This window comes from Opisthocomus hoazin, chromosome 21 (genome assembly GCF_030867145.1).
Source record: "Opisthocomus hoazin isolate bOpiHoa1 chromosome 21, bOpiHoa1.hap1, whole genome shotgun sequence".
Lineage (NCBI taxonomy): Eukaryota > Metazoa > Chordata > Aves > Opisthocomiformes > Opisthocomidae > Opisthocomus > Opisthocomus hoazin.
In genome coordinates, this window is record NC_134434.1 from 11,224,315 (window position 1) to 11,354,851 (window position 130,537).

General features: G+C 51.6%; 2 protein-coding genes across 2 annotated transcripts; both read left to right on the forward strand.

Moving 5' to 3' along the window:
- The first annotated feature begins 62,766 nt into the window (after positions 1 to 62,766).
- TEKT3 (tektin 3) lies at positions 62,767 to 73,034 on the forward strand. Its single transcript, XM_075440721.1, is given in 12 exon segments — positions 62,767 to 62,883; positions 62,885 to 63,140; positions 63,143 to 63,345; positions 64,464 to 64,547; positions 67,124 to 67,203; positions 67,433 to 67,576; positions 68,844 to 68,929; positions 68,932 to 69,065; positions 69,900 to 70,054; positions 71,059 to 71,313; positions 72,362 to 72,598; positions 72,941 to 73,034. Coding segments are annotated over 12 exon segments (1,845 nt in total).
- Positions 73,035 to 78,838: 5,804 nt separating this feature from the next.
- On the forward strand, positions 78,839 to 97,855 carry PMP22 (peripheral myelin protein 22). Its single transcript, XM_075441188.1, has 5 exons — positions 78,839 to 78,927; positions 79,671 to 79,771; positions 80,936 to 81,026; positions 92,092 to 92,232; positions 96,236 to 97,855. The coding sequence occupies exons 2-5, from the start codon at positions 79,694 to 79,696 to the stop codon at positions 96,400 to 96,402; spliced, it is 477 nt and encodes a 158-aa protein (XP_075297303.1). The 5' UTR covers positions 78,839 to 78,927; positions 79,671 to 79,693; the 3' UTR covers positions 96,403 to 97,855.
- Positions 97,856 to 130,537: the final 32,682 nt, after the last annotated feature.

Genomic DNA, 130,537 nt, shown 5'->3' on the forward strand with positions numbered 1-130,537 from the left:
CAGGAGTTGCACCCTGCCCTGGTGCTAACAGGACTTTCATCTATGAACAGTGGCTGCTCGGTCAGGGTTGGGCTTATCTGGTGCTTCACTTGCGTGGAGGCGTTGTGCTCTTGCTGATGATGGATGTCAGCTTTCCAGCAGCACCTAGGGCAGTTCGGCTGCCTGTGGAGGACAAAGCTCTTCCTACCATCCGTGGGCAGAAAGTGACTTGGGGCTGTGAGGAGCTTCAGGGTGAGCAGGGCGGTGGGGGCTGTGCCAGACTCTTAGTCTGGGGGCTGGTGGGGGTTCATGGAGGGTCAGGTAGCAGGTTTATCCATGTACCTTTATGAACTTGGAGAAATCTCTGTGCTTTTGGCAAGGGGAGATGGCGAAGAGCTCTGCTATGTTTGCGTAGGTGCCCTCTCCTCAGTTGCTTGTGTGTTTGACTGGTGGTTTCTGGGCTGGTCCAAGGCCTGTGGACACTGGTGCAGGAAACATTTTTAGGGAAAACTGTGGTATAACATGTCCACAAAGAAAGAGCTGAAATATGTCCTCAGCCCTGTTGGGAACAGCACCCATGAAGCAGCAGCACGTGTATCCTGGCCCTCTCTGGGACAGAGGCATGTGTATGGAGGGGGAGCTGGGCTGGCCTGGGGACTGTCTAGTGCTCAATGTCTCTCTTGGGGATGGCTGCAAGCTGGAGACTCCTGTGGGATAAGGAGTCTGAGGCAGCCTGTCCTGGATCCCAGGCTGTGGCCTGAAAGATGGTAACCCAACTGGGTGCAAGATCACAGACGGGAGATCCTCAGCAGAGTGGGTGTGGGAGCTGCAGTCCCCTTTGCAGAGGGGATGCATTTGGCAGATGGCTTCCTGCAGTGGCTCCGGGCATGGAGGAACCCTGGTCCCTGGTGGGGCACCTCCGGACTCTGCTGCAAGCAGTGAGGACTCCTTGGGGGCAAAGGGTCTGGGGGGAGGTGGCAGTGCAGAGGGGCAGAGGCAGATGCAGAGCCATATATGAACATCTTGTCCTTTGCATCCTACTTCATCTGTTGCTTTGGAGTGCAGGCCATTGCGTCTCCAAGGGGGAAAAAATGCCCAGAAATTCCACAGACCACTCAATATCGTTTCTGTTTTACAGTGAGACAAAAAAGGTCCTTTTGTGCGAGGGCTGAAAGAAATAGCCCAGTCCCACAGCCTCCCCAAAATCTTAATGTCAACTATTTGCTTCCTTGTGTTTTCACATAAACAAGCACTTTCTCCTGAATCTCTGTGCTCTGGCTGCTCCCTCAGCTTGGTGTTCCCCCTGCTCAGCGGTGCCTGCGGGACGCACAGTCCGGCCCCCTCGTCCACCTCCTGGCCAGGCTTGCGAGGGTGGAGAGATGCAGGACTAGCACGGCAGGATGTGGGCCAGAGGGTAGCAAGAAAGGTGAATAAAGCTGGGTTTGGAAAGAAATAGATGGTTTGAGGTGCTTTTAACTCAAGGGATTGCTGCTTGTCTGATAGCAGCGGGTGAGCTCTTGCTTACAGACCTGAGCTCAATGGCAGCAGGGAGGCTGGTGAAGTTGCTGCTCTTCACACCAGCCTGGCCCAGTACCTGTTCTGCTCTTGCCAGGGCATCACTCACCCTGCTTTGGGGTCAGATGTTCCCCTGGTTTAAGTGACAGGCAAATTAATAGCACCAGGCAGATCGCAGCAGCTGAGAAACCGCCCCTTCTATTTTAGTTGCTGTTTGCGTGTACACACTGGAGTGTCTCGGGTGTAATGCTGAAGACTTCTATCCCGGAGTCCACCTTCTGTTTTTCTATCATATGCCCTCCCCCTTTACAAGAAGAAAAATTAGAAGTGAAAAAAAACTAATGTTGTGTCTGCAAACTGAAAATGAATTGCGCTCTACAACATGAGTGCCAGCAGCGTTCCTGTGGTTATTGTTCCTTCGGCTGCGCTGCACGCGTGTGCTGCTCCATGTTCCTCTTCTCATCCGTGTAACCCGATATATCACTGGGCGTGTTGTAAAACATGTACCGTGAAACTCGGGGGGTGCAGTGCCTGCGAACTGCTGCTGTGGAAACCTCAGTTTTTTTTCTCTCATGTTCCACTGTCAGTTTTCAAAACTCAGGGCTGTTGGGGGTGGAACCTGGTAACTGAGCGTGGATCCTGGGGTTAGGGCAGTGCTTGAGAAGGCAGCTCTGGGGAGGGGTGAGGTGTTGGAGGCAGTGTGGTCCATGTGAGTTCACACCTTGGCTCTTCATCTCAACACTTTTGGAAGTATTTGGGGTGAGGTGGTGATATGGTACCTGCTGGCCTGGGGCAAGATCTTGGCTAACTGCTCTTGGGTCATCGTAGCTTGCCCTGTGGCTCAACTTCCAGGGGATCCAAAGCCCCTTGGAGGCAATGGATGGACACCCATCAACTCCACCTGATGTCAAATCAAGCCCATCCTGGAATAAACAGGAAAAAACCTCCTGTGTGTCAAGCTATTTTTTTCTTCCATTGTTTTTTTTGCTGTGGTCCTAGGACTCAGGCAGGATTTCTCCCCTTCCTTGGGATATGCCTTACTGCCTCTTCTGCTGATCTCTTCTTCCTCCAGCCTTCTTGGAGCCTGTGATCATCTCTTTCCATCTTTATCACACAGCTTCCCAATTCACATGTACAAGGAGGGGCATGGGTTGAAAGCAGCTTGTGGAGAATTTCAAACAGTAAAATCAGATGAATGAATGAATAAAGGGTAGTTTTGTTGCTCTTATCCTTTCATCAGCTTTATTTGGTTCCCAGCAGTTTGTTTTGCAATTGCTGTTCCATCTGTCTTCTTGCTGAGGGTCAAATTGAAATCCTGCTGAAGATGAGACCAAGCTGCTGTTGAGTTGTATAAAAACGGTAAGGTCTGAAGTTGACTTCTGGCAGAGTAGCGCTCATTTCTCTTCATATTGCTTAAGCTGAAAGGTTGAAAAACCTTTGGTCAGGAACCTTAGAGGCAAGAAATTCTTGTCTTGAGGATCCCCCAGCAATGCAGACTAAGCTAAGACTGTAAAATACGACATGAAGATATACCCTATGGTGTCTGTCAGCTTTCCTGGGGGGATGGATGTGGTCCCCCCAGGACATGGGGAAGAGGAAGGGACATCAGCTGCTGATGTCTTTCAAACATAGATCATCATTTTTCACTACTATTCTTCTATCTGACTGTAGAAAAATGAATGTTCCAGTTCAACTGAAAAACCCCATGTCAGTGGAAGATGGTATAATCTCCATCCCAAACCCACTGCAGGCAAGACCCTTTCCACCAACTTGGGTGTCCTGTGGACTGGCCTTATACTGAAGGCAGGCACATGCCTGCAAGCTGCTTGGAAGGGCTGTGCTGCATGGGTTCCCATGAACAGAGTGAACCAAGTGCTGCATCTTCTCCCTTCTCCACCCCAGCCTTTGGAGATGTTGGTTCCTGCAGGCCAGCGTACCCCAGCTAAGAATATGGGAAACACATGGCCAAAACCAAATGAATGGGAGCCAGAGGCTGGGGACGCAGAGCCTGTCAGCAGGGGCTGACTTAAAACAAATGGAAGAACAGCACAAAAAATAGTTCTAATTATTGTGAACATTTAAAAACATAAAATAAAAGCCTATTTTTTCACAGAGTTCCCTTTGCAGCATGTAATTTTATTTCCCCCCATTTGCTTTTACTACTTGCTCTGGGCTCTGTCAGAACAACCTGATTTATAAGCGACTGCCTTGGCTGTTTTTCAGGCGAGTCTCTCTAAATATAAGAGTGTGAAAACTGTCCTGCTGCCAGCAACTCTTAGAATTAACACTCACATGAGTTGTAGCATGAAGCAAAGTGCTGCCTGCTTTATGACTTCAATGTCTTTCATAAGAAGCAACCCTCCCTTCTTTCTCTTGGGTACTCTTTCCTTTCGTTACACTGAATATCTCAGTCTGTAGTTGGAGAAAATAAAATATAACAAGCAGTGGCTGTTACCTTACTGTTTCCCTGCTACTGGCTCCCTTGTGTACTATCAGTAGAGGGTTGTAGATCACAAGGGAGAAGTTTACTGACCAAGGGTTTTAGACAAAGCTCTGTTGCTAAGGTTCTTTTCCCACCCTGAAGAAGTAAAGAAAATAAGCAAAATGAAGCCTGATGTGGAAGGTATGCAGTGTAGCCTGATAACTTTAAGTGAATTGACAGTAATGTCTGAAAACTGGGGAAAGCCTTACTTGACAGCCTGAAAAAATGTAGTGTGAAAAAATGTTCTGGTTAACAAAGAAAAGCTGTCTGTGTATCTGTGAACACAAGCTCTCTTTTTGCCTGTGGAAGCGCCTGGCTTTGGTAGTGCTGCTTTTTTGGGTGCAGTTAGAGAAATTTGGACCTTTGACTGTCAATGTCTTGAAGCTCAGAAGCCTTTGACTTGGATTTAAAGTTGGCTGGATGTGTCCCTGTTCTCACAGGAATTGTAGTTCTTGTTAGTGACTTCTGTATTTATGTTCTGGCATTGTCCATTTTCATTCAGCAGCTCAAAAGGGATCTTTTAAACTCAGTGCTCTGAAGTGTGCTGCCCTAGTATCTAAATAACCTGAATCTGATTTAATAGCCTGGTTAGACTGAGCTGGCTGGAGGCTTGTGCTGCCAAACCGGTGGGAAGTGACTGGAGTGGGTCCACAGTCCTGGCCTGGCTACTGCTGAGCCAGCAAAGCTGGACTGGAGTGACAACTTCGTGTGTATGAAGGAGTCCTTTAGATTTGATTTTTGGACTTGTATGTGTTTGCAAATGCTAGGATGCATCTCAGAAATGCTGCTTCTCTGTGGTGCTTGCAGCTGAAGGTGGTGAGCCCTTGTGTGGCTGTGGGAAAGGCATGAGGAACCATCCTCCTCTGCTGTCCTGTGTTCTGGTGTTGGGAGCTATGACAGCAGAGGTTTCATGCCTCTTGGCTTTTGTACTTGGTCACAAGCTGACCCAGAAGGGTCCAAAGGACGCTGTGCAGTGGATTCCCTCTGCAGTAACTCAAAGGATATAAAAAAAAATAGCTCTAGGCGTGGCCCTATGTATGTGGCATATGGAAACCCAGGGGCTCAGTCTTTGCATTGGGGAGAAGAATGGAAACATCTCTGGATCTTAAACTCCCAGATGCTGATAAAGCTTAAGAGGATTTTCAAACATTAGGACTGGAGTGCCCCTGTGAGGTGGCCTGGCTGGCTCCCCCAGGCAGGCTGGGGAGGTTTTAATGATGAGGGGTCGGCAAAGGTCTGCCAGGCAATAAATGTCCAGGAAGAATGGTCACAGGTGTAAAATACAGTGGGTGTTTCACAAGGATGCTGATATATGCCTGTCCTAACCTAAGGCTGTCCTCAAACAAACTCCACTTGATGTTAAGGTGGAAGTCTGGTCAGGTATGAAGTTGGGAAGTGGCAGTCTGATCTGAAACTGCATTTGCTTTCCAAGACTCAACAGGTTAACCTCACCTGTTAGAGGATGGCATGTCTTCGCTTGCCTCGAACAGCAGACGTGGTGCTTGGCCCCCACCCTAAAGGCAGATGCTTGGCGTGGTCTGCCCCATGAGCAGGACGGAGAGCCCAGCACCGCAGAGCTGGGCCCAGGCTGCTGCCGCCTGCCAGGCTGGGTGGGCGATGCTGGAGGGTTGCCTGTTGCTCAGGAGGGTTTGGTCAGTCTCTTGAACTGTTCTTTTTAGATACCACTCAATTGATGAGGGCAAAAAAAACCCCAAACACAACCAGATTTGATCAATGCTGCTTTTGTGGATGAGGTTTCCAGAAACATTCACTCTCACTGACATCGATGGGGAATTTTTGGGTTGGTTGAGTTTTATTTCAGGAGGAAAAAGTTAAGCTAACACAGGGTGTTTTTACAGTCTTGTTCTAGATATTACATCCTTCGAGGCCCTCTTTGGAAAGCTTCCAGGTGGGAGAGTTTTTTTGGTCTTATATTCTATGGCTGGCACAGTCAGCAAAGGCACACGAAGTTCAACACGGCACAACTGAATTTTTCAGAAACGTCTGTGTGGTGGGGGCCTGGCCCTTACCTCAGGTGCTCTCAGCTGTCCCAAATGCAAGGCACTATTGAGCTGGCTTTCTAGTTGCACCTAAGCAGGTGAGGTGTACTGATGTCCTTGGTCTTGTAATTGTTGTTTTTGGACATTCTCTGACCTTGCTACTTCAGGCAGGTTCTGTCTTTGTATTTGGTGTTGGCTACTTATCCCAGGGAAGGGAATAAGTGAATTTGGGTGTGTTGTGAGTTTGAGACCCAACAAAAGCACAGGAAGGGATGTGGATGGAGAGCCTCGCACAACCTGATCACTTCTTGCTGTGCACCTACTGCCAAGATGGGCAGCAGGAGCAGATGGTAAAGAACGTGAGGTGGAAGCAGAGATGGGAGGGGGATGTGTGGCTTTGGTGGAGGGAAGTCCTCACACTCATGGCTGCAGGGAGCAGCCAGGCTGGTGGCTGTATTGTCCATGAGGAGCTGTGTTTCCCAGTGGTAGGTCTGCAGGTGGCCATGCAGCTGAACTGATGGCTTGGGACAACGGACTGGGAAGACGTGTGCCTTGTCTCAGCCATGTTGGGTGGCGCGTGGCAGGCCAGACCTGATGCTGAGCTGGTCTGTTATCAGGGTACGCTGTGTTAGTCAAGTTTGTCACTGGAAGCAACGGTCTAGAGGGAACGTGAAAATCCTGCTGTGATGCTCCCCAGTGCATGCCGGTGAGATCCTGAGCTGGTGTCAGGACGGGAGAGGAGTGTGTTGGAGCTCTTCCCACTGGAGCGGTTCATGAGCCAGTATCTCGGTGTGGAGAGCTTCATATAAACCCCAGACAGGGTCTGCAGAGGCAATGGCAAGCGATAATCCTGTCACTGCAGTGGGATGCAAGTACACACAACTTTGCTCTGAAAAGCCTTTATCGGAACAATCCTGGAGACAGGTCTCACTGGAAGGACAGGAAAGGAGCTGGTATGCTTAGAGGATTCCCTGGGATGCTGTGGAGCCTTTTCTCCCTGGGCTCTGAAATCACTTCCAGGCTAGTAGCCAAGCACAAGCTGTAAATAACAAATGATGGCTGATGATCCCATCTCATTTTGCTCGGAGATGTTGTCAGCTCTAGGCTTTCCCTTGGCATCTTCTCTCCAGTGCTTTTGCATTCCCATCCTCGGCTCCCAGTGCTGTCGTGGCATCTGGCTGTCCTCTGTCTCTTCTGTGGTGTGAAGGATTCACTTCTGTGGTGGCTTCCATAGGGACATAATGCAGGAAAAACTGATGGATCCAGGCTCTGTGGTCAGGGTGGTGTTTGTGTCTCCTCTCCCTGGGGCTTCTCTAGTCATTCCTGGTTTGGGAAGGGCTAGAGATAAGGTCAGGGGAGAAATGTCTGGGACTTACATCAGCCTTGTGGCCTCATCTGAGGTTCTCTGCACCCGAGTACCCAGAACTACACAGGAAAATTCACCTGGTGGGTATCCAAACTTTATCCTGTCACCAAACATTCCCACATCATCAAATACCCAAACTGGAGTAGCTGTCCATCATAGTGCTTTTTTCCTCATCACTTAGGAAGTTCTAAAACCCTTTTATTTTATTGCCCTGTGAGAAGATGCTGTAGCAATTAGGCAACACATCTGAGCCCAAGGCCCTTTTGAAACGCCAGCCTACACAAATACCACATAAGTAGCAGTATTTATCCAGGATCAAAGTAATACTGTGCAAACACTGAAACATTAGGAGACACACCTAGCACATGCAGATGTTCTCCTGGCCTGAACTCCTGAGCTTAGCTAGCCCCTTCACGTCACAAACTCTTTGAGCTTGGAACATCTGGCTTGGTACAGCAAAGGTAAATGTTCCAACAAAAACACCAGACGTGCAAGTGAGAGATGCAGGCTGGAGCTGCATCTCAGCACCGTAACCCTTGTCCTTCCCTGTTCCGCCACCTCGTTGTGCTCATTCCTTGCCTCTTCATTGCACAATTGATTGTTTGGGTGAGGAACTAAGCTGGATCTTTGTTTGCTCTGCAGAACATGCAGCACACTGTTTCGGGGACGTATGCAGAAACACCTTGCCATCTCCTTACGACGTGGTCCTCACCCATGTTAAGTTTGTCTGCTTTGTTAGGAGCTGGTGCTGCCCGCTTGGCTGTGGCCCTTGCTGTCACCCCCCCGCCCCGACCCCCTGGCACCCATCTCGCAGCTGTCTGGATCCAGCCTGGGAGCCTCTGGGGCGCCCGGCGTTCTTTCCATGGGCTTTGTTACTGCTGAATTAAATTTACAGCTCAGCCCCATGCGGTGGCTGCGTGCCCGGGTTTCACTTGGTGTGTTTATTCATCTTACAAAGACCTGAGCCACAGCCTATAAAAGTGGGGAAAAGGTCTCCAGATCAGCTCTTTTTGTGCCTCGTTAGTGGTGTTTGATGCCTGATCATGCTGTTCTATCCACCGGGCTGCAGTGCTTTCTCGTGTGTGTGCGTGCTCGCTGTCCTGCCGAGGTGTCCTCTGCGGTGGCTGCTGGGAGCAGCTCCCGGCGTGCTGCTTCCCGCTGCCGAGGCTGGGCTGTCCCGCTGGCCACCCTGCCTTGCTGGAGGACGGGCTGAGCCAGAGCTCCCTGCTCACCAGAAACACTTGGAAGAGAGTGGAGTTGTCCTTCTTATAGTGGTTTTTGCTGTGCGTTAGCCTGACGAGCTAAACTGTAAACCAGTTCTGTAACAAGGGTTAAAAACTCCAAGTAGTGAGTCGGAGCAGGCATTTGAAGACACATGGACTATCTCAGCATGTCAAAATAAACATTTTGCTCGAGTACGGAGTGTGCCACTGTCTGAAAGCTCATGATTTAAAACAAGGCGCTTTTTTTGTTTGACTTTTTTCATTTGTAAAGCTGCGGGTGTATGTGTGCAGCATAGGTGCAGAACGGCACAACTTCACAGCAAAATGATTGCACTGAAACTTTTTTGGTATGGAAACTTTCTTTTCTGAAAACCCGTCAGGCTGTTTCTATTTATAAACTTCAGGAAGAGCCTGGGCTGCCCGTTGGCTGATGGTCCCTGTACGCTGCTACCCAGCTGTCGGCTGGTGCTTCACGGGGTTGCCCTGGCCGGATCTGCTGATGTTTCCCTCACGCGGAGGACAGCTGGCTGTTTCTAGAGAGCCTGGTCCACCCAGGGGAAGCGAGCGAAGCCCCAGCACCCGCCCTTGGGATGCAACGAAAACCAGTTGCTGTCAGCAGGCGCTGGCACGAGTGCTGGGCTGTAGCCCGGAGCGTGGAGGGGCCGGGCAGGGGGAGCGTGGGGAAGGCAGAGCTCAGCGCCGGCCGCCTTCCCGCAGCGCGAGCGGGAGCACGGCTCACGTAAACCCAAATTCCTGATGCTTCGCACACCCGGAGCCTGCCTGACACCAGCCACGGCACGGTCAGCGGCTGCAGGAGGGGCAGCTGTGGTGCAGGTTCCCAGGCTTGGTGGGGTGCGGGATGCATCTTGCTGCAAAATCCACTGAAAATACACTTTTTCTTCCTCTCTTTGTGTCTATAATTTTAGCAGAAGATAATCTGAAGCAGCATGTTTCTTCAAATGCTTATTTCTCTAAAACTCTAACTTGGAGCTCCAAGCTTTTTGTTTCTAACTTCCACGAGGAGGTTGTGGTGGGACCTTGGGAGAAATGCACATGGCTCTGTCCCTGCATGTCCCCATCTCTGAACACTCATAGCTGGCACGCTTTCCTGGTGAGGACCCTGGGTATCGCAGCTGAGTATCAGAGCCCTAACAAACCCCAGTGTGGTGGTGTTCTGGGCATTTCCCCACTGTGTAGGTTGTTCACAGAGAACTGACCATCTGCAGAGTAGAGGGGGAGAAAGGAGGCAGAATTATTCCCAGTTTTAGAAAGAAAAGAAAATATTGCACAGTGGGAGGTGAGGACCGGGCTTTCCACCCACACCTGGCTGATCTGGGAACAGGGAGGTGTGTGTGGTGTGGGCAGGTTTGTACATCCCACCTGAAGCAGTTTCCCCTCCTTCCTCCTCTGTGCTCCTGGCTCGGCTGAGGTTGTGGTGAGGTGACCAAGGGCTGCTGTGCCCTCCAGGGACGTCTGGTGAACAGGGCTACAGAGGGGCCAAGTATTTATTGGTCTCTACTTCTTCATGTCTGAAATGGTTCATGAAGCATCTAAGGAATAAGATTTAGCATCAGTTTGTGGACTGGGCTTTCCATATCTGTAAACCAAATAGCCTCGCTCTTTAACAGGACCTTGTTCTGCTTCTGCTGCCCTCCACAGCAGCCACATCTTGTCCTTGCCTGTTCCGAGGGCAGCTGTGTCACCTTGCCTCCTCTCCTTAGGACTGCTGTATCCACCATGCACGGAGGACTCTCAAACTCTAAGTATGAATATCTTTAGCAAAAGCCTGGCTGCAGGATGGTTGCTCCATCTCTCTGTTCTTCCGTCCCCTCTTGCCTGCAGGCTGCTCTTCAGAGCTTGCTGCAGACCAGATTTGAATATGTTGTATCAGGGAAGCTTGTCCCTTTGAGAGCAACGGATCTTCAGGGGAGCCTTTATTAGCTGGACTTTCCTACCATCTTATCCTAGCTGTTTGGGCTAAGCAAGATTGCATTTTACTACTTTGACTATCTAGTCATAGTTATGTTCATTGTACTAGGCAAAGGTAGTGAAAAGTAAAATGTCTGAGAAGGGGAACTCTGCTTTTCTGCTATGTAATGCTTAAAGGACTAATCACATCTAAGTGAAAACAAGCTGGTTTTATGAAAAACTTTTTCTAAAAATACTAATGCTGATGATCTGATTTTTCCAAGATTTTCCCTGATCTATTTGAAAGCCTCCTCCTTTTCTGCATTTTTTTTTTTCTGGGATTTTCTGCTTTGAAGTTTCCCTTGGACAGACATCTTCCCCACCTAGGCTGAGTCTAATCCCTCCAGCCACTGCTACCAACCTTGTGGCTTTGTGTTTGAGGTGCAAGACTGGAGTGACAAAGGGGTTTAGGGCAGAAAACTGAGACTGGAAAGATCTTCAGTGCTGTCTTGTCCTGCTGTGTGCCATCTTGGCCATTGACTGCAGAAATGACAACTGCTGCTTTCTCCCCCCCAAACCCTTTTTTTTTTTTTCCTTCCCACTTACCCACTATGCTTCTCTGTGTAATACTGACCTTCTGCAGCTCCTGCTTGGTCAGTGCAATTACACCCTGTGCTCAAGTATAGTAATATATAATAATAATAGTAATGAGATTGACAGCCCAGCTCAAGTGTGTCTATACCAACGCACGTAGCATGGGCAATAAACAGGAGGAGCTGGAACCTGTTATACAGCAGGACGGCTACAACTTGGTCGCCATCACAGAAACGTGGTGGGACAACTCGCATGACTGGCATGCTGTCATGGATGGCTACAGGCTCTTTAGGAAAGACAGGCCAACAAGGAGAGGTGGGGGAGTTGCTCTATATGTGAAGGAGCAACTGGAATGCATTGAGCTTGGCCTGGGGGCAGATGAGGAACAAGTTGAGAACTTATGGGTTAGAATTAAGGGACAGGCTCACACGGGTGACATTACGGTGGGTGTGTACTACAGGCCACCTGACCAGGAGGAGGAGGTTGATGAGGCTGCCTACAGGCAGCTGCAACCAGCCTCACAGTCACAGGCCCTAGTTCTCATGGGGGACTTCAACCACCCTGACATCAGCTGGGAAGACCATACAGCTAGGCAGGCGCAATCCAGGAGGTTCCTACAGAGCATCGATGATAACTTTCTGATGCAAGTGGTGGAGGAACCAACAAGGAAAGGTGCTCTGATGGACCTTGTATTAACAAACAAGGAGGGACTGGTTGAGGATGTGAAGGTTGGAGGTAGACTCGGCTGCAGTGACCATGAAATGGTCGAGTTCAGGATCCTGCGTGGAGGAAGCAGGGCGATAAGCAGGATCAAAACCCTGGACCTCAGGAGGGCTGACTTTGGCCTCTTCAAGGAGCTACTGGGAGGAATCCCATGGGCCAGGGCTCTCAAAGGCAGGGGGGTCCAAGAGAGCTGGTCGCTGTTTAAACATCACTTCCTCCATGCTCAGAAGCAGTGCATCCCCCTGAGAAAGAAATTGAGCAAAGGAGGCAGGAGACCTGCATGGTTGAACAAGGAGCTTCTAGCGGAGCTCAGGTGGAAGAGAAGAGTCCATGGAATGTGGAAAGAGGGATGGGCCACTTGGGAAGAGTACAGGAACGTGGTCAGAGCATGCAGGGATGCGACGAGGAAGGCCAAAGCCCACCTGGAATTGAAGCTGGCAAGGGATGTCAAAAACAACAAGAAAGGCTTCTTCAACTACATCAGTAGTAAAAGGAAGGCTAAGGACAATGTGGGGCCGCTGCTGAATGAGGCGGGTGTCCTGGTGATGGAGGATGCGGAGAAGGCAGAGCTACTGAATGCTTTCTTTGCTTCAGTCTTCAGTGCTAAGACTGGCCCTCAGGAATCCCAGGCCCCGGAGGTAAGAGAGGAAGCCTACAAAGAGGACGACTTTCCCTTGGTCGAGGAGGACTCTGTGAGGGATCGTTTAAGCAATCTAAACGTCCACAAATCCATGGACCCCGATGGAATGCACCCATGAGTGCTGAGGGAGCTGGAGGATGTCATTGCTGAGCCACTCTCCATCTTTGAGAGGTCCTGGAGGACAGGAGAGGTGCCCGAGGACTGGAGAAAGGCCAATGTCACCCCAATCTTCAAAAAGGGGCAAGAAGGAGGACCCAGGGAACTATAGGCCAGTCAGCCTCACCTCCATCCCGGGAAAGGTGATGGAGCAGCTTATCCTGGAGGTCATCAACAAGCAGGTGGAGGAAAAGAAGGTTATCAGGAGTAGTCAGCATGGATTCAACCAAGGGGAAATCATGCCTGACCAATCTGATGGCTTTCTACGATGGCATGACTGGCTGGGTAGATGAGGGGAGAGCCGTGGATGTTGTCTACCTAGACTTCAGCAACACTTTTGACACTGTCTCCCATAACATCCTCCTAGGGAAGCTCAGGAAGTATGGGCTGGATGAGTGGTCAATGAGGTGGATTGGGAACTGGCTGAATGGCAGAACTCAGAGGGTTGTCATCAGCGGTGCTGAGTCTAGTTGAAGGCTGGTAACTAGTGGTGTCCCCCAAGGGTCAGTACTGGGCCCAGTCTTGTTTAACTTCTCCATCAACGACCTAGATGAAGAGTTAGAATGTACCCTCAGCAAGTTTGCTGATGACACCAAACTGGGAGGAGTGGTAGACACACCAGAAGGCTGTGCTGCCATTCAGCGTGACCTGGACAGGCTGGAAAGCTGGGCAGAGAGGAACCTGATGAGGTTCAACAAGGGCAAATGCAGGGTCCTGCACCTGAGGAGGAACAACCCCAGGCACCAGTACAGGCTTGGGACAGATCTGCTGGAGAACAGCTCTGTGGAGAGGGACCTGGGTGTCCTGGTGGATGACAGGTTGACCATGAGCCAGCAGTGTGCCCTGGCTGCCAAGAAAGCTAACGAGATCCTGGGATGCATTAGGAGGAGTGTGGCCAGCAGGTCGAGGGAGGTTCTCCTTCCCCTCTACACTGCCCTGGTGAGGCCCCATCTGGAGTACTGTGTCCAGTTCTGGGCTCCCCAGTTCAAGAAAGATGAGGAGCTGCTGGAGGGTGTCCAGCGGAGCGCTTTTATTACAGAATCACAGAATGAATCACAGAATGGCAGGGGTTGGAAGGGACCTCTGTGGGTCATCCAGTCCAACCCTCCTGCCAAAGCAGGGTCACCCACAGCAGGCTGCACAGGACCTTGTCCAGGTGGGTCTTGAATATTTCCAGAGAAGGAGACTCCACAACCTCCCTGGGCAGCCTGGGCCAGGGCTCCGTCACCCTCAGAGGGAAGAAGTTCTTCCTCATGTTCAGCTGGAACTTCCTGTGCTTCAGTTTGTGCCCATTGCCCCTTGTCCTGTCACTGGGCACCACTGACAAGAGTTTGGCCCCATCCTCCTGACACCCACCCTTCAGATGCTGGGTGATGGGAGGAAAAGTGCGCTGAGAATGGGTGTCCCCTCTCCTTGAAGCTGTGTGTTGCTGAGGCAGCATGGACTGGAAGGGAGTGTTTATGATGAGCATTCACTTGTACTTTTACCCCTTTCCCCCTGGCCTGTCTGGCCCTAGGGTGTGAGGTCTGTTCCAGTTGTGTTTACTGGACTCTGCGTATGTGTCTGTATCTGTGCACATGGCACTTTCATGAACGCAGTCAATTGAAAGAACAGCAGTGCAGCAGCAAAGCTCATCAGTCAGCTGCTAGATGAGCTGCTACTCCTTTCCCACTTTACAGACAGCAGAGATGCTAAGGTCAAAACCGCTGGGCAGCTGGGATTTTTCTTTTTGCAAGTCCTTATGTGATACTGGCGTGCACACAGTGAGGGTGCCCTGCTGCTGGTGCGTGCCAGCTCAGACCCTGGGTGCTGAGGAGTATTGCCAGGTGTTTTAAACCATTTGTAAAGGCAGTGCCTTATTATTCTTTGGCTATGGAGGTAGAATCCAGTCTTCTAGAATTGTCTGTAGCCATCTTCCTTCATGCAGACCTTCCAGCTTGTGTGATGGAGCCTGCAGACACCTCTGATGGCGTGTCTGTCTCGGTTACAAAAGGTCTGTCCCGTGCATTGAACCAGGCAGGGTTCGAGTTGGGCAAAATGCTGACTGACTACTCAATTAAAGGCTATATCGGCCTGTATACCCGAGAGGTGGCTTCTCTGTCATGAGCACTGGCATGGAGAACACCTAAAAGGGAACAGGAGGCTCCGGAGAGGTGGGATGGAGGGTGCCAAGTTTAGCTGTGTGTGTGTGTGCTAGCTTGCTGGTAGGACTCGGCTGGAAATGTGTGCCCTCACGCTTCTCTGGAGTTTCAAACTCTGGCAAATATGGTTGGGAATTTTTGTCATGAAGACAGCAAAAGATACCCTTTCATGCAGGGGTGATCTTTTCTAATTTCACATTCCCCTTCTGCGGGGACTGGTGTCAGATTATGTAAAATTTAGTGCGTTTGAAACAGTATTTTCCTTGTGAAGGTGAAAAATATTTTTTTTTTCCATGAAAATTACATTTGACTGAAGAAGCTATTTGCTCTGGAAAACTTTGCTAAAGTTATAAACAACTGAACTAATAATCAGGAGTATTTGCTGCTGTGTCTGATGTGCTGCTCCCAACTGCTGCTGTCAGCTGATGTGATTTTGGCTGGGATGGGGCCAGTGCCCTTCGTCAGCTGAATGCTTTGGGAAACAGGGCTGGGCCTCTGCAGGAAAAAAATGTAGAGAATTAGAAAATGCAACAAAAAAGAGAAAATACCGCTTTCTATGGGTGTATAAATAAATTTCTTCCCTGCCCTATTTTGAGCCCTGGGTTACTCGCAGCCCTCGTGCCTGCGCACGCACAGGCGCAGCACGTCACGAGCCCTGTGTCGGCAGCGTGTCTCGCCTGCCAGCCCACGGCTTTGGTCGCAAGCCATGGAACTGGGAAGAAGTAAATAAACCTTCGCTTCCAGCTCTTCCCTCTCCCTTTTCTGTTGGTTGCGAGGCATCCTGGAAAAGGGACGCGGTGATGTCATGTGCTTACCTCCTTGCGATGACTACAGCAATAGTTGGGAGCCCCAGCTGGGGCTGTGTCTTTCCTGATTGTGGCTGGGGGGGCGGTGGGCACCGTCCCCCTGCACCCCCTTGGCACCCAGCCTCTGGTCTGGGGGGCTGCATGGGGCACCTTCTGTAAGGGGAGTTGATGGCTTCTAGTTAATAGTGTCCATGTATGTCGTTGCCACTGGGATGGTGTCTCGTGGGAGTACTGCAGCAAGCGGCAGAGGTGGAAGATGTGCTGTGAACCGCTGTCCTAGCTTCTCAGGGTTACTGGTTTGCTCTGCAATCGCATACTCCCAGCGAAGGGGCGTAGGGCACTGACTTCTCTCTAGATTCGCTGTAGCCTGGTTCTGAAGCAGGTATGAATGCTGTGTGCTTGCACAGCTTGGGGATGATGAGAAGGAAAATGCCCACCTTCCTTCTCCTGGCCACACAGGGGGCTTTACCAGGGCTGGGATCTTGTTTGTACCTCTGTGTTAAGCCATTTTCACTATTATAACCCCTCCCTTGGGGAATGGCCTTCTCGTTCTGCAGGTGAAAGACCAGAGTTATTTATAGGTAGTTCTGTGGTGAGAAACGGTGTAGAAAAAGGTTGAAATCATCCCTAGAGAGCCAGAAATGTTAGCTGAGGTGACTGAGAAAACATTTTTATTTCTCGTTTTGCATGTGCAAATGTTTGCGCGTGTGCTCAAACGTGTTGGAGTTCACTGTGGGAAGGTGTCCCAGGGCATCCCTGCAAACAGCGTCCTTCCAGGTAGGGAACCCTGTCCCATGGTCAGGCTGAGCACTGGTGGAGGAGTTATGGGCTGCTCTTTGCTCTCCTGTGGATGCTCTTTGCTCTCACTGGATACGATAGCCACTTTTTTGTTTCCCTACCTGTGCTGCAGGGACAGTGACATGGAGCTGGATTGGATTTGCCTGTGCGTTGGACTTCGGGCATGTTAAAGGTGCCTTGAAAATGTTCTGGCAGTGCACCTTTCTGCAGCAAAATGGCCAGAGGGGTAAAAGTTTCACGGAATTAATTGATTTTGTCATTAAAAGTAGTTGAAAACACATCATGTCTTTAGAGAAGGTTGTAGTCTTTTTTTCTCCATAATGAATTAGAGTAAAACGGAAACAGGCAAACCCAAGGGCTGTAAAAAGCACTAGTCGGGGGGGGGGGAGAGGAAAAAAAAAAACCAAACCCCAAACCCAAGCCTGCTGGCTTTGGTAATTCTTAAAACAAGTTTTTCAGTAACTTCATTTTATGGGAAATTTTGACTTTTCTGTTGCTGTCACTGAGGATAAAAGGGACTTTTCCAGAACTGCAAATTCACAGAAAGGTAGTTCTATATTTCAGCTTGTACTGTCCGTGAACTTTGGGGCGTACTTCGGGGGGGTCTGTTCAGCTCCAGTTGAAACCGATCACTATTACTCTGGAGCCCCAAGGCACGGCAATGCATGGCACTGGTGAGCCCAGGGCTGTGATGGAGGTGGTGTAGGTGGTGTGGAGGGTACCGAGAGGGCTCATCGTGTTGGTGAGCTCTGTACTCCAGACACGCACCTGATGAGGATGAAATCCCTACAGTAATGGTGTCCTGGGCCCTGCCCTTGCTTCACAGCCTGGTGCCGGAGAGCTGGGTAGGAAAAAGTTTGCTGCATGGTACAGGCGCAGGGGTCCCTGCCTGCGTGCAAGGTGCTAAAGCAGGGCAGCAGCATCATCAGATTGCATGTGGCACAGGGGAACATCGGGGATCTAAGGACGGAAGGAGAGGTAGGGTGTCTCATGGGGGTGGGGTGGAATTGACCCCCCTGCATCTGTCAACAGATGTAGCAGCACCTACTTCATTATTGTAATATATAACTGGGGGCCTACAGAGCTAATTGCAGCTCTAGATGACTTTTATTATAGTGTGGTTGCTCCTTGCCTGCTATATTGAAACCAGATGCTCAGGTCATTAAACAGATATAAGCCATGTGCTGACTGCTTGATTTAAGCAAAACAGGAATTGATTTCCTGCAGGAGTGAGTGTGGTCATATATATGCCAGCACCCAAGGTCGGGATGAGAAGACTGTGGAGAATGGTGGCTATTGTGGCTTGGGGACACCTGGTGAGGCTTTTAGTGTTGCTTTGGGACTTGGCCGATGGATTGACTGGCTGCAAAGCTGCTGAAGGTTTTGGGGTAGTTACTATGCTCCGGAGCTGTTCCCTGGAGCATGTCACCAAGGCCTTGCTGTACATTTAGAAAAGCGTCTCTGGATGAGGCGCTTGCCCTGCTGAAAGGTGCATGGGTCTGACAGTGTGGCACAAAGGTGACAAACCCTCCGCAGCACGTGGTGCGGATTCTGGGAGGAAGCTGCAGTTTACTCCCTAGATCAGGTCTCTGGGGTGTCTCTGTGCCTCTAGCCCAGTATTTTGACCTCACAAGCAGAACTTTTTGTCGGAGGATTTGGTACTGAGAACCTTTCATCTCAGAGTGCTTTTCTACAATCACGAGCACAGCAGGTAGAAATCAGCGTTGGTCGTGCTCAGACCTAAGAGTTGCCCAGCTAACGCCAAGGTGTTTCTGGAACAGCGTTTCTCAACTCTTTTGTGCCTGCATTCACTGCTTGACTCGTCTGTCACCACGCAGCCGCCTGTGCCAGCGGCAGCTCCAGGCGGGAAAGCGTCCGCTGCCGAGGAAGGGAATGCTGCAACCTCTGCGAGTGCTCGTGTTTGAACCCGGGAGGAACTGAGCTGCTGCCAGCAGTTACAGGCAGTAGCTCCTGGCTCGTGCCAAACACCGCCGGCAGCGCTCAACCCGTCCTCGCCGTCCCGCCGCGGACACCGAGGTGATGGAGCTGCCGGCGCCTGCTGCTCTCAGGTCTGCAGCTCTGCCTGAAGCCTGTGGCGAGTGCCACGGGGTCACAGTCTGCTGCAAACTGCCTTGTTCTCACTGAGATGTGGATCTCTTTCTTTAGAGGCAGCTTGGGGGGTGTTCTGTGGGGTTATAGGAAATCGAGGGGGAGATTGGAGAGAACTGGCTGTTGTTTGGCTGATGAGGCTGACCCTGGGGAGCTGGAAGCCTCTTGGAGTAGTATCAGACCTCAGGTGAGCCTAGGGCAAAGCTGTGACAGCCTGGACTCGGGCTTTGCTCAGTAATTTTTACTGGAATTAAAGAGTAGTGGAAACTCTGCCATTTTCATGCAAGAATTTCCCCTCCCCAGGCGCTGCTCTGTCTGTCCTCCCTGGCTACAAAGATGCTTTTTTTTTCTTTTCTCCTTTCCCCAGCGTTTACGCCGCGTGCAGTGGTGCCGCTCCGGGTCTCGGGAATGACTCTGTCTCAGTAGGAGCTTGGTATGATGTCAATGCTTCGAGTGGGTGAAGCAGAGGAGGCAAAAATAGACATTTAGACATTTTTCCAGTTATGCCTTTTCAAAAAGGAATATTTATAGCTCGGTGCATAAACACAAGCTCTCTTTGTGAATCCCCCACCAATTGCAATGCAGCACATTACCCCCTCAGCCCATCACGCTCTCAGCCTCCGGACTGGCCTAGGCAGCTTTCACCTTCTCGCAGTGGGAGCCTCTGTCTCCCCACACCACACCGCAGTGCTGGAAGTGTTTTCCAGTCCAGGCGTGAAGCACCCGCCAAGATCTCAGGGTGCTTGGGCTGGACCCCTTGCAGCAAGCTGTCCTGACTGATCTCCAGGGCGGGGATGCGGCACATTGCAGTCTGAGACTCAATTTTGTGATTAACTCTGAAGCATAATGAGGACTGTGATCAGGGTGGTTTTATCAGGTCAGTGCTCTTAGGGGTGCTGAGGGTCCAAATCACTACATTTCACTGTACCTACTTTTCCCCATCTATGGAATTTGAATAATGGCCTTTAGCACAGAGTTTGAAGTGTTCTGAGACTTTTTCAGGGTGTTGTTTCACAGCAGTGCTACTTGAACCACCTTGCAAGGTGTTTTGGGTCTGTTAACATCACGTCTTGTTAAAGCTTTCTAGCTACCATTTTCTCCACTGTTGCAGCAGGAATGGGAGACCAGATGTGGGTGGCAGGTGAAGAGGTGAACTGTTTTTCAAGATTGTCGTGCTTCCACTCATCAAGGAGCACTGGTTATTTTTCGCAGCGCTATTCTTTGCACTCTGCAGCCTGAACTGCAGAGAGATGGTTTCCTGAAGGGCTTCATCGTGTGATGCTTGCCAGAGTGGCTGGGGTTTGTATGTTTGTGTTTATGGACCTTTTGTGATACTTGGAATAGCAGCTTGGTGGAGAGTTAATGCTGACTTCTGTGGGAGTAAAACTCTCAGGTCTTTGTGATATGAAAAAGATGTGTGGGCAGAAAGGTGGGCTAATAACGTCTGGATGTTGTGAGAGTCTCTGCAGGTGGACAGCATTCAATGCCTCGCAGCATCAGTCTCCTAGGAACCAGGGGGATTTAACTTCTGCACCTTTGAGCCTTAAAGGCAGGAAAAATAGTCCTGATAAGCAACGGGCTCAAAGCCTGGCACGGTCTGTTGTGCTCGCCGTGGCACGCGGCTCCGAGGGTGTGCCTCCAAACCGCTGCCAGAGGTCTCAATCTCGCCTCAAACTATTTGTTATTAAACCTCGGTCTAATCTCTGGCCTGCTCTCCAAGCTGCTTGAGTGGAACGATAAACTCCATTCCTATGGCTCGTCTCACGCTGCCTCGTGATGTGCCAGCTCGTCAGGTTCCCTCCGAGGCCGGCGCTGCCTTCCTCGCTCGCGCGTCCCTGCCCCGCTCCAGCAGCGAGTGCCTCCGCTGCATCCGCAGCGGCATCTCGATCCCTCCCCTGCAGATGCAAAGGCAAGGTCCAGAAGGTTTAGCACCCCAGCCCTGTTTGGATTTCCTGAACTGCTCAGGCCTGAGCTCTGCACCAAGCTGTAAGTGCAGGAAAACCGTCTGGGTGGGTCGCAGACATTGTTTGCAGTCTGTGGGTACCGAGGGGTAGCTTGGAAATGTGGTTCCACCTCCCAAACCCATCTGCTCCAGTGAAACCAACACTTCTACAGGAATTTTGCCGTGTTTCTGTTTTTATTTGGTTTCAAGGCTCAGCTGGATATCGTAGCACGGATGGGGATCATGAGAAGGAGAGTGCAAATGCTGTAATTTGTCTTTCCAGGCTGATCATTCTTCAGTTTCTTCTCTCTCCTTGCCCTCCACATCTGCATCTTCCAGCTGAGCTGCCTGAAGGACAGGAAGCTGAAGGGCTGGGTGAGATTTCCCAGGCTCAAATTAAGGGTGAACGTCTACACCTCATTCTCACAAAACTCCAAGGATGGTCACCTTTAGTCCCTGTCTTTAGTGGGTGGCATCTGCTTCTTTGAGTCCAGCCTTAGTCCTGCAGTGGGAATTCTGAGTGTGCAGTTTGGGTTGAACATGGGATTTTTCCACTTTTCTTGTAATGGAAATTTCTTACTAGTTAAAGTGTTAGATGCTTTTTGAAAGTTTTCTTAATGCACAGTGGATGCTTTTTTTAAGGTGTTACAGTTTCTTGTTAGAAATCTGGAAACCATAAACTGATTTTGGTTTGGTTTTGACCACAGATTTTCAGATCTTAAATAGATAAATAACAGATCTCTTCCCAATGAGCCTGTGGAAGGAGAGCTAGAATTTCTCCTAGGTCTTTAGCTCTGCTGGTATGAGACTCTGCATTATCTGTTTAGGAAGCACAGCATTGAAAATAAGTGACGTCTCCTCTAGAAAAGGTGGATCATCTGTTGAGCTGAAGGAGCACAGGCTGTGAACCTGTCCCATGACCGCAGTCCTTGCTTGGGGAAAAGCTCCCACTCCAACACTTGCTTTTTTGCAGATTGTGCCGATCAGGGTAATGTGTGAGCGGGTTCAGCTGAAGATTCGTGGCAAGCCTTGTTTGGAGGAGTGCACGTGTGGCTGTCCAGGCCAGGGCTGCAGAAGGGTCTGCCTGCTGCGTAGTCCTTTCCTTTCACAGCAGCTGTACCATTTGCTCTGCTGGAAGCGGGGAAGATGGGTTCTGCTGTAGTGGCAAAGCTAAGGAGGAACAGACTGTTTTGATACGGTGCAGTAGCATCCTCTGAGATATGGGGTGTGCTGGTGGGGCTACCATGGGCTGAGGAGGTACCAGTTGCTTGCTCCCTGTACAGAAGGGGGGAGCTGCTGCAGGGGGGCTGGAGCTCAAATCTTCTGATGGTGTTTGGAGTTTAAAACACCAGCACTGAGAGGGAAGAGACCAGCAGATCACTCAGTCCTTGTCCACAGAGGTGGGACCAGCTCCCCATCCACCTCGATGCTTTCTGCTTGACCGCACTGATTGTATGCCAGGGACTAGACAAGGGCTGCACATGCAGGAAGAAGAGTGGTGGCAGTTACATTTTAGCCCGTGGTTCTCTCCATATATGACTGATTGGTCATTACAGTCATTAGGAGCCCAGATCAGACCTGTTGCTTTCCAGAGCAACAGGTCTCCCTAAATGCCAGAGAGATGCCAAAACTGTGATGGAGCATGGCACAAAAGTCAGCAACTGGGAAAAGTCTTTTGATTTGCAATCGGGGTTGACAATTCTTGAAGGACTTCTACGTTGGGGAGAGGTAGTTGTGCCCAGACCTCACCCAAGGACCTGTCAGCCTCTTGACAGGCTGTGTGGAAAGCCACTCTGCTGCAGCTCCTCTATGGTCAAAATATTTTCCCCCTTGGTGCTGGCATCCTGGGCTCCGTTCTAGCAGCCTCAGGAGATAGATGGCATTCCAGCCACCCACAGAAATCATGTCAGCTAAAGGCAGCCAGAAGACTGGGGAGTTCAGAAGTAAGTCATGTGCCTGGCCGTTGCATCCTACACTTGGTGCTGCAGAACAGAAAAGAGCTCGTCATGTGTTATGTCTGTGCAAGATGCTTTGTCCCTTCATGGTCTTCCCCTAAGAATGTTCCTTCTTGCTTATTTAACTATGTTAGACCTCCAAGAGTTTATGAAATGCTGTAAAAAGAGAAAATGTTGCTGATCTTGCTTGCAAAATTCAGCAGAGGTAGCAAGAAGTTGCTGTCTGAAAGCATGGTGGAGGGGTTAAAGGGAACGGATCCTGCTGCTCTCAGTCTACAGCCCTGCCCTACAAGCTCAGTAAATGCATCAAAACGTGAAATAAACTCTGCTGAGGAGCTGCCAACCCTGTTTATTTAGCACACCCTGTGTGCCCCAGGTTCTCTTTGCATCTCCGCAGCAAGGCAGTGAGCTGTGTGGGTCTGCGCTGCTGCTGGCAGCCATGGGCAGCAGCAACCACAGCTAGCAATCACCCAGATTGAGGATTTCTTCTCTCAGAGTGGCTCTATGTGAATTCAGGGTGCTTTATAGCAGGGTGACAGCCAAGGCAAGCTCTGCTCTGATGCTCACCGTGTCACTCCTCTGTTTTCCTTCCAAACGTGTGTGGATCCATCAGCACATTTCCTGGAAGACGCCCTAGCAATTAAATTACCATTGATCTCTCCGAGCTGGAAGCGGGCTCTGCTATTACCCGAGGCTGTTAGCAGGGCCGTGGGGAGCTCAGCGTGCTGGAGATGAAATATGCTCGGGAACAAAAACTCTCTGTGGCCGCCCCAGCCGTTCTGGGCTGCTGGCCAGACTCCTCCGGACAGATTGATGGCAAAGTACAATGATGATAACGAGAGCTGTTCTTTCCAATGGAGAGCTAATCTGCAGTGAGCAGGGCTCTAGACTTGCTGATTCACTCCCTAATGGATCAAGAGGGATGCTCTGCACACACTCCAGTGTCTAGACGAAGCGGGGTGTGCAGGGAAAGGAGCTGCTGCAGAAAGCTGGGCAGTTTGTGGTGGGGCTTCATGGGCGTGAGTCAGCACTTCCACCAGACACTCTCCTCCCTGGAGGATCTCATAGCGTCATGGTGTGGGAATGAGAGGGTGAGCCTCTATAAAACCTGGGTGATGCAGGAGTTAGATGGTGATCTTGAAAGCAGGTAACAGCAGTTGTGGTGTTTTGCCTGTCTGCACAACAGTGTGATTGGAAAGTGCTGTTTGCTTGGCAAATGGGAGTGAGCAGAGGTTGCTTCGCTCACCAGGCAGTGGAGGTTGTTGCTTGCTCTGGTTTCTATGGGAAAGGCTTGCGGAATCTGGTGTATGATGCTCCCTTTGTATTGGACTTTGGCTGTAGCTTAGCATGGAAAAATGCATTCTGCGTGGGCAGGCGGGTCCAAGTGGATCCCTGAAAGGCCTCTGCTCATCAGGACAGGGAGGTTTTGTAGTCAGTTTGGTGCTTGCAGCCAAGTAAGCTCTGCTTTCCCCATCGTGATGCAATAGGGCAGGTGAAGAGACATGCTTTCCCTTGTCTTTTAAAACTGATTTCCACCCTTGAAAGGCGTTTTGTGGTGAACGCAGTCAGTTGAGGAACCCGAGTCTGTTCCTGCCCCTGCAAGAGAGTCAGTTGCTTTATCTGGGGTGAGCTCAGCCAGGCTAAGATGGACCTGGGATTCATGCAAGTTGGTGGCATTTGGCCTGTCCCTGGAGCAAGAGTCTTTTCTGGGGATGTGAGCAGACGCAGCGGTTTGGTGCCTCCTGGGAAAGCGATCAGGCCCAAACTGAGGGAAGGGCCATCAATCTGGGGCTCATTGTGAAACCATGAGGTACCCCGAAACCTGAGACCCATCCTGTGAGTCCTTTCCAACTCCGCATTTCTAGGGCGTTCGGGATGGTATTGGTACAGGAACATAACATCCAATGAAATGCAATTTTTTTGACCTGAATATCTGTTTATGGGGGAAAAAACAAAGCAGTTTAAAGCCGAAGCTCAGGGGGATACTCTTCACTGCAGATGTCTATTACTTCTCTAGTGACATTCCTGGTGCAGTCAGGCTCATCTTGACTGTGCAGAACAGCTCTCGGTCTTACTTGCTTTTGTGCTGACTTTAACCTTAAACAGCAACGTTTACCAAGCTGCTGAGGACCCACCAGCTTCCCATGCAGCCTCTCACTTTGCTGTCTGCAGCTGGGCTGGCCCAGGGCTGAGCGGGCAGAGCTGGCAGGCAGACGTGGCGGCAGTTTCTCCAGCCATGGATTGAAAGGGGTGGGATTTGAAGTAGATGGAGAGTGAGTCTTCACGCAGAAGTGAACTTCGCTCCAAAATTTGGCCAGACCCTTTGCTTCCAGCACTGTGAGTGAGGCAGATCAATTATTCTGAAATAGAAGGTCAAAATTATGACTCCCCTGGCTTTGTTCCGGCCTCTCAGTTTGCACTGCAGCTGATGTGCTCCATGCCATGGACTCCCTCTGAGATAAAAGGCATCCTGCTGTAGAGCCTGGAGCCCAGGGGGTTGTGGCTGACGTGTTTGCTTTGGTGTCAGACCCCTTGTGCCTGGTCCACGTTAAGGCTGAGCTCCCCCAGCCCCGTGGGTTGGGCTGGGGTCTGCTTAGTTGGTTCACGTGGAGAACTAGGTATGTCCCAGGGACATCAAGGTTGCTACACTTTAATGCTGTTGAGATGGTGGCTATATAGGCAGTAAACCCTAGCTGTAGCCTTGTGAAACTGAGAAAAGACCAGAGGTGGGTTGAGGAAGAACCAGAGCCTGTGGTTAAGGACAGGACAGAATAGGAAAAACTGTGTTTAACTCTTTCTTGGCTGCATTTGGTTCATGAAAGCAGATCCATTGCTCCCCTGGTCTTAGGCTGGTGTACATTAATCTTGTTAGAGAAGGAAATGAGATAATGAGGGCTGAGGAGTGTCTAATAAAAGATGAAAGAGCGGAGACAACCCATGTCTCTGCAAGGGAAATCCCTCAATTTCTCGAGGCTGCCAGCATCTCTTGGAGCTCAGAGCAGCAGCAGGTGAGGCCTGGGCAGGAGGGTGAGATCCTGCTCTTGGAGCTTGGCTTTTCAGAGCCTGAGACTTGCAACCAGGGGGACTGGAGAAGGCACTCAGCACTGGGCTTTCATGGCCTCGTGTGCTGGAGGGATCTGGGTAGTGACCCATGTGATGGAGGTTGGTGTGGGGCTAAGCCCCAGGCCAGCTTGGTGGTCAGCCTCTGTACCTGGGATCAACAGGGGGCCAGGCAATAGGTGGAAATTAAGATGTCTATATTTAAATTTTAGTTACCTTTTAATACTCCTACCTCCCCTGAGAAAATAATTTTATTTGGTCTGTATTAAAGGTCAATATGTGCAGGCTATGCTATCGAACAGACACCTGGCAGGAGCCATGCAAAGTTTCCTTTCGGTGCCCCAAGATGCACCAAGTTAACACAGATGGGAAATGCTCATTTGTGACAGCCACAGCAGCTCTTGATGCCTCTCCTACCTGTTTATCTGCCACCATTTACACTGTGATTATAGCTGTGGGTTTTTTTTTCCAAGGCGTGGAAAGAAGGCCTCTGCCTGCTCTTTTCGTTGGCCAACACTGCTCAGCAGTGCAATGCCAGTGTGAGGGCTGGGATGTGAGGAGCATCCAAGGATGAGACCTTGTATCACTTCAGAGCAATACCTGTAAAGATTTGCGATGCATAAAGCTGGTATTAAATTAATTGCAACAGCTCAGGTACTCTATAAGCCTTGGTGTCTCCCACGTGTGCCCCATGCAGGACTACAGCAACGGGCTCTCCAGGGCAGCCCCTAGCACTGTGCTACGGTCCGTCTCCTGCCTGGACGCATCCCTGTGCTCTTTTCTCTCTACAGTTTCCTCCTGCTCTCCCAGTTGGTCTTTCACTCTTTCTTTTGTTTCCATACAGACCCCTCCATCCCACCACCCTGAGGCTTGCACAAGCCCGTGCTCATGTTCCCACATTTGCCGGTGGCACTACTGGGAGAAACTCAGTGACAGTTTTGAGTGCTCAAATGCCCTGTGTGCTGTGCTTCCTGGGCATGCAGGGCTACATTGGAAGAGACTTTTCCCAACTACTGTATTTCCTGACAACTCAGGTTCTTTTCCTGCAGCGGGTCAGGCTGAGACCAGTACAAGTTTTCTGACAAAGAAGCGAAGCCAAGAAGTAATGAGGGAACCCTGCCTGGGAGGGACAGTCCCACAGCGAACTCCTGCCCCCAATCCCACTTCCTGCAGGGAGGAGCTATCTTTTTTCAAAGTTATGTCAGAAGAGGGATGGGCTGAGGAGGAGTTTCATTTCTTCAAACAGCTGGGTTTTGGACTATTTCCAAATGAGTTCTGGTGATGAATAAGCACTTTTTCTCTGGAAAACTCTTCCTCCCCCTCCCTGTAGCATTGCAGTCCTCCCAGGCTAATGGCCACATTGCCGAAATTCCAGGCGAGCCACCTCGCCTTCTCTCCTCATCCTTTTGGTGCACTGTTGCCTGGGGCTGATGCAGCTTTTTTGGGGGAAAGAGATCTCTCAGGCCCTATGCTGATCACCAGTGTAACACCCATCTACAGAACGGGCCAGAAGGAGGATCCCAGGAACTACAGGCCTGTCCGCCTGACCTCGGTGCTGGGCAAGATTATGGAGCCATTCATCCCGAGTGTGCTCACCGGGCATGTGAAGGACAACCAGGGGATCAGGCCCAGCCACCATGGGTTCATGAAAGGCAGGTCCAGCTTGACCAACCTGATCTCCTTCTATGACCAGGTGACCCTCCTAGTGGATGAAGGAAAGGCCGTAGATGTTGTCTACCTGGACTTTAGTAAGTCCTTTGACACTGTTTCCCACAGTATTCTCCTGGAGAAACTGGCTGCCCATGGTTTGGATGGGTGTACTATTCACTGGATAAAGAACTGGGTGGATGGCCGAGCGCAGAGAGTGGTGGTGAATGGAGTTAAATCCAGCTGGCGGCCGGTCACAAGTGGTGTTCCCCAGGGCTCAGTTTTGGGTCCAGTCTCGTTTAGCATCTTTATCAATGATCTGGATGAGGGGATTGAGTGGTCCCTCAGTAAGATTGCAGATGACACCAAGCTGGGTGGGAGTGTCGATCTGCTTGAGGGTAGGAAGGTTCTGCAGGGGGATCTGGACAGACTGGATCGATGGGCTGAGGACAACTGTATGAGGTTCAACAAGGCCACTTGCCAGGTCCTGCACTTGGATCACAACCCTATGCAACACTGCAGGCTTGGGGAGGAGTGGCTGGAGAGCTGCCTGGCGGAAAAGGACCTGGGGGTGCTGGTCGACAGCAGGCTGAACATAAGCAGCAGTGTGCCCAGGTGGCCAAGAAGGCCAATGGCATCCTGGTTTGTATCGGGAATGGTGTGGCCAGCAGGAGCAGGGAGGGGATTGTACCCCTGTACTCGGCACTGGTGAGACCGCACCTCGAGTACTGTGCTCAGTTTTGGGCCCCTCACTACAAGAAGGACATTGAGGGGCTGGAGCGTGTCCAGAGAAGGGCAACGAGCCTGGTGAGGGGTCTGGAGAACAAGTCGTACAAGGAGTGGCTGAGGGAGCTGGGTCTGTTCAGTCTGGAACAGAGGAGGCTGAGGGGGGACCTTATCGCTCTCTACAACTGCCTGAAAGGAGGTTGTAGTGAGGCAGGTGTTGGTCTCTTCTGCCCAGTAACCAGCGATAGGACAAGAGGCAATGGCCTCAAGTTACATCCAGGGGAGGTTTAGGTTGCATATTAGGAAAAATTTCTTTCCTGAAAGAGTGGTCAGTCATTGGACCAGGCTGCCCAGGGCAGTGGTGGAGTCTGCATCCCTGGAGGTATTCAAAAACTGTGTAGATGTGGCACTTTGGGATATGGTTTTGTAGGCATGGGGGTGTTGGGTGGATGGTTGGACTTGATGATGTTGGAGGTCTTTTCCAACCTTTATGATTCTATGGGTGCTTCACCCCAGGCAGAAGGACCGTCCACATGGTGGGGCTGCACCTCTGGACTTGTGGCTGGTGATAAGCTGGGGTCATGCTGCATGCAGCTTCTTTTGTAATTTGGCTGAGGTCATCTTCGATGGGGTTATGTCATCTGCTCCTCTCCTTTGTGGTAAAGCAGGGGTTTCCCGGTGACATCTGCAAGGGTCTGGGTATCCCAACAGCATCCAGACTAGTATCTCCTGCCCAGGGCTTTTCCCTGACCCTCCAGGAGGACTGAATATCTCCCCCATGTGCAACCTCTGGCCATCAAGGAGACATTTCAAAGGAGGCTCTCTGCCGGCCGTTTGCAGCATCCTGCTCTGCTGCTGTCCAGGCGTGACACCAATGTGGTTGCAGAAACTTTGCTAGGGCAGGCTGGTTTGTCAGGTTGTTGGTGTTTCATGGGCCTTTTGCGCTTCAGCTCTCTGACTTTCTTCCCTTCTCTTTCACTTTTGCCTCGGTGTTTTTATTTTTTTTTTTTTTTGCATTTGATGTCTAAAAGGGTGACTCCCAGCTGAGGAAATCTTGCAAGAACCTAATCCAGACCTTTAGAAAAAGCAATCATTAAACATCTACATGCGGCTTCCCTTAAAAATTGTCACGGGCATAGCATTAAGAGGTGGGGTAAAGCAGAATATCCATAGAGCAATATAGCTCTAATCATATAGAGCCTAAAAATGGGCAGGAAAACGCTCCCAAGGAGTCAGTCCCTGCCGCAACTCTCAGCAGATAATTGTTTTTTTTGCAGCATGCCTTGAGCATTAACGTTAAGGGATATTTTGAACCGAGAACTGGGAACCAATCCCAGCGTGCCGTAGCCTTTATGAGAACTCCTGGCAAGCGCTCGCTCTCCTTGAACACAAAATATTTGCAAGTCCCGCTGAGCTGCCTTCTCGTGGGGAGCGGTGGCGAGGACACTGGGCTGCGTGCATGGACATGTCCCTCTCTGCCGGGCTGGACGGGGCTCTGCGAGCATCCAGCCCACACCGTTCGTTCACCGCAGGGTCACGGAGCCAAATGCTGCAGGTTTTCTCTCTGAAATGCAATCTCCTTATAAAACATGGTTTGTGCAATGGGGGATTGGTTTTCCTGCTGTGACCTGCTAAATGGCAGGGTTTGATATATGCAGTGAGCTGGGGAGCAGGCTATGAGCAGAGGAGGAAAAGCAGCAGCTGGCACGGACTTACCAGGTGTCTCCTGTGTCCTTGCCCTGGCTGAGGTGTGCTTGGGTGGAGAGATTTCTGCACCAAACACTCTGGACTCTTACTTTGTACTAATCTGAAAGAAAAATGTCTGTCTGAATCTCAAAAACAGACTCCTTAGTGCCTCAATGCCTTCTGAAAGTGGCTCTGGGGTGGTTCTGCCACTTGTGGGGTGACTTCTCTTCCTTTCCTTTGGCTGCCTGCAAGATTTAGGTGGCTCTGCAGAGAGGGAGGGCAGGTGCCTCTGCTCCAAGACAGGTAAAAATGACTCGTCTTTGGGAGGGGTTGAAGCTGGGGATGAATGCCTCACTTGGACGCTGTTTTTTTTAACCTAATGTGAAACAAGGAACCCACTTTTGGTCAGCGGTCGGACCCAAACAGAGGCTCTGTTTCAGGGGCTGTCCCCAAGAGCATCCCCGGTTTTGCTCAGTGGAAAATTCATCAGCGACGTGTTTGATGAATGGGGCTCTGTTACAACACGAGCGTTTTGGAAACCAGCAAAGCCCCATTGGGTTATACAGGATTTCGTGATGCTGCGCAAACATCCAAGAGGGCGAGCGAGCAAGCTGGTGGGTGGTGCTGCCGAGCGCGGCTCCGCGCGGCCTTTGCTGCTTTTCCTGTTACCCTTTGAGGCTTCCCGAACTGCTCGCTGCTGTGGCAGCAAGGGCGGTTTGGGCTGCGGAGTCTCTGAATGAGCACTTTGGTACGGAGCGGGAGGGCGCGGTGGGCTGCGCACACGTAGTGCGGGCAGGCGTCGTGCTGCCGGCCCCCGGCCGAGCCTCCCTGCTGCTCCCACCCCAGCCTGGCCCGAGCGGCTCTTCCCGTGCTCGGCCACATCCATCCAGTTTGTTTCTAACTTTGGGCTTTGACCTTGTGCCTCCATAGTTTCACTTTCAGACTCCAACCAACTTGGATAAATTTTTTGGGGGGGCTTTTTTCCCCAAAGTTTCCTCATGCTAAGCGGAATGGAAGCTGGGATCTGAATTCTTTACTTTCCCAAGCAATTAGTTTCATATTGACTTAAGCGCAAATATGCTCTCTGCAATCCAATGTAAAGGCACACGGAGCCAACAGCTCCTTCAGAGTGCTTCGCAGTCTTAAAAGCAAGGACTAGACCCTGCGTCCTGCCCCGATACTTGTGAGCAGCTACTCAAGTGTGCGTGATCCCAAAGCTGCTGAACACCAGCCGAGTGTCAGAGTGGGTCATCAGGGCTCATCAGCTGAGCGAGGCTGACACGTCAGCTGGAGCAGAGCACGAGAAGCGAAGCTCCTTTCCCTCGAGGTGGTGGACTCTGCATCGCGCCGTGTCGGTCCGGTTTGCTGACGGCAGGTTTGCGTTTCGGTGCTTGGCTGCTCGCAGCAGTGTTGGCCTCTGGCCCCAGCAGCGCTGAGCACGCTGGTCTCATTACCCCGACCTTCTCACGTTACAGGGTTTTTTTTCATGGGAAGCTATAAAAAGCCTGTAGTGAAATTAAAACCACAGCGCAGCTCCTGACTTTGCTGGAGGGATGTTTCTTTTGCTTTGTAAATGGAGCGGAGGAGGAGAAGGGATGTGTGTGGCAGTGCAAGGAGTCTGTGTGTGTGCACCAGAGGGAACGATGGCTGTCGGGGCTGTGTCCTTCCATCCATGTTTGACTCCTACTCCCTCACCACCAACTTCCCAGGGAACCATGTCTCCTTATTTAGCAAAGTGCCTAAAGTTAGGTGACACAAATCTGGACCACTGAGTCATTTAAGACCAAACTTCAAGTGACACACAAGCAGAGAACCCTCAGAGGTACTCCTGGATGGATGTTCTCCAGCCATGCTTCCCTGGGCATGAGGCATTGCTGGTCTAGATTTGACTACATCTGCAGGATAGCTATGGGCAGAAGGGGCTCCTGCCTGTGTGGGATGATTTGTCACAACTTCTATGTATCTTCTGATGCCTCACTCTTTCCCTTCCCCTCTGCTGATGTCTGTCTATCGCAGAGGTATGTGCAGATGCATGTGTTCACGTGTTGTGGACCAGCTCCAGGAAGGTGATGCAGAGACCTCGGGGCTCCCCAGCCCCCTGGCTTTGAGAGCCCTCTGCTATCTCGAGGTGGCCTTGTTGAGCTGGGGTGGGGACAGCAGGCATGCTATTAATAAGGCAGAGCGTGTAAGGAAGAGGGAGGATGCAGAGTGAGGTCCACTGGTGGAAATAGCAATGGAGAATATAGGAATACACATCACGTCTTCTAAAGAGTGGTGGGCTGCCTCGCTGAGTCCCATGAATTGCCATGTATTTAAATTAGTAGTGTCTCTTGGAAATAAGCCAAAAAAAGCCTGAAGTTGAATTGTTGAAAAAGTTTACTAGGATTTTTTTTAACCCCTTTGGAAAATGTCAATCTCTTAAAATCCCTCTGACCTGGAAACATTTTTGTCCAGAAGGTTTATGAGTTTGAGTAGACTGTCAGAGAGGGAGAGATAGACACCCGCCGGTCAGACTGGCCTTGGGATGGGAGCTATGACCAGGCGTACCCAGCTCTATGTCCTTTGAGCTGAGGTCTGCCATGCCCACCTCCGTGAGGTGTCCACATTGCACTTAGCTGTTCCTGGGAGGATGGTGAGGAGGCCTGAAAAGGGTGGAAGATGTCCCAGATTTCACCAAAAAAAGCCCTGGAACAAAATCAAGCCTGGGAACCTCATTTTGTTCCCAGAAATGACTGTTCTCAAGTTGTCAGAGCTGCAACACCATGAAATGACCAGGCTTAGGAGGGAAGGACTGTAGATCCCCCTGGTCCACAGTGCTGGGGAAAGACAGGGATTGCCCAAGTAGGAGAGTCTCCTGGAGCAGCCTAGCTGCTTCATGGGTAATGCCCTGTCCCAAGGGATGCTGCAGCATCCTCCCTTTGGCTCAGCTCTTGTTTCTCCCTGGGCTGGCAGAACATGGAGGTGCTATAGTGGCAGATTTTTCTCACTTCTCCTTTGCAGGCCCTCTTAGCTATCTCCTTTGCCCAGCTGTGACTTCTCAGTGGTGGCGTGCATCCCTCTGCTCACCCACTCCCTGGAGCACGCTGTACTTTGCTTGCAGCTGTTGTTCCAGCTGTGTCCTGCCAGCACAACCCAAGGCACAGCTTCATGAATCACCACCCAGCCCATTGCGTGGAATGAACTTCACTGTCACTGTTGGTCTCAGGGAGACGTGACCTTTGCGGAGGCTGCGTGGGTGGGCAGCGATGCCCTCTGGGGAATGGCATGCCCTGCTGATGCTCCGGCGCATGCCGTGCTTTTGGCTTCAAAGCCCCAGACATCTCTGGGAGCTCTTTCTGCTCCTGGCGTCTCTGTTCCCACTGCTGCAAGCGCGGCAGAGGGAAACCTCGTGTCTGACAGTGTAGGATTTATGTGCACATCCTGCACGGGGCCAGGGCCAGCTGGGGTGAGAGATTATGGTGCAAGTTGCCTGCTGGGAATGCAGAACACTGTGCATCTTGTGCATTTCTGCACAGGCTTTTCACTCAAAAATAATTCCCACCCTTGCTAAGCCATGTGTCTCCTTCCTACAGAAATCTAGAAGTCCTCAGCAGAGATCTTGTGACAGTAATTTGCCTTCAGCTGTGGCCTGGGTTACATCCTCCAAGCACCACCAGCGGTAGCCAAGCCATGTAGTGGGGTTGCTCGCTCCCCTGTGAACCTACCTTCATGCCTGTCTCCTCTGTTAGTGAATACCACTATAGGCTGGAGGCCGTTGGTCTAAAATCGGTCCCTAAACCAGAGGCATGTGGAAAACTTGGGTGACAGTCCAATGGAAAAGAAAGAAACTAGAATTTCAAGAAGTATGGGTGTCAGCTGGCGTAGCTGGATCACACAGTAATGTGCCGCATAGGGCTGACTGGGCTTTCCAGCTGGAAGACCTGGCTAATATGTGCAATACAATAATTTATTTAGACAATAAATACTGGTTCTTCAGGAGGTACGCAGGGAGCAAGGCGGATGCTCTCCACCCTTCTACTCTTCTCTTTGAGAGCCTGAATCTGTACAGGCTGTGCCCTCATCAGCTTGCAGGTAGTTCTTTGCTGCTGCATCTGCTCTTGAAGCCAAAGGCTTCCCAGGCTGGTTCCACACAAGCTGGGCTCCTGGCTTGCAATAATAGCAGTGTTACAGCTGCTACACAATACCATATACCGCCACTCGTGTTGACATATGTGATTTTTCTGCTTCGAAAGAGGGGGAGGAGAAGCTAATAACGAGCACTATGAAAGCTCTTGTCGCTTGGTGAGACTGGAAGATGTAATGTGAATGCAAATATGCGGTTCTTGATCGTAAGGGCAAATCTGTGTGGATGCAGCCCTTGGTAAAGTCTGGGGTGGAAATGAGCGGTTCTTTTTTTTAATTAAATATAAATGCTTTTCAATTGCAATTTAAATTTTGGAAAGGGGTCTCTCTTTTCAGTAGTCTGATGGTAAGGACATCATCTCCAGCGTTGTGGGATTTCCAGTGAGCAAGTTGTGCTTCTGGGGCCATTCTTGGTGCTGGAGAAACCCAACTTTCTCTGAACAGTGCTTTTGCTTTCCATCCCATCACTTTCAGTCTCTGTTTTTGCTTAGGACCCAGGTGATTTGGGGTAGGTAGATGTAGATGAGCAATGAGAAGCTGAAGGAGAGGCACAGAGCCTCAGTAGTTGAGATCCACCACCTTATTTGTGTCTTTTCACTTGTGCTGCCCAAGGGCTTGTTGTCCCCCTGTGCTCTGCTAAACCTTTTCATCTGGTTTCTCTTTCTTTTTTGCTATAAAAAGTTTTGAGGAGGTTGGCTGAAAATATCCCAGCATGTTATGGGGGGGTGTCCAGAGATGTCCCCAGATGCTTCAGGGGAGCGCCAAGTGACAGAGGTGTTGAGAGCCATTACTGAACCAGTTCCTCGGCACGGAGCTAGGGGGAGGTACCGTCTTTCAGATGAGATAAAATCAAAGTCCTTGTGACCCTTAAAATTTTAAGATGATTTTTGCAAGAATATGGATGTTAAGACCATTTTTATGGCCAAATGCCTGTACACCTTCCTGGTTATTTTGGTCCCAGCTATCGGTGTCCTGTAGCATTATAACATCTGCTACTTCTTCCCCAGAGATGTCTGTGCTTTCTTTAGCATTGTGTAATCGTTACAGGAGAGATACTATATTCAGCATCTTTCAAGCAATTCGGGAACCTTTGGGATGAAAGGCATTAATTAAGTTAATGACAGTGGTGGGGGATTTTCATGGAGAGGAGCAAGTGATTCACTGAGGAGTTCCCTTCTGTATCGCCCACACGTGCTGCTCTAGTTCCTGCTCTGTTCTCATGTCAGGTGAAAGTGTTGGTCTGAGCGCAAAGAGGTTTGAAAAAATCCATCTTGGGGGTAATTCCCACAGTGGTGCAGGTCGGAGATGCCATCCCTGGCACTGTGCTCCGTGCCAGGCCTGGCTGGCAGGCAGGGAAGACACGTTGTGGTGCTTATAGGCAACTCCTCCCAGTCCTGTTGTGTCCTTCCAAGCAGATAAGGACAAGCAGATGCAGAAGTGAAATGACTTTTTTGGCCCAAAATATGCTGCGAGTCCGGATTCTATCTAGAGATGCAAAATCTTTTGCTTTTGCCTCGGTGCAGTTTTGTTTTCACCTCTACAAGGGAACAAGAGATTGAAACCATTAACACAAACCATTGAGAAGATGTTGCCATGAACTCTTAAAGAACCAACACTTAATATATCAGTCACATCATCCCTCTGAAATGAAAGCATCTCCCAGCTGGTGTTGCACTGGTGTTGTAACATCTGAACCCTGGCCAGTCTCACCACCTTGCTCTTGCAGACCGCGAATTTTGATGTTGGGGGATTTCTTCGCAAGCACTGAGGTGTGAGGGGAGGTCAGCGGAGCGGTGGGAGATGGACCACATGCTCCCATGGGGGCTGCGTGTGTGTGGGATGCAGCGGGCCGGAGCATTGGGGATTGGACCAGGTGATCCACAGACGTCCCTTCCAACCCCTACCATTCTGTGATTCTGTGATCGCTGCTGAGGGGGCGGCTGTGATGGGTGCGGTGGCAGAGGTGGCCAGAGCACGCTTGGCTGAGTGGGAGGGCAGCCCTGAAGACCAGGACTCCGTCTGCCATCACCCTGGGACTCCCCCACCCTGGTATATTTTTGTTGTTGTTTCCTCTTTCCCCTGGTAAAACTCATTTTCCTCCTGAAACCTGCATTTCACCCTGCATGTGTGTTTAATCACGTGCACGTGATGAAGAAAACAGCCAGAGGTGTTACATGCTACAGCCCAATTCATGGGCCCCTTTTCTTTTTTTGTGGGGCTGGTGCTCCACACCTAAGGCTTCTTGGCTTTCATTTTTCTCTTTCATGAATCATGTCTCAGGGGAGGAAACTGTTGGGCAATACAACCATTTGTTTTGGCAGTTGCCTGCGGGTGCCGGCCCTCCAGCCTTCCTGAATACGTACTCAGATGTGAGCTGCTCAGCCCAATGGGTCGGCAGGGCCTTGATCTTTAACCTTCATCAAAAGCTGGTTGAAATAACAATAAGCAAAGGAACCAGCTTGCTGGTGTTCGCTGTGCTCTGCCAGCTCTGAAATGGAGACAGAGGCCAGCACCAAGCCACCTCCTCCAAGGGAGACCTTGTCTCCAAAGTTGGGGTTCCTCATACCTGGGGGTCTACCCCTGCCTAACCCCACAGCCAGGACGTGGTGGCTGGCCTCTGCTCAGGAGGGTCCCTTTGCTCACGGGCTGCCTGCATCACTTTGCAAGAGCTTCACAGCCATGCTGAGCATTTCTTGGTAGCAAAGACAGAAAATGCCGTGATTACTCACAGCCCCCAGTTCATTACAAAGCTGGATCCTGTCTGTGTGGACAGGACCAAATCCTTTTGTAAACAGTTGTTGTCCTTATTACTCGAAGCCCTGTTATCACAGTATCAGGCAGCAGAAGCCTACAACAGGGTCCTTTCCCCAACCCTTGTCGTTGTGCGAGGCTGCCCTGTGACTTTGGGATGCCTGAGCACAACAAGCCACCAGAAGAAAGTATTTCATCTTTCCCACCCTGCGAAAACAGAAGTCTCCAGGAAAATCCCACCTGTCCCAACTTCCTCTGCCCTGCATGCTGCAGAAATAAGACACCTGAACTTTGATATGGATGTTCAGAGTTCCCATCCCTAATCTTCTTGCAGCCCTTTGTGGGGTGGATGCAGCATCTCCCGTGCTCCTACCCTGCTCCCCCCATCCCTGGTGCTGCAGCGTAGCACTTGCACTTGCTGCGAGAGCAGAGGTCTCTCAGTACGAGCTGGGAGTCTCCCTGAGATGTTGCATGACTAAGAATTTTATAACGGTGCCCACACCTGAAGACTGTTTTAGGGCTAATGAATCAAAGGTAAAATATTTAGACGCTTCCCTCCCGGGCAGGGTGCCTGGAGGGACCAGCCAAGGCCACGCATGGGTTGATCCTCGCTGGGTGGCAGGGTTCTTGTCACCGGTCATAATGCAGGAGACCTCCCCGGGGAGTGTCATCGCCTTCAGTGCAACCCACGCCCTGCGCTGGGAGTGTCACCGCGCCGTCCTGGGGACACGCGGGGAGGGGCTGGGATTTACGCTCGGGCTCCGTCTCTGATTATCCCAATAAATCACTTGGCAAGGCTGATACCAACAGACAAGATTGCAGTTATTCCCCCCCACAAGCCATTCTACCTGCGAGGTTTCTGTTGGTTGTGGGGTGCTGATCCCGGTGGTGGCATGCGTGCTGTTGTGCTGCCTTTGTACGGAGATGAAAATAATTTGATTCAGCCATTCGAAATAACTTCATTAGCTACAGAAAAATCAGAGCTAGTTAAATGTGAATATTACTCCATTAGAAAATGGTTTCTTCAAAAACTGTTTGGGAGAGGGTTGAAGAGATATAAGGTTTAGACCAGAAGAAAGCTCATGATTTCCTTCTTTCCCTGTGTTTTTTCCCTGCTTGTTTATCTGTGGAGGTTTTTAAAATGTGTTTTCACAGTGTTGCATAAAGACCGCTTCAGAAAGCCCCGGTGCAGTTAGCTGAAAAACCCTAGTGTTGTCTCTGAAGGTACAAGGCTGGGCTCAAGGCAACTCTGCCGGTTCTGATTAGAGCCTTATCCCCTCCGTGAGACCCAGGCTGATGCTCACTGACAACCCTGGAACTAAACACAATTTTGACAAACTGTTGGTGCAAAATACGCAGAGTTCAGCAAGCTGCTTCCGAATCTGCAGCAGCTTTCGGGACTGGGTTCCTCTTACTTCTGGACTTGTCTCTGCCCCTGTCTGCATTTCAGTCAGCTGGAAAGGGCTTGCACAAAAATCTGCTTGCTGGCAGTACAACGCCCACAGGCAGCTTCGAATAGCATCGATTCAGATACGAATTGCAGGCAGCCTGCTGCAATTGCAGCCTTGTGATGGATGGCAAAGTGGAGTGCAAGTAAATTAGGGAAAGCAAGAGCATAATTAAATAAAATCGATGGCACAATTAGATTCTATCTGCATGAATGCAGTTCTGGACATCAGCCTACGTCCTAAGGCTGTGCTTTGGGTGCTGAGCCTCTTATTGTGAGCACACAAGAACCTACCTGAAAAATGAGGGTGCAAAAAGGGATGTGCACGTGCTTGCTATGACCATCACAGACCACTTTACAGGAAAGGTAGTTTAATTTTTTTAGCTAAACAGGGAAATCCTGTGTTTACGTGGCTGAATAGCTCCACGCATGGATCCCCAACCTTACCTTTCGACGTCACCCACTGTGCCTACACCTCAGATGTGCCTACGGGGACAGCATCGGTTTTCTGCTTCCCATACATCAACATTAGACAAACTTCCCTCCTTGACAACTATTTTAAGGTTAATGTGTTTCTCATGCCACATGCGGGATTCAGTCATGAGGGATGTCCATGACCCCGGGACAGCAGTGGCTCTGCACAGGACCCGTGGAAGTCCCAAAGCTTGGGGTGGTTCAGACCCCTTTGAAATGACCTTCAGCGTGGTGGTGGTTGTTAAGCTTTAGTGTAGCAAGGCTTTCAAGGCAGGTTAGAGACAACAGCGTTGAAGTGATGCTCCTGTGTAGCCAGCTGAAATGCGGGTGAGGTTTCAGGGCTGCAGCTGTGCCTGCAGGAGAAGGTTTTCCTCTTGCAGGGCTGGCAGACGTGAGGTGGGCGGCACATGGGGGCAGGTTTCTCTCTTCCTATGAAAGATCAGTGCTGGGGACCACTTGGTACAGCCCAGGTGATGCCCTCATGTCTCCAGGTTGACCTCAGTGCCACCTTGGGTTGGCAGAGAAGTTTCAGCCCATCTCTGTGTCACGAAGGGACAGTGAATTACATAGGGACAGCCAGGCTGTATTTCTGTGGGCATTGCTGAGGGCCCTGCCCTTGCTGACGCCCTCCGGCTATCTCTTATTTTGCCTGTCACACACCACAGTCATCCCTAGAGGAGGTCACAGCTGGAAGCCAAGGTGATGCTGGGTGCCATGTGGGACTGCTGGGCTGGAGCTGGGAGCCCCACTCCCTGTGCCCTGGCCCTGCTGGCATCCTACACCTGAGCACCTCGAAGAAGGTGTTTCAGTGCTAAACGTGTCTGCTTTTGCTCTGGAGACAGAGCTCTCGCCCTGTATAAAGTGGGAATTCTGCTGCTGATCTGCTGCAGGCCTCCTGCAGAGAAGCACGGGCAAAGAGCGACGCTGAGCTCACCAGTGCCTGCGTCTTCAGGAGGGTCGAGGGTGTGGGTGCGTGCTTGGTTCTCAGCTGTGTGTGCATTGGAGGGGAGAGCGGCACAGGGTTTGTACCTCATGATGGAAGAAAAAACCCTTTTTTCATTAATAGTCCAGATAAGTAGAAGCTGAATATGTGTCTTTTTTAACTAGAGCCTTTTCAGTTATGTTAGGAGTTCGGGCTTTATAATATTTTCCACTCTGAAGTGCATTTCTACGTGCTTTCCACTGGGGATTCCTAAATGCTCTGCAAATGATCACTCTCCAGCCTCCTGAGGCAGGACACTGTGTTGGCATCTCAGAAACCCCCTGGCCCTTCGCCTGATCTCATCTCTTCAAGCAGCTCCACTGACACCAGAGACTGGTTCTGCTGGGCACAGTGGGAGTCCCGCTGTGTTTGTTGTCAAATAGAGGTGCTGAGTGCCTGGCAGGATTGGGATCTTCTACACCTATCAGATAAAGCCACACCGTGCTTGTGGGAAGATGCTGCCTTACACGATGATGTTAAATGTCCAGAGGGAAGAAAGGTTTCTGATTTAGCCACCTCAGAGCTGGGCGTCTCGTCCACACTACACTTCCACCCTCACTTTATCATCACTGGAAGGAGAATGGTACCTCCATCCATTTCTTGGACGCCTACCAGGTGTCTCCTGGTGGATGCTATCAGGATGGGAGAGGCTGGGGGCTGGGCCACTGGCTGACACATGAGGGTTCACTGCAGGTGGCTGAAGGCAGGAGACAGGAGCCCCACTCTCCCACTAAGGGCTGGTTAGGTGGGCCCCATCCCTGCGGAGCCCCGTGCCACCCCCCCCTCCCCAGCACGGCTGCGGCTGCTTCCTCACTCTTTGCTGCCGTGTCCTCCTCGCGCTCCCAGAGCCGTTTCTCTGGCAGAGGCAGCATCCCGAGCCTGCTTTCGGGACACCGTCCATCAGCCCTCCCCACGGGCCCGGGTGTCTTGGCGGGAGCGTGGCGATGGCGGCTGGGACAAGGGGTGCCTCTTCTCCCGGGCCCTGGGGCTCGGCAGGAATGCGCTGCTGGAACAAAAGCCGCTTCTGTGCGGCGGGATGCGCGGCTGCGCTGATCCTTCCCAGGCCCTGCGCGAACGCTCCCGGCGGTTTCTGCCGTGTGCTCTGCTCACACTCCTCGCATATTTGCAAAGGACTTAGATTTATCTTTTCTCATGCTGTTCTACTTAAAAGGCATATTTGGGGCGTGCCGAGAGCTCTCCCGGAAAAAGCACTTTGTCCTCCTCCTCTTTCGAGATACCGAGAGCTGTTCGCTCAAATCTACCTTGACTCATGTTAATAAGGAGGTTTTCTTAAGAAGAAATACCCCACGCTCCCCAGCTATTTACTGCTGTCATGTTTACCAGGCTCTCCGCTGTCTGGTGATTCATCAACACTCCTTGCTCTTTGATATCTTTCTTTTTTACCCGCGGTTTTTGCTGAGGCAGTGTTATTTATTTCCCTTATCTCCGTGCCAGCGTGTCTGGGTGGGCCGCTGTGCCTCTGCCCCCTGCTCTGTGGCCCGGTGGGGGTCAGAGGTGCTGGGTACAGCGGCAGGTGCTGTGCATGGTGGCACATCCATCCCTCGGCCACGTGCTGTGATTTCTTCTGCGGGACCGTGGAGCGCTTCAGCAGCCCGAGTTTTAATCCCCCAACACCACTGCTCAGGGCAGCAGGGAGCAACTTTCTGGAAATTAAAGGATGCAAAGAGAAGTGAGGGTCATGCTGTGGCTTTTCCCAGGGAAAAGGAGAAAAACTGCGTGCGGGTTGTGGCAAGAGGGGCAGTTTAAGTCACCCTGGGAAAATTGTACCAAGCGCGTTGGATGGGGCTCCCTTCCCAAACACTCAGATTTTTGCATTGTGGTCCAAAAAGTAGCAGGCATTTGTTGTATGAAGCCACATAAATGGAAATAAAGTGAGTGTGTGCAGGAACCAGGGAGAGCTGGCCCGGGGGTACGCGGGCTGGCAGCTCGGCCGGGTGCAGCCGTGCCTGCAGGGCTGCTGCGAGGGGATGGCAGAGGGGACTCGGGGCAGGCGGCTGGGCTTAGAGAACAGGAGAAAACTTCTTCTCAGTGTGGACGAGCCCTCTGTGTGCCAGTCCCACCGTCCTGGGGCTCCCAGGGTCCCCAGGTGCTGCTTCAGTTATGAAGAGAAGGGCTCCTGTGGTTCGGATGCGAGAGTCCTGCGTAAATCTCCCACGGTGGTCCCCTTCACCAGGGCACGTGTCCTCGCGGCAGGGAGGAGGGAGGGACGGGGTGATGCACTCTATTGTTTCTATATTTAAAAATCCATCAAGCTAAAGCAGGGGCCAGGCAGCCGCGACGTGGGGAATGCTCTGCTGGAAACGTTTGTGTGCCGTTCCTGAAGAGCAGGCAGAGAGGAACGGGACGCTCAGCCGGGGCGAAACTCCTCTGCCCAAGGGGCAGAAGTGGCATTGGCTCTGGCATTGCTCCCAAGCCCTTACGGTGTGTTTCGTACCTACCCTGGCACTTTACGAGCCCTCGAAATAAGCTGTCTCCAGTCCCGAGATTAGCCTTTATTGCAGGTGGGGCTGACAGCAATGTCTCTGGCTGTGTTTGCCTACCAATGTCCATCACGTTTTCATTTGATTATAATCTTGCTGAAAGGGGGCCATTAGCTTTTGCATTCTGCAGGCTGTGTGTCAGCTCCCTTTTCTCTTTCTGGAAGCTTTCCAGGGAAGGGTTTAGCCGTTGCGGAGAGCAGGGCTCGGGGCGCTGCCCCTCGTACATCCGACCACGCCGCCTTCCAGCAAGATCCCCAGCACCACAGCGTACGGCCCTGACTGTTCTGTTTTCAAAGACTGCATATAAAAACCCTCGGGCGTTGTGCTGCTCACCTGGTTAAGAGCCGTGCCCGGGTCTGCAGTGCATGCTCACCTTGGCGTTGCCGACCCCCTGGCTCCTTGCTGTTGGTTGCTTTGGGGGCTGCTGGCATCTTTCTGAGTGCAGAAAGGTGGAGGATGCTTTTATCCTGCCTTTACTGCAAAATGTCATTTTTGCAGCTCTGCGGAGAGGGACCTGGGTGTCCTGGTGGACGACAGGTTGACCATGAGCCAGCAGTGTGCCCTGGCTGCCAAGAAGGCCAGTGGGATCCTGGGGTGCACGGAGAGGAGAGTGGCCAGCAGGTCGAGGGAGGTTCTCCTTCCCCTCTACTCTGCCCTAGTGAGGCCCCATCTGGAGTACTGTGTCCAGTTCTGGGCTCCCTAGTTCAAGAAAAATGAGGAGCTACTGGAGAGAGTCCAGCGGAGGGCTACGAGGATGAGGAGGGCACTGGAGCATCTCTCCTACAAGGAAAGGCTGAGGGAGCTGGGCTTGTTCAGCCTGAAGGCTGAGAGGGGACCTTAGAAATGCTTGCAAATGTCTGAAGGGTGGGTGTCAGGAGGATGGAGCCAGACTCTTTCCAGTGGTGCCCAGCGACACAGCAAGGGGCAACGGGCACAAACTGAAGCATAGGAAGTTCCATCTGAACATGAGGAAGAACTTCTTCCCTCTGAGGGTGACGGAGCCCTGGCCCAGGCTGCCCAGGGAGGCTGTGGAGTCTCCTTCTCTGGAGATATTCCAGACCCGGCTGGACAAGGTCCTGTGCAGCCTGCTCTGGGTGACCCTGCTTCAGCAGGGGGGTTGGACTGGGTGACCCACAGATGACCCCTACCATTCTGCGATTCTGTGATTCTAGAGGCAGTGCAGGACTGGGCCCTGCCTTGTACTCGGTCCTTGTCTCCGTTTTCAGGCTGGCTGGTCTCCAAGCTGACCTATGTGGGCAATGTGTCCCTTTAAGCTGGTGTAGTGCTGCCGTGCTTGGGCTGCATCCACATCAGCCCAGCCTTGGAGAGTGGCTCCCGGTTCTCCTTTCCCTAGGATTAACACAGGAATTTCTGTCAGGAGCTGGAATAAGCAGTCGAAAACGAAACCCATGCTGAGTTCCTGAAAAAGATAAAGATTTAGCTGCAGGCAGAGAAGAAAGATCTCCCGTGGCCTGGGAAGGGACAGAGCGGACACGGTGGTGGGATGGATGGATGGATGGATGGGCTGTAGGCAGGGCACCCGCCTGGCCTGGCTTCACTCAACCTGACCCTGACAAATGCAGCCTGATGTAATTTTTTTTTTTTTTAGTGCAATGTCTGGATCTCATTGTTCGGGAGCTTTACACATGGCTGAGCCTGACAGACAGGCACACAGGTCCCTGTTGAGCCGTCCAGCCCGGGGGAGAGCACGTAGCACGCTAGCTGATGAGAGGCCCCCAGTGCAGTGTCTCTGCCAAGCTCTGCACCGTTGGTGTCTGGGCGGTTCGGTGATGCTCGGTGCAAGGCTCCAGGATCTGGCATCCTCCGGTAAAATCTCATCTGCCCCGCTGTAGCCCAGGGGAGGGTGCAGAGCTGCCTTGCAGCTTTCCCCATCCTGCACACCAGCTGTTGTAGGGGTGCTTTTGGAAACTTCATCACTGCTTTTTCTGGGAAGCTGGCGTTCTCGTTGTAGGTGAGACCCATGTTGTGGTCGTGGGCAATAGGCTGCCAGGGGTGAAGCTCCTTGAAAGGTAGCTTGTTTTGGAGGTGGTGAAAAAAAGATAGATTTCCTGGAGTGTCAACATTGATAGCTGATGAAAAAGAGCATTTTAGTTGTTGCAAAATGCTCTGTAATACATGGCTCCGTGCAGGATGCTCACAGAGGAGGACAGGGACAGGAAGACCCATGCTGCCCTGCAGAAATGAGCCCTGAGGGCATCCCGTGCTTTTGGGCCCACCTGAGTCATGAAGGAGACCCCGAGATGCCCCCATGAGCCCTCACAGGATTTTCCCTTCTCTCTCATTTGTGGGGTGTTTCCAGCAAAGCGGCATTTGCTACTGAAAACCCTTTGAAGGCAGAGAGCATACCAAGCACTGGGTGCTGCAGAGCAAACAAAATTTATTGTAACTAATTATTCTGCAGTCCCACTCCGTTTAGAGGTGGCTTTCCTCATCTTTTGCATCCTCAGGATCCAAATGTGCAGCAAATCCCCCTCACTGGCTGTGCTCTTTCTGCGCTTCCTTTTTCTTTTTTTCCAAGTTTCCTTGTGAAATCAAAATATTCAAAAGACCTTGTGGGTGTGTATATCTATCTATACATCTGTATTTCTCTTCACATTGCATCCAGCACAGTCAAGTCACATAGAAGGCCTATTGCATGTTTTGTTGGTATAGAGAAGTAGAGATTTTGCCATCAAACTGAGCAAAAGTTAGTTCTTTAATCCAGAGTAGCCCATGGAGAAGTGAATGGGGATGAAATTGCTCTGAGCCCCTCAGTAGATTTTTTTAAAACTTTCAGGATTGGCATATGAGGTTGGAAAAAACACGGTCTCAGTTTCTGTCTTCGTTGCTTATCTGCTGGCACAGCATTTTAACATCAGCAAATAAAAGATGGGTGTTTCTGAGATAGTAGAATGGGAGTATCTTAGTTACTACAGCCACTGAAAAATTATTCTTAGTGTAACTTTCCATGTGAAAAAGCAGGTTAACTGAACTGGAGCCATGTAGTAGAAATGTGCTGATTCCAACAACATTTTCCAGCAGCAAAAAAGAAGCTGAAATATTTTCTTTGGACAGTACCAAAACTCCAGCAGAAGCAGAATGTTTCTGTTCTGTCACTTAAATTAATTTTGTGTAATGCAGGCTGTAGATTTTAGTATTGTATTGTCTTTATAGATTGTGTAATTCCATGTGCATGTGGAGCAGAGTTTAAGAAATGTATAGGAATGAAAGGAATAATGAAAAGAGTCATTGAAGTGGAACACTGTAATGGCCCTAAATTGCTTGCTGGGAGGAAGTGTTGTTTCTTGGCAAACACAAGAATTCTAGCTTTTTGTGCAGAATAGACGAGATCTCTCCCTTAATGTCAGGATTTCCCAAGGAATGGAAATTGCGTCTCCCGGCCAGCTCTGCTCAGGATGTAGTCTGTGTTAATTATTCATCAGAGTCAGATATAACAGGAGATAACTTGGGGGAAATCTGCGATAACACCACTGCTTGAAAGTCATGTCACACCCCCAGGCTGGCCGGGACACGGAGCGGAGGAGGATGCCCGGCTCGCCGTGCCTGGGGATGGACAGGCTCCTCTCCCATGGATGGTTGTGGTCTGCCGGTGGGGGTCTCTGACCTCACAGGCCTGGAGGACACCGTAGCTCTGTGTGTGTCCACAGAGACCCAATTTGAACGCTACAAAAGCCTGACGTGGGCTGAGGAGCCCAAAAGCTCGTCGTGGCTCTTGGCTCTGCCTTCCAAGCGCTCAGCCTGCGGCTGCTAAAGCAATAACGGGGCTGCTGCTGCCAGGAGCCAGAATCAGCCTTCGCTTGCTTTGTTCAGCAAAGCGCTGGAACCCTTACAGACCGTGCGTGCGTGCGTGTGCGGTGGCAGCGGGCCGTGCTGGTTTGCGCAGGGACCCCCAGGGAGGAGGTGCGTGGTGGCCACTGCCCTCAGCTGAACGCAGTCCAGGGATGGGGAGCAGGCGGGAGGCACCCACAGCCCCAGCGCGCTCCTCCTGCGCTGGGTCTCTCCAGCGCCCGCTGAGGAAGAGGCAGCGGCAAGAATTTCTTTTCAAGGTTTTCCGAAAAATTGCTGCGCTGGCATTGCTGTTGGAAAGAGAAAATGTGGAGCAGGGTAGGAGTGAGAGCCCGGGCCCCCCCCGGTACAGCGCAGTGCCAGGCGAGCCCGGCTGCCACGTTGCGGGGTCGGTGCCCAGCCAGCTGCGCGGGGACCGGGGGGGGCTTCTGCGGGGAAAGGCAGGAGTTCGGCGCAGCGTCCACACACACAGAGCTGTTTCTGCGGTCCAAAAACTTGCTGCCTCTAAGTTTCTGCCGTGTAATCTCATCTAGCTGTGTCAACGGAAGGTTTAGCTACCAGCTAATTTGATTTTATGGTGAGCACGGAGATGTTTGGGTTTGTTCCTTTCAAACGCCCTGGTCTTGGACTCCGGTGGCTACGTCAGCATCTCAGCTGCTGTATAAAACCAGTGACCTTTCCAGGTCCTCGGGATAAGAGACTCGAAAGGCAGGGTGAATACACATTATTTCATACAGTTTTCCAGAAATCTTACTTCACTCTTACCTGTGAAAGCCACATTTATTTTGACATTCAAGACATGTTTGAACATCTATCATGCAGCCCTGCGGCCATGTGTAGCCCTGGGGGAAACCTGCCCAAGGGAGGAAATGGCATTTTGCCCTGGGATTAAGCTTTGAGCATTGCTATGTGGAAGGAACGGAGTTGCCTTACTGCCCCAGGATGGGGTAGGAGAGCCCAGAGGCTGCGGTGCCTGTGCCTGGGGCAGCATGGTCCTGCCTGGAGGCTAAAGCAGTTGATGGGACCGTTCCCTCCAGCCTCCTGCCTGATCTCTGCAGGGAGCAGAGGACCCGTGCCAGGGCAGCAAATGCTTCTATAAAGCCAAGAGGTGTCCCCAGGGTCTGCTCCCAGCTCTGCCCAGGACCTGCTGCTGTCAGATTCACCCACCTGCAGGCGATTCCTGGTCCAGGAGTGATAGTCACATGAGAACTTTTCTGATAATTCCACAACAAACTTGTGTTTACCTTGAGAAAACCGCATCTTTTGCACTACCTTCCCAAAAACGTTTCAAGGAGGAAAAGAGCTTTGGGTTTCTAATAAAGGTCTGCAACGTCAGCTGATCAGGCTTCAATTTTTAATTTTAATTTTTCTTCTCCACAAAAGTTTCCATTGTGTCCAAAAGCTGTTTTCTGTCAAAAAAAGGTTTTGATGGAAAACATTTTACAAAATGTATTTGAAGCCGATACAAAGCATTGCTAAGAAAGAGGGAATGAATAAACCCCATGGCAGCTAATGGGCACATTAAGGGAAGTATCACCCGACTTCCCAGAGCCACAGGAGAGTGGCTGGGTGGTGCTCATGGCTCCTGATAGAGCACAGCCCCCCGTAAATGTTAAGCTAACAAGTAAACCTGCTTCACTCCGTGGCCAGAATAGGCGGCCTTCAAACAGGGATGAAGCTTTCTAAATATCATTTGGTGTGTTTTGTTTAAAGGAAGGAAGGATCTTAATTCCAGCATTCCAACCCAAAATAGACGTCTCTAAGAATAGCCCTTCCCCGTTGCAGGGCAGGATGCTGTCAGGAGGAAAAAGGGTCGGGGGAAACGAGAAGTGCTTTCCCTAAATAGCCAGGCTGGAATGGCGCAGTGATGGGTTTCAACTCTGACTGTGGGCGATCGCCCCCGGCGCGTCCAAGCCCACTGAGATGGCTTGGAGCTCCCAACGGCCCCTTGGACATGGACCAGAGAGGCTCACTGGCTGCTTGGGTTGATGGAGCCGTTCCTTGGAGACCTGCTGGCCGCGCTGCAGTGGACGTGCGTTGGCGTCCTCCAGCCCGCTGCCGTCGGAGCCCGTCGCGTGGCCGGGAAGGGTGCACACCTGCAGGGCTGCAGCCCGGAGCGAGGTGAGGATGCCCCAGCCGTGCTTGGTGTGTCCTGGCAGAGAGAAGCAAAAGCATCCTGTGGGAAAAATGAGGTTGGGCGGCGTGACCTACTGAAGTCTCTTCCACCGTGAGTTGTCCTATCATCAGGTGCTCCCAAGCTGGAAGGCTTTTGTGTGTGGCTCTGTGTGTCTGGGCTAGGGAGGACTCTTGCTCCTGTCTCTTTCAGCATAAAAAGAAGTGCAATGCTGGAGTACCGAGTACCCCAGGTCCCCTGAGGTTCAACAAGAGATTGGAAGGATGGAGTCTGTAGTCCCACCCCCTTCTCCCTGGAAAATATAGATTTGCATCTTTTAAACAGTTTTGACTTTAATATTCCCATTTTGTGGGATCACATTTTCTACGCAAATGTGAGTTTTGGAAAGGAATCTCTGGGGAGATGAGTTTCTGACATAGCCTTACAACTGTGAGAATTGTGGCTTTAAGAAAAGTACTGATTTTCATGCTGCTACTAATGAAATAATAAAAACTGGCAGCACAGGCAGGTCCTTCCGACCTCATTTCCTTTCTTTCGATGCTGGCAGCAGAGTTTAAATCTCACAAGTTATCAAGACCCTCAGATGCTGAGAGCTGGAGGTTCAAGCTGCATCTTCCCACTTCCTATACATTGTACCTATTCCTGGTCCATCCCTCCTGGAGCTGTGTTTGAAGCTTTCCTCTGTGCGACGTTGGTGTTGCATTTGAATTGAGATTTTCCCCAGAAGCCAATAACCGGACTCAGGTGGTACTCGATACTAAATAGCATAATCCCAAGTTTTTCAGGAGCATGTGCCAGACCTTAAATATCATGATATCAGCTTTAGAGAATGGCATCTTTAGTTTAAAAGCAGTATTTTGGGGGCTGCCAGGTGCCTGATGGAGGGCGTCATTTGTCCTAGTTCATGTCCGCAGGCCAAGTCTCTCCATGTGAGCTGGCTGGGCAGACTCTCTTGGCACTCAGTGGACAGAAACAGGTGATTTTGGGGCAGAATCTCTCCCTGCCGTGATGATATTAAATGCATAAGAAAGTGAATGAACTGCCTCTACTTTTATAGCCCAGCTTTACAACTGCGATGATTTATGTATTCAGGTGGGTTTGAAAAATGTTGGTCTAAAACCAGGGAAAACCCACTGGGTTTGGCCAATTACTCACTTTGTATTTTGGGCCATTCTCAAATAAAACTCAAAGTGGGTGTAACGAAACCACAAAAACCCAAACCTGAAAGATAGCTTGCACGAAACCTTGAAAAGCCCCCAGGAGCTGAACCTCGCGCTCTGGAAAGAGGGAAAAATAATAAGGTGGAAAAATGTGAACTCCACCAGGCTGCAAACCTGAAACCCTCTGGCGCTTGTATGCAACAAGTCAAGCCAAGGAGCTGAGCTCCTGCCAAAATTTCCGCTGTGGGAAGGGGTGGTCCAGCCTGAGCTGCCTCCTTCCCGCTGCTCGCACACACTGAGGAATAAACCCTCTGCAGAGATAAGAGGGAAAATCAGGGTGCCGGTGGCGAGGGTGACGCCAGCCGGGGTTTGCTGTGCCAAAGGAACACAGACTACTCTTGAAGCAGCCAAAGGCTTTTGATCCACGCGGTGCTCGTGCCCTTGTTTTCAGACCCAGATGCCAAAGTGTGTTGGGGAAAACAAGGACGTGAAAACGCCAGGTTCTCCTTTGATTGTTTTCCCCCTCTTCTGTTCTGTTTTTTGGAATCATCTTCAGGAGATCAGTCAGTTTTACCTCCATACATGTCCCTTGCAGATCCCCCAGAAGATGAAACAAAAAGCCTAGGGCCAGCGCGTGCAGCCGGAGGGAGCAGAGCCGTACGGCAGTGGAGCGGCCAGTGCGCGTATGCCGGACTCTCACTGCCACCAGACCACCCACCGTTTATTTTTCCCCTGCTCTAAGCCCAGGTTTCCTTCACTGATGCCTCTGTTGTACTCAGGAATCTCTCTGCTCTCTGGAGCTTATCAAAAACATCTCTCCTTGCCCCCCAGGTGGGATAACATGGTGCTCATGGTCTCCAGCCTCACATAAGCCCATCTGCAGGCAAAGCTGTAGCCCCACGCTCCTGCGCTGGGTTTTTATAGCTGCTTGGCTCAGCATAAATATTTTTTTTGCTCTAGCCTGGAAGCGTCTCTTTAAGGAGCCGCTGTCCATAGCTCCAATCTTGGCAGATGTTGCTGCTAAACCGGCGTCGCTGAGAAACCTCCTGCAGGTCTCACTGCGCCAAGATGGGCAGTGGCCCCACTGAAGGCCCTGAGTTTTGTTACTGGTGTTTCAAGTGTCACTGGTCTCTACGGGTGTTCGGGCTGCTATAGGCGTTAGCGACTGCAGGCGGTCAGGGCAAGCACATCGTGAAATTGTTTCTCAGCAAAGGGTGGGAAAATGCAAATTTCCTGGTGTACTCTTCTGGCTGTCGTGATTGATTTCAGATTTCTTCTGATTATTATTTGTTATCTTTACCTGGTTTTGCCTATATTTGTTGTTGTATGGTGAAACTGGGGTGTTTTGTTTTGCTTTGTATAACTGACAGGTGAAGGTAGATTGTGGTCTGGTTTGGGCTGACCAGCACCAGGGTCCCTCCTGCCCATGCTCACGTTCATTTATGTGATGAGTTTCTGGGTGCAGGGCATCTCCGTCCAACTCTTTCTTTCCGAGGACAGTTGGTGACACTGGGGAAGCCCAGCCTGGCTTTCAGCTCACAGGAAAAGCTGCCGTGGGCTGGGTGCAAAACGGCAAGCAAGAGGCGGCAGGATGATCTTGTTAACATCAGTCATCCACATCTTGCTGCTCAGAGTGACTTCTATCTCTGCAAGTGTTGCATGGTGCCAGGCCGAAAGCGTTTATTTGCGGGTTTTTTAATACAGGTTAGGAAAAAACAAAAGGTTGAAGAACAGAATGGGTGCTACAGCCAGTCTGTGTTGGGTAGGGGATGAGGCCCTGCTTGTCAATCTCTTCAGCTGAGCAGGGAGGACTGAAGGACCTGTGCAGCAGGTACACCGCTGAGGCTCCAGCACTGGAATTGGAGCCTCTCTCCACGAGGATGTCCTCATGATTCATCGACGGTGTGCAGATACCTGGCAAAGCTCCCTCCATCTGCCCTGTGGAGGTACCTGGAGGAAGGGGCTTTGGGGTCACTGTATATCTTTTTATGCACCAACCAGTTTTCTGCAAGAATTTACCCCGGGGCAAATCACTGGGCATGGGTTTTGCAGAGCTCCCTGCAGCTGCAGCAGAACAAATCCTCCCGCGCACCCACAGACCATCAGAGAGGTCGCTTTGGGGAGCTGGAATGTCCTTATGACCGTGTTGCCATAGCCTGTGTCACAGGAAGCGTGATTTTGGTTTTCCCAGTAGATACAACTAAGGCATGTTATACATGTGGTATCTCATGGGGATTCAAGGCCAGGTTGGACGGGGCTTTGCGCAACCTTGGTCTAGTGGAAGGTGTCCCTGCCCGTGCCAGGGGGGCTGGAACTGGTAACGTCCTTTCCAACCCAACCCAACCCATTCTATGATCCTATGAATTTGTGTCAACAGGGAGCCCTGTCCTCGTGCTAGTGGTACCTGTGTGTAAAGCACATGGGCTGTGTCTCTGGGGAGGTTGCTCATTCCCTGACTGCTCTTCACCCCCCTCCATGTCCCAGGACTGATGCAAAGCCTTTGTGCCTTGTATTGTAATTGTGTAAGTCAAGATTCAGGAAGAAGCCATGGGATTTAGAGGAAAATTGAGAGGCTGGCACATCACTTTTGGGGAGGCAGGTGCAAATCCCGACTGTTGACTCAAACCCCAAACCAAAATGGCCTGCAGCTGCCTTTTGGAGCAAAGTTTTATGAGGTTTCAATGTACAGAGACCTCAACAACTTTCATCCTCTTCCCTATTAGTCTGAGCAACATTCATCTCTCCAAAACATGCCAGCATTAATCTTTTTCTGAAGGCTGCTCAGGGTACAATCAAAAAACATCTTTTGCTTAAACTGCTTGAAAATATTTGCCACCTGCAGGGGAAGAAACCCATCGATTCCACCCTGCTTTTCCATTTTCTGTAGCAGGCACCGTGTACTCCATCTAGCTGAGTGGGCCACAGTGTTCCAAGGATAAAAATTGCATGTAATATGAGATAACATATCAGGCAAAATATTTATGTAATGAAATCTTAATGATAGTTCTAAAGGTCTATGGCAGGGCATGGCAGAAAAGAAACACTCCTCTTGCTGGCTTGTCACGGGGGGACAGATGCACAACGGAAGACACTCGCAGGGGTAGGAGAAAAGGGCTTTTTATTGGGAAATTTGATCTGTCCTTTCTAGCAAAAAAAATCTACCAAATGATATCAAGTAATTTACGGGTTCTAATCTGATCGCAGCTGTCCCGATTATTTGTCAGCTTTGTGTGGAAGTGGTTTCCCTTTGTTCTGAAGTAGTAAACATGCTCCCTAGGCCTCAAAGCCCAGTGGCTGCTGATGTACGGAAACCAGAGAGCGATGCTGACCTAAACCACGGAGGGCCTTGAGCGTCACAGGCTCCAGCTGGGAGTGGGTCCAAATTCATCCCATACTTCGCTGGCAGATCCACCTCTGGCATCCCGGCTTGGGCAGGGCCAGTCACAAACGTGGTGAGAAAGCCATATGTTCTGAAAGGGAAAGGTGATTCAGGTTCAGGCTCCAATTTCAGCCTAATATTTGGCCAAGTGAGGTAGGTTGCTTTGTTGTCCTTATGCAGCAACTAGATGTAGTTGGGGTTTTTCATATTGCATATCAAAATGGCTTTTAAATGCACACATTTTATGTTTATCAGAGCTCTCAGCGGCCAAATCTGATGAAAGGAAGTTTCGTCTGGGGTTAGACAATGCCTTGAGTGATCCTCAGTAGTAAGTAATACTGAAATGTGGAATTATTTCTTCATTTTTAGCAGAAGTAACTGGTAGGTGATCTCTTTGCAGAAGTGTTAAAATCAGTCAAGCACGGTCTGGGTGGTGTTTCAAAACAAGTTAGCGTAGTTACAAGCCCTGAGCGTGTTTTGTGTGTATTTTTGTGTGTAGGTTAGGGACAGACCGGCCAAAGCCACCCATATTTTGGAAAGCTCAAATAAAAGCAGCTGGTATCTAAATCGTGGTGTTTTGGCTGCAGCCCTCGGAGGTCCCCTGGGCAGATGCACGGGGATGGATCAGAGCGGCTGTTCCCTCTGCTTTTTCTCATCTGCCTACTCAAGCCTGAGGACCTGGTTGTATCCCAAGCCCAGTGAGGGAGAGGGCATGGAAGGAAGGACAGGGCCAGCACTGGCCAGCTTCTGCCCCTGGCCTGGGGGGACTCGCGTCCCCACGCACCCTCGTCTCACCTTCTTTATCGAGAGTATTTCTTCCTGAGCTGGCTGCGTTTTTCCTGACCCGGCTGTACCACGTGTGCCACAGCAGACCCTTGCTGACAGCTCAGCCGCGGGGTATCGCTGCTGCAGAAACAGGACAGATACGCTCCGGGAGCTCAAAGGTAGCATCAAACGGGTCCTGATGCTGTGTCCAGCAGGTTCATTGCCACCTTTCCTTCAAGGAACATTTGCTGTGTTTGCTGAGTGTTTACTGAGGTAACTGCACACTGGGAGATGCTTTTCTTCCCGCTGAGCTGGACGAGTATGGCAGCAGTGGGGCAGGGTACTGCAGACCTCCCCAGCACCTCGCTAGCACCACGCCGCACGGATGGAAGTGCTATGCAGACCTTTCTCTTCTGGAGCTCCAGTACTCTCAGGGGTAGCTGGTCTGTTGGGGTTATTTGGCAGTATTTACCCACGTAGGTGAACCCAATGGCGCAGGCATCAGGGGCTTTTCCACCCGGCACAAGGTGAGTGGGGAGCTCCTCTCCAGTCGTGTCCTTCTGAGCAGCAGCAAAAGGTAAGCGAGCGCCTGTGCCACGGGACGGGGCAGAGCTGCATCCCTCCTCCATCCATTCCCTGCCACGGGGAAGGCTGTCTCTCCTGGAAAGAGCACCCTGGCAGGGCTGCAAGGGGAGCTGGAAAGTGAGGAGAGAGCTATTTTTTTTTCTTTCTTTTAAAAGCAGTTTCCATGAAAGCTGTTTTTTTCCAGACGAGCTTTCTGGGCATTTCCACAACAGGACTGTGTTCAGCCCTCACCATTTCCTGAGGAGGCAGAAGCTGAGGTCGTTCCTATCTGCTCTGCAGACTTTGTGATCCTTTTGCTGTCTGTGAAATAGTAGCCTGAATACGATGACAGAGGAAAAAAAACACAGTAACTCTCCCTTCCCCTTTCCAACCCAAGCTCTTGCCAAAGCAATTAAAAACTTTAAACAATAGCCAGTCATGACATAAACCAGTCCTTGAGTGGCCTGCCAAAATTCACCTCAAGAAAGTAGGTCCGAAAATAAACACTAACCTATAAAAAGCCCTACAGACTTAAAGATAGTCTCCCCATTGTGCTAATTGCTTTCACATCTGGCTCAGAAATGAGTAGTGTATACGAGCATGGAGAGGCCACCAATAACTCACTTCAGCTAAGCACAAAAGCATGTGCGTAGCATCAATCACGCAAGCCATCTATTTCTACTCAGCAGATCTCAGATGCTGGGGCTCAGTTTTAAATTTGTGTCTAAATGGCACTGGAATAATGGGGCTGGTCGTGATGTTAATAAACAGCACATGGTTAAATGCCTTCACGGGCGGGATATTTCAAGGCAGATGTAGAGAAACTGGTTTCATTTCCCCTTTCCCCCCTCCATCAGTTATCGGACAACAGAGACATCGATTCTGAGCAGATTTCGCCTGGCGTCCTCCTTGGAAAGCATTCAGCCCCCAGAGCGGTGGGAAAGTTGTGCCTTTGATAAATCAAGGGCTGTGCATCAAAATGGGATGTACAATGGAAAACTGGCTGCGGATGGTTTCGTAAGGCCTTTTCTGTGTGCTGAGGGTGGCTAAAGACGTGACCCCAAAATGTGACCTTGTGCGAACCTGCTTGGAAGAACAAAAGTCCTGTCAGGCTCCTGGCAGGTCCCAGGGAGCCAGAGACGTGGTGTGATGCTCTGCATCCTCTGCTCTGGACGTGTTCGTCTCTTCTCACGCAGACGTCTAGACTTTTTATATGTCCGTGAATCGGTGAGTGTGCACGGGGCTGTCTCCCGCTCCTTCGTATGCCTATTTGCTTGTGCAGTTGATTGAATTTCATAACAGTTTGGCACTGGTGTGAGCAACCCCTTTGCTTGTTAGATGCAGCTTAAATCAGATCTTTCCCACAGCCTCGGATTTTGCACCAAGGCCAATACAGAGAGCAAAACCCAGATCCCCCACAAGCCCGAGGTGTATCGAAGCGGCTACAGGGCCGCTCTTACCAAAATCACTGGTTTTCCTTTCTGATGGTTCCTTGGGCACCACTGAGAACATCACCAGTAAATCATTACATTTTCTGAGATCGCGATTGCTGTGATTACAGAAGTTCTCTGTGTCTTAACCTTGATGCGCAGCGCAGCCTGCCCTGAGCATCTGTGGTTTGGTGGTTGTGACTCATCACGAGAGCTCAAGGAGGGATTTGTAATGATTTATTCATGCCACATTTATTGTTTGGAAAGCTCAATCAAACACTACTATGGTTAGACTGAATAATTAATCTACCAGTCTTCTTTCTGATCTCTGTATCGGTTTCTCTCTTTGTTAAGAGCCTCATGTTTAGAAGTGAAGACTGACTAAGTCTAGAGGCAATTTTCTATGCTTGATATCTTGGGAAACCAAAACTCTGAGGTTAGATTTTCAGTAGGTCTGGCCTTGCTGAAGGACTAAGGGTGTTTTCAAGAGAGTCTGGGTTCCTGTGCCCTGGGTCAGTTAGAAGTCCAAGTCTGGGTGTCGCTTTGTGCATCTCTTACAGGACATGGGAGAAATGCACCTTCCCCTGCACCATTCACCTAATCCTAAAAAAATCAGCTAAGATAGTGCAGATAAAGGTCTCTGGAGAGGCCTATATCTTCCTACTGGCTGTAAAAGAAAATTATTTGGAATCCAGTATCTAAACTTACGTGAGGTGACTCCTGTTGAGCGTGACCCCATGGGCCAAACTGGGGCAGGTGAGCCCCTGTTACGTTACATGTGGCTCCTGAGCATCCCGAGCTCCAGGGCAATTTTGTGTGAGGACAGAGGTGTGCCAGGTACAATGGCATCTGCGTCTCCACACGGCAGGTCTCGCTGGTTTAACTTCCCCATTTTCCCAGTGCCTTTGAGAAACGCCTTCCTGTAGACGAGTGCCTGTCCCTCAGCTCTGAGGCAGGGCTGGAGGTGGGACGTGCTCACCCCATCAGGATGAGGGTACGAGACGGGGGGGGGGGGGGGGGGAGTGTCTACCCCTGCCTTGGCACCAGGGAAATGAGGGGGTGGTTGGTGGGACAGGGCAGAGGCTTTGCTTTGCCTCCCCTTGTTGCAGCCTGCCCTTGTCCACTTGCGGTTGGCCCAAATGTATCCCTTGTGTTTATTGATAGAAAAGTTAGCGTGGAAAAGGAGGTGTGAACTTCAGCTGAAAACGTGGGTTCTGGGAAAACAATCACTAACACTTGGAATAATGTTAAAAAAAGAATAATGCAGATGAAGCACATAGATGAAGAATGATTCACTTGGGTAACTCACTGATTTGTGCAAAATATTTGGACTGTTGCTCATGCCTCTTTCAGGGCAGCAGGATACATACAACATGCTTCCACCTCAGAGAAAGGAAAGGTTTCGCAACACTCATTTTTAATAGTTTTTCTATGAATAGCCCCTGTGTCCGAGCTGAGCGCAGGACGGGACTGCACATATTGATGTGCTGACAACGCAAAGTGGTTTCTCAAGCCTTTGCCAACACCTGCAGACAGCCTTGGCTGCGTTGCAGCGTTAACTGTGGGCTGATTCTTCCCTACCTTCTGTTATATTTACTCCAGTACAGGCTCATGGAAATCGCAGAGGTCATCCCACCTTAAACCAGTGCAAGTCAGATCCTGCTGGGGCAACCTGTTGATGGACTGCATTTTTGTAGCCATTTAAGGATACCAAGGAATTGACTCCAATGAGTTGGAATTAACCACAAATTTGAATTTGGCATTGCCCCTTTGTGTATGTGGATATTTGCCCTGCTGGGGCTCGGCTGTCCGCCTGCAGAGCGCAGAGAGGTGCCTGCCAGCAGGCTGGGGAGCTGGGTTTTCTAAGAAATCCAGCCAGCAGGACGGTGGCACTTCCAGGTGCTGCATGGGGCTGTGGAGGAACCGGCACAAACACATGAGCTTCTTCAACCATGGAAAAAGGACCCAAGCTCTTTGAGGGGCTGTTGCAGAGGAAAGGAGAGCCCCAGATGATCTCCACTAGCTGCCCATGTCCAAAGCTGGCTCTGTCTCCTTGTCAACCTGCTCAGTGTTCTCTCTCTCTCTCTCCTCTGGGTTCAATGTACAACGCCCCAGTTCTCCTCCTGCCAGTCCCAGCCTCTAGTGTGGCAGCGAGGGGCTCGGTGATGGCCATAACCATCTTTTTCCACTGGCCACATGCAGAGAACAAAGCAGCCCAGGCGTCACCTCGAGAGTCCTTGGCCCTCCATGTTTTATGGCCAACTCATAATTTTCAGCAGAACATGGGAAACCCAGTAAAACCCTGGAAAGTCTCACGTGTTTCCCGGCCAGATGAGGCCTGCTGCAGGACCGTGCCAGCGGCTGCAGCTGTGCGTGCATCTCATCCCTAAGATCCAGCCTTGGTTTCATAAACAGATAAAATCTTGAAGCCTGTTTAATCCCTAAAGTAGCCCTGGGCTAGACAGGACCATGTGCTGCCTGTGAGCATCCTTGTCCTTTGGCGTGACAGCACAGATGCACCACACACAGTTCAGGGTTTTTTTTTATTCTCCATGAATTAAGGCAACTTTTAAAAATTATTCTGCTATTGAATAGACAATTGATCCCTTTCAGGCAGGTACGGTGTTTATAGGAGAGAGAGAAATATTCAAAAGTGGTGTAAAACTCTGTGACTGGGCAATGTTATGGGTACATGTAGACTCATGACGGATGCTATAAAAGTCCTGGATCTGGGTATTTTCAGAAGGGCAGCTTATGATCCAGCATAATGCTGTATTAATAGACAGCGAGAATATAGAGCTGTGACAGAAAGATTGACAGCTTTTGGCAGTAGATTTTGTACTTTGGTATCTAAATGTATCCCTTGAAATTCAAGTTTATTCAAACAGACAAATCTGGGCTGATGTGCTGAAAACTGGCACCCCTGCCTAACATCCGCCTCACGTTTTCACCCTCGAATTTCTGGTTTGCCTCTGAGCTAAAATGGTCGAGGCTTTAGGACAAACTGTCTTCTCACGTGTCCATCAAAACTGGATGTGCCCTGCCAGAGCTGGGAGTGGCAGTTTTGGTGAATTTACTGCTGTTGGAGTTGTAGTCACAATTAAGGGATGTGGTTTAATTACTTGAGTCAGTGACGATGATGTGAATTGACTTAATTTGATGTTGTAGCCAGAGCATGAGGGATTTGTGGACCAGGTACTGCAGGCAGTTGATAACTTCTTACTCGAGAGCCACACAGCCTGTTTTACCTGTGCCAGTTTGCTGTGTCTTTGCAGCTTTTTAGGCACATCATCAGCCCTTCACTCGAAAAGCCACTCCAGATGCTATGGTAGGACCAAACCTTCATAAATTTTGACATCCCCTGCTGTCACTCTGCGTCACGGTGCTCATAGGTTCTTCCCCAGAAAGTCCCTGGTCTGTGTGCTTTGCAGAGCACCCGTGGGCCATTTACAACATTATCTAATTATTATTGCTTAATTTAGCACATACTTCAAAAATGGTGTGGTTGCCTACAACAATCAGTGGTGTCCCTCATCGTGCAGTGATTCATCTGGACAAGATTAGCTCCGGGCAGGGAGTGAGAGCGGGCGTAGGTGGAGGCTGGGAGCGTGCAAGGACCAGAGAGCAGGGGGTGCATGTCCTGCCGGGGGGCAGAGGTTTGCTTGCTTTAGCTGAAATTATGTAATCTGGTTTAGCTATAGAAAAGCAACTTGCGTGCTGAACTTCTTATTTCAGTTTAAGTTGATTCTTCACCTGGCTAAAGCAAGATGTGTGTTTAAAGTTAAAGTGTGTTAAGCTTTGTGTACGTGGAAGAGTTGGAGTTCTCTTCTCTGTCAGACCTGTGGCAGCAGAGGGATGGCTTCTGGCGGAGGCCAGCTCCGTGTGTGTGTGCACAGCAAGAAGGAGCGGTGGGGCAGAGTCTCACTGCGCTCACAAGAAGCTGTAAAACGTTTTGGTACAGTCTCAGTCTGCAGCCGCAGTAGCTGGGAAAACAAGAAGAAACTGGAAAAGGCTAAGGTAACGCAGATGTGTAAGCCTGAGCATTTGATGAACCATCCACAGTGCTGACAGTCAATCCAAAACACTAAAATGAAGTCAATGAGAATGTTTCCTCTGGATAAAGTGGGACACAGAAGTCCTCACAGCAGACCTGATGGGCCTTTTCAAAAGTTGGAGAAAAACCTCCTTGGGTTAGCCAGAGCAGCTATGCTAAACATTGGCACTGCTGGGCTCCTCCTGTTTCTGTGCCTTTTCTCAGTTTAAAGCCTGGAATAACTGGGAAAGGGCCCTCTCCCAGGAAACATTCCCACTGTCACCGGGTGATTGGTGCGTGATGCCGTGGTGCTGCGTGAGGCTGTGCCATGGTGGGGGTCCTGGGGACACTGTGCGTCTCCTCACCCCTGGGGTGCCATCAGCCCCACCCTGGTGTACCTGCTTGCCCCAGCGAGACCTCCGCTCGGCCACAGGCTGGCCCAGGAGTACCAGTGCTGCCACTGGGTTACTCAGTGAGGACACTGGTTTGCCCACAGGTAGCACTTTGTAGCCCAGGGCTGGCACCAGGATGCTCAAGGGCTGTACCCCCCATCAAGGGCACCAGGCACTGGCCAGGGACAGGACCAAGCTGCCCAGCAAAGGCACTAGGTTACACAGAGTCTGCGTTGAGTTGCCCACGGGCGGCACTGGGTTGCCCACTGAGGGCACTGAGCTCATAGGATCACAGAATATCTCAGGTTGGAAGGGACCCATAAGGATCATTGAGTCCAACTCCCTACTCCCTGCATCTTGCAGGACTACCTAAAACTAAATGGTATGACTGAAAGCATTGTCTGGCTGCTCAACAGCTGCCCAACAGCTGCACCGGGTTGCTCAGGGGCTGCACAAAGTTGCCTAGTGAGGGCAGTTGGTTGTCCAGGGCAGGAGCCAGGTAGCCGTGTGAGGGTATTTTACCTCCCAGAAGCGTCACCAGGTTGCCCATGGAGAGCACTGGGTTGCCCAAAGCCTGCATCAGGTTGTCATAGCGGCTGCAGGCAGTTGCTGGGTGAAGAACCCTGAGCACCCTGTGACCATGGCAAAGCTTCCCTGGTCCCATGTCACTGACGGGACTGGCACCAGCGATGCTGCAGGGGCTGGCAGTGCTGTCACAGAGCCCAACAGCACAACAGCGAGTAGCAGCCATGCCAGGCACCCTCAAAGCCCCGGAGCGCACCCTGCACCCAGGCAGTTAAGAGTGAGTATGTATTTTAACTGGGAGGGGAGGACTAAAAAAGCAGGTGTTTCTCCTAATCCCCTCCAGTATCTCTTATATCATCCAAATGTACCCATGCTAGGCGGTCAGGGGCTCCTGTCGTGTGTCTGTGTTCAGGGGTGGCAGAAAGAGTCACCCTGGGATGGCGTGTCCCGAGAGCGATGCAGGGGTATTTGTCTCCGCTGGAAACGGAGGGAAATACTACCCCAAAGGTTTTTCCTCCCTTTCTTACATGTGTCTCTGTCGGTATCTGAAAGGGAATAATTTATTTGCAGGGGTGGGAGCCAGGGAAGCTGTCTCCCGCTCTCTGAATGCCTTTTCTCAGGTATAAATAAGTGGCGCGGAGCTAGGGAAAGTGCAGTCGTTTATCCCTAGCAGGGACAAAAGGGCTGAAGCCGCCGGTTTGTGGGAACCGGCACACAGAGTGGTTTTTGTTGGACCTGAGCACAGACATTTCGTCCTCGGTTCTGCCAAACTGGCTCGGAGGGTCGTGTTTGCAAAAGTTCTTTTGCTAAATTTGAGAGTGTGAGTTTCCTGCTGCCTATCCAGAGCCTCTTCGGCCAGGCTGGGTCCTGGGGGGAGACGCGGTGCCCGCAGCTATGCTGCTGCTTTCAAGTCAGGTACCGGGACTGCCCACGCCAGCATGGCCAAAATTGGGCAAGGCTTGAAAATATAGTCCTCATAGTTCAACGATTTTCCAGCTGCAGGCTGTGCACTTTTCCCCTCTGACTCATCCCTATTTTTCTCTGATTTGCCCTAGCTAAAGGACCTGTTATTTTCCTGTATTTGCCTGTCATTTATTTAATAGCTGCATTTTGAGGCACTGTTCATCCGAATGCATCAAACTGTTACAGGCACCGGTGACACAAAAAGTCTCTGAGGTCACTTGTCCTCATGGTTAGCGGTTGGAAAATGTGCGGTTTAATGAATTGTGTTGTCGGCTCATCACCCGGTGCAAAGGGGCACAGCTCCAAGAGAGTCCACGGCTTGAACGTTTGGTGTTGAAGAGGGTTACCACCAGTGTACGGTAACAGCAGCTCACAGGCAGAGCCTGCCCGTCTCTGGGTCCCGTCTCCCATCCATTGCCTTTTCAGCTTTCCAGTAGGAAAGTGAGTCCTTGGCCCTGCCCTTGTGCAGAAAGAGGCATTCTTTGTTGCAGAGGTGACTAAAATGAAAGAAGCTTTCTTTCCCAAGGGTTTTATTACTTTAAAAATAGGCCAGTCTCTCTCAGCTCGCCTACACATGCAGAGTGATCGAGGTAGCCCAGGAGGAGCAATTAAAGCTCTAGTCATGTGATTGCTTCTGTGGATGCTTTGTTCTAGAATAAAAGTGAGTTTATTTCATGCAAACATCCCATTTTTAAAGGAATACAGTTGATTTGATGCTGTAACAAATAGGATTTAGCACATGCTTCCTGTCAAACCCCCCTCCTGTCCAGGAATCTTGTAGCACACCAGTGTCCTTTCACCGGGGCTCCAGCCAGGCTGGGAACAGTGGGGACAGGATGGTGTTAGGGGAAGGGTGCGTCTCTGCAACACAGCAACTGGCTACGACAGCCACGGGGACCGATTTCTGCCAGTGGGTGACACTTGTAACCTTACAAGAGCTTCACACCGAGCGCAACATGCCCTCCTGAGTGTTTGTCCTCAGATTAGGTGTGTTAGGTGTGTTTGGTGGCCCTCTGCGTTGTATTTCTGAAAACAATTGACTGATAGCTTCAATTTGACAAGAGCAATAGCACCCACAGTATGCAGCTACTGGTAGAGAGACCTTCCTGTGTGGCCATTCCTCCCAGGGTCGCTGGAAGGCTGGCATTTACAAACCACTCTGAAAAGACTTTGTGGGATATCTTCCTTCCAAGCACATTTACTCTACGTCAGGTGAGCCGTATGCACTTTTCTTCCCCTGTAAGTTAAGAGATGGCTGATCTTTTCAGGTTGAAATAGATGAGTTTTTTTTCAAATTTTGATATATTCTTGCAAGGCTCAGCTCACCCGCAGACGAGCATTTAATGCGAGTGAAGATAGAGGTGATGGGGATGGAGTCCCTCACCCACATTTCACTCTGGGGTGGTAGCACCTGTGTGTCCAAAGCTATTGGGGCTGGTAATGGAACTTATAAAGAGAAAATCACATCTGGAATACTATACCATCAGCAGACACAGTGGCCAAAAGAAACAAATGAACAGCAGAGAATCAGCAACTACAGCTTCACCAGATTGACAGATTGAAGGAAAACGAAGGCATAATGCCTGTCATTCTTCTCAGAAGCCATGATTTGCTTCTGTCCGCATTTCAAGACCTGATGCTAGATGCTAACAACAAAGACAAATCCCTATATGAACAAGTGCTTGGGATGCTATCAGAAGGGATTTGCTTTCAAGAATTTTAGGCCTGTACGGGCAATGTGTGGGTGCTGTGTGCATTGCTGTTTGTGTTGTAGGTTGCATGTGTTGCTCTAAGAAGTAATGTAAGTGCAGGAGCTCACTGAGTGAGGTTGTCATCTTTTGTCTCCTTTGCGTAGGACGTGTACCTAAGCGGCGTTTGAGAATGGAGTTTGTTGGCTCTCCCTTAACGGCAAAATATGCCCATCCAAGATCAAAACCTACCAACTTTCTGCCTCCCATCAGCACCATGGCTTCAAGCTATAAGAACCGTTTTCCTCACTTACCCCTTGCTTCAGAGCTTCAGCCTTCCCTGGATGCCCAGCACCTACTACAAAACAGCTGCCATCAGCCCAACTTTGGCTTCCTTTTCCAAAAGCTCCCAGGGGTTAACGCCCAGCAAGATGCTTCCTTGCGTTTCCAACAGAACAACCCTCTTCACCCGGTACACCCCTGATGACTGGTACAGGTCCAACCTGACCAACTACAAAGAGTCGGAGACTTCCCGGCACAATGCGGAGCGTCTGAGAGATGATACTGCTGCCTGATCCAGGAGAAGTATCAACAGACAAAGAAAACCCAAGTAGAAAGCACCAAAAACCCCGGACAATGTGTCAATGATACTGAATTTTGGAAATTGGAACTCTGCCATGAGCTGGAAAAGATGACTGGGGAGACCAGCGCACTCACGGACATGAAGAAACGACTGGAGAGAGCCTTGGCCGAGACAGAGGCCCCTCTCCAGGTAAGCATCGTGTCCGGTGCGCTGCAAGCTGTAGCCTACTGCTGAAACATCTGCAGCCATTCAAATGTCTAATTAAGTTTTATTGCATCTCTGTAACGTCTAGAAAGTTTTTATTAAGAGACCATTAGTTAAGTTAGTAATAAACAAATCCCTTTCCATCTGCTGCATCCCCTGTCCACACATGCTGAGCACATCAGAACAGCATTTGCTTAACCAAATATTTTTATAAGTGGTATATCCAAAATCCTGGTTTGGGAGACAAAAGCCCATGTCCTACCATGAGGTTCTGGCAAGGTCAGCATCAAGGATGACACAGAATCACAGAACGGCGGGGGTTGGAAGGGACATTTGGGGATCATCTGGTACAACCCCCCTGCCGAAGCAGGGTCACTACAGCAGGCTGCAAAGGACCTAGTCTAGGAGGGCCTTGAATATCTCCAGAGAAGGAGACTCCACAACCTCCCTGGACAGCCTGTGCCAGGGCTCCGTCACCCTAAGACTGAAGAAGTTCTTCCTCATGTTTAGCTGGAACTTCCTCTGCTTCAGTTTGTGCCCGTTGCCCCTTGTCCTGTCGCTGGGCACCACTGAAAAGAGTCTGGCCCCATCCTCCTGACACCCACCCTTCAGATATTTAGAGGCATTTCTAAGGTCCCCTCTCAGCCTTCTCTTCTCCAGGCTGAACAAGCCCAGCTCCCTCAGCCTTTCCTCGTAGGAGAGATGCTCCAGTCCCCTCCTCATCCTCGTAGCCCTCCGTTGGACTCTCTCCAGTAGCTCTTCATCTCTCTTGAAGTGGGGAGCCCAGAACTGGACACAGCACTGCAGATGGGGCCTCCCTAGGGCAGAGTAGAGGGGGAGGAGAACCTCCCTCGACCTGCTGGCCACAATCCTCCTAATGCACCCCAGGATTCCATTGGCCAGGGATACGTGTGCTCCCTCATGTTGATGTAATGCTGCTGTTGCCTCTCGGCTGCTCGTTGTCAGCTAAACCAGCTGACCTGGGTGCTTTTTTCCCCTGTTGTGCCCACCTATAATTTCTTCTCTTATATTTCTTGAGATGGGGACCTCTTCTATAGGGAAGCCTGTCCCTGCAGGCAGCTGAGATGGCATGTCCCCAACAGGTCGCTCAGAAGCGCTTGTTTCACCGGGAGAAGAGGATGGGCATTGACTTAGTCCATGACGATGTGGAGAAACAGCTCTTCAAGGTAAGTTTGGCAACTCAGATCATGTGTTAAAGCTATTTTTACCTGAACTGCCCTAAACTGGTTTTGCAGCCCTGTTCCCTAACCGGCTCCTGAGCGCTGGTGAGGTGCGAAACTCCTCAGTGCCCCCAAAACCTGCTGGGCCAGGGGACAGTGTTGGGAGGACCTGCTCTTGCAGAGGAAGGAATAGCTGAAACCCAGCAGTGTGTTTGTGTAGGGCATCGGGGCCTTCTGTCCATCTTCAAGGAGTTTGTGACACGTTCCTGCCTTTCATAGCCCTGTCGGAACAGGATCTGTATGTATCTGTATCACATACATATATCTATATACATATCACGTGCAGGTATGGAGAAGGCAGCATGTGCCTGACAGCTTGTCTGGTTCTCCCAACTATATTAGTTGGTCTAATAAAAGATATTACATCTACCCCCAGCTTTGCTTTGCTCAGAGCAGCATGACCGCAGTAGGACTGCCGCTGCGTCTGCTTAGTCAATGTATTTTATAGAAATCATAAAAACGTGCACTCCTGCCTGTCTTTATATAGTCTGCTTTAAATTATGAATAAAAAGCAAACATGATGAGAGCTGGCACAGAAGACGGGATCTGAAGGCAGGGTACAGGGAAATACAGTCACTGCCAAAGCCTCGTGACTCATAGAATGATTTGGGTTGGAAGGGACCTTAAAGATCATCTGGTTCCAACCCCCCTGCCATGAGCAGGGACATCTTCCACCACCCCAGGTTGCTCAGAGCTCCATCCAACCTGGCCTTGAACACTGCCAGGGAGGCAGCAGCCACAGCTTCTCGGGGCAACCTGGCCCAGTGTTTCACCACCCTCATGGGGAAGAATTTCTTCCTAATATCTAATCTAAATCTGCCCTCTTTTAGTTTACAGCCGTTCCTCCTTGTCCTATCACTACACACCCTTGTGAAAAGCCCCTCTCCATCCTTCCTGTCGGCCCCTTCAGGCACTGGCAGCTGCTCTAAGGTCACCCTGGAGCCTTCTCTTCTCCAGGCTGAACAGCCCCAGCTCCCTCAGCCTGTCCTCGTAGGAGAGGTGCTCCAGCCCTCGGATCATCTCCGTGGCCTCCTCTGGACCTGCTCCAACACATCCATGTGCCTTCTTATGTTGGGGGCTCCAGAGCTGGACCCAGGACTCCAGGTGGGGTCTCAGGAGACTGGAGTAAAGGGGCAGAATCCCCTCCCTCGCCCTGCTGGCCATGTTGCTCTTGATGCAGCCCAGGATACGGTTGGCTTTCTGGGCTGCCAGCGCACATTGCCAGCTCATGTTGAGCTGCTTGTCCACCAGTACCCCCAAGTCCTTCTGCACTTCTGAAACTGGGAAGGAAATTGCAGCCCCCAGGACTGTGAAGCCACTGCTCCGTTAGAAGATTTTTTTCTTATGAGTCAGGTCCTAAAAAATTAAAAGGTTAGTATAAAGACCATGAGATTTTAGGAAAATAATCAGAGCTGGTACCTTCATAGCAGCATTTTGGATTTTAAGTGCTTGGGATACATTTAGGCCGTGCTTTTCAGCTGGCTCCTGCAGATAGGAGGGCTTAAAAGTGCCTGGTGTTGGAGCACCAATCACCCGCCTCCAGCAGCTGAGACTTCACAGACGCGATAGGTTTGTGCTGAAGTCAAACGTGCCCTGCTCCGGTGGAGCTGAATGTTTCTCAGAAATGACTGGGGATTTACACCAAAGTCAAGTCCATCTCCTCTTGTCCCACATGTATGGGGTTTCTCCTGGGGAGGAAAACATTTGAGGACCAAAAAGGGCAGATGCTGATTTGGGGGTGTGTCCCGGGCTCGGCCAGGACAGGGTTAATTCTCACCGGGAGCCAGCAGGGGGCACAGCTGGGCGGGCGGACCCACCCTGGCCAATCAGAGCAGGGTGTTCCATACCACGTGCCGCCATGCCGGGTTGTGATTGGCGGGAGCAGGGCGGCGGGAAGGCTGAGGCGGCTGGGGAGCGCGAGGCGGCGGCAGCTGCGCTGTGGGCTCTGCCATTGGCGTCGTTCCTCCCCTGATCGGTGTCGTTGCTGTTCCTGCTCCCTCTGTTCGCTGCTGTCAGACCGCCCTTCTCCCACCCACCCGTTTCTGCCTGGTTCTCCCCATTCTCCTCCGCACCCCGGCAGGGGGAGGGGCGGCCGCACGGCCCTTTTGTTGCCGGCCGCAGCCAGACCGTAGCAGGGTGGGAGTGTGCAGCGCTGCTGGCCCAGGGAACCACGATGCCTGCTCATACCAGCTCAGGATCTGTCCCCGTCCATGCAGTGGAACAAACCAGCCTTTGACACTGACGTCAAGATGAAAGAATATTTGTCAGCCCACCCTGAAGGCGAATTCAGAGGCCATGGCTGCGGCCACCACCCTCCTGTCCCCTCCCGGTCACGGTGCGCAGGCTCAGCGACTGCGCTGGGGTTGGGGGGCACTTTCTCCGCTCCCTGCCTGTTTGCTTTGGGCGGAACGACAAGCAGATGAGTTCTTGGTGTGTGCAAGGTTGGAGAGGTGCGGGGGGATGAGTGTGACCAGGGTGACCGAGCATGGACGCTGATGGGGCCGTGCTTTGCCTTTGCCCAGGAAATTGATGTCATCAGGTCCTGCCAGGAGAGGACGCAGCGGTACCTCGACGAGGCAAAGGCCCAGCTCACATAAGGAGAGCTCCTCGTCTCACACTGCAGGGCCAATGTGCAGTGGCAGCTGCAAAGTGAACCCCCATCAGACCCCTACCTCTACCCTGAGTAAAACCCCTGCACGCTCCACGAGAAGCGGGCAGTGATGCTCGTGGGAGCAGGCAGCTGCCCAGCTGGGAGCCGCGGGGAAGCGGGATGGGGAGGAAACCGTTCCATCCGTATGTCCCCGGTGACGGCCACTGTTTGTCTGTTGAAGTTCCAACAGGGCAGCCCAGCACGAGTTGGAGAGGGACCTGGTCAACAAGCAGGCGGCCCACCACATCGACAACAAGTGCCACCAGCTGAGGAACACCTCGGGCGGCATCAGCTACTACTGAGGGGTGGAGTGGGTTGATGCCACGTGAGTGCACGCCGGGCAGCATGTGAGCGCTGAGCCGTCCTCAGGATGCACGGTGCCTCTCCGTGGCAGGAGAGGCAGGAGTTGTCCCCAGCCCGCTGTAAAGGCGTGTGTCTCTCCACGGCATGTCCATCCCGCCTGGAGACACCCACCTCAGAGTGGCCACTTCCCTCCGCTTGCCATAAAGGGAGACCAACCCTCTGCTTTCAGCTGGATGAAGAACATCCAGTAGGCAAAAGCGAGTCCCATCTAGTTAAACATTATATCCGGGTTCAGAGATCAGCCTGAAAATGAATTCAGTCCAGCACCTCTGCACAGCTCATTAAGTTTATGCATATTTTCAAAGATGTGTCAGTGCTTGCCTGAGTGCTCTTCATTGACGTGAAGTCTGGGGGCTTCACCCCTGCCTCGAGAGGGCCTGGCAGGGAGCCGAAATGACACAGAAGATAAAGCAATAGAGAGCATGGTCCCGGGACAGAGTTCAGCTGCTTTTGGGTGCCAGGAATTCGGCTTTGGCTCCACAGTAAATGAATGGTGACCGACACGAGCACTCGCAGAGATACGCCCTAAGTGGCAAAGGGCTGAGGGAATAAATCTGCTGCTCACACAGACACATGCAGTTTATGGGGGAGCATAGATTGGTTCAAGTTTTCTAGTGTTTGAATAATTATTCACAGCAGGGCTCAGGCATATTTAGACAGGAAAATGAATTGCAAAGGATCGCTGCTAAAATTCAGAGGGTGGTAAAATGTGCCGAGGATCAGCATGTTTTAAATGGAGCTTATCTGGTATTGAAGTCTTTTGTTGACCTTGTTCTGGACTGCTGCAGAGACCTGAACTTCGTCCTGAATGCACAGACAGGGAATCAAATTCTATCTAGTGCTCGTTCAGTTGAATAGGAAACTGAGATAAGTTACGAGCAAAATTAATTGACTGCAACCTGCACGTTGTCCTGAGGCTGTGAATCACTTGGCACTTAAATGCCTCGAACGTGTAAATACAAGGTCTGACTGAAATCTCTGTTTTTCTGGGGGAATCTTTTGTTTATCTGAGCTTTCATAAGTATCACAGTGGTCTTCATGAACGTGTCCTCGTTTGATAAGCGTTGCTGAGCAAATGGTGTCCAGATGTTTCACTTCCGTGTGGTCCAATTAAAAGCATAGATTTAACCTGTATTTAATCCCCGCTGATCGCTGGCGGGGTCTATGCCTGCCCATGTCCAGCCTCAGCAGAACGGCCTTACCGGGGGCCTCTCCTTTCTCCGCCGCAGGATCTCGGTGCCGGCATCGTGGGCCAGGCTCACAGACAACAACATCCTCCTGTCCCAGAGTGAGCGGGCGGCCTCGGCCAAGCTGCGGGCAACATCAAAAACCTGCTGGTGGTGACGGCCAACGAGATGTGGCACCAGTTCAACGCAGTGAACATTGCCTTCACCAACCGCATCGCCGAGACCGCCGACGCCAAGAGCAAGGTTCAGACCCACCTGGCCAAGGTAGCCTGAACCCCTCCCTTTCAGTGTGACACTGTCGCTTCCCAGGGACACCACCCTCCACGCAGAGGGACCGTCCCTGCAAGAAGTTGGTTATAGTGTCGTTTTCTGTTTGAAACTCAGAGTACTGGGGACTTTCTTCTGGAGCAGGATGAGCTGGCACTGTAACTTCATCTCCAGGGACACCGCATTTTGCTAGTGCATCCTGGCTGGCAGCCTGGCAGCACAGAGATTCCCAGCACAAAACACAAATGCTGGTTGTATCTCCTGGTAGTTACTCCAGAAATGCTGGCTGCCCTGCAGAAAGTCTCTGCTGGGCCTCTGCTGGGGTGCCTGCAGGCTCGCTTCTCCTCTGAGGACGTGCTGTCAGCCTCAGCGCTCTGTGTTTGCTGCACGGTTGTCCATGTGTTTCCCGCATTGCTCTGCCAAGCAGAGGAAGTGGAGATCAGTGCTGGGCACCTCGCTCGGACCAGGGTATCCCATGGGAAGCTTCCTGAAAAGTGCTTGACTCAGTATTGATTAACCGAGGAGAGACTGGGCTCGCAGTGCTGGATGATCAGCTCCTGCAAGCAGTAATTTTGGGAGGCTAGTAATTTAATATATCTATTACTGCTCCAAAACCACCTCTAATGTGACAACAACAGCAAAGCAAGGTTTTTCCCTGAAGAGAAATCTCTGCTGGATCTATGCCTTGATGCGTGGCAGAGTGACAGTGGTCTGAGCCCTGGGTCTGCTTATTGAACTTGTGCTTTCCTGCAGGCAGACAGGAGAAAAGGGAAATGATGTGGTCACTTGAGAATATACTTTTTTAATCTGTGCATTTCTTTTTCACTCCAGACACTGCAGGAAATCTTCCAGATTGAGATGAACATAGAAGCCATCCGAAAAGCCATTAGGGACAAAGGGCCTGTGTTAAAAGTGGCGCAGACCTGGCTGGATGAGCGCACACGGAGAGCAAACGTGGAGCTGTGCCGGGACACTGCCCAGCTCCGGTAAGGCAGGAGCGCAGGGCTGGCAGTGTCCTTCAGGAGTCACTGGTGGTAGCACTCAAGAGAGTCACTGGATGACAAAATTAATAATTTCATTTCTTCTAAACAGTCCTTCCATAAGTGCACTGATAGAATCTAAAGCAATGAGCAGGTATCCCAGCCTTTGGGTGCTGGGAGAGCTCTGTACCCACGAAGGAGGCTGCACACCATGGCTGGGCACAGCCTGATGCCACCCCATGAGGGGCTGCATTTTTCCCACTTGGGTAAACCTCGTCTTCTCTCCTGCCTGCTTCACCGTGGTCGGATGCGCTCACTTTTGAAGGATAAGCCCTTTACTCTCCAACAGGCTCGCGCTGAGAGCACTTAACTCCTTCCTTTGGTGTAGCTGCAAGAAGGGGTGCACCATCGGGAGAAGGAGTAAAGGCTGTCCTCCCCGCCGCTTGGGATGCTGGAAATCCTTTCAAGGACACAGTGAGCTCTTTGGGATTGTAGCCTGAGGGGCCGTGGAGGAGCAGGCTGCCCCTGGCAGCACCCCTGGGAGGCACCCTGAACCTCACACCTCCTCCTGGGAGCCCTCTGGGCACGACTCTACGCGAAGCCTTTTGAAAGCAATTTCAACCCAGCCCCAGAGCCTGTTCAGCATCTCGCAGGCTGTTGTTTTTTCCATCATCTGCTTGTTTCACATTCACTTTCAGCCTCTCCCGGCTGCCCCGTTTTGCTGTGTCTGCATCTGTGGGTGCGGGGAGGATCCCTGCGCAGTGAAAGCCAGGAGGGTGAACTGACAAACCCGCAAAACCAAACAGGAACAGGAAGCCACAGCTGCTCATCCCTCCTCTCGGTGGCACGAGCTGCGCCGGGAGACGCGTCCGCCAGAAACAGGGATCTGAGTTTGTCCGAGCACGCTGAAGGCGGAAACCCTGTGCCCAAGATGCCCGTCAGCAGCACTGTGCTAGAAACCACCTCTGTGATGGTGGGACCGTTAACAGGGCTCTCTTGCTGTTTTCCAGCCTCGTCAACGAGGTCCATGAAATCGAGGAGACGATCCAGAGCCTTCAGCAGCGGCTGAGAGACACCAAGGACGCGCTGCAAATGCTGGTTCATGCCAAGTCGGTCTTGGAGCGTGACCTGGCCATCAAAGCCAACTTGCTCTTCATTGACCAGGAGAAGTGCATGGGGATGCGCAAGACCTTCCCCAGCACCGTGCGGCTGGTGGGTTACGTCTGGCCTGGGCTCAGCCGAGCTCACGGTGTCTGCTGCAGGAGGTATTCCCAGTTTTTCTAGGATATATTCCCAGGTCTGCGAAGATGCATTGAAAACACATGATTAGACTTCCACTTCCTGATGAAAGCCCTGAGCAGAAATTAAATTATTACTTTGTGTTACATGGTCTACGAGGATTCCCCCCCCCGCTTTGGTTTTCTCTTTCCACTGCTCTTTCACGGCGTGCCAGAAATTACAGAATCACAGAATCACACAGAATCACAGAATCACAGAATGTTAAGTGTTGGAAGGGACCTCTGTGGGTCATCTAGTCCAACCCCCTGCCGAAGCAGGGTCACCTACAGCAGGCTGCGCAGGACCTTGTCCAGCAGGGCCTTGAATATCTCCAGAGAAGGAGACTGCACAACCTCCCTGGGCAGCCTGTGCCAGGGCTCCGTCACCCTCAGAGGGAAGAAGTTCTTCCTCGTGTTCAGATGGAACTTCCTCTGCTTCAGCTTGTGCCCGTTGCCCCTTGTCCTGTTGCTGGGCACCACTGGAAAGAGTCTGGCCCCGTCCTCCTGACACCCACCCTTCAGATATTTGTAAGCATTTATAAGATCCCCTCTCAGCCTTCTCTTCTTCAGGCTAAATAAGCTCAGCTCCTTCAGCCTTTCCTCATCCTGTACGCAACTAAGGGTAAATCCACCCACAGGGATTCATTCCTACCCTTTCAGTCTGTGATTTTAGGAGAAAAAACTGCCATGTCTTCCTCCTTTTGAGTCTCTCTGATGTGGAAAAGCACATGGGGAAGTGAAGTTAGTTGTCAGAGTAATTCGCTGTTGACATCCATAATCTGTTTTTAATGGCGCGACAGGAAAAACACAAGCTATCCCATAGCATGTTGCAGTAAGTTCTGTTCCTGAATAGAAAAACTTGCATTTTAAGCTGATATTTATTTTCTTGCTTTTGAAAAATCTTAAATGCCATTTAAACTGTCAGTGCTGTGGTCTTAAAAAGAGGAAGTACTTTTGACTAGCTAATTGAAAAGAATGCTGGGGTTTTAATTTTGGTGAGCATGGATTGGTTCTTAATTTAAACTCTTGCATGTAGTATGTTGGTGGGAACACCAAAGCACTTTGAATATAAAGAAATGAATCGGCCACCCTGCCTGCCATGGTACCTGCTGTCTCGCTGTACATCAGACCTGTTTTACCAAGTATTTGAATTTTCAGAGGGAGAAGTCTTTAATCAATCTGAGGTTCAGTGTGAAAGTCACTTTGCAGATTATCTCCTTAGACTCACGTGTTGCCTAGACACTCTTGTACTCTTCACCTCAGCAGAGTTGAGGTCAGCCTAAAGCCTGTAGGCACTAAGAATCCCAAAGGAGCAGAAGCTCAGGTCCCTTCTCCTCCCTTGGGAATCCAGGGCACGGATCTTCTGGCCCAGTATGAGGGGTCTGGGGAGCTGAGAGCATCTCTTCTTGCCTCGCATCCCCAGGTGACTCCATCTCACAGCACAGGTCCAGCCAGACCTGCCCGCCCTCCCTGCTCTCCCAGGGGCAGCCCCCCGAGAGCTGGAAGCCGCGCCAAGGTCCTGCCCCGGCCTCAGCCCATTGGCAGGATCCCTCTTCACAGCAGCAGCCCTAAACAGGAAGCAATTGTCTTTTTAATCTTTTTTTTTTTTTACTAGCACTTTTGTCTCATGGAGACTAAAACCAGGTTTCCTCTACTCTGTGTGTAACTTGGAGCCAGAGTCTGTTGGAGACAGCAGCCACGATTTCTAAAGAGAAGACGCAACCATAAGCAGGCAAAACTTTCCAGCTCATCACACTTTCCCTTTCTCCACGTATCTCCCTCCCCAAAATAAGCCGATGGCCTGCTGAACTCACAGGGACTTCCAGTTTCTGCTGGCATCCTCGCTAGCGTTCGTGCTGCTTTGTGCTCTTCACTTGCCCCGTGTTCCTTTGCTGCAGACTTTCACAAGCCCTGGTGGTTTTGGCTCTCTGCTGTGTTGAAGCCCTGCTCCAGTGGCTGGTTTTCAGACAGAGTTGCCTGTTTTCTCATTTGAGAAATAGGCCCTGTGAATTTGTCCCCAGCTGAGCGCTGGGAAGTAGAGGCACCCACAGCCCCTTTCGGAAAGGCTCATGTTTTCAAGTAACTTGAGCAAAGTCCTGGCATCAGCGACAGCTTCACATTCATTTTTGAGTCATATAAAAAAAATCTAAACTCTGTTTTACTATGAGGCTACGCCGATAACAGTAAGCAACCAAAGTCTCCTATTTTCTCCAGTTTTGCTTTCAGAGCACCCCAAACACTCATCTTTCCCACTAGCCCAACTCCCTTAAAGCTTTCTGCTAATTGACAGCGTTGATGTGGTGTCACGGTTATTTAACTTTAAATTTTATCTTGCTGTCCTACCCTCTCCATGCCTCTTTACACAATATTGGCAATGCATTTCTTTCCTCCATTTGAGCCGCGACCAGAGGAATTTCAGTTGCAGCTTCTCTAATTTCTTTCACAAATACTTTCTTCTTTCGTGCAGCAGATTCACAAGACGTTAGAGAATTCCCAGGTCCCTTTGGGGGTTCATTCTCTCCACGTCAGTTTTCCATAAGTTGACAATATTGGGGATACTTCTGGTGGCTCTAAAATTCCCCCCAGGCGCTTTGATGGTCTAATCCTACGTGTGCTTTGGTCAGAGTCTTTTCTTTCCCCCTCTCACAGTGTGTCCTACGCACATTGCACGACAGGAGCCAACTTGACCACAAAACTCCTGTCAATCCGGTGTCTAGGGAGAGGATTTGGGTGAAATTCCACGCATGGCTTGCAGCAGGATCTCCTGCGCAGTGGTGGATTTGCCTCCTGTGACTGAGGTGCTGGTGAGTAAAGCTGCTGGGTTCCATCACCGCAGGGTTACTTTGGGGCTTGCAGCCGAGCAGCCGCTGTCTTTGATGTCTACCGGGTGCATTGAACAACGGTCCTGCTTTCCTGCTTCCGATGCGTGAGGTGCCTTTGCTTTCCTACCATTACACGCTTTGCTTTCATAGGTCTTTTCTAAATAGTATCCCTGTCTGCCTCGACTGCCTTTCTGCACTGATGTGATGGCTTTAAATGCCATCAGCCGGGAGAAGGACGTCCCTACTTTTATTGCCGTTTGTTGCTGGTTTATTGCTCGCTTTATCAGCTGAGAAAATTAGTGGAAATTCCTTTGCAACCCACAGCCATATTCCCACCCTCCTGCATCACTCCAATAAACCCTGCAGAGCTGGGTTTGTAAACTAATTACTGGCTGGAGGAAAGAAAATAAATTAATAAAACCAAGACCGCATTGCTTCATGCAAGCTCAGCTTTGTATCAGTCCAGGATCCAGTTGAACAGTCAAGGTCAGTCTTAGAAGAAGCTCCTCAGACAGCAGGCTTGAGTGTTTCAGTTGCCTAAGAAAAAAAATCAGTGAATGTCCTGGAGGATTCCAACAGGAATTTGGGTGAAATGAAAGCCTGCCGAAAACCATGTTAACAGTAGATCACATAACTAATGCAGATTATTATGCTGGAGGGAGAATTCCCAAAACAGCATCAGCAGTGAGAAAAAAACCCTAAACTCATTGCTATTATGAAAAATAAAAAAACTCAAACAGAGAAAAGTTTGGCAAAATGCTAAGGAAAATTTGGGCAGTGCAGGAGCATAGGAATGGCTGTGCTGGCTCAGATGAAAGTCCAGTGAGCCCCAGACTCAGCCTCTGACAGAGCCAACAGGAGAAGCTTTGATAAAAGCGCCAGAACAAGGCGAGCACCCTGTGATACTTTCCCAGTCTGCTTTCCCAGCTTCCAGCAACGAGTATCTGAAGGACTTCCTGAGCTGACAGAGCTGTCCTTGAATTTAATATCCCCCAATGGATTTGTTTCACATGATCCTGTTCCAGTTGTTCTTCAAGCCTGTGCAGACTTGCAGCATCCGCCATGTCCTTGAGCAGGGAGCTGCAGGGGATGGAGCATCATCGTGCTCCGAGCATCGGCAGCCCCTCTTGGGACCCTGGAGGAGACTGGAAAAGGGGCCAGACCTGGGACTGCTGAACCCAAAGGTCTACAACTCCATAGCTTGGGCAAAAAGGTAGCTCAAAGCTGGTTTAGATCTGTATCCTCTGTGGGTTCAACACAGGAGCTCGCGGAGGGCTGGCTCCTGTTGTACACTGTCAGAAGGCAGGAGACAAGCACGAATCAGAGTTTTTGAAAGTATCTGGGTATGTCCTGGCACGGAGTCATGTCCCAGCTGGGAACCTTGGTTGGTTTTTTTGGGTTTTGGGACCAGTAGGTAAATTTTGGTTTCACTGAAGCCAGTGGGATTTTCTCCAGTGATTTCAGCCTGACTATCAGTGATGACAACCAGCTTGGAGTTGAAAGTCGGATGAAGCTGGTTTTTTGGCATGAATGCAGGCAGGACTAAAATATTTTATAAATTCTTCTTGGTTTGATTTGAAATTCTTCTTGGGCTGGTGACGGGTCGGGTGGTGATGCCGTCTCTCCAGCAAAACCTCAAGTGCTCTGCTGTGAAGATCCTCGCTTTCTCCTCTCCTCCTGGCCCGGCCAGTCGCCACCGGGCACCTCCGGTCGCTGGCAGGCGCAGCGAGGAACTCTGCCTTGTCTTTTTGAACTCCCCGTGCTCCCTGGAGCAGCACGGTCCCCCATCACCAGAGCTGCCGTGAGAGCCCTGGCTCAGCAGGTGATTCTCCGAAGCCCCGCTCCGCCTGGGTGAGGCACCTTTCCGAGAAGAGCAGTGTCTGAGGGGCACAGGAGCCGTGTGCTCTGCTCTCTGGGCTTCCTCCGCTGTTCCTGATGCGCAAGTCTCAGCTGAAACGGGCTTCGTTACCCGCAGGCTACTCTTTTCCCTGATTTGAGTTTCAGACATTTCTCCTTCCGCCCCTCCCCCCGCCGGGGTGCGGAGGAGAATGGGGAGAACCAGGCAGAAACGGGTGGGTGGGAGAAGGGCGGTCTGACAGCAGCGAACAGAGGGAGCAGGAACAGCAACGACACCGATCAGGGGAGGAACGACGCCAACGGCAGAGCCCACAGCGCAGCTGCCGCTGCCATGCGCTCCCCAGCCGCCTCAGCCTTCCCGCCGCCCTGCTCCCGCCAATCACAACCCGGCATGGCAGCACGTGGTATGGAACACCCTGCTCTGATTGGCCAGGGTGGGTCCGCCCGCCCAGCTGTGCCCCCTGCTGGCTCCCGGTGAGAATTAACCCTGTCCTGGCCGAGCCCGGGACATTTGGGCTACGAGGATGATGAGGGGACTGGAGCATCTCCCCTATGAGGAGAGGCTGAGGGAGCTGGGCTTGTTCAGCCTGGAGAAGAGAAGGCTGAGAGGGGACCTTAGAAATGCCTCTAAATATCTGCAGGGTGGGGGTCAGGAGGATGGGGCCAGATTCTTTCCAGTGGTGCCCAGCGACAGGACAAGGGGCAATGGGCACAAACTGAAGCAGAGGAAGCTCCAGCTGAACATGAGGAAGAACTTCTTCCCTCTGAGGGTGATGGAGCACTGGCCCAGGCTGCCCAGAGGGGCTGTGGATTCTCCTTCTCTGGAGATATTCCAGACCCGCCTGGATGCAGTGCTGTGCAGCCTGCTGTGGGTGACCCTGCTTTGTCAGGGGGTTGGGCTGGGTGACCCACAGAGGTCCCTTCCAACCCCCAACATTCCATGATTCTGTGATTTGCTCTCCCGCGTTCCCGGAGGAGCTCGGGTGCAGTACGCGACCCCCACACGTCCCGGCTGCCTTTCACAACCGTGCGTCTCCCCACTCTGCTTTTTGGGGAACGGGTCAGGTAATTTATCCAGAGGCACAGAAGCTGACGTCTCTAACCCACAAACCCGAGCCAGAAGCTCGTCCCCGGCGGCAGGTTCGACCGCAGCCCTCGGAGACAAGCCCCTCCTGGCTCTGTGTCCGCACAGCCCCGAGCCCGGGGGCTGCTCCTGCTCCAGACGCAGCCCGGGCGCCCGACCCGCGGGGACAGGACAGCCTGACATCACCTCACCAGCGAGGAACGTGCGGGTGGATGGATGGCAGTCCAGGTGTTCCCTGGGGCTGGCAGCTGGGGTGGCACTGGCTCCTGCTGCGGCAGGCAGCAGTGGCACCGGGGGGTGGCAGCGGCAGGGAAACAGGTGGGGGTTTTTCAGAGCGAAGGACAAATTGCATCCTTTGAAACCTGGCTGGGCAAACCTGCGCAAGGCGGAGCCGGCGCCGCTGGAGCGGAGTTTGGCCCGGTGGCATCGCGACGGGGCACGCAGGCGTGTGCTGAAACAGGGGCTCAAGCATGGTGTGAGGCTGGGGGCTTCGTTTCAGCTGCTGGCCCATCTCCCCCCCCCTCCCCGGAGTGCTCCCACTTGGTGGTGGATGCGTGCGATGGGGCTGCTCACACGAGTGCCGCAGGGAACACGGCTGGGGTTGCCAGGAGGAAGGAGCCAAGCACGCTTCTCTCCCCCTTTCTCCCAAGATTTACAGTTTTGCTGGCTGGATGCCGAGCTCTCTCGTCCCAGCCACTAAGCAGGACTAGTTGGGAGCTGGTGCGTGGAGAGGGGGAGGTGATGGGGAGGTAGGTGCTGGAGCTCAGGACTCCCAGGGGTGCGCAGTTCTCCTGTGGGGACTGTTGGGGGGTGCGCAGGTCTTCTGCAGGGGCTGTTGGGGGGGGGGGGGGGGGGCTGTAAGGTATGTGAAGTTTACTTCCACAGATTAGCTGGGGTTGAGGAATGAGTGAAAGCTGCCATACCGGAGCACAACCACGCTTTCTGCTCCAAGCACGTAAGTCTTAGAGCATTTTGGAAAAATCTCACCCTCTTTTGAGTGAGAAGTTGCTCAGTCCCACAGGATTTGGCTTCCAAGAGTAAAAATGCTCCATCCCAAGCGCCAGAATCGCATTGCCATCGCAGAGGTGTCACTTCCCCGGCCACGGCCACGCTGTGTGAATCCGAGGAGACATTCCCCTCGACCCCAGCACAGGCAGATGCTCCTACCCCAGATCCCACCCCAGATCCCACCCTGCCCGGGGCCCGAACGGCCTCCGCCGCGGGGAGGGGAGGGGACCCACCGGCAGCAGAGCTCCGGGACCCGCAGAGCTGCAGCCGCGGGCACCGGCCGGGTCCTGCCCCGGCTTCGCACAGCCCCGCACCCACCCCCGCACCCGCGGGCGGCCGCTCCGGACAGCGCAGCGGGGCAGAGCCACCTCCCTTCCTCCTCCTCGGGGGCTCCCCACGCCGGGGGGCTCCTCGCTGTGGGTCCATCGCGGGGAAGCAAGGTGGCAGGGGGGGAAACCCGGCCGTGGGGTGTGTGTCGTCCCCCCCCCCCAAAATAAAAAGAAATCTCCCCGCTGCCCGGAGCGGGGAGCGGCTGCGGAGTGCGAGTGCGTGTGCTCGTCCCGGGGATGGGGATGGGGATGGGGATGGGGATGGGGATGGGGATGGGGATGGGGATGGGGATGGGGATGGGGATGGGGATGGGGACGGCGGCGCGGGGGGAGGCGGGCGCTGCCGCATTTATAGGCGGGGCGGCCGGGCGCTGCTGCAGGGCCCTCCCCGTCCCGCAGACGCAAGCGGGGCGGTGGCCCCGGTTAAAGGGGAACCTCGCCCGCTCCCGCCGCCCGCTCCGCTCCGCTCCCGCAGCCCGGCGACCCTCGGCTCCGCCGCGACGTGAGTACGGCCCGGGGGCCGCGCTGGGGAGGGGGACGGCCACCCCGAGGGGGTCAGGGGACCGGGGGACCCTCCGAGGGGCTGGAGGGCTGGGTAAAGCCCCCTCCCTCCCCGCGGGAGAGGGTCCAAGAGAGCCCCTGCCGAAGGACCCGAGGGGAGGTGGGCCGGGGGGGGATCCCCCCCCCCAGAAGAGGGGCCGAGGTAGCCCCGTCGGAGGAGATGAGCAGAGATAGACCCCCCCCCCCCGGGGGTCGCAAGGGGAGATGGGCCAGGAAAATTCCCCCGCCGGGAGAGGGGCCAACAGAGTCCTCCCCGCTGATCCCATGGGTGGGTGAGCAGGGACCCCCCCACCCCGGCGGAGAGGGGCCGGGATAGCCCCCTCCCCCGGGGGTGCCGAGGAACACGCTCCCCTCGGGGAGGGGGATCGGAGCCCGGCTCGGAGGAGAGGGACTGGGGGAGTCCCCGCGGGGAGGCCCCCCCAGGGGAGAGAAGCCGGGAAAACCCTCGGTGAGAGAGCTTGGGGCAGCCGGCTCAGGTTCGGGGGACCCTCGGAGGAGTCTCCAGGAATATCCGGGAGTGGACCCGGGCAGAGGGTTCAGACCCCCACTCCGTCTGCGGGACCCCCGGGAAGAAGCCCGGGCGCTGCCGCAGCATCCCAGGACCGGGCTGGTTCCCCGCAGGGACCTAACACGCGTCCGAGCTTCTCGGCGCACGCACGCAGCAGCATCCCTCTCCCCCTCCAGCTCTGCCCTCCACCACCGCCAAGATGCTGCTTTTGCTGCTGGGAATCATCGTGCTCCACGTCACCGTGCTGGTGCTCCTCTTCGTCTCCACCATCGTGAGCGTAAGTACGGGCTGTCCCCCGGCAGCGGGTACCGTCGAGGCAGGGAGCGGCTGGCGGAGGGATTATGGCGTGGCAAGACCAGAAGGTGTTATTTTTATTCGTGGTTTATTTTACAGCTTAGCTCTTAGCAGGAAAGCGTTGCTTGGCGTTTGCTGGCCTGACGAACGGTGGGATTTTGGGGCGCTTTGCACAGAACGCTCCCGCTGTGTTTGTGCCGCCAGGTGTAGCGGGCAGGTCGCCTGGCCGCGTGCCGCCGCGGGTGCGCGGGGCATCCCGTTAGCCATCTCGTCATGGCCACCACGCCGGGTCGCATCACGGAGCAGCCTCGGAGCACCCGAACTACCCTCCGTGGGGAGGGACACTGCGCTCCCCTTCCGTAAAGGAGCTCCACCTGCCAACGGGCTGCAGCCTGCAGGACCAGCACAGCCAGGCTGAGCGAAACCCCTTGGAACGGGACTGGCTTGGGCACGGGCTCCTCAGCATCAGCAGTTTTGCTCTCCCGCTCTGCTCCTCTGGGGCTGTGGGTTCGGCACAGCCTCCGTCTTCTAACCCAGACAGGCTCCTGCTGGCGATTTTCAAGGCTCAAGCTGTGCGAGCAGTGGGAGGATTGAGGGCTGGAGGCTGCGTGGCCAGAGGGTTCCCAGCACCGTTCTGGGTCCAGAGCCCAGTTAAGACGTCATCAGCTTAGGAAGAGTTTTGACTTGGTTTTAATGCAGCAGTTTTGCGGCGCTGGTGAATTCCAGGCTTGCTTCAGCAGTCTTCTTTCCCTTGTTTTTTTTTCTTTTTTTTGGGAGTGGTAATAGTAGTAGAAGACATTACAAAAATCTTCCGAGTCGTTAGAAATCACGTGGCAGCATTCAAATCGCCCGGCCAGGCACCAGGCGAGGACAGCAGAGGGGAGGGAAGCGCGCGTCCCCCACGGGACTTGGTCCATGTTTAAACAGAATAAAGAGCTTCTGTTTTTCCGCCGTTGAGGCGAAAGCAGCTAAAAGCAAATATCGGTATTTACTTTTCAAACCCCTTTCTAAAGAAAAGCGTGTGCCTGGGAGCGCCCGGCCAGGCACACGCGTGCCGGTACGCGCTGGGGCTGCTCGGTGCCGAATCCCCGCGGGGCACGCGGCTGCCCACCGCCTCCCTGCTCACGGGGCTGCCTCTTGCTTGCAGCAATGGCTGGTGAACGGCGGGCACACGGCGGACCTCTGGCAGAACTGCACCTCTGGTAGCGTCTTCCACTGCCTGACATCATCTACAAACGGTGAGTGCTCCTTGGCAATCAGGGCTGCTGCTGCCCCTCGCTTTTATTCTCATCCCCGGACGTATGAAGCCAAGGGGGATTTGCCTGTGCAGGTTATTTGTGATTCCCTCTTGCTTTTCCCTGCACCCCCTTGAAGTTGTTCCCTCCCACCCCTTCCCCTCGCCTCCTCTGCCCTGTCCCCAGATGGAGGGGCAGGGCTCCACTGTGGTCCCCGTGTCCTGGTGGGGGGACACAGGGCTGGCCCAGCCGCAGGGGGTTTGCTGCCCCCCCCATCTTATCAGTCCCTGAATTGCGACGGGGCTTAGCGTGGGTACCAGCCCCAACGCCCATCGCTCTGCTGTGCTGCCCTCGAGCAGCGGGGCAGCTCCTGGCAGCACCGCGGCGGGGTGTTCGGCACACTCAGCTGCAGCGGAGGTGACCGGCTCGAGCGCGTTTCGGTGTCTTCTGTCATTAGCTGATTTCGATTACCCTTGGATGTGCGAAGGCGAGGCAGTCCTTGGAGCAGGGCTCGCTGCTGGGAGCGGAGGGGCTGTTTTTGGCACGCCTCCCTCTTGCTCCACTTGTGAGAGTGTTTTAAAGCTGCACGTGGTGCCCCGAGGACAGCCTGTGTCCAGAAGACACCCTGTCCTCTGTCTAGAAAGCTGCCCTGCTTTTTTTCGCGGTGACAGGCTGAGTGTTCGGACGTGCCCCTTGACCTGCGCTTCGCTATCGAGCGTTGGGCGTGGGATGCGCTGAGCCCTCAGCCCCTGCCTCGTCCCGCTGCCGAAAGCAGCCCCCGGGGCTCCCGCCCATCTGGGGTGGCTGAAGAGCCACCTCCGGGCTGAACTGGGTGAGGGCTGATGTCACGCCGGGTGACAGCGCCCGGCGAGCTGGCTGCTGAGGTCAGCAGGGGAGGAGGCTTGCTGAGCCGCCGCGACGCGGAGCTGCCAGGGCGCCTAGCGGTACCAGCGACAGGAAATCTGTGCGTGGGGGTCAGGCAAGCCCACGCCTCGGGTTCCCCAGAAGACAGGGCTAATGCCAGTGGTGCTGTGTCCAGCGCTTGTGTTCAGTCAGCCTGGTTTTCACTTTCCCGTGGAAGCAGATTCTCCCAGTGAAACCAGCTGTGAATCATGCCGGTGTCACTGGGAGCACAGTCACGCTACGCCGGAAATTCGGTCCTGGCGCAGGAGCAAACCGATGCCGCGTGGTCTCGGCAAAGCGGGAACGGTCGCAGTGGAGAGCACGAAATGCTTTCAAGGGGTCTTGTGGTCATGGGATACTGTCAGAGGTTCTTGGAGATTCCGGTCACCTCTAATCCCCAGCCTGCTGGGTGCAAAACTGTCGTGGGTGTCCCGCGTGGGGAGGTGGACGCTGATGCTCGCTCTCCCTCTTCTCTTCCCTGGGCTGAAGGCAGCAGCGTGTTTCCCTGCGTGGGCCCAGGCTCTGGTTTGGGTGGGAGCGAAGCCACGGCCGCGGGTCTCTGCTGACGCCTGGTGGTGTCCAGGCCGGCCGGGATGCTGCTGGACCCTGTCCCAGCCGAGGAGCCTTCTGGAGCCGTGTCCTTCATCAGCAGTTGGCTGGTGCTGGGTATCTGCAGCGTAGGCAGGCTGCTTCACGGCCATTCACGCGTGCTCCAAAACTGCTGACCTTGCGCTTTGAAAGAAAAGGCAGGGATTGCCCTCCCTCCCTCCCCAGTGTCCCAGAGCCGAGGGCTGTAAAGCCACCCCAAACGTTTTGCTTTTCAAACCCGCACTGCTTTTTCTGGGTGTTTGCAGGGTGCTGCGTGTCGGGGAGTTGTCAGTGTTGAGAGGGGCTCATCCAAGCTGCGACCGGGCTGATTTCCTCCATGTCGGACTGTCCTGCTGGGTGTTGCGAGTCTGTATTGCCCCCCTGTTCCCAGAAGCTGCTCAAAGAGAAGCTTCCCTCTGGATCCTTTCAGTGACTAATTTTTATCATGAAAAGGGCTGTATTCAAGACGGCCCTGCTAAAAACACGGTCAGGCAGCTGAGTTTGGATCGTAAGTGCCCCAGTGGGCTGCTCTTTGAGTAGAGGTGCATTGCGCTAGAGTCTTCAAGAGCTCTCTGCCTGCTCTTACTTATGTGAAGGTTCTGCTCTGGCACCAGGAAAAGGAGTTTTTGCTTGGGCAGAAGCTTCTGTCCCCTCTGCCCTGCAGCAGGGGTGTGGGAACAGTGCTGCTGAGGACCAGTCTTCATCTGGTGGGACCCTGGATGCGGGATCCAGAGCTCACCGGTGCTGCAGGAACACAAAATCAAAAGACATTTCCTAGGCTTACACGAGGCTTTTTAAAATCCTTTACTAAAAACAGACTAAAAATACCACGCAGCATCCTTTCCAGTGGATCCCTGCACCCTGCCTCCCCGCCACCCATCTCTGCGCCCCGTGGTCCCGCTGCCAGGGGAGCTGCAGTCCCCCACTTTTCAGAGTGACAGCGGGGACATGGGGCATGGATGCTGTGGCAGGGCCACCTCCAAGGCTCACACTCGTCTCCTGCCTCGCCCTTGTTATGCTCCTCATATACTCTTTGCTAGGCAGCTGCTTACTTTCAAAAATAGGAAAGTTCCTATACCAAATGCTGCAAACCGTTTGCATTTAAATCTCTTTCAAAACACAGGCTGTGCATGCTACACTGGCTCGTAGAAAGCCTGAAGAATTGGTTTCTCTGTGCCTGTGCCAAGGACGGTGCTTAACGGTTAATCGCAGCGTGCCAAGGTCTGCTCCGGGCTGAGAGCAAGAAATCCTCGTTCGGGAATTTTGGCAGAACTTGGTCTTGACGTAGAGGCAGTTTTTCCTCTGGCCATCGCAGTGGCCGCTGTGGTGCAGTTATTTCTTCCTCTCTCTTTGGAAAAGCAGTGGTACTCAGTGCTCGGAGTATGGGAATTTTGCAGGGCTGGGTCTCGTGCGTTGGGCATGGGATTGCGTTGTGCTTTGCTGCTCCTCTTGGGCTCGGCGCGGTGGGGACGGGTGAGCCTCCCCTCGCCCGCTGTTCTGCCGCACAGGGACGCTTTTGTTTAAATGACCGTTATTTGGATGCCCAACGGGAAGCTGAACTTGCTGAAACCAGATCCCAGCAAGACTTGCTTGCGTTTAACACTGGGGCGGGTTTGGGACTGTGCTCCTAATTTTATAGAATATCCCACGGGGATGGAAGAAGCAGCAAAACAACCCAGGGGCTGACCACGGGACTGCGGCTCCCCGGGACGTTTGCAGACCTTGGGCACGGGATGGGGTTGGCCTCAGCGGAGGCCGAGCTCCCACCTCCCAAATTCCTCTTGGCCCTGCGTGAACCCCCGGTGTAGGTGAGGGCTGAGCCATCCTGCTGGGAACAGGCGCAGGGAGGGAGGAGGAAACTCCGGGTCGGGGGCAGATGCCCACTTCTGCGTCTTTTACAACTGCCTGCTTGTTGCTTCGATTTCTGCGTTTGCTTGTTAGATAATGCCTTTTCTTTTTTCCAAGAGGCCGAGAACTATGGAAAAAATGTTGCAATCTTTGCTTCGTTTGCGCTGTCAGACATTCCTGGAAAAGACTTATCTCAAGAATTCAGCTCTGAATCCCAGAACTGTGCGTCGGCACGGCTGCGCCAGCCCCCAGCTGTGCGATCCCGCTGCAGACGCGGGCCACACGGCCGGACCTGAGCCGCTCAAGTGCTCTGAAGCAGATTCCACCCCAAATTTCCGGACAGCGATACTATTTTCCCTCCAAAAATGGCGTTTTTTCTCCACAACTGAATTTTTTATGCAGGCGAGGGTTTTTTCTGCTGCTTTCTACTGCTCTTCCTCTGGTTTTGGTGGGAATGCCAAATGTAGGGAAGCAGTGGGGACCTCCACAGAGATCCTACATCCTTCTGTAACGTCAGGAGACATTTTTCCTGTTGTCTTCTTGCCATTTCCCCTGTTGCTGCTCTGTGGCTTTTGCATGACTGGCTTGTTCACAGGCAGGCTGGTGGCTTTTGGCTTTTTGAACGGGAAAAGAAAACCCCAAACCTTGGGAAAGGCACAGGCTGCCAATCCGCATGATTACTAAGCACCATGAGCCGTATGATGCTGATGATTCACTGATGTGACGGCCACAAGCAAAGCCCAGTTGGGTCACCCAGAGCAAAGATCTGCCCTGGACAGCCTGGGCAGGCAGGGATGGACCTCGCGTCGATGGGGCAGGCACTGCCACACGCCCGCCAGGGGATTGCCTTGCTCTTCTGCACACTGACCTTCCCTCTTCCAGAGCCCCTTTGCCCTGGCAGATGGGAGCTAAGCAGCACTGCTGGTGCTTGAATTGCATTTTCTTGGTGCTGGAGGAGGCAGGAAAAATCTTCGTCCCTGGCACGAGGGAGGGGCATCTGTGCCCTGACCCGTCAGCTGTTTCTGGGAGGAATCTCATGCTGCTTCTCCACTTTAAAATGCACAACTGAAACATCTGAACCCATCGCTTTCGCTCTGTCGGCCCCCCCAGAGCGGCTTTGCTGCCCTTATTCTTTCAAAGTCTTTCTTCCAGCAACGCTGGACTCGCATGACATAGAAAGGGTACGGAGAGGTGGAGGTGCCATTTAACTTGCTGTCATCCTTTTTGTGGCTGAAAGCGATGTCGCAAGGCTGCATTGAAGGCTTGTGCTGAGGTACATTATACATCAATGCCTAATTCCGTTGTTAAGTGAGTACGAAACATCTCAAAAGAGATGGGAGCGAATTCCCCTCCAGCCCACTGGAAGAGCTGAGACCGCACCAACTGGGTCAGGACCTGGAGAACTGGTCACTGGCGAGGGGACGCTTCCTAGAGTGGGAGGGCAAGATGGAGGCGACAGTCCAGTCACCCCTGCCAGTTAGAAGTTCAAAGATTTAAAGATTCAGAGTTTTTAAAAATGGTTTCAGCTGTTTATTGAATGCTAAAGTAACCTTCCGCCCTTACGCTGTGCGTCTGGCTGAGCCTGCGGGCACAGCGCTGTCGCAGCCTCCTGCTTTATTTCTGCCGGGAAGCTGCAAACTCGCAAGAATTACAGAATCACAGAATCACAGAATGGTAGGGGTTGGAAGAGACCTCTGTGGGTCTTCTAGTCCAGCCCCTGCCGAAGCAGGGTCACCCAGAGCAGGCTGTAGAGGACCTTGTCCAGGTGGGTGTTGAGTATCTCCAGAGAAGGAGACTCCACAGCCTCCCTGGGCAGCCTGTGCCAGTGCTAGATTACCCCTATTTCAAGATGCTGAATCTGTTATAATGAAGCTACGCAATAAATAATGTGTAGCTTGTTTCTGGGGCAGGGCATAGCCCTGGTACGTGAGGTTCTAGCCATCAGCGGGCCCCGTCCAGCTTACGGACCACATGGACAGATGTCCTGAGCTGGGGACATCTCTGGTCCTTCGGGGTGGTTGCAGTTTGCAGCAGAGCAGCAAAGAGCCAGCGTTTAACCTCCGCGGTTTGTGGGTCCGGGGCACCCGCCTTGCCGTTAAAGATCGAGAACATTGGCCTAAGGCAGGCGGGGTTGAACCCCTCTCTGCCAGCTTGTGGGTGGCAGCACCTTGTCCCTTCGTTGTCTAAAATAAACTGGGGGGTGTTCTAGGGGAATGTTTTGTGTTTCAGATCAGTTTCTCCCATAACCATGTTGCCTGCGACATGAAAGGGATTTCCTCTGCTTAAAAGCAGGGTTTTATTGTTGCTTGTTCTTCTTACAAAGGGCATCTGATAAGGAGAGGTAGGGAACTAGTGCTGTTTTTTTTTCTCAGCTGCCCCAGAGCTCTTTGGCGGCCATTTTTCTGTGTGAGAAGGGGGTCACTTGGCCTTCCCTGCTGGGTGGGGGGCTTTGGCCCATAGAAGAGGAGCAAAAGGGAGGAAGAAGGCAACATGTGGGCAAAGCCAGAAGAATGGGTGGGGGAGCTGACTGCAGAATGCAGTGCTGGAAAACTCTTAATCCAACAGTTTTTTGGCCTTGATGAGACTCTTGGGTGTCCCCATGGCCACAGGCTGAGTGTACCCCAGCGGCACGCCTGTGGGTCAGGGCACCACCGCTCCCCATCCCTGCTCTTGGTGCCTGGACTTGAAATCACTGGGAGTTGGTGCCCGAGCCCTTCGGAGGACTTGAGCCTGATGTGATGTATCTACCACCTCTGCTTGCTCTCATGCACAAGCCAAAAGGAAGACAGAGCCATCACGCTGAGGGTCTCGGAGAGGAGCCGAATCAGGCATTGTGGAGCTGCTGGAAGGTGTTTTTCGTGGTGCCAGCAGCTTTCTGCTGCCTTGGCAGCACCGATGGTTGCCTCTGGTGGACGTGAGCTTCAATGGTCTGACGTTGGCTGCTGTGGCCTCGTGCCTGAACTGTGGAGATGCGGAGGACAGGCCACTCTCTAAAAACTGCTCATGCTTGAATGTGGCAGATCTGGAGAACTGTGGACCTCCTGGCCTTGGGGACTGCTTGGATGGAGCTTTGAGGAGAAGGCAAAAGGGAGGACAGCTGAGAGGAGAAGAGGACCAGAGGAGAAAAGAGGGCTTTGGGGGTTTCATCTCCTTCTCAAGCAGCTACAGAAGAGAACTGAGAAGTCTTGGGCAAGAATTGCAGCACTGTGTTCATTCACTGCTTCCCCACAGCCCCGATGTTTCCCACCTGCTCATCCCCTGGCCCTTACAAATACCTTGGGAGCTCTTCAAATTCCCCTCTTCTGGTGGGATTTCCAGGAACATGTCAACTGAGCACTCTGTCGTCCTTTCCAGGGACTGGACAAAGGAGACAGGAAAGGAGCGACTGTTGGGTGAAAAACCTGATTTTCCCAGCTTGAGCATCCAGCAGCCCAGAGTGTGGCCAAGGGAAGGTTTGAGCTTGTGTTGGTGGGAGCTCTGGGACCGAAAGTTGCAATGTCACGGAGCTGTTTTTTTCGCTAGGAGAGCTTAGCGGCCGTGGTGCTGTTCTCCTCAACAGGAGAGATGTTTGCTTTGAGCGGTGGGGCTGTGGGTGGTGGCGGGGGGGTCTGTGCTACTCAGGAATAGCCCTGCAGGTAGCTGAGCTTTTTTGCCTTTCTGGGTTGCTACAGCGAGTTGCCAAGGGGCAGGGGTCTGAAGTTCAGCCCCACAAGAATGATGCAATTGAGCTAGTGTTTCTGCATCTTCAGTTCGCCCTTTTTCAACCTCTTAAGGGGTGTTTGAATATCAAGGTTTAAAACCGTTGCAAGCCCCAGTGCTTGTGATGTGACCTGTCTGCTTCGTAGGCAAAGATGCAAGTTGGGTTCAGGTTCTTGATCAGACTTTGAAGCCCGAGAGTCTGCTTTAGAAAAACTCTGCTCAGAAAACACATCTTTACTTGGCAGACCTGGGCAGGTACCTTTGTGCCAGTAGATACGTGTGGTGTTCCTGACCCTGCTGGTATTTGGTTTGCAGCACTGAAGGAGCAGGTTTTACCGTGCAGATGTGGTCATGAATTTCCCCTCCCTCTAGTTTTGTACATGCTATATGCTACGGCTGCCTCCTGAGTGGATGTTTTCTTCCCCACAACTGGGTGCTTTGGAAGTGTGCAGTGTCCATGCAGTTTGCAAAGGGAAAGCTATACGTGCAAAACGTTCCCATCAGCTGCAGGTCGCAGCACCCAGGTGTTTTTAATAGCACTCAGCCATGTCTTACAGCGAGTGTGTAAGCTGATTGCTCCAATAAGTTTATTTTCAGTTTGCACTTTATTCTTTCCCCTTGGCTGGGTCAAAAGAGGATAGGGTGTCTATGACAGAGGAGTGAATTAAACCCTGGGGAGGCAATGCCTGTCCTCTACGGCCCTCTGCTCCTCGCCAAGGGCATGTTTCTGCCTGCCCCGGCAGTCCTGCTCAGCTGTACCCCTTGGCTGGGTATAAACCCTCGCTGCAAGCAGGGCTGGGGCTTTGCTGGGGGGGTTCGGTTAGCTGCTGTCTGGCTGAGGGGTTCAGCTGCAATTTCTGCTCTAGGTTTCGATTTCTGCTCTGGGTTTCTTGCTTTCACTTTAGACTTGAGGGCAGTGAAATGTGGTCTTCAGCATCCTGGGGGTGAAGTCTTTTCCCTGCTGTTGTCAGTGGTGGTGTGAGTGCATCAGGGCTTGCAGAACTTAGGGAAATTTTCAAATTTGTTTTGTAAAATCTTCTTACTTTATTTCTGACTGCCTGAAAGCGCTCTAAAAACAGTCCCGATGGGTCCCCTCCGGAAGCGGCGTGCAGGGTGTTATCTGTCCTTTCCACTCTGCTTCCGTTTCTTCCTCCTCCTGAAGAACAAAGATATAAACATGGAGCTGAAGAGATGCAGGGGAAAAAATGGAATAACCGACTTGCTGCCCAGGGGAAACCACAAATAACAGCCTAGGAGTAAACAGTGCCGACAGCCCCGCGGTACAACTCACAAGGCCCAGACCTCCCTCTGGGAAACTCGCTTTATTTTTAAAAGCCTATAGGTAGGACGCAGCACTAATAGCAAAGGAGTTAAAAGCGTGTGGAGTTGAGGAGGCAGTGATCCTATCTGCAGTTATAGTGGTGTTTTCAAGTGAATTAAAGGCAATTAGCTAGCCTAATGCAGCTGAAGTCTGTGGGCTGCTGGGCTTAGACTTAATGGGAGCACAGTGGCATGCACTTGTGGATCTGAGTCACGGGCTGGGGATCCTTCCCCTGGTTTTCAGAAAGGAAGCTGATAAAAGTCAGCGAAGGGTTGGATGTGAGCAGGCCCAGAGCTCTGCTCTGGGGGATCATCTCTTGATTTCTCCATTTGCAAGCCCGTGCTGCTCCCTGGCTGCAGCAGAGCGGCACGGCTGGCTGCCGGGACCCTCCGGCCACGGTGGGCTTTCCTCTTTCTCCCAGTGCCTGCCTTTATATTCCTCTGGCATGGCTCTTTATTACAATGGGATTTTGCAAAGCTCGTATAAATCATTTGCATTCAGAGCAAAAAAGAGGCACGGGGAGGCAGATGCAATTAAAAGGGCAGCTCGGCTCAGCTTTCCATCTAGACAGCCTTCTCCTAAAATAAAAATAACCAGCAGTTGGAGCATCCACCTCTGAGCAGAAAGGACCAGATCCCACGGCCTTTGAAATCACAAAAGATTTGGTGTCGTGGGTCCTGGACCAAACTGCAGGGCTTGGGGCCCTGCAGGCTTTGGCTCTGCTGGTACACGGAGCTGCACCCAGCTGTAGGGCTCGGGACAGGGTGAGCTCAGCTCCCCAGACCTGGGATGGGAGCCCTTGCTGTGTCAAAGCGTGGAAGGAGATTCAAATTCAGTGGCTGGACACCCTCTAACCATACTTTCCCGTCCCCATCTGAGCAATGATTTATGACTTGGTTTTTAGCAAGGCTTGAGCTGCCTCATCCCCTCCGTTGCCTGCTGGCTTAGCATGGTCAGAGCTGAAGGGTCGGGGGGGTTGAGGCAGGGGCGGTTCCCTGCCTGGCCAGCTGAGATAGATGAAAAAAATATGGGATATTTTGTGGGTACATCAGTGTGAAAGCCACACCGGGATTTCCTGGACGTGACAGCAGTGATAGCTGCTCCTTCCTAAGCAGCGGCAGCAACCGGTGCACGAGGAGGTAAACCTGGCGGCATTGGAACGAGTGAAGTGCAGCAGCTTTTTAGCAGGGCCCGTTAATGCTGCAGAGGGGTTTGGTGCGGGAAGCATGAAAAGGAGGGGAAGGAAAAAAGGTGCCTGCAACAATCAGAGGCCTCTCTGGGTGGTGTCAGTCTGCTTTGGTGAGCAGGGCCTGGATTTACTCCATGGCATGAACGTCAGGAGGCAAGATGCAAAGACAAGGGGTGGAACTGATGGTCCGGAGCCAAGCGCGCCAGCCGTTAGCAGACTGCCCAGGGTGGTCCCCGCAGACGTGGATCTGCTGGAAGGGCTCAGGCGTGGATCGTCATTGCCGTCCCGGCTGAAGGCTGTACCTCGCGCTCCGGTTCAAATTCTGCTCTCCTCTCCGTGAGGGCAGCTTGCGAGGGTTTGGTGGGAAGTGTGATTGCTTCTCTGGGACCAGTCACTGCCCTGGGCAGTCCCAAATGGCCTCATTTGCTCCACCAAGTACTGAAGGTTGCTGAGCTGAACCGCAGCTTTATTTGGAAGTTTTCCTGTGTTCCAGCTATTTGCTGCAGAAAGCCATTTCTTGCAGCGTGCAGCTGGGGGAGTAAAACTGCAGCAAGAACACGGGACCAGGACTGAGACTTCTGTGCTGCCTAGTTCTCCCCTGTCTGAGGATCCAGCCCAAAGCATGATTTTTCTGCCTTTCACTGGGTGGTTTGTGCCTCAGTTTACCCGTACTGAGTCCTGCCTGGCTTTCGTGGTGAATTAATCGATGTTGCATCCTTAAAGATTGCTCAAGGAAGGCTGCAAATACTTATTTTGATCTCAGACTTTATAAGGGAAGGGAAAGGCAGAGGTATTTGAGCACAGCCCCATCCCAGTGCTGTGTGGCACTGCCTCCTCCTGTCAAGCTGCGGTATCTCATGGGACGGAGCAGCATTTTGCTTGTTTATTTTTTTTTTTTTTATGCGGCGAGTTACGCACCCACGAAGCCTGGAAATAGCTGGGCAGTGACTCACACAGGGGCTGGTTTAACTGGTCTGCTCTGGCAGGCAGCTGCGTTTTGCAGCTGGGGAAGGCTCCTTCTGAAAGGTTGGACTCCGTGAGGGCAGAGGGTGTTTTTGCTGGCTGTGTATTTATTTTACCTCTGAGCTTGGCCGGCTCGGTGTCTCACGGCTTGCTGCACATGGCTTTTGTGTTCCTAGTACAGCCGAGCTCCCAGGGCCTGACACGAAGCTGGGGGAGAGGCTTTGTCTTGATGTCTGCAGGCTTCAGATCAGGGCTAATATCTCTGCTTAGGTTTTATTACAAATGCTCCCTGAGAAATTGCGTGGCCCTGTGGTTCGTTTTACCCCAGCACTCTGGTCCATGCACATGGCTACCCCAGGCAGCATCGTGCCCGTGCTGAAGACCTCGCCAGCTGGTGCAGCACTGGACATGGCCACATCCCTCGGCTGTTAAGAAAATCAATGGGAACGAGGGGTGGGATGGTGGTGCAGGGGGTGATGCCGAGGCCACGGGCTGTGGTGGGGGCTCGCTATCTATGGTGCCAGCACTGAAGTTTCCGTCTGTCTGTCCTTCCCCAGAATGGCTGCAGTCTGTCCAAGCAATGATGATCCTCTCCATCATCTTCAGCGTCTTGTCCCTGTTCCTGTTCTTTTGCCAGCTGTTCACGCTCACCAAGGGCGGGCGGTTTTACGTTACTGGAATCTTCCAAATCCTTGCCGGTAAGTGGGGGCTGATCGATGGGGCTGATGCTGGATAGAAAGGGCTTTCAAGCAGAGGGGAGGGTAATGGTGGAAACGAGCACACTCTTGGGTACCAAAGCAGGCAGGCTACTGGTCTGGCTCCAGCATGGCTCAGTGAAGGGAAAGGGGGATGGATAATCTGGGTCTGTTGAGGTCTCGCATGCCCTGGGATGGGGTCTGGCTGTCAGGGCAGGTGATCACAGAGTCACAGAATGTTCGGGGTTGGAAGAGACCTCTGTGGGTCATCTAGTCCAACCCCCCTGCTGAAGCAGGGTCACCTAGACCCTAGGCTGCACAGGACCTTGTCCAGGTGGGTCTTGAATATCTCCAGAGAAGGAGACTCCACAAGCTCCCTGGGCAGCCTCGGCCAGGGCTCCGTCACCCTCAGAGGGAAGAAGTTCTTCTTCATGTTCAGCTGGAACTTCCTCTGCTTCAGTTTGTGCCCGTTGCCCCTTGTCCTGTCACTGGACACCACTGGAAAGAGTCTGCCTGCCCTTCCTGCAGCTCGGGGTGGGACGGTGTTGGCTCGGGGTGGCTGCGCTGGCTCTGGCACCCACCTCCGCCGGGCTGGGCGAGGTTTCCGCAACTGCTGTCAGGGTGGGGGAAGTAATGACGATCCCCTTTTGGCGAAAAAGGACCTGATGATTATTTATAAACTTGCCATGAGGGGGCCTGGTGCTTTCCACATCAGCAAAGAGCCGCTGGAGCGTGCAGGGTGAGCCAGCTGACTTTGAACTGTCAGCTACTATTTTTAACTCTTCAAGAACTCAGCGCTGGAAATGAGCCACGGTTCGTGTCGTACATTGCGGTTGTCAAGATACAGATGCTGTAAAGCCACTGGCTCCATTTGTGTTTCCACGTGTGAAACCAGTGGAGAGGATTGTCAAGCATTCAGACTAGAAAAATTAAATTGTGCAACGAGGTTCTGGCTAAATTATGACAGACTGTCTGGGAAGGAGACTAATCATTTGCTAGAGCTTTAGATGTTAAACTAGAAGCCACCCTGGGTCTTGCCACTAAATCAGTGGAAAAAACTTGTCCACGGAACTTTAGGCAAAGTTTCTGAGCATCCTCAGAGCAAATGGCCTTTGCAAACCCTGGAAGAGTTTAGAGCTAACCTTTATTAGCAAGTGTGGCATGAAATCTGTAAAAAGTGCATCTGCTTGGCCATAATGCAGGTGATGAGTTGAGATCAGTTCACCGTCTCTGGAAAGACAGATTTGTAGAAACCCATTACAGCCATAGAGACAAGGAGGGGAAATGGGCATTAATAATGCAATTATCTGCCTGAGAGCTTGTCTAATAGATCTGGGAGCAGAAGGCTTCTCTCTCCAGAGGGACTGCTGGTGATTCCACATTCTCAGAGGAGGAGAAAATGGCATTACAACCCTCCCGCCCGTGCTGTGCTGGGTGTCCTAAGGAGATGCAGGGTCAGCCCATAGACCTCTGGCTCTTTTCTCGCTAGGTTGAATCACTCCTCAGCCCAGTGCAAAGGACACAAAAAGTGTGAGCTGGTCCTCATGAAGGTTGCCCATGGCCTGGGGAGCTCGTAGGCAGAGGTCTGGGTCCGGATGGACCACGCAGAGGTGGGCACTGATGGCCATCCTTGCTGTGCTCCCCAGTCAGGGCTGGAGGAGGCGGCTCAGGGCAGCTGTGCTCTTTGTGACCCTAAATTTCAGGCTTGTTGCTAGGAAGCAGGACATAGCCATGCCAGCACTGCCAGGAGATCCCACCTGGAGGTATGGACAGTGCTGGTCAAAGGAGCTGAGCCTGACATGGTCTTCTTGCAGCTTGCTGTGAAAGGCCACCGCTGTCTGAAGCCTGTGGAGGAAATTCCTATGACCTTTGGGCTTTGCAGGTGTTCATCCACGCCTCGCAAAGTCCTGGCACCACAGAGCCCTGCTGCAGGTCTGCCATGGATGGAGTCTTACCCGCTTGAGTGCTTTGTCCTCAGCTCCGGCAGAGCTGGAGAGGACCTCCCTCTTTCTGCGAGGGGATGAGAAGGCTCTTCCTGAATCCCTCCATCACCCTACACCTCCTCCTGGGGTGATGCAGCTTGACAAAGCCAAGGGTCTCCAGCGTTGGAGCCTGACTGGCAGCACTGCTGGACCAAACCAGTGGGTGCCACGGGCAGGACTGCTGGGTGCTGTTGGGTGGCAGAGCTGGGCAGCGGTGCCCTGAGAGCAGGGAAGGAAGAGTGGGGAGTGGAGGTAAGGGCTAGAAGAGATGCACGTGGTCAACTGGGTCTGTTGTGCAGGGGCAGGGTAGGATGCATGCCCAGCACCTTCTCCACACTGCTTGGAAACATGCCCTGAAGCCTAGCTGAATTTGGCCTGATGAGATTTCGGCTATCGTAGAGGCACCTAAAGGCCCTCAGCAGCTCTCCTCCATCCTTGGTGGCTCCATCACATTCATGGTGTATCATCTAAAGTAACTTCTGACAGCTGTGCAAGCCCACAAGCTCCTCTTGGAGCTTGACCCAATTTTCACTCTCTCCAGCCTCAGCATCGCTTTTATCCCTTTTCTCTCATCCCTCCCACCCTAGAGCTGCTGTCCCTGTGCCATGGAGGGGGTAGGCTGTCTGGAGGGCTGCGCCTTCCACGCGTCCCGCAGCTTTTTGGAAAGGCCTGCATTGAAGAGCTGACCATGAGCATGCACCAGCACCCATCCCAGCTTGTCTGCAGGGCTGGGCCAGAATGCACAGACCTGCAGGAACAGCTTTTAGGTAGCATTTGCCCTCCTGGCCTGCCAAAGCAAAACTCAAGTGTGTTCTTAAAGTCAGGCCCTAAAGTGCTGATGCATCGGTGCAAGCAGCTGAATGCCGCTGTCCTGCACTTCCTGAGCCTTTTCTGCGGGCCAAAATCAGTGCAGATGCTGCAGAAACCATCGCCTCCATTTTGCCAAATTCCTCGTGCGGACAATCGCGGTTGTATTTTCTGCGGTCTGTAGGTGACTGGCGTGGCCGCACGCCTGTTCTGGGTCCCACCAGCGTCGGCAGGCAATTGTTGTGCTCTCTTTGCATGGGCCGGGGCAGTGGGAGTTGGCTCTCGTGCTCAGAGAATGGAAACTGCACCAGCGGCGCATTAGTGAAACGTATTCCCACTTCTGCACTTTCCCAGAACAAAGGAGCAGTGTCAAGTGGAATTACAGCTCAAATATCACGGTGGTTAAATGTAGGTGGTCCCGAGGTCCGTGCAGGGGATTTGGAACTCGGCTCCGACAACAGCCCCACGACTGTATAATAGAACTGCTGGAATTGACTGAAAGAGCTTGTTTTCAGGCAGAAATAGAGGTGGCTTTGTGTTAGCTCTGGGCAGTCCCCAACGCTGATGGGTTGTTTTTTGCAACAAAGCTAAAAAGCTGCCTACCGGAGCTGGGCCTGGCTGGGCAGCCCTTGGGGACCACGCTGTCCCGTGGCTGGGGGAGCCGGGGAGGAGGGACGAGCCGTGGGCGCAGCGTGGTTTGCAAAGAGCAGCGTTTGCAGTTGAGCTTCTCTCGCAGCTCTGGAGGAGGACTGGGGATTGCAGGGCACAAACCTGCCCAGCCAGGTGATAAAGAATCTTCTGTGGTTTAAAAAAAATGAGGTTTGTGTCTGATCTCTTGCAGCAGCTCTGGCAGGGTGGTTCAGGCTACAGTCTGGGTTTTAAATAAGCTACCAAGGGAGTGGGACTGGTCCAGAGCAGCAACGCGGAGCTGGGGGATGCCCGATGCTTGCCTGAGGGATGGGTTAGCCCAGGTGATGCTCTGGCTTTGCTTGCTCAGAGCCTGGCAGAGATACCCCCTGCAGCCAGGGCAGAGCCCACAGCATCGCACCTCCCCAGATCGTACTGTAGTTTTCCAGGAGGCAGGATGCAAGGGGGCAATAATAAAAACACTTTCCCGTGCTGCCGTTGGTATTATCCTCTCTGGCTCTGGGTTTCCAGGAGGGAACTGTTCCGTGCGTGGCATCGCTAACCCCTTCCCATGTGCGCTTCCCCGGCAGGGCTCTGCGTGATGAGCGGCGCGGCCATCTTCACCGTGAGGCACACGGACTGGCACCAAGCCTCGGAAAACACCTCCTACGGCTTCGCCTATATCCTGGCGTGGCTGGCCTTCCCCCTGGCCCTCGCCAGCGGCATCATCTACGTTATCCTACGGAAACGCGAGTGATGCCGCGGGAGGCGGCGTGGCGTGACAAGGGCACTCATGATGTCCACGGAGGAGACGGAGGCGGGGGAAAATAGACGAGAAAACGGAAAACAAAATTAACAAAAAAAAAAAAAAAAAAAAAAGGAATAAACCCTCCCACAAAAACCAAAACCAAACCCAACCGACCCCAAAAGGAAACACTCAAAGGGTTACTTGTTAATTGAAGATGTATATAGTATCTATGGTTTAAAAAACCTATTTATAACACTTTTTACATATATGTACATAGTATTGTTTGCTTTTGTTGACCATATGCTATGTTTTAAAGCCTAAAGCAAGTGCCTAAAGAACTATTACTCCTAACAGTGTAACAAGAGCGCGGTGATTTTCTTTCATGCAAAATCCTCTTTGACCTGAACTCTCCTTTCCCATCCCAGCCCATAACGAACCATCAGAAAGCCCCGGCTCTGGCTGGTTTTAGGTTGGCCTAAATCAGAGTCACGCCTGTTTACGCCAGCCGGAGGGTTGGTCCCCACTCCTGCCATGCTGTGATCCTTGTAACTGAAGTGCACGTCCAGGTCTGACGGCAGACGCTTCCGAAAGGTCTGAAGGATTTCGGAGCAAAGCCTTTGATTGCCCCAAGTGCCTAAATGACTTATGTGCCTAAGTCCCACTGCCTTGCCACCACACCCGCTGGGAATTCGGGCTTTTAAATCACTTAGGTTGAACTGCAATCCAGCGCGGGCTGTCCTCCTCCTCCCGCGCAGCTCTGGGGTTGCCCCCGGTGCCCGTGCTGGTGGGGCTGGGGTTTGTGCCGTGCCGAGCCGTGCCAAGTCGAGCCGAGCTGCCGGGGCACTGATGCTCCCGACCGTGAAACGTGCTTTATCCTTGCCGTGGAGCTAAACTACCGATGAGAAAGAAGCAACCCAGTATATCTATGAAATCCAATACCAGATATATGAAATGGTGCTATCTATTTACCATTCCTTATATTGCTAGCCATTTAACCTTATTCACTGGAAATTCAGTTAACAATCTTGAGGTAAACAACAAAGCTAGAAATGAGAAATAATTCTGTGTAATATAAATGAGTTATAACTGCTTTTGTACTTAGACTTGCTCTTACTATTATTTTTAATAAAGCATTTATAACTGAGGTTCCTTTTTCCCCCTCCCCGTGGTCAAGAGGAACAGAAACAGCTCTGGGTGGAGCCCTGACGGTCTTCGCCGCCGGAGCCAGATGTCTGTCCTCTGTCTGTGCGTCAGCGATGTGTCTGGCCATGAATTGAACGGGCACCTGCGCAGACCCCAGGCTGCCTTCTGAGGACTCCAGACACTGTGTTGCTGTTGTTGTTTTTGTTTCATTTTGGTTTTTTTTTTTTTGGTTCTATTTTTTTTTTTTTTGCTTTGCTTTTCTGATTTTATACCGACTGTGTGGACTAAGAAGCAATGAAATAAAAGTCAGAATAACTCAGTTGCTTCTGCTTTTTGGCATTTTTGCAGGTTAGAGCCGGGCTGTGCTCTACCAGTCTGCTTGCACAGCCAGCCCATGGAAGGTCTCCGTGATGTGGTGTAGCACATTTGTGGGCTAGTTCATGCTGCTGAGAGAGGCTCTGGCCTGGCTGGGCTGTCTGTGTGGCCGGCGTACCTGTGCTGGTGGGGTAACCCTGCACCAGAGTCAGTGCCAGGGCCAGGAACGGAGCTCATGGCCCTGTGCCGCAGTGCTGGTGCGTGCTCATCTTCCTGCCTCCGTCCCAAGATGCTATGTGATGTGGCCACCAAATCCCCAAAGACAGCAGCCAGGCAGCAGCTGCCAGGGCCACACTCATCCTCCCAGTCTCCTGAGCAGGGACCGCTCAGGTCAGCGTCACCTGCCGCGGGGGATCCGGCCGGCTCTGCCGCCCGGCACGAGCAGCAGAAGCCTTTCAGTCTTGTGCGCCAAAACACCCAGGGCCTGGGGGGGTTGCAGTTACGGCCGGGGGGATTAGCACATTGTGCATGGTATGTGCAGCCTTAAATGGCTGGCATGGAAGCATTCAGACTTCCGTTCGCTCATTCATTTGGCTATTAAATATCTGAGCTGATGTAGCAACTGGTGCTGGCAGAAACACAATGGCTCTTGCAGCGCCCTGTGTTGAGGCCAGTTATTAACATCAGGCCAGATCCCGCAGCCCTCAACCCAGCCCCATCCCAAAGGAAAGGAGCAGGAGCTGCCTCACACCTCGGCCGCTCAGTGCAGAGCCTGGGCAGCACAGTGTGACCGTCCCGAGGGGCTGCACTGGACCCTGGGGGTCCTGGTTGTGGTTTTCCTGCTGGGAGTATTTCCCCGTGTGCTCATTTTGCTGAGCTGCGACTCGGCCCAGGAGGGTACCCTGCTTGCTGAGGCAGCATTCACACCTCTGTGAGCAGCACCAGGACAAGCGGTCATCCCGGGTCCTGCAGGGCTTGGCACCACGCACCTGGCAAAGGGCATGCGATTTCCCTTCCGAGGAGCGGGTAGGAACACGGGCGGTTGTTTCCCCTCCTATAGCAAAATTAAAGATGCTCTTTTTCACTTCGGATCAGTGCTCAGCAGGCAGAGGAAAGCTGGCTGCTGCACTTCTGCCTCAGCACGGTGCTCTGTGTCCGCTCAAGGTGTGAACAAGCGAGCGGCGTCCGTTCGTGTCGCCGTCTCTGTGCTGCAGGGCTGCTTCAGCCCGGGGACGCGTTTCCGAGAGCGTGCGGGGCGAGAGGGCTTCTGCAGCGCAAACCTCGCGAAGGTTTGAATCCCCCTCGGAGAGGGTCCGAAGGGGGCTGCCACCCATCTGCACCAGCGCTGAGGTGTCATTTGTGTGTGTGTGTCCCAGAATCATCTCACCTGGGTGGGCTCCCCTGGCCTGGGAAGCGCCAGCCCCCCTTCCCCTGGCTCCCATGCCCCGCGCCTCGGTGGGCTGCGGGGACCGGAGCTGCCGGGCCAGACCCGCCCGCTGTGGCTGCTCCCTCCGCCACGGTCCCTTTCGCTGCACCCCGCTGGCCTCGAACGGGCTCTTTGCACCTTTTTTTGCCTTAATTCAGTCAGCCCGGGCCTGTGCGGCGCCGCTCGGGAGCGGGGGGAGCGGGGGGGAGCGGGGGGGCCCCGGCCCAGGCCCAGGCGCAGGCCCCAGCCCCGGCGCGATGCCGGCCCGCGGCTGCCGCCCTGTGGCTGCCGAGGGGACCGGGCCAAGGGCGCCGGGGGAGGGCGGGCGCGACGCTGCTGCTCCCCCCGCGCACCCCGGCGGCAGGGCCCGACCCGCTCAGCCCCGGGGGGGGTCTGGGGTCTCCAGGGTCCGGGGTGACCATGGGGACAGGGCTGAAGCGGTGTCCCCTGGGGCGCGAGGGTCACCCAGCCCGCAGCTCCGGCCCTCGCCTCAGCGGTGTGGAGGGCTGCCGTCCCCCCCCCCCCCCGGCATCTCCCACTGCCCGCGGGGAACGGCTGGGCTGAAGTGGGAATAATTAATAACCAAAACGCAGGGAGCTTCGGGGGGCTCCGGTCCTGTCTGCTGCTGGGGTGGGACCTTCACCAGCGCTAGACCGGGCTGGGCTTCGCCGAGCCTTGGAAACCACCTGGAGTCCTGTGCCCAGCTCTGGAGCCCCCAGCATAAGAAGGACATGGATGTGTTGGAGCGGGTCTAGAGGAGGACACGGAGATGATCCGAGGGCTGGAGCACCTCTCCTACGAGGACAGGCTGAGGGAGCTGGGGCTGTTCAGCCTGGAGAAGAGAAGGCTCCAGGGTGACCTTAGAGCAGCTGCCAGTGCCTGGAGGGGCCGACAGGAAGGATGGAGAGGGGCTTTTCACAAGGGTGTGGAGTGATAGGACAAGGGGGGAACGGCTGTAAACTAAAAGAGGGCAGATTTAGATTAGATATTAGGAAGAAATTCTTCCCCATGAGGGTGGTGAAACACTGGGCCAGGTTGCCCCGAGAAGCTGTGGCTGCTCCCTCCCTGGCAGGGTTCAAGGCCAGGTTGGATGGAGCTCTGAGCACCCTGGGCTGGGGGAAGATGTCCCTGCTCCTGGCCAGGGGGATTAGAACCAGATGATCTTTAAGGTCCCTTCCAACCCTTACCATTCTATGATTCCCCTTCTGGTGAAAAAATCTTTTCCAGCCTCAGTGTCCCAGCCCTCAGCCTGCCCCTCACCACACCAAGTGGCTGCGGTGCCCGTCCTCCAGCCCCCAGCCAGAAGCCCAGCTCCGTGGGGACTGCGGGGACCACCAGCACCCGGGCTGGGGGCACATCACCCACGTCGGGTGCTGCGTTCCCTGCATTCGGCTCTTCCAGCTCGCGAGATGGCGGGGGACATCGGGGCAGGACCTGGCGTTGCCGCCCGACCCGCTGTAAGCACACTCTGAGCTACACGAAGCTCGAAATTTCAGTGCCCCCTGGGGCTGCAGCCCAGTTCAAACCAAGGCAGCCACAAAGCAGCTGGGTGGACAGCGCTGTGGCGGAGGGGGCGAGAGAAATATTAGGGAAGTTTCTTTAATGCGTGGTGCATCGTAAAAGCAATTGTTTAAATGGCTTTTCTAGTGCTCTCAGCAGTAAATACTGCTGAAAAACGGCGCTCAGCGAATCTCATCTTCCTCTTTCGTTTACTGCCGTGCAAATTGAAAAGTTACGGCGGGAATAAAAGCCCCGGGTGCCCGGGAGCAGCCGCGCTGCCCGCAGCCCCTCCCGCCCAGCCCGGAGCTGCTCGGCCGGCAGCCGGGCGGTGGCAGCTCGGAGCCGGCCCGGGAGCGGACGGGGCGGGGCGGGGCGGGGCGGGGCTGCGCGGCGGGAGCGGCCCCGGGACCGCCGCGGGGCCCGGTGCGGGCGGGGGGGAGAGCCCGGTCCCCTCGGGCAGGGAGGGCTCAGCCCGGTTCCCTTGGCCGGGGGGTGAGCCCGGTCCCCTTGCCAAGCTTGCAGCCGCGCTCCCCTCCACGGCTGCCTTTTAGCCGCCGTTGCAAAGCCCTTTTCTTCTGGCACCAGCATGACCTTTGCAGGTAGAGGTAAGGCAGGTGCTAGGTGCTGACCACACCTGGGAAATCCAGCTGCTACAGCCAGCACTAAGTGCCAGCTAATTAGTTAATTCTGGCTTGACTTCTTTGGTCAATCACGGAAGGGTTTGGGTTGGAAGGGACCTCACAGATCCTCTAGTTCCAACCCCGCTGCCATGAGCAGGGACATCTTCCACCAGCCCAGGTTGCTCAGAGCTCCATCCAGCCTGGCCTTGAACCCTGCCAGGAAGGGGGCAGCCACAGCTTCTTGGGGCAACCTGGGCTAGGACCTCACCGCCCTCATGGTGAAGAATTTCTTTCTTATATCTAAGGTTGCCTTAATTCATGCAGGGACAGTTTCCTTCAGACCGTAGTGGCTGACAAGGAGCAAGAGGCTTTACTCTGTCCAAATGAACGAGTCGACTCCTATAAGAGTGACCCAGCCAGGGAGTGCTCAGGTGTGGACATGGGAAGATGAACCGAGTGGGAGCAAGCATGGTTCTACACAGAGACCCAGGCCCTTGGGGGCACCTCAATGTCAGCTAAAGGTGCTCCAGTCCCTTCTCATCCTCTTGACTGTAATCTGTTAATGAACAAGGAAGACACCTGAAGCTAATCCAGCATTTGTGATGCCAAGCCCATGTCAAGGGCCAATACCTTGCAGAGGGTCAGACATCCTCATGACAAGCTCAAGTCAACTAGCAAAGTTTGCTAGCAACATGCAGTGAATTACCCCACGCAACCTGCATGGAGGAAGCAGTACAGGCAAGTGACCTGTGAGTCGAACAGCCCGGATACAAATCATTGTTTGCATTTTCTTTTCTAGCTTGGCTGCTTAGTCTAGTGTTATTAACCAAATAAGATGAACCACATCCATGTCTGTTTTATTGCTGCAATTCACAAGAACTGAGGCGGGTGGCAAATTGTTTTTCCATCATTTTTATGTGTTTATGTGACACAAATAATGTCAGATAACCTGTCCTGGGTAGGAGGGCTCCAAAGATGCCCACTTCAGCCCTGTTAGAAGAAAAGACTCTAATCACATGTGATCTGAGCAGGTTTTATCGTTACTTTGTAAGCAGATTAATTAAAGCAAATATTATAACAACACTACCACTACGACTGGGCTTTGGATAAAACCACCCACTCCGGACCTCCCCTGCCAAACTCTCCCAAGCACAGGGGTGCTGAGGACTGGGTTTGCCCCAGATGTGTTGGAACTGGGATATGGTCAGTGAATTATATTTAGATCCACACAGGACCTGGGTGCAGTAGTCTCAGCCTGTTTTCAGAGTCTAACAACACCTATTTTGCATCCCATTGCCTGTCTTCTGAGCTCTCCTGTCCCTCCGCCGTCCTCATCCTCTAGCCTGCCCTCAAACCTCTGCCTCCCGACCCTGCCCTCCAGCGCTGACCCTGCAGCCCTCCTATTCTCACTTGGTCAACTTTTCCCCCCCTTAATTATTTAACGTGATTATCGATGCTTCCCTGAACACAGCCTCTTTGTGTGGTGATTAATGGAGAGCTTCCTCCGCCGCAGCTCCGCTCGCCCCTCACAGGAGATGCCACTTTAGCCGTGTGCTGAGCCCCGAGACAGCGTGTGCAAGCGCTGGAGTCCCCTGCTTTGAAGTCAGGAGGTGCCTGAGATGCTGCAGAGACAGCCGGGAGTGTTTGGTGCATCTAACCCTGATTTCAGCTGAGGATGACCTGTGCTGGGGCTGAAAGTGTACAGCTCTGGGGGTGCTCCCGCAGGGTCAGTCCCCAGTGTGGTTTTGCACCCCTCAGTCCTTGCGTTGCCTCCTCCCAAGGAGTTGCTGCCCCTTCCCCAGTGTGGGGTGGGGAAAGGGCTGCTGTGATGGCCCAGAACTGCAGAGAACTGCTCAGAGCTGGGCTGGGGGCCGGTGGAGCTCCGGGCTCTGGTCTCTGCCTCATCCACGGTGCAGGAGAGAGCAGGTCCAGGGCTGCAGCCCGGCATCCAGTCCTCCCTTTTTCCTCCCTGCCTGCCGAGGGGCCACCCCGCTCCCAGCCCCGTGGCTGCTCGCTCGGGTTTACATTCTCACTAAGCCTCCCAGCATTAACAAGCCACTTCTCCACCGACTGATGAAAGGATAAAAGCACCGAGTTGTCCTGGGTTTATTCGCTTCCTGGGGGATAATTCAACATCTTTAACTTTCCCCAAAGGGTGTGCTTTCCTGGGGGAATCTTTGGCTAGCACTTTGCAGGGTGGTTTTATTGCCCCTCTGCAGGCATCGGGTGGGGAGAGGCTTTATTTTAAAGTGCTTTAACTGCTTCATTTCAGTCTTTGTCGGCTGTGTTTCCTTTCATATATACTTTTTTGGCTTTCATTTCCCAGGGCTCCCTCTTATCTGCCTTTGGATACAGCCCTTGTAAAAAAAAAATCAAACCCCAAAGCACTCTCCCTGGGATGCTTTCAAGAGAAAGGCCCCTGCCCCCTTTCAAACCTCTTTTGAGAAAAATAGATCCCAACCCCGCGTACGCCACAGCCTACAGGAAAGTCTTTGAAGTAAATTAAACCAAATTAGTGTCTATGATATAGATGAGCAGAGGAGCTCCCCGCTGTGTCCCTGGCCTGGCCCTTTGCGTAATCTTTAACCCCTCTCCCTTGCTCGGAGCTCGCCTCTAATTGACCGTGAAGCACCTGGGGGTGGTTTGGAGGAGATCCCATCTGCCCTGGCGCAGGGCAGGATGTCCTACCGCCCACACCATGGCGATGGGGAGGATTTAATAACCCTGGGAGGAAGCTGGGATAATGAATTACTTTCCAGCTCCCCTTCCTTGTGTTCAGTATCTAAATTTGTTTTGTTTTGTTTTCTCTCTCTCTCTCTTATTCCCACTTAATGAGGGAGCCCCTGAGCCCAGCAGCACCCCGGCATTGCCCCGGTGCCCCCGGCCGTGGAGCTGGAGCTGCAGCTGACCCCTCTGCAGCCCCGGAGCGGGAGGTTCCCGAGCCCCGAAGGCTGTTCAAGCTCTGCAGGGAGTGCTTTCCCAGCGCCCTGCGCAGACCTTTGCGTGCCCGACCCAGGGAACCAGCTGCATTTGGCCGTGAACTGGGATGAGGTATGCTGGTGTTGAGCTCGGCCAAAAAAAAAAGGTGGATTTTTTTTGTGCATGAGGGGGAAATAAGCGTTAGGGGGAAATAAGCGTTTGGGGGATCTGAGCCTGCTTTGGCCCCTGTGCCGTGCTCGGAAAGCAGCATGTGGCCTTGCAGGCTGCGAGCTGGGCAGGCTCACAGCAAGGCAGTGGGGAGATACCTGTGCCCAGGGATGATTGCACGTGCAAATTATACACATGCATGTGCAAGGAAAGCATTGCATATGCCAATAACCCACCGGTGGCAGGAAGCAACCATGTATTTGATTTATCCTTCAGCAGCTACAGGCCCATGCTTTGGTGCTTGACCTGGGAGAGCTGTGTGCTGGGCTGGTCCCAGTCACCACAGGGAGCCCTACCTGGCCTCCAGCTGCAGTTCCAGAAATGCCCTTCTCTCCTGGAGGTCCTGAGTAGCGTCCCCCAGCCCTGCCTGCGTGTCTCGGGCACCGGCATGCTCCCCGAGGCTGCGCTTAGCCCTGGGTGTCTGCTGGTCACGGTTTGTAAGCTGCTTCTCCAGGGACATGCAGTGCCCTGCGAAGGACTGCTGCAGGACTGGTCCCTGCCAGGAGAGAGCAGGGAGCAGACACTGGGGCTGACCCCTGCGTGGGTGCTCCTGGCAGGTTTAGCTCATGGTCCTTGGGGCCAGATATGTGCCAGAGAAGAGTTTGCACTGCCTTAGGTTCTTCTCACACCTGCCCCTAAGGCTTGTTTGGATGCCCCTGAGCCACTGATGACCTTTTAGAGTTGCTCCTTTAGAAACCTGCAGCAGGGCCACCCACCCCTTTTCCTGAGAGGTCTCAGAGCAAACCTTGGGGGACCCCCTTGGGACAACTGTCATTGTGCTGGGACTTGTTCATGCAGTGGCAATAGTCTCCAAAGAGCTTTGAGCTCAGATGGTGGCACAAGCTGCGTTTCTCCTGGCAGCGAGTGATGGGAAGTGTCTGGTCATGGCCAGTGAAGGGATGGGAATAGAAGCATGGAGTTCTGTGTTAATACCAACAGGCTGCATGGCTGAATATCCTGGTCTAGGAGAGGGTGGTCTGCAGACCTGCAGCAACCTGGGAGCATTACCTCTGGGGCTCTTCTTGCCCAGCAGCGTAAGTAGCTATTATTTCAGTCCCTGCAAGCATTCATGTGTACAGAGGTTTCAGAAGGGGCCACAAATTTTCTGAGCATGGCTGTAAATAAATCACAGCCAAATTAATTTTCAAAGCAAAACAAAACTCCTGTGAAGCTGACAGCAAACACACAAAAACCCTGATCCGTGGAAATGTGTGGGAGAAGGCAGTAGGTTCCTACATCACTTGCAGCAGGCTGCTGGGTTCAGGGGCCTGGGGAGCTCCTGTGCTGAGAGAGCTCATCTTGGAGCGGAGCTGAGCATCCACATCGTCTTGTGGATTGGTTTGACTCAGCCAACCTGAAAACAGCCCTTCGCAATGCGTTTCTGTGGGCAAGCTGGTGCTGCCTCAGTTTCCCCACATGCAAAGCACAGGTAGGAGCAGTGTGTACCTGCCAGCCTATCTTGTGCGGTGGGAGGCTGGGATTGTCCTCTGGGATCCCTGCATGGGGCAGGCAAAGGGTGTCACGAGGCTGACGCAGGCTCCTGCGCAATGCAGAGTCACCGGTGTGCAAGACACCCATCGCATTGAGCCATCACTGCACCGAACAAGCACCCACAGCATCCTCCTCCTCCTCCAGGATGGCTGAATAAAGCCAGTCCCGAGCATTTGGTCTTGCTTATTGTGCATAAGGATTCACAAGGAGGACCAGTTTTCATTTAAAGCATCAACTTTTGGGCTCTAGGCTGTCGATTCACTTCGACGCAGACCAGCTCAGACTGATGCTTAGTGGTCAGCACAGTGTGTGGGATCGTTTTTGGGGATGTGGAAATGGTCCGTTTGCAGGGTGGATTTGTGCCCTCCCGAAGCCTCATGCTCCCCCCTGGCTGGGGCTCTGTGAGGGACTCACACAGACCATTTCCTCCAGTCCTGGGCTTCTCTGACCAATGCCTGGAAAATCAAATGGTCCCACAGTGGGGCTTAATTCAGGGCAAAAGGAAGAGCCAATAAATCTCTATGAATGTAAATGATGTCATCTTTAAACGAGGCTGTGTAGTGGGTGAAGCTGTTACGGGGAGGGCAGGTGGCTTCATGCTGTAAGGTCAGACTGGGTTATCTGATGCCCTCAGGGGCTGGGGAGCTGTCTGAGCAAGTTAATATCCCTTGCCCTTTCCCACCAGCCTTGTAACATCAGGCATGACACGAGACCTCCCCTGCATGAAAAACCTGAGTTTGTACCTAGGAAAATGCAAGGAGGGGATTTTTAGTTGTGAATCACAGCAACCAAAAGGAAATTCCCATTGCTGGGGGTGGTAGGAAGAACTAATCTCTGTTATATTTTAGGTGGTCTTACTGAATGCATCAAGTGCTCGGACGAAAAAGAGGTGAGGGGGGGAAGCAAAGGACAAGAGTAAGAAAGACTGGCGTTTTCAGGTGGCTGTGCAGGGTTTCCTGATGGGCCAGGTGAGCAGTTATTCACGCCGCGTTCTCAAGCCCCATGTGCAGACGGGCAGCGCTGTTGGTGTCTGAGCGTCCCGTTTGTTTTTCCAAAGCGCTCCCTGTGCTTTCTGCACCTCCTCAGCCTGTCTCTTCCAGCCCAAACCAGTCTCAAACCTATCTCTTATCACCACGACAAGCGGGTGTGTCAACTCCTTCAGTCTATCAACAACTGTGATGAGCAACCAGAGGCACAGGTCCAGGCATTCAGCCAGAGCTTCATCCCACCAGGATAGCGAGATTCCTCTATCCCTTGCATCCCAAATGGGGGGTGGTCTCCTATGTGCATTTGTCTGATTTCACATAGCTGTGGCTGTTCTCTGAAAAAGAGTAGCACAGATTCAATATTTCACCCCCTTCTGAGAGGCCAAAATCTGGGATTACTCCACTGCTGGAAGCTGTGCTTGCAGCAAAAGGGAGTTGGACTGGCCCGAGGGCAGTGCTGCCTGAACCTCTGCCCTCCTCTCCCATGCAGTGCAGGTGTGCTGGGATGTGAAGGCTCGGATGCTGTTGCTGGGATGTCAGAGCATGGCCTGGCCCTGGACCAGCAAAAGCGTAAAGCAGCAGAGTGACAGCATTTGCTGTGGGACTGGCCTTCCCCAGGGCTGCCCATCCACGTGGATCCTGGATGCTGCCCTCTGGTAACAGCCCCCAGGTGCTTTGCGTTTAGCCCTGGAGCTGCGGTACCACCCAGGTGGGCACCACGACTGAGGGTGAGGATTTAAGAGGTCCAGGCTGGGATCTCAGCTTCTTATCTGCTGTACCTTGTGGTGTCACCTTGGTTTCCCCAGCCCAGTGCTGACTGGGCGAGGCAGGGCTGTCTCCAGCTCTGCGTGGTCCCTGAAACGCTGTGGCTCTGGCCAGGGATGTGGTGGCAGGACAGAGCATGCGGGAAGCTCACACCCGTGGAAATGAGGTGAGGAAGCACGTTGGTGACGATGGCAAGCTGCAGCGGAGCAGGGAATGCTGTGGGATCGACCCGCTCCCTCGTGATTTGTTTTATAGGCTACAGTCTTACTATAAATAATACATGGGGCAGGTGGGGGGTGAGGCGAGAGGATAAATGACTTGCCCGGGGTGGCACCAGTTCCCCATCAAACAGCTGTTCGAAGCACCCTGGTGCCCTTGGTCAACATCCCAGGGACCGGAGCGGTGCTTCCCTGCTGCCTCCTGGGGATGGCCGGATCCCTGCAGCGCCCTCCAAAACCCTGAAAGGGATGGTGAGGCGCTGGGCGAAAGGCTGAGGAGGGGTGGAGAACCCCGAGTGCTTAGATATTCTAATCACTCTATCTGCTGGGAGATAATACTTTTAATTTTTGTCACACAAAGAATATGTCCTCAACCAGAAGGGGTTTGCCTAATTCATCATGCTTGCTTTCCACACAATACCAGGGCTGACAAGCATAACATTTTAAAATGAGAGAAGTGGACATAATTAATGCTCATGAATTGCAAACGCTTTATTAAAGGGCTGTCGCTTGCCCCTGGACCATCTGCTTCATATCACTGGGCCGGGGTCCTGAGGCTATAATAACTTGCAGCTTTAATAATTTTACCTCTTAATTAAAGCTCATCTCAAAGTGCAGGAGCACAGAGATGTTGCCAGCCCAGATCTGATTTTAACAGAGGAAACCTTGAGGGATGGGTAATAGAATTTGCATCCTTTCCTTTGAAGCATCTCTCCGACAAGTCCGAGTGAACCTGCTACCTGGGGAGGACAGTGGGGCCAGCGTCCTCCAAGATGGGGGGTTTCTAGGGACGGGAGGTCTGAGCTCTGGACCTCTGCTCCTCCTGTGATGGCCATGGACCCAGCGCACGGGGCACAGAGCGAAGGGCTCACTGCTGCTCACCTGTCCCTCAAGGGCTGTGAAGCCCTGGGAGGTGGAGCTGGTGTGGGGTGGGAGAGCTCCGAGGAGCAACCCGTGCCTGGGTCCTGCAGGGCTACGGAGAGGCCACGCCTAGGCATCAGGCAAGCTCCTGCCCAAGCAGTAGGAAGGATGATGGCATTTTACCTTGCAAGGGGATCCCAACCCCATACGCCCTGCTGTTGGGTTAAATAAAGCCCAGGCTGTGCAGGAGACGTGGTCCTGGGCTTCGCCTGGTGCCATTGGAGCCTCAGGGTGCCCCATGCAGGGGCTGCGGTAAAGCTGACCCCATCCACATCTGCTCTCCCCACAGATTTGGGTGACCTTTCGGGGGCTGCGCTCTGTTTAGATGGGATGAGTTGACAGTGCATGAAATAAGGTGGATTAATTCCCACTTCATTGTCACTAGATGTGAGGCCGAAGGTTGAGGTCCATTAAGAAAACTGGGTATGAATTAATGCCCCATAATTCACACATCACAGGCCTTCTTAAGGACAGAATATTTTATTCTAAAATGTTGTTTTAATTATTCATGTGTTAATTGATTGCTATAGACCTGGACTCACCAAAGATGCATTAATGAGGAAGAGTTTGGTTTTTGAATGATACTTTGTCCAAACTGAAAAATCAATAAATGACCTAAGATCCAGAAAGACATCTTGATTTTTCTTTTTTTTTTTTTTTTCTCTCTTCCTAGTGGCTGAAATGCTCCAGGTAAGCCAGAGAGAAGTCTATCAGCGCGATCTGCTTAACTCCATCAGCCTTGGAAAGACAGAGCCATGGTGGAGGTGGGGGAGCTGGAAACACTGGTCCAGGTAACTGAGAAAACATTATGGTTGGACCTGATGATCTTAGAGGTCTTTTCCAATGTATAATTCTATGATCTACGGCATAGCCCACTCCCCAACATACCTCCACTAGCTGTGCCCAACCACAGCCGGGCTTGGGGCTCCAAGGGTCGCTTCTGCACCCACCAGCCATGCAAATACTCCCCATGGGCACAGCGCTAGGCGACTGCCTGGAAGGGCTTCAGATCCAACACCACGGGACAGTGACCATCCCACTGGGGGTTTGGTCCTTGGGAGCCTGAGCACGGGAACTTTTTTTGCTAACGGAGAGCTAACGGAGAGGGCTGTGGAGGTCTGCGAAGCTGCAGGCAGCGAATGCGCGTCGTCTGTGGCAGCGTCAAGCGACTGGGCTACTGACTGTAATCCATTGAATCACATCTTTTCTTTATATTCTGGGAAATTCAGAGAAAAATATTTATTTTAGCTGTTGCAATAGTTTTCTTTTTTTTGGTTTACTGACCAAAGCAGCTGGTTTTCAAAATGTTTTTCAGGACCACTCTTCTGGTTCTGGTTACAGAAAACAAAAGGAACAGCTGCTTTTCTGTAACCAACATTTACTTTAAGGAAAATTCTTGCTTTTAATGAAAAATTGGAACAAATAACTAAGCATGTTTTTTTGTGTTTTTCTTTTCCCTGCAAAAATTTTGATTTCCAGTGATGTCTTGGCCAAATTTCCATTTTGATGGCAAGCGTGCAGCCAGCTCGGCCGCCGAGTTTCTGTCTGCCCGAGCTCACCCAGGAAATTAGGGAATGTCTGGGCTCGATCTGTGACACTGCAGGTTGCTCAGCTCAGCAGGGTGAAAGCAATTACCCAAGGGAGAGCCTGCACCTTCTTGCTCCAATTAAAAAAATCTGCCCGTATCATGCGGGATGCTGAAGGTGAGCGCAGAGGAACATGGCTCGCTGGGGAAAGCGCGTGTGGACAAGTAAGCGTGGCGCAGTGCTGAGCCAGGCTGCAGTTCAGAAATCCATTTATTTATTATAATTAAGTTTTTCCCCTCAAAGGGAACCCCCCCTTGAAAGGGGATGGACAGAAGACCTGTTTCCTTCCCGTGCTTGTACCGCCTGCTTCCTTCGCCGGCGGTACAGGAGCAGGGGTTCGCAGAAGCTGACTTCTCCTGGGCTCCTCATTGGCTTTTGAAGCCTCCTGCATTATGGATGGAGCTGGGTGGGAGCGGCTGCCCCCCACAAGCTGGGAGTAAACCCCGATGTGGGCCCGTATCTTTGTGTATCTCCGGGAAGCTTAAATCAAGTTTCAGGAGAAACCTTCCCATTGCATCTGTTCAGGTTTTTTACCTCCCATGATTGTTGGGGATATTTTGATTGCTGTTGGGCAGAAGCCCTCACGAAATCACGGGGTGGTGGGGTGACAGGGTGACAGTCCCTCCTCCTGCCCTCGCCGGGGCAAAAGCGGAGTGTGTGAGTGGGGAAGGGTGGTGGGACTGGGGAACAAGGGCCCTGCAGGTACTCGGGGGAAGGGCTGACATTCTGAATCTTCCCTCTGCTCTTCACCTGTGACCTTGGACATGTCCTGCTGTCCCTGAGCTGGGGACACCACAGCGAGCCCAGGGGCTGCACTAAGGGCTGGCTCCATCATCCGGTGCTCAGGCAAAAGGTGGTTATCCAAGCGACGTTTGGGAACCTCCTTTTGGGTTGTGTTTTCCAATAACTAGAAGAGTTAAAAATCAATTTTGTGTGTTTCTGGAAAGCTGAGGTTCTCAGTTACCTGCTTCTGGAAGCTGAAGGAAACTTCGTTTTTTTTTTTTTTTTTTTTTTTAGGCCTGTAATAAGTCCAGGATTGGATATAGGTGAAATGGGAGAAGGCTGGGAAAGGGCTGAAGGCTGTGTAGGGAGGTACAACTGCCCTGGGATTAGGAGGAAAGGGGTAGATGCGAATACATACTGTAAGGTTTATGTCCAAAATGGCTCTGCAGACTGATCCAGAATCAAACCCGAATTCTACAGAAATAAAGCACCCCCCAGTTGTTCAGGTAACGTACACCCAGCACAACAACTCCTCCCGAAAGACCCCACAGCCCGAACGAGCTGTTCCCAGCAGCTGCAGGGAGCCTCTCCTGGTTTTGCAGAGGGTCTCAGGGCTGTGGGGACACCGGAGAGGATGGGTACGATGGGTGCAGCAGGTCTGACCTGCGCCAGTGCCTTTGCTCGCTCGCAGGGGTAGCATCCAGGAGACCCCGGAGCCGGTGCAGAGGCAGAGCCCGCACGCCATGAGGGCGGAACGGCTGCTGCGGGAGGGTGCGTGAGTCTGTGCAGGTGAGCTCACGTGGTGCATGGAAAGTGTTCAAAGGAATTAGTGCCAGATCCTTGGAAATGAGGAGCAGCCAGCGTCTGTGTGTCCTGAGGAGCAGGGAGGACACTGAAGACCCTGAGCAGCTCAGTTGCCTCTCAGCACTCTGCAAGGTCAGTCAATGTGCAAAGAAAAAAAACCCCACACCAAATAAAAACCCCAAACGCCAACAAAATCTGCCTAGCACACCAATTTCAGCCCAGTTAAACACACCAAACTGTAGCGAAACCAAACGAAAATTCCTTTGACCCCCGTGCCTGCACTTGAGCGGTCTGAACCGAGCAGTTCAGGGGGCTATCAGTGTGGATATTTAATTCCAACAAAAAAGTGTGTGTTAGCGGGGTGACTGGCACCCACTGCTAAATGATGTAAACACTGAATAAACAGGGGTGCTGGAGCAGAAAGTCCTGCCACAGCCCGGAGGGGCTGTGTCCTGCGTCCCGCACAGCTCTGCGGTCGGTGCGCTGGGGCAGGGGACTCCCCGAGCACGGCAAACTCGCAGTGTGCACTGGTGCTCGAAGGGGTTTGGCTTCTCTGTGCAGCCCTTGGGCATTGCTAAAGGGATTTGCAGAGTTCTGTGCCCGACTGCTACATCACAGCTCAATGTCACGCTCCCCAAATAGCCTTTTCTGGTTCTAGCAGCCCCATGCTATGGGGGAGGCAGCAGTTTGTGTGGTTCCTGCTCACTCTGATGACCCCAGAGTCAAGCCCGGGGTGTGCTGCAATGGTCCCTGCACGTGCTGACCCTGCGTTTTGTAGGCTGCTAAAACCTAGGGGCTGATCTACAGTTCAGGTGTAAGCTTAGTAATTCAGGGGACAGGGAGAACTCAATGGCTTTTCATAACAGCTCTGCTTAAATGTAGAGAGAAGGGACCTTTTCTGCAATAGGCGGGCTGCTGCAGGCCTGGCAGGTTCCGCCTGTGCAGTCGTGCGTGGTCACAAGCAGCAAGCAGCACTTTTCCTGATAATTCAACTTCTCCCTTAAGATGCAGCCTGGAAAGCAAGGGAAATTTAGGAAGAAGAGAGGCAAGAAGCATTTGGCTTTTACAGATCCCAGTGTTTCTCCTGAAAAGCAGTTTGCATTTTTTCCATTACACAGACTCCAAGGGTCTCCTCCTGCACAAGCCTCACTGGCTTGAAGATTTCTGGCAGCAGACATGGCCACACTGCATTCCTGATCACCAGCTGACGAGAGATGCGTCCTGCAGACTCAGTAGCCGGATTTCCCTGCCAAGTTGCCGTGTTTGTTCTTGTAGGAGCAGGCAAATGGACTCTCACTCCTCTATGAAAGGAGAGGTAAAGAAGTGATGCTGGGAGGCTGTGGGAGACCCTCTGCGAATGGACTCCAGCCCAAGGAGCCTCACAGATGAGATGATAATGAGCAGGAGGGGATGGTCCCCAAGCTAGATACCGCTTTGGTGGTTCAGCTGCCCAATAAATGCAACCTGATGTGCCAGGGAAGCAATCCGCATGCCAGGCCCTCAGACGGATCTCACCCCAAGCTCTCACAAAATGAGCATTTCAAAGGCAAAGGCTGAGGGTTTTGGTGGGGTCCATACTGCAGTTGCAGTGCCAGAGAGCATGGAATGAGGCTGAAAAGGGTCTGTGCAGGACAGACAGGAGGTACTTTGTACAAAAATGGAGTGGGAGAGAGGGAAAAGTTTCACCATCAGACATTTTCTAAAGAAAACTTCCAGATCAAAGCCGAAATCTTACAGTATTGTCAAAAAAAGGGTATTGCCCACAGACAAGGATTTCATAAAGGATGGAAAAAGGCACCTTTCAAAGGAGCTTTTCAGTGAGAAGCCTTTGCCCAGCCCATGCTCACGCCCCGTGGTTCCCCATGGGAGCACACCTTGGCAAGGGGGTTTGTTTATCCAGCTGGGACACAGATCCTAAACCTTTATGTCCAGGCCAGGTTGTTTAGTTCAAGTGTTTTTGGGTGAATGAAGATTTATTCCATGCGTGGTATGGATGCCCTCAAAGAGATGAAAAAAACAAATGCTTTGGGCTCGGTCTTCAGTTTAATGTGGGCAATATTGGTTTTACTAATTCTTTGTGTCAAAGGGATCCAGTTCAGGCATTAAGAGATGGGAGCTGGAAGGACATCGAACAGAGGATGGGAAGCACAGAGGAATTACAGAAGGTAAATGAATCTTTTGTCTCCAAATGAGCTATTAATCATCTCTCATTTACATATTCATTAACCATAATACACACCATCTTTTTATTAATGTGGCAAAGAAACAATTATAGATGAAAAATAGGTTGTCTGTTTACTTTATACATGGATCTTGTTCCTCATTTGCATGATTTAAAAAATGATGTTTCTTCTTGCCACGCAAAAAAAACCTGGCTGCTCGGGACATGTTCTAGCCTGAGACTGTGGAAAGGGCTGTTTGCATGAACTGCTGGGAAACAAGAAGGTGCATGCACCCATCAGCAACTGGCATTGGGGGATTTTTTTTTTTTTGCCAGGAACAAGTTATGCTAAGCTAATCCTGGGCTGGGACAAGGGAGAAAAGACTGGTTCAGTCTGGTGATCCCTGGCTGCCTCCTGGTTGTAGGGTTTCCGAAGGTGCTTTGTGAAGGGACTGCAAACCAACACAGAAGTTCTCTCTATGCATGTCCATTGAAGCAAGTGAAATGTGGGGAGCAGAAATAACAAATGAATATTCAAAGCCTAATTCTGCATTGGTTATAAAGGGGAACCATCAAATGGTCAATAGTTTCTTTTATTCTCGTGGAAGTGCCATGAATCTTTGGTGGAAAATGCTTGAGGAATGATATCCCCAAGTTCCTTCCCACTTCCTTCTCTGCAGTTTTATGATGAATATTACTGATTTTCAAAACCTTTTTTGACAAGCCAGGCATGAGCCACTAGTTCAAAGGGGAAACTTTGCTTTTCCCACTGCTGTTTCTTTGGTCAAGAAGATTAAGCTAGACTTAAGCAAAATGATGCTGCAGAGAAAAAAATACCTTGCCAACTAAAATCTGAGTTACTGTAGGTGAGCGGTGCAGTTGGTGATGTTGTCTGGATGCTTGCTGAAACCAAACACTGAATCTGGTTTTGGAAGGGTCCTTCTCTTCCCCATGCTCAGCTGGTCACATTGGCAAGCAAAATAAGAGCCGTTTGCTGCTTTCTGTAGCAAGGGGAGCAACCCAGTTTCTTGGGAAAAATTAAGGTCTTTGAAACTATCTCTGCTCTGGGAAATGCTGTTTGCAGGTAAAGAGGAATAAACCACATTTCACCAGAATGCTTGCAGGCGTTGCTGACGTTGGGAGCCAAGGGAGCACCCCTTGCAGCTCCAGGAGGGATGCTTACGACTGTCAGAGATTTGTTGGTGAGACCAGAGACCTTCCTGCAAAAATTTCTCCCTATAGCAGGAGAAAATCAGGAGCAAATCATATTTCGAGGCAGCCTGGAGTAGAGGAAGGGAAGGGAAAGTTTGGTCCAGGCAGTCAGTTTGTCAAGGGAGCTGTATTTCTGTCTGTCCTTGTGCCTCTTCTCAAGCTTGAACATGCTGCCTGATTTCAACTGAATTTGACAGGAAGGTAAATATCTAAATAACAAATTTGTGTACGTATAAGGGAAACTGGCTGCTGAGGGGGGAAAAAAACCCAAATCCTACCGAGGTTTGGACAGCCTCGAGTTTGCTCTAATCGCTTTGGCCCGATTCCCACCGCCGAGCGCGGCAGCTGACATGTCACAGCCAACTTCTCCTGCGAGGGGAGTTGTAAAGGGAACAAGAGAAGAATTTTATAGGTGTGGACAGAGATGACAGAAAACTTAGCCTAATTCAGTTACAAAATCAGCCGAGGGAGAGACGGGCATCCATAAGGAAACAGAGTTTGTTCACTCTGCTCTTCACAGGACTGCCGACCTCCCGTCTACGAGTAGGAGCTGAAAACACCTTTTTGTTCTCAAGAAGAACGTTGTATTTATTTCTTAATTGATTTTTTTTTTCCATAAACCCCTGACTGAGAAGGGGAAGTTTCTTTCAGAGACCATCTGCCAAATGGGTGCAGTTTGGTCCATTCCCATAGAAGCCTGAATCTGCCAGCTCAGGGAGAAATGGCAAAGTTTAACGACAAATGAGAAATTATAAACGTTTGCCAAAAGCACCTGGCTCTGGGCATAAGCCTTCTTTCAGTGTGTTCCGGTGGTTTCACACTGCTCTGCTCCCCTTGATAGCATGTGGCAATTCATAACACCTTCCATTTATTGCGAGCAGGCAAAGTGCCCCGCAGTGTCTGTGGTTTTCCCTTTGAAAGAGTCTGTTCAGTGTATTTGTTCTCCTTTATTAATGATATTTTTGATAGACTTCTGTTCCTCCATTTTCTGGCTTGAATTTCTCTCCTTTTTATTTAACGATTATTACTGCTGAGGAATGCCTTCCCGCCTTTGGTGTTAGTGTGCCTGGAACTGCACTAGAAGTAGGCTGCACAGCCCCAATTTCTCTTCCCCGGTGTCACACAACATATGAAAGAAAACCAGATGATCAGAGGTTTTGAAAAATACTTCTATAATAAGTAAATCAAAAGAAATCACACCAAGGGTGCTTGGTTTAAAATTGGGGGAGTGCTGGAGACGGAAAGGATCACAGGGCTCCCTCTAAGGTCCCCTGCACAGTTGAGAGCTCCTGGAAGATCAGCAGGGCTACGTTACACGAACATGAATTTCTCTTTGAAGAGAGAATGCCTATATCTTATATAGCTATAGTCAAAGCTATTCTTGATAACAAGGCTTTGCTTTAATTAATTATAGCATAGCTATTTTTCCTGCAGTTTGAACCAGCATATGTCAGTATTGCACTACTGATAAAAACACATGAATATGACATGGTGCTTTTCAAAATCTGCTAAAAATTGGTGGGTATTGCTATTCTCACTTTCTGAACGGGAAATTGAGGCATGGTAAAGACTTTGCTTTGCCTGGGAGGGTATCCTCTCCCACCTCATTTCTGTCTTGATGGCATAAACTAGCCGGGGCAGGACAGGTGCCAGTGTGTCTGCACAGGACCTATCACAGCTGTTCCTTACCTTAGTTGAACCAAACTGGTCTCCTCATAAACAAGGTGGGTAGTGTGACTGTAACCACGAGGACTTGCTTACTCTGCTTTTATTCCGGTCAATCCATCAATACTGTGAGAGAGAACAATTTTTATCTTCTTTATAAAGTTTGAGCAGCTGCCACCATTGGTCTTCGCACCACTGGGCTACCTGAGCTCCAAACCTGCCCTGGAGACCCCCGCCCTTCTCTACTTTTCTCTTTAGTGTACTGCCTCTGGCTCTGCACCAGGAAACACCCCTCCGCATCTCCCGTGGGAGCAGTCACAGGCTCACCGCTCGTCACAGGAATGTCTTTTGGCAGGATCAGGCCCCGTCTTCTCAGAGTGCACTTTGTGAAAGAAAACCTTTAAAATAAAGCTATCAGGAATGAGCCTCTCAGATTTGCTGCCTGAGTCATTCACAGTGAAGCGCAGAGATTTATCAGCAGTGAAGTCGGGGGAGCTGGTTTTCAGCAACTCTATTTCTGCATCATAATCAGCCCTGTTAAAACCAAGTCATCTCCCCCAGACCATTGCATTCAAGCTTTTCTTCCCTCCTTTGTTTCCATCAGTGCATTTCTTCTCACCCAAGCCCTTAAACAACCTTGACTGCACCGAGTTGGCAATCAGCAGAAAACCTCATCCATTCAAAGTGAAAATATTGATGCTTCTGCATCATTTCATAGCACATCTGGGGTCCCTTGGGTCCACATACCATCACTGCCCAGCACGGCGGGCCAAGAAAAGCATGAGAAAGAAAAATAAATGTGATGACAGCTGGACTCTAGCAAATGAGTCTTGGTCTGAAACAAGCTGGAAAAGAATAAGCATCTTGCACCGACTCACGTACGGAGCAGAGATAGCGATGGGGAAAGAGGGGACAGGCAATGTTCACACCGTCAGGGAAAGATCTGCAATGTGAGCTTGCACCACGAATATAGGCAGATATGCTGCCTAATAATGCTGAAGGAAGCATCTGGGCACTTGCTGATCAGCCATGTTACAATGCGTGCGTGTGAACCAGGAGGAGAGAGACTGGGCTGCTAGGGTGGCAAGGGGATGCTTCAGCAGAAACTCCTTCAGCCCTGGTTTTCCAGGCACAACTCTTGCCCAGCTCTTGCCCATGCGTGTGTTCAAGCTTTGGCAAATCTCCAGATGTACCTTAGGTCTCCCTTGTTTTTTAGCCGATGTGCTTCAGCTTGAGCTGCCTTGGCATAAAATCCATTCTGGTCAGGTGCGCAGATACGTGCTTCGAGTCTGTGCTTGGGTCCAACGAGCTGCTTTTAAGGTGACTGAAATTTGCTGATCACAGGGGGTTGAATTCAGTGTTCAGGGGCTCAGGATTAAAGGACAGACTCCTCTTGAAGGCAGGAGAAGTTTGACTCCATCTCCTTTCCGATAAGAGTTAACTTGAATCTGAACAGCACATTTTGGGTTTTGTTGCCCTCCAACGCCACCATGCAATTCCCTGGGTTGCTTTTTCCAGCCTTTTTAGCTATTCGCTTTCCTCTCCCTTCCTGCACATCACAAGTCTCTGGGTGGTTTATGCACACTTGGCTGTGGCTCAGTTCCCTGTGGTCCTCCCCATTCCTCAGCCCTGGGGCTCCAGTGTATGCACTGGGCTCTGCTTAACTTCTGCTCCACCAGAAACCTGGAAAACTTTTCCAGCAATATCAGAAATCTCCGGCAGTTGATATTTATTAAGGTTTTTGCTGCCTGCATGAAATGTTAAAGCCAATCCAAGTGATTGATAGGCCCAATCTACATCGCTCCTTGTTTTCTTAGCCAGGTTGAGATTTGGCTTGAATGAACAAAATCTGGAATCCTCTTCTGAGCAGCAGCATGGCTGGCCACAGCTTCTGGCTGGGTTGATAGCAGAGATAAAAAATAAAGGCACAGCAGGAGCAGGCCATGACAGCCAGGTAGACATCTGCCATCTGAGTCTATGCCTGTCTCGCTTGCACAGCAGTGGCCTCCAGGAACTGCTGGCCCTTTGCTTTCTGACCTTGGTCAGCTAAAGCCATGGTCAGCAACAGCAATGAGTTATTTAGGGTTGAGTTCTGGCACCATCTGCATCTAGAGATACATCTGCCCCTGCTTGTTTGGGAACAAGCCATAACTCATGCCTTCAAAGCAAAATCAAACTGCCAAGTTTCGGTGCAGTTCCTTGTGTCCATTAAACCTGGAGCAGGTTCTACGATTGCTGCTATACCCCCTCCAAATCCTTTTGATCACAGCTGCCCTTCCCACAGACCTGCCACAGCAAACAAATGACCTCAGCCAACATGTAATGTGTGCCCCACATTAAGCCATAAAAGGCATTTCGTGAGATGTGTCAGAAAGCTCCCTGCAGCTCAGGACTTGCAGGGATGCATTGCCAAGGAGGTATCTTTCAAGCAAGAAAAGCTTGACACATTTCTACTGCATGCAAACAGCCTGGGGGGGTGAAATATAGGAGCAGAAGGCAACTTTGCATGACAGCAAACAGAGACGCTGAATCACAGGGCATCCCCTTTCAGCGCTGGGGTGGGGAATTGCAGAGCCTTTGCTGGGTAGATGGCAAACTCTTGGCACGCTGCAAGGTCTCGACATGCTGGATTGTGTCTGGGCAGAAACCCTAGGTGCAAAACAAAGCTGCAGAAGCAGTGATTTCAAAGAGACTTGGAGTCACATAATCGAGAAGAAAAACTGTCCAACTGTCTTTGCAAGACTAATGCTGTATAGCACAGTAATTTGTAAGTGCTCATTTACTCAGCCATTGTCTGGTCTTTTGTTCCCATGCTCTCTCCTTAGTTAAATATATTTCCTTGCCTTTTTCTGTCTCAGATCAGATTTTCTCAAATATGCTTGCATGAGGGAGTTTATGAAAAGGATGCAAGCATTGACCCTGAGGCACTGATTGATATGGCTCTGCTGCTCCAAGGCTGCAAGCCGGGGTTTATGGGGCAGCAGGTCCCAGATTTTAGGCTGTTGTACCTCAAGAGTGAGTTGCAGGTGACATCTCCATGTCTCTGCAGAAAAAGCCTTGAAACAGGCAATGGCAACCAGTCGCACCTGTAAATACCAGTATTGAGGCATTATACAGGGCAGGGCTGCAAAGTCTGTGTGGAGAAGCTTCTGTTACTATCAGGTGGGAAAATTAAGGCTACAAGTGGGAAGAATAGGGCTTGGGTTAGGAAAGTCCTTGCTATAAATCACAGCAAACCCAGGTGAAGGTCTTTGTCTCTCTGTTCACCAGACCACACTCCTGCCTTGGTAGTCATTAGAGGTGGTTTTGGCTCCTGGGGAAGACTGAGAACTGTGACTTTAAAGATGAGGAGCAGAGGGAAATGCTCCCAGTTTCCCACATGCTGCAGCCAAGGAGCTGTTAAGCCATGAGGTCATGCTCGAAAGGGGATGGTTGTCCCATGACCTCACCCTCTGCTGCATTGGGTGCATGGGGAGCAGGTGGCTCTGTTCGACAGCGGCGATGTGGATGGGCTCCAGGCTGTGTTCCTCTCACCCCAAGCTGAATCCTTCCCTTGTAAGCACCACCAGAGACCCGGGGAAGAGAACATCCCAGGTAGAGAGTATTTGCAAATTTTTCACTAATGTAATATTTTTTTAAAAAATAAGAAATCAATTATCAGCTAAGTGGGAAGTTTATGCTTTGAGGTTTTTTTCTAAAAAAAAATTTGAAGTGGAAAATGGGAGTGTTTAAACAAACACCTAAAAGCAAGGCGTAACTTGGAAGCAGTGTTTAGATAAAATTAAACAAGCCTAATCATACTGGTCCATTACTCTTTGACAGGAGAGAGAAATAGTTCCTGATCTTCTCAGTCACAGTGAGCCTGCTGAGTGGAGGCTGAGCTCTGTATAACAACTTGCTCAAACCAATGAGATCATGTATCTGTCAGCACGGCTTCCACATCCAACTTCCGCACGCACGTGTGTGTGCTGACAGCGCGGTTCCATACTCGGAGCCATTTGGAGACACATCTTCTGAAAGGCCCCTCAGAACTGCACGTTACGGGTAGATTTTACTCTCAGACTACACGAGCAGTCATTGCTCGCATGGTTGGAGCCTATATATACAGGTGCGAGAGCAGGGCTTGGACTGTTTTCAAGGCTTTCTACAGCTCAGTCCTAAATTTCAGGTTTTATGCTTGCCTTGCAAGATTTGCTCAGGAATATTGTCACCCAAACAGCACTCGGTTTTGTCTGAACCAAAACCAAGGCAGCTGGCAGCATCTATTTCGTGCTGTGAATTATACCTACAGGGAAAACTGCAGATTGTGCTGCCCCATGGCATGCACCTGAATATCAGTGGTGGAAACAAAAGAAAGAAAGGCCAATCCATCCTAGCAGTGCACAAATTTCTATGGGGGCTTGGTACTGCAATGTGTAATTTCAACAAATGGACCTTCCTTTCATGCCTAAACAGCTGAACAGAACGTGATAGTCTGATGTTTTCCTTTAGTATCATGAGCAGACAACAAGAGTGAAATGCAAGCGTGCACCCATCTGGTTTGGGTGTTTCTTTATATGATGGGTGCTGTGGTGCCTTGGGATTATTTCCTGAGGGTGCAGATGATCAAGTGGAGATGTGTAAGATTTCTCTTCTCAGCCTGCCCTGAGAAAAAGGCTCAGGTCGGCTTCAGGCTTCCAGGTGAATTGAAGTTACATAGCTTTTCTCTGGGATGAAATATGGCTGGGAGTAGGGCTGTGTTGCAGGGTGTGGGCTTGGCTCCGCTCAGCCGGCTGCTGGTCATCCCTGGGGACAGCAGTGTGGAGCAGTGATTTCTGGTGGGCGAGAGTAGCATCTTGGGATCTGTTGAACAGGAGAATTTTAATTTGCATTATTGAAATGTTTTGCATGACATCTAATGCTGGAGATGTAATTTGGTAAACAGCCTTGTAATTTATGCCCAAATATTACTTGGCACATTGGCTTCTCCGTGACAAACAGAATGGATAGGGATACAATGGCATACCTTCTCCTTGCTCCTCCCACCATCTGCTTGCAATATTCATGCCCGAGCACATAAAAAACATTAATGTCCGTAAGAACTGGCCCATCTCATAGAGCTAAATATGAACAATGTCAGAATGATTACAAGAGAACTGGGCAAAAATTGCTTAAACATATAGCACTGATCATTAATAGCTTGTTATTGGCACAACTGATGTGTATTACTATCACACACTACACTGATCCAGTACATAAATGTTTTCTTTAGCATATTTTTAATGTTGCTAATTTATCTGTTACTGTCACACTGGGGCTGTTAGCTTTGAATAAATGGCTGTTATTAATCACTGGAGAGCTATTAGACACCACAGCCATGGTGTTAAATCAACTCAGGAGTGGCACTTGTAGGAATATTCAAGCAGAAATTTAAAATTGCCTGGGTACTGGTCATGTGCTTAATGCCTCTGGGATCAGAGCCACCGAATGCCTGCAGATACTGCTCCTGGGTGTCAAACTCATGCTCACCTGGTGGAAATTCCTTTCTCTAAACAGCAATATCAGTTTAAGACCTTATTTGTTATCAAGTTGCTTTGGTGGGGGGAAAAAAAATGAAAACAAAACAAATTTGCAGCACTTGGAGCTCAGCAGTGTGGTGTTTGCACCCTGGGCACGCTTTCCCCTCAGTAGGTTTGGGGGTCTCTGAGCAGCAAAGGGTTTGCTTTCCCAGTGCTGCCCTGCTAACCTGCTGATGCTGGGCAGAGGACAAGATCCACAAGATGGCCTGTCTCGGGGATGAGGAAAGAGATAATCCTTTGGGCTAAGCACCAGGTTCATGGGAGGCAGAGCCAGTCTCCACACCCCTCCTGGGCACAGACGATACCTCAGATGTTTGTGGGACCTGATGAGCAGAGACCTTCAGTTTAGGCTGCAGCAGAATTTGGCTGAATTTCTTGCTGGTTTCAACTTTATTTTCGTCAAGGGAAACTGAGCTACAGGGAGATCAACATTACTCAACAGTGCTGAGCTAGTATCAAACTCAGATGTGTCCCTTTCAGGTCCCTGCTCTTAGCTGTGTCCCAGGTGAGTGGGACACCCCTGTTTGTCCAGCCTCTAGCATGACAGGTCCTCCTGGGGATGATGGCAGCAAGTAACAGTGATCGTGGTTAGACCTGCCGGCTCTATAGCCTGGGAAGGCTCATTCCAGTTCAGGCACTTCCCAGGGCTGAATGGAGATGAGAGAAAGATGGAGCCGAATGGAGGGAAAGAAACCTCAGTGAGACCTCTTTCCAAGGGGAGATGTTTTAGACAAATATTCGAGGGCTGAATGAACTTGTGTTTTCCAGCAAGAGACTGATTCACGAGAAGCCTTTGATTCACGAGACCTGCTGGACTCATAGATCTATTAAATATGTGGACTTACTGGCTGCTGTAACGGGACTGCCAAAAAGCAGCTGTGAGTGGGAGATCGCTTGTGGTCACCTATGACACTCCACAAATGTTTCTTCAAATTAAAACAAACGTAATTTGGAACAATTTTATTGCTGTTCTGGAAGGGCTGCTGTAATTTGTATTTTCTCTATCGTTTGTGTAAGCTAAGTCACCACGCTTTTGAAAGTACAAATCTCAGTAACGGAGTGGTCTCTTCATTGGCCTTGTGGTAGACTTCAAAGGGCAAACTTCTGAAGAAATTTGGATCCCGTGAAAACGTATTAGCTCAGATCTTGTGGGCTGGCAGTACAAATCCACTGGAACTCTACAGCTTTCTCTGGCTTTCTCTAATGGTGGCTATTTACACGTACCTTCTCAGTGCATTGCAATGGAGTTACCCAGAGAAATATCACAAAGGACTCATAATTAATGGCAATTATGTGTTTATAACTGTGCTGCAGTGCACCAATCCCAACGGGCTGCTGCTCAACAGACTGTGAGAAAGGGACTTTGCTGTCCTTTTTGCACTTGCTGCAGTCTTTTTCCATACCTGCAATGGCCTGGGGAAGCGTGTGAGTTTGAGCAGGCGTGCAGCCAGCTGAAAGGCGCTGCCATTCCAAACCATCAGCTATGCTTACTGGCATGTCAGTAACGCCAAGCAGTCAACTGGACAGAGGCGTAGGCCATGGCTTTATATTGCCACTAACTTCTAGATATATGCCTTGTGTTTTTGTCACTGACAGGAGACCTGACAGCTGGGTTCTCATGTTTGGAATAAACCTAATCAGATGTCTTCTGCAAAAACCCACCATGCAAGGCCAGAACAGACCCCAGCTGTGATCCAGTCTGACCTTCCGCATAATTCAAATCCAAGATTCCCACAAATTAGTTCTGTGTTAAGGTGCTCATGCAGGACTGAACAAGAACAAGTGTAGAGACAGCCAAGATTTCTGAATTTGCATCTATTTCTGGACTGATTTGTTTAACTTGTTGTTGACAGCCACCAAGCCTTGCTGCATCTTTGCCTGTTGGTTTCAGAGCTTTTCACTGGAGGTCTTTTTCACCTCTTGGTCTTTTCTTGAATAAGCTTAGTAAATAGAGGATCCTAAACCTCTCACTGTTGGTCCTTTTCTGTCATCTCTGTTTCACATCACAAAGCTTCCCACACCAGACAGCTGCCTACCAAATCCTCATCTGGCCATGCAATTAGTGGAAGGTGGCAGAAAGCGTTATTTTTTCTCTTCATACACAGTACCAGTTTCTCCCCTTGAGAAATTAATTCTGTGTTGGTTCCAAATGGGTGGCCCCAAAGACTGCAACCCTCCACTAAACAAGGTCCCTGGGGTTCCCTGGCCATCAAACCCTTTTCCTGGCTTCTAGACTGATGTGCTGCAGCCTTGGTCTTGCAGCAGAAGAGGCACAGGGACAGCCTGGCTCTGCGGCCAGGCTACTCCCTGGCAGATTTGCTGCCAGTACTGACCTTGCCTGGGCATCAGAAGAGGAGAGTGATGTACCTGGTCTTTAAAAAACCTCACTCAATTGGGTATCTGGTGAATTCACCCTGAGATTTTAAAAAAAAAAACAAATGAAAAAAGGACATCAGCTGAGCCCATAGTCTCTGTTACAGTGCTGCGTACTCTGCTGGGATCAGCTGCTCCCCAACACCTTCATATCTGGGACCAGCACTGATGTAAACGAGCTTTGCTAGTGGGGGCTTCGGTTCTTTCTCTCTTTAGGACCACATTTCTGGCAACATGCATTGAAGATCTCAAAGTGATCTTTTCTGGCTGATGACATGTGAAGTTGCAGGTGGGTAAAATACAGACAAAATGGATTAACTGCCTCGTGCCAAGCTCTTTTCTGATGTGTAATGGAAACCTAAAGCCTGCCTTTCTTTTAACTCAGATCTAAACGGTAGCTGCTATGAAGTATTAGGTTGGAATATGAACTCTGTATGAAAGATGAAGGGGGAATGATGTATTTTAAAAAGGATCATAGTAGGTCCTAACTTAAAAGCATCAGTATAAATTCATTGCAAGTAATATGCTCTTAATTATTCATTTTCCTTGGCACCAGTTAAAGAGCCAAGTAACGGCTTCCGTCTCTTTATATTTAGTCTATTATTGTTTGAAAAAGGCCAGGGGGAGGCCAGCACTGTGCAGAAATGATATTCCCCCTTGTATATACACATACATATTACCAGCAGCCATAGCAAAGGGGAATATAATCACCAACAGCTGAGAGACAATGACATTTTTATAGACCTACTGGCAAATATGCAGCGGGAGAGAGCCTGACAACTCTTTGGCTTTCGACCACATTCCTCCGCAAGCTCTGTGTGGGGAGCTTGGGCGAGCTCCGAGTTGCTCCCCCCACCCCAGGAACCAGCTCGCATCGGTCAATAAGCAGCTGCCTCATTAGGCTGAACCGTCCCCTCTCCTTCTGCTGGAGGAGAAGACTGGAGTGAAAGAGCAGGGCAGCTTTGGATGCAGGAGAGGGTCTTGCTGCTGAGACAAGATGCTCGCATGGCCAAATTTTAGAATGCTGGTGCCGCCAAAGCAAAAACAGCAGGGCTGGCTGGCCGTTGCAGACCTTGTTTGGAGGAGGCAAGAAGTCATCGTCTGCCTTTTTACAGCAGACCACGCCGAGAGCCTCCATGGTGAGCAATCTGGCTTTGATGGTCTCCATCAGCCCAACGTGGTCCTGTTGTTAGGCAGGTGAAGGCTCCTGCTGACTCCAAAGGACCTGGGGGCAAGAGCGTGGCCAAGGTGTTTTGTTAAAGAGGCCCAGGATGGAGACTGCAAGCTTGCTTTTTAACTGAAGCAGAAACATTAATGGGAATTTAGCTGGTCTGGAATAGACTTTTCGAGCTCTTTTTCTTGAATAGCAGAAGAGGCCTCCCTGGGGCTGAACATGTGGGGCATCTTCTGGGATCTGAGGGGGTAAACTCAGCTCTCTTCTTTGCTTGGTTTGATCTCTAGGCTTGATCCTGGGTGTCTCAACATCGAGTCAGTGCTGCAAATGCTTGCTTGCCCCTATTTCTTACTTTCTGCTGATGTTTCACGTGAAGTTGATAATGTGATTTTATTTGAGCCAGACAGTAGCAGGGTCAGTAGTTTCATCGGTGCACTGAAAATGAGCAAACAATTCTTGTCTGCTCAGCCATCCTACCCAGGTCTCCAAGCACTGGCAGTGAGGGGGTCCTCGCTCCCAGTTTCCTGGACATAACCCCCTCAGCTGATGTTGTGTCCATGGCTGATGTCCTGTCAATGCCCTTAACCTGAAAGAGTCGTTTTTATCCTACTTTTCGCAATGAACAGGGTCACGATGCACATAGATTTCTGCCTGCTCTGGTGTCACAGGTTGTGTGGGAAGGCTCTGCTCCGTGCTAGCTGCTGTCCTCTGCAAAGAATAAATATTAAAGCCTTTGCAGTCTCCAGCAGATGCAGTGACCCAGCTCAGTTCAGAATGGATGAGATGAAGACAATTTCTGCGGGGAAAAAGGTTGATCAATTGTAAATAAAATTAGTTGAGTTTTGTCTAAACACTAGAGACCAAATAATCTTGGGTTTTGGCAGCTGACAAGTTAAACTTTTCAAGCAGTTCTTTGACAATTCAAATAGAAGAGAATTAGCTGTGTGATAAAAATAGGTGGGTTTTACTGAGTTTTTCCTTTGATTGGTAGGCATATTTCAATTTTTAGCTGTCAAATTCCTGAAAGATTTGTGCTTTTATAGAAAAGCCTCAGAACATCATCAGTATGATGATTTCCATTGGGTCAAATGAGTCTGGTTTAAAAATTCCTGGAACTGGAAGTCTGACTATCTCCAGCTGACAGACCGGGTGCTCAGTTTCACATCACTGTTGCTCAAAATCCTGACTTCTCTCAGGCTTACTCAATCCCATACCTTTTTCCTGAGAACAGCTGATGTACCTCAGGCATCTGAGGTAGTGTTTAAATCTCCCCTGAAAGCAGGCAAGTTTTGCCAGTTTCAAGGGTGGTTTGTGGTTTTTTTTTTTTATTTTGCTGGAGCTGCAAATGGAGCCCTTGGAGGCAGTGCCAAAGACTTTAACACTGGCACTATTTTTTCCAGCCAGCACGTGGGAAGTCTGGGGCACTTACCATTCACACTTAATATTTAGTGTGAATAGAGTCCTGGTGCCTGACAGCTCTGTTTACCCGCTGCAAAATTCCAGGGAAGGTGTGAGAGCAGCAATGTTGGGCCACTGCCCTACAGCGCTTTGCAGAAAGACACCCAGGTATGGATAAAGTTGAAGAGACCCCGGCCTTGCAGAGAGGCCAACATAAAAGGTCTGGTCTCAGTTTCCTGCTGAATACACTAGTTAAAGAAATGAGTTTTCCCAGCATGCTGAGCCCAAACACTTGCTTGCACATCATGCTCTCCCCATCTACCTCCATGCGTGCCAGCATCCCCCAGCATCTCTGACCCCCCAGCATCCTCCCACCCCTTCCTCCATGCTGGTGCCTTGTCTTCCTTATGTCCTCAGAATTTTTTCCTCTCATCACCAGAGGCCCTGGCATCCTCCCTTTTCCCACCATGCCATTACTCACTTCACCCCATCATGCTTAGGGCCATGCTTCGTCCTAGGGCTCCCACAGATCTATGCCACCTTCCCATGGAATGGCAGCCTCTCTGATTAGCTGAAGAAGAGGGAGGAGGTGTCTGCATAAGCCTCTTTCCCCTTTCTTAGGTGTAGGATCTTCCAGTTATCTCCCACCAACTCCATGAAGTCTTTACCTTTGGTGACCTCTTATCCTGAACTACACCTTTTTTCCCTTCTATCTTGAGTTTTCTTCAGTGTCCTTTCTTTTCTATTTGTATTTGTCCTGAAGCGGACAGGCAGTTGGACTAGATGATTGCTGCAGGTCCTTTTCAACCAAAATTTCTATTCTGTTCTGTTCATCACATGTGTGCAGGCTGTCTGCAGGGAGACCTGCCTCTGGCACAGGAGCGGTGTCCTCAGCAGAGGGTGGTTACAGCTTTACTGAGCAGAGGTCCGGGAACACTGCTGGCCTCCATTTGCTTAATTTTTCTGCCAGTTTTCATCAAAATCAGTGAGCACCTGTTCAATGAGGCCTAGATGATTCTTTGAAACTTCATAAATTTAGAAATATTCCTCCCTCCTCCCTTAGATAGAAATATTTGATGAGTGCAAGAATATTTGATGAGTTCATCAAAGACACTTTTCTGCTGGAATTAGCTCTTTTTCAAAGTAGTAATAATAATAATGATATTATTATTATTATTGCTATTTCTCCTATATTATTTCCAACTACAAAATAGTTGGAATGAGATTTCTTTAGCACAGCAAAATGAAAAACAAAATAAATTGAGCTCTTCCCTATGGGAACTACACCTCTCACCAGTGCTTTAGCATCGGAACTCTGAGGAGCTGGAGCTTCACTGAGTGAGAGGACTTTTTCTTCTTTAGGGTTTTGCTTCTAAGCTATCTAAGTTGTGTTTATAATTTGTTTTACCCCTGCTCTAAATGTGGGCCCATATGGAGGAATCACTTTTTAATTCTGCAATTTGTGCACAATTAATTTAGGGAGGTGACTCTTGCTGGCACGTTTTGCTGCTAGGAAACTCAGACTGGAGTATTTCAGTTCGAATCATTCTGACGTGAAACCTTCCCTCGCTGGTGTTCCACGGTGCGCCGCAGTGATTGCCGTAGTGCTGCGCGGCGAGCTCGTGTAGCTGCTGAGCACAGGGTGTGTGCATTGCCTCCTTGGCTGGCACACAAACCCTGTAATAGCCTGCTCTCGCTCTGTCAAAGCCAAACAGCGCATTAAAAGAGGTACAAGAGGCAAATATGATGTGGAAAATGGCATTTTCAAGACTGGCACATTTTTCCCTAGGAATCACCATTTGGACTGCTGAATTTCCCATCACACATAGCTGAGTTTTGGTCTGGCTGTTAGGAAACTGCTATAACAGCTATCTGGAAAGACAGAGCAAAAAGCTGGATTCCTTTTGCCTCCTTACTTGCCATGATGTCCCCAAAGTCCTCCTAAGTTTTCCCTGTGGAAAAGGTGGGTGAGAGTCACCTTGAGGAGACAAGCGAAGCTGATGGCTAAGAAATGTCAGGTTGGATGAAATCAAGGAAATTACCCTCACGCAACACAACTTTCCCCACTCCGCTCTTCAGCTGAAGAAGACTGTCGCCACGTGTCGGCGAAGTCAAGCTGAAGGCAGAGGGAGTCTGAGCAGAAAGAGGTGACAGCGGTGTAACAGGAGAAACGCTCAGAGCCAGGGGTAACGACAGCGGCTATCTGACTGGCGAAAGCTCAGTGATCCTGGGGATGTGTTTTGTATTGCAGAAGTGGGATGGATTCCCAAAGGTAACAATGCAATAAAACCGGACCGGGATGAAAGGAATAGAGGCCAGATGAAATGAGCAAAATACAGATCTGCAGAAGTGAGCCTACATGTATATAATTTATAGGGAATAAATTCCTTTCTGTATCTGCATGGTTTCTGAACACTATTTTATAGATTTCTCTAGCAGGGATGTAATTCTCCCTTTTCCCCCCGTTCTTTAGGATGTCCTAATCCTTGGGCTGGTGATTATTCCCTACAAGTTCTTTTTCAAATAAGTTAGAGAATGTCTTTGGGGCCTTTTTTAATAAAGTGCCATTTGCATTTCATAACTCACAGTGTTTCATAAGGTACAAAATGAAAGCATTTAAGAAATTCACGATTAGTAAGGCCAGTAGGAAAGTGAAATTTTATTTTAAATCCATTTGTAAATCCTCCCTATTTGTCATTTATTTCTGGCTTTGGCATGCACTACGGCCAGTGTCCTGCTTTTTCCCATCCACAGTACTGCTTTTATGCAGGAGTGACAGGGCTCTGGTCTGCCTGGCTGGGTGGATAATGGCCATATTCACCGGAGCATTTTTCCAGCAGATCTGACAGCTAATCTAAGGAATGACGTTGCAGTAAGACACTTCAGATAAATGGAAAGAAAGAAAAAGAGAACGGGAAATCTCATCAGGCCCAGGGGAGTCTCTACTGCCTGGTTCTC

What these genes read in the sequence shown, in the direction of transcription:
- PMP22 (XM_075441188.1), top strand. Translation starts at nt 79,694, where the DNA reads ATGCTGCTTTTGCTGCTGGGAATCATCGTGCTCCACGTCACCGTGCTG. An exon ending in TCGTCTCCACCATCGTGAGC is followed by an intron (nt 79,772 to 80,935) that starts GTAAGTACGGGC and finishes TCTTGCTTGCAG; the next exon opens with CAATGGCTGGTGAACGGCGG. An exon ending in CCTGACATCATCTACAAACG is followed by an intron (nt 81,027 to 92,091) that starts GTGAGTGCTCCT and finishes GTCCTTCCCCAG; the next exon opens with AATGGCTGCAGTCTGTCCAA.